Source organism: Euprymna scolopes, chromosome 8 (genome assembly GCF_053919585.1).
Source record: "Euprymna scolopes isolate OS-2025 chromosome 8, ASM5391958v1, whole genome shotgun sequence".
In the NCBI taxonomy this organism is placed as follows: Eukaryota; Metazoa; Mollusca; class Cephalopoda; order Sepiida; family Sepiolidae; genus Euprymna; species Euprymna scolopes.
In genome coordinates, this window is record NC_136489.1 from 37,895,515 (window position 1) to 38,018,014 (window position 122,500).

The 122,500-nt window shown below is 34.7% G+C and overlaps 2 protein-coding genes across 2 annotated transcripts; both read left to right on the plus strand.

The window, feature by feature from the left end:
- Positions 1-46,960: 46,960 nt before the first annotated feature.
- On the plus strand, positions 46,961-87,877 carry LOC145284039 (solute carrier family 23 member 1-like). Its single transcript, XM_080133126.1, has 5 exons — positions 46,961-47,079; positions 48,552-48,808; positions 69,491-69,761; positions 76,551-76,646; positions 87,622-87,877. The coding sequence occupies exons 1-5, from the start codon at positions 47,043-47,045 to the stop codon at positions 87,807-87,809; spliced, it is 849 nt and encodes a 282-aa protein (XP_079989252.1). The 5' UTR covers positions 46,961-47,042; the 3' UTR covers positions 87,810-87,877.
- Positions 87,878-113,033: 25,156 nt separating this feature from the next.
- Positions 113,034-113,600, plus strand: LOC145283860 (uncharacterized). Its single transcript, XM_080132969.1, has one exon. The coding sequence runs from the start codon at positions 113,034-113,036 to the stop codon at positions 113,598-113,600; it is 567 nt and encodes a 188-aa protein (XP_079989095.1).
- The last annotated feature ends 8,900 nt before the right edge of the window (positions 113,601-122,500 follow it).

Consider the following 122,500-nt stretch of genomic DNA (forward strand, 5'->3'; position numbering starts at 1 on the left):
AGATCATTAATGTAGACCAGGAAAAGAGTTGGGCCAGGATGGGCCCATGAGGGACACCAGCATAAATACTGTGAGCTTCTTATTCTTGCCCATCAACTACTACTCTTATGAAGCTGTCAGAAAGAAATGATTTAATAATTGAGAAGACATTTCCAGTATACCATAGCTAGAGATCTTGTGACGTAAACCGTCATGCCATACCCTATCAAAGGCCTTAGATATGTCAAAAGCAATTGCCCTAGAAATGTTGCGTCCGTCGAGAGATTCGCCAATCCTTTGAAATATAACTGTAAACACATCTGCTGTAGATCTAGCAGAACGGAAACCATATTGTGTGTCACTAAGAAGGTTATTTTTGCTGAGATGGTTGATTGTTTCTCTATTTAACACAGATTCCAGCAACTTACTAATGACGCACGGGAGACTTATTGGCCTGTACTGAGAGGGGGATGAGCGATCACCTGAAATCTTAAATACAGGGCATACTGATGAGATTTTCCAGGGTGATGGAAAGCAATTCTCCTTAAGACAACGTTTAAACAGTTTTGTAGTTATGGGCGCTAGTTCTGGTTGAAGTTTGAACATTGTACCATTAGTATATTTTGTAGACTCATTTCATAGCAGTTATAGAAATCGAATTATATGTCAATTAACCAGGGGTCGCTGTCCATAATCCGATCTTCTTAAAAGAAACTACAGACTTTAATCAAATCCTAGTAGTAAATTACATCTGCAACTTTTTTTTATTTAACTGATTAATTAATTGCATATCCCTTATTTGTAATATGAGTTTCTCTTTAGAATAAGCCTCCAATAATCGGTATTAATATAATCAGAGATTGTATCCCATCAACTTTTCATCTACATTTTATTTATTGGAACTCTATATCTTAAAAAACTCTCCGTCAAATAAGAATCGTTTTCTTTTATCATTGAAGATTTTCTCATAATCTCACTTCACTTTTCTGTCACATTAAATCCTCCGTGTCTATTTTTCAATGTGTTTTGCATGAGTATGATTTTCCTCTTCAGATGAGAAAGCATTTAGCTTAGAAATATCATCGTTTAAAGAGGTTTCCTCCTTTTCCATTTTCAAGTACTTTAATCGTTTTGCCCTTATTGCCGTAATAATGTAATACATGTTATTATATAACTCCTTATATATATATATATATATATATATATATATATATATATATATACATATATATATTATATATACATGCATATATAAATATGTATATATATATATATATATATATATATATATATATATAGGTATAAATATATATTTAATGACAGAGTTTTAAAAACACTTTGAAAAAGAGTTAAAAACATATTTACTTTGAAAAGGAAACACAAAATAAGTGGATACTCCCTAATGCGTGGATGTTTCGAAGAAATACTTTCCTTCTACTCAGAGAGTAGGAATTAGCAAAATGCGGGATCGGATTTAGCTTGCAAAAGTATTTGATGAAATTGCAAATAAGTCAAAGATCTTACTTGATAGCAAAAAGTGAAGCAGAGGGAATAGGGTGAAGAAAAAAGGGGATTTCACGTTAATGGATAGTCTGGTGAAAAGTAAAGTATCCAATGACGGTAAAATTCAAAAATGTAAATCCATTTTATTTATATATATATATATATATAGATATAGATATATATACATATATATACACATATATGCATATATATACATATATATACATATATATATATATGATATGTCACAGATTAGAAATCAAGTGAATTGCCCTGTCAGATTGAGGCAATACTTTTACGACGACCCTATGCAAAAAGATACAGCACAATATATAAAAATTGAGCAACATTATTTTAATTATTTAAGTTAAATTCTCTAAATTAAAATATATATAAACACATATTCAATTTAAAAAAGTATTTTTGGAGCAATGAATATATTTAGAAGAATAATACATGTTTCCTTAATACATTGATTTCCAATAACGGCTCAAATCATCATAGGAAATGAAATGCAATTACCAAAACGCTCAGCTATGATTGAACAAATATTTTGCTTTTCAACACATATATTGAAAATTTTATTGAAAATTTATTTAGATGATGTTTAAAAAAAAGATATCATAAAATCTGCTCAGTCTAATATCAGAATGAGTTCTATAGTTATTATCCCGGAGACTATTGAACTCATTCTGATATTGGGCTGCTCAGGTTGTATGATATCACTTTTCACATAGGCATTCCCTGTTATTTTTTTATTGAAAGACAAATTGTTTTAATGCATTTATGCATATTTTATTTGTTATTAGAGGGAGTTTTTTTTTTCAGCGAACGGGCAAGAAATGTGTTTAATATCCGAAAAATATCAGGAAAATATGGCGGACCATTACATTTACATGCTTTTTTCCATTGTTTTATTTTTTAAATTATTATGAGGTATCGATGTTGCCCACTATTAAGGTGGTGAATATCTTGAATATAGCAGATGTGATCCAAGCGGTACTTCATGTCGACCCGAGCAAAGTCGGGTAGCTATGCTAGTATATATATATATATATATATATATATATATATATATATATATATATATATATATATTACAAATGGATATATTTTAGAGGAATTGACGTATATTATATCTTTGTTGTGGTTCGTCTTAATAAGAGAGCCTTAGAGGTTCATATTGCGTAGATAGAGACAGGTCATATATATATATATATATATATATATATATATATATATATATATATATATATATATATATATATATATATATATATATACTGAGACAGGGTACATGTTAATACAAGAGAGCCGACGACATGTAATACACAATGAGTGGAGAATTTGATATATAGATAGATAGACCGAGAGATAGTGCGTTTGACATGTATATTATTTGACAGTTCAGTTAATGGGAGTGTTCTATAAGATTGACACACATATTTTTGATTCATAATAAAAGGATACTCTAACTTAACATCTAAATCTGACCCCCAATATCGCCATGGACATGAAATATGCACCTACATTAATGATGGCTTCCCGTGTGGTAGAGATATCTCTAGAGAAGACCCTAATTTACCTTATATGCGCTTCCGGGTTGCACTTGCTTACACCACCGCATTTATATTTGTCCTCTATCGCCCCACAACACCGGCTTACTGTCTTTAAGAGTATATCTGAGAAAATTGACTTCATCCTGTCTGCTCATCTTTCGGCTACCATTCACATTTGCGGCGACTTCAATGGCAATAATGTGGAATGGCTGACCCACTCAAATAAGACAGATCATGACGGGGGTTCTGTCATGATTTTGTCATTGCATATGACCTCACTCAAGTTTTTCCCGAACCCACTCGTGTCCCCGATACTACTGGTCAGTATGCAAGCCTTCTAGAACTTTTTCTCACAACTTCCCCTGAGCTATGTTCATGTTTCGTTCTATCTCCCCTGGGATCCTCCAATCACACATTTGTATCAGTTAAGATAAAAATAAAATACAATAAGTCTTAAGATGTACCTCTCAACCGTACTGTATATCGATACTCTACGGCTGACTGGGATAGCTTCCGTACATTCATATCTGATCTATCTCTGCATTCCACGTTTAAAAAGGATGTATCCTCAATAGTATCAGACCTGACCGAACGGTTAATTTTAGGCAACCTATTTCCCACAGAAGAGACGTTGCGAGCCTATCCTTGTTTTATCGTTATTTCCATGGCAGGTGCTCGTCTGAACTCCAATCTCTGGTCCCCCCCTCGCCAATCTTTTACGAAAACCCCCGTCTAGCTGAATCCACTGTAAAAAATGTCCCCCACTCTATATCTGTGCTTAAATCAAAACGCGGATTCCATGAACAAAGCTTCTTTCTTAGAACTGCACGCCTGCGGAAATCTGTTCCGTCTGATTGCTCCCCACCGGACTACAACTTGGATGTCTTCAAGTCCAACGTTAACAAATTCCTAATGAACCGCACCCTTAAGTAAACACTTCATCAAATCTCCACACTAACGTAATGTACTTGCAATAACCCTTATCCCTGAGTGGCTTCCGGGCCTTGATAAGTGGTGATCACTGTGTAAAAAAAAGGCATAGACCGATCAATACCATCCAAAGAATTCCAACAAAAATCTAATAGCCAGCCATGGTTCTCCCCAGAATGTGCTCCTGCTATCGCGCACAGAAATCACATTTTTCATAGCTACCAACGTAATAGATGCACTGAGACTAAAGCTGCCTTCAGGACTGCCAACAACCACGGTAAAAGAGTAATAAAAAATGCAAGAGAGCTATATGCTCAGTCCGTCAAATCGTAAGTAGCTGACCAGCGGCTTCGTTTCCACCAGTTTTAGCAAACATGATCATGAACAAATGCGTGCGTTCTATCACAACCATCATCAATGGACCTGAGGTCTCATTAGCATCAGACAAGGCCAAGCTGTTCGCCAAGAACTTTTCAGCTTACTCTATGCTCTGCGACGAAGGGAACCAACTCCCCTACAACTGACAACACCCTATCTAACATAAAATATATGTGCACGACGTCGCCAAACTAATCAAGAACCTTGATTCCAGTAAAGCAACTGGCCCAGACGGCATTCCAATTATATTGTTGAAAAAGTTTCGACCATGAACTTGCCCTCATGCTTACAAAACTGTTTAAGCGTTGCCTTAAAGAGAAGTGCTTTCCAACACCCTAGAAAACCTCGTCAGTATGCCCTATATTAAAGAACTCAGATGATAAGTCACAGTGCAGACCAATAAGTATCTTGTATGTCATGAGTCCCTTAGTCCTCATTTCTAAAGAGTGATGTTTCTTACAAAGGGTGAAGAAAAAGCTGCTTCCCAGGTCGGTAGTACTTCGTGAACAGTAGCCTGAGATGTCGGAAATTTTCTGTCTCTATGTCTATCCTTGCGGCCATGTCACTAGTAAGGGTGCTGGAGGTAAACGTTTTCATCTGGGCTACATTAACCGCCTGATAGTCAGGGACCCGAAAATTGGAATAACCACTAAGGAGGATGTCCTATCAGCAGGCGCAAATACTGGGGTTGCTGTAATGTCCATTTGGTGAATGGATTCTGGACCATGCAGTAGTCTCTGGTGGGGCCTCTCGATGCCATACTAGTGGGTAATTGTTACGGCTTTACCTTATCATGTGCTCAAAAAATGTCCTATCTTTCCTCTCTTACTTTCCCTCTCTGATCTGCTCTAACCAAGTATACTGACCTGTTCCACAAACCGCCAAATCCTCAACATGAAATATCTCAAAAAAGAAAACACGAATAAACCTAGAACCCCATCCTCCTACGTAGACCCCTACTACCACGTATCCTTCTCCAACATCAGGGGTCTACGTTCCAACCTTCCAGAGGTTGAAACCCAATTACAGGAGACGAAACCTGACATATTCTTCCAAAGCGAAACTGGAATAGAGCCGATCACCTCCCTAGATGAGTTCATAATTAAAGGATACTCTAACCTAACATCTAAATCTGACCCCCAAGATCGCCACGGGCATGGAATATGTGCCTACATTAAAGATGAGTTTCCATGTGGAAGGGATATCTCCAGAGAAGACCCTAATCTACCTTATAGGTGCTTCCAGGCTGCATTTGCTTGCACCACCGCATTTATATTTGCCCTCTATCGCCCCCACAACAGTGGAGTTACTGTCTTTAAGAGTATATCAGAAAAAATTGACCACATCCTGTCTGCTCATCAATCAGCTATTACAACCAGAATTTGCCCCCATGCTTACAAAACTGTTTAAGCGTTGACTTAAAGAGAAATCCTTTCCAACACTCTGGAAAACCTCATCAGTATGCCCTGTATTTAAGAATTCAGGAGATATGTCATCCCCCTTTCAGTACAGACCAATAAGTCTCCACAATAAATAGAGAAGCAGAAATAACCTTCTTAGCGACACGCAATATGGTTTCCGCTCTGCTAGATCTACAGTAGATGTGCGAACGGCTATATCTAATAGGATTACCGAATCTCTCGACAAAGGCTTCCTTTCTAGGGCAATTGCTCTCGACATATCAAAGGCCTTCGATAAGGTTTGGCATAAAGGCCTACTACACAAGATTTCCAGCTACGGTATAACAGGAAATATTTTCGCTATCATTAAGTCATTTCTCTCAGATAGGCTCATAAGAGCAGTGGTTGATGGGAAGAAATCAGAGGCCCACTGTATTAATGCTGGAGTCCCTCAGGAGTCTATACTGGGCGCAACTCTCTTCCTGATCTACATCAATGATCTCCCAACACACATACTAAAATCTTTCGTTGACATCTATGCTGAAGACACGACAATCTATGGCAACACATAAAAGGCTGTAAATGATGACGTTCTCTCTGATCTTGAGCGCGTGGTACAGTGAGGAAAGAGGTGGCTGGTTACCTTTAATGCATCTAAGACCAAGCTCCTATCTCTACATCATAAACGCTCTGATCCCCATCTGACATTAATTGAAATGGATGGCTCTGGTCTAAGGGAGGCCCCAGGCTTTGATAAGCTGCTGGGTTTGACCTTTACACCTTATTTTAAATGGAACACATACATAAAGTCTGTGGTCAAGGTCGCTGGGAAAATAGTGGGATCCTTTTACCGCTCCAGAATATATCTCACTAATGATGCAATTCCCTATCTATATAAGAGCCAAGTACGTCTAAAGATGGAGTACTGCTGCCACATCTGGGCGGGGGCTGCTAAAAATGCCCATCCTGCCTTGACAGAGTACAAAATAGACTCCGTGGCTTGGTGGAGGATGCCCTTTTCTGTACCCTGCAACCTCTTTCCCACAGAAGAGACATAGCGAGCCTGTCATTGTTCTATCGTTATTTCCATGGCAGGTGCTCGTCTGAGCTCCATTCTTTGGTCCCCCTCGCCAATATTTAAAAAAAAACACCCGACTTGCTGAAACCACTGTCAATAATTTTCCCACTCCCTATCAGTGTCTAAATCAAAACGTAGATACCATGAACAAAGTTTCTTTCTTAGAACTGCACGCCTGTGGAACTCTGTTCCGCTTGCCTGTTTCCCTCCTGACTTCAACCTGGATGTCTTCAAGTCCAACACAAACAAATTCCGATGAACCGCCCCCCTAAGTAATGACACCTTACAAATTCTCCAATACTATTGCTACACTATCCCTCTGATTACTGTACACACAATAACCCTTATTCCTGAGTGGGCATGGGGCCCTGATAAGTGTTGAAATCCATGTAAAAAAAATGAGTAAGTTACTGGAATGCATATTAAATAAAGTAGTCAACCATCTCAGCAGAAATAACCTCCTTGGTGCCATGCAATATGGTTTCCATTCTGCTAGATCTTCAGCTGATATGCTAACAGTTATATCTCATAGGATTAGTGAATCTCTCGACAAAGGCTTCCTTTCTAGAGCAATTGCTCTTGACATATTAAAGGTATTCGATAAGGTTTGGCATAAGGCCTACTTCACAAGATATCCATCTACGGTATAACTGGAAATATTTTCTCAATAATTAAATCATTTCTCTCTGATAGGTTCATAACAGTAGTTGTCGATGGGCAGCAATCAGAGCCCACAGTATTAATGCTGGAGTCCCCCAGCGGTCCATCCTGGGCCGAACTCTCTTCGTGATCTACATCAATGGTCTCACAAAACACATACTTACATAATTCGCTGACATCTGTGCTGATGACACGACCATCTACGGCAACATATCAAAGCCGTAAATGATAAGTTTCTTTCTGATTTCCTCTCCTATGACCTTGAGCGCGCGGTTCAGTGGGGGAAGAGATGGCGGGTTAACTTTAATGCTTCTAAAACCAAGCTCCTAACTTTACAACATCAACGCTCTGTTCCTCATCTAGATTCAATTGAAATGGATGGCTCTCGTCTTGAGGAGGCTTCATGTTTTGACAAGCTCCTTGGTTTGACCTTTACTCCTGATCTGAAATGTAAACGTATATCAAATGCATTGCCCGGGCCGCTGGGAAAATGCTGGGATCCTTCTACCGCTCCAGAAGATATATCACTACTGATGCAATCCTCTATCTATATAAAAGCCAAGTACGTCCAAAGATTGGGTACTGCTGCCACATTTGGACTGGAGCTTTAAAAAACAGCCTATCCTGCCTTGACAAAGTACAAAATAGACTTCCTGGCTTGGAAGGTGATGCCCTTTTCTCTTCCCTGCAACATCTCTCTTACAGAAAAGACGTTGCGAGTCTTTCCTTCTTTTATCGTTATTCTCATGGCAAGTGCTCGTCCGAACTCCAATCGCTGGCCCCTCCCCTCGCCAATCCTTCATGATAAACACCCGTCTAGCTTAAACCACTGTCAGTAATTTCCCCCACTCTTTTGTCTGTGCCTAAATCAAAACGTAGATTCCATGAACATAGCTTTTTTCTGAGAAGTGCACTCCTGTGGACTTCTCTTCTGTTTGTTTGCTTCCCACCTGCTTACAACTTGGATTTTTTCAAGTCCAACATAAACAAATTCCTGATTATCGCCCCCTTAAGTAAGACACTTTATCTAATCTCCAATACCAACTATTACTACGGTATTATCCCATTGATTATTGAGCACAAAATAACCCTTATCCCCGAGTGGCTTCCGGGCCTTGAAAAGTGGTGATCCCAATGTAAAAAACATATGTTTCTTAACGTATTTTGAGATGATGATTTCACAAAGTCCTTATAATATTAATGGGCAATACCTATCTGTCGAAAAACATAGCATGAAGACGCTGATACAAAAAGATGGTGATGCGGTTTATTCCATTACGACCGGTCAATGGTTTTGCATTAAGGAATGCAAGTCTTTACATGATTCTTTCTTCTTCTGACCTCCACTTCCAAGGTTTCATGTTAGCTCTGTCTCTGACTACTCTTTTCTCCCCTGATTGACTGAGTTCGACCGACTGCGTTTTCGACTACTGGTCAAAGCTCTCTATAATGAGACCCATGACGTCATTGCATGACCAACATGTGCATATTAGACACATGGCATGACATGTCTCCGTGTTTAAGCATGCATTGTTACACACATGTTTCAACTCCGATGTCTCTAACCTACTTTAAAAATATGTTTAAAATTTTCTATTGTTCTGATCTAGATTCCTTATTTTAATTTCATTTCATTACATTCTTTTCTCTATAACATTCTTATTTCAATAGCATTATGTATTCTGTGTTTATTTTAACTCATGATCGGAATTCTCAATTCCAAATCTAGCTTCGCAAGTTCGAATACTCGACTATCCTATCTCATATTTACTCACTTACAAGAACAGGGGGTTGTTCCATAACTCACCCACACACCCACACATACACACACACATATATATATATATATATATATATATATATATATATATATATATATATATATATATATATATATATATATATATATACATCTGTATTATATTTTCCTTGTCTTTCATTCGTACTTTTTCTCATAAATTGCTGTACTGAAAACCCGGCATAATCATGTTGACATTCTAGATCCCGTTAGTCAAAAAAGATAAGCAACGTTGAATCTGGTTCTTTCTAAAATGAAGGGCACGTTATAAATCGCATGTGGTGTGCATGCTCTTTGCTATATTGGTATGTTTCCTGTCGTCCTGGACTTTTCCTTGCACTCACCAATCGCCAATGCAGTTGGAGATGGCGCAGCCATTGTCACGATTGCACGTGCAGATACTTTAAAGAGGTATTCATTGCCTTTGTCGGTGGAAGGTAGACGATCCTAATGTTTATGTATACTGAGGTTTTGTATGGACGGTTAGTATGACAGGATGCAGCGAACTAACCTTTATAATATACGTTAGATGCAAACTTAGGTATTATTTATGATGAATATGAATTACATACTACAGTACATTATTTCTAAAAGCTTAGCATATAACACCTATTCTAAGTTAACTTCTTATAATTTTACTTATATTTAACTTGCTACAACAGAACGACAAACGTTGTTTAAATATTTGAATGTATACGTGTAAAAAGGACAAAGTAGTTCTATTTCAGACCGAAAAAATTTGAAAATAAAAAAAACAAAATCATAGATTTGTGGAGACATTTCAGTCACACTTTTACATTTGAATTATGATGGCCACATGTTTTTTTCCAAAACAATATAAATTACATCATACCATTTTAAATATATTAACGGCTATATGACGTTTAAAAATATTACTCTCTTCACAACTCTAAAACGTTTTTGAATTTCCAACGACATTTTTCGTTCTGAAATAGAATAAAGTCATATATTTCACAACAAATCTTTTTCAACTATTTGACTGGTATTTTTTTTCAAATTCCTTAACCATAAGAAGTTGTATAATAAAGTTGAAACGTTTATGGACATATAACTTGAATTGCCCGTTGCTCATTTCTTTATCTAGTCGTCATAATAATTCCATTATTTTCATCACACACACACACACACACACACACACACACACACACACACACATATATATATATATATATATATATATATATATATATATATATATATATTACATTTTATAGCTGAGTATTTAATCGATGTATATTTGAAAACATTTTTAAAAATTTCAGACGCAGCCGGCAAATAATGTTTCAGATAACAATGTGCCCATGTCTTTACTTTGAAAATAAGTAATAGGATATGGACAAGTAAGACAAAGATAAGAATGTACCTCAGAAATCATAAGGCTTTACTATCAGGTGTAGCTGGCTAATCTGACAGCAGCTTTTTTTATCTATTTATTATGCACATATTTATTAATAACTAGAACCCCTTCTAATTTAACAACACCGTTGTATCACAAAGTGCTAACCTATTATATCTATCAAAGTAAAAATGTGCGCGAGGACACATTTAAACCTATATACTACGTAAATCTTTGATCAACAGACTTGAAATTACGTATGTAGACATGAGGAAAACTTTATAATCGGTTCTCCTTCGGAATAAAGGGCTTCGGACTAGTTAAAATCGGTACTTGCGAATTATCAGATTGTTATGTTTGTTAACGGTTTACGACTGCGCATGGCAAATCGTTCACATTATTTTAAAAATAAGTAGGTTTGAAAATACATTTTACAGATGGTGAATCACTGACTTCATGATTATTGGACTCAATGTCTTTAGAGTTCTACATCAGCTCGAGTATTATTTGTTATATCTTCTTGCAAGAACTAAACTGTTTAGAAAAAAACCGCAATACTCGCATGCAAAGGTCTCAGCTTCTGTATGAATTAAAATATAATATTTATGTGTATTTTCAGTCCGGCAAACGCCGGGCGGCCTGCTATTATTACATATATGTATTTTTTCATGATTTTTTTCTCTAGCGTATATTGTTTGAAATATTAAAGTAAAATCTGAATTATACAGTGCCATATGAATCAGTTGATAAAGCTTCTTTAGTTACAGGGAACTTCAACGTTCAAGTTGTGGAATATTGCTTGTGGGATAGAAAAACGATTGTGATTATTTCGATTATTTTATTCGAAAACAAATAAGACGAATTTTTTTTTATCAAATCATTAAGTCACCCTTTCTCTTGATAGCGAAATTGTAAAGTGGAATAAAATGTAGGAAAGAAAGACGGTTATATTTAGTGTTAGCAAGAAAAAATCCTTTACAACCATTTTACGGATCAACTATAATACAATACCCCACTCCCAGCTATCAGAAGTTACTAGTAAAATGCACTACACAGGTTCCTTTCAATTACCCGAATTGGACGAGTTTTTATTAAAGTGTGTGCCTATTTCCATTCTATGGAGGTCAGGAGCGAACGCAGATCCCACAATTTTATTATATCATCCCTACTTAAGTTAAAACATACTTATCAAAGTATTATTATGTACATCTATATCAAACACACTTGTAAACGTTTCTTTTTAATTGTAATTTTTTTTATTTCCATACTTTGTGGACCAGGCGCGTACATAGACCCCACGATTTTAATGAATCATCATTATGCCAGATCAAACATGCCCACCTTCTATCAATATATGTAATCGGTTTTCAATAATAGTCAACCATATAGGAGTTGATTCGTGACCAGACACACACACAGACGTGAAGCTTTATATATATATATATATATATATATATATATATATATATATATATATATATATATATATATATATATGAATGGAAATGTATAAAAAAGAATACGAAAATTATAAAAGCTCATAATTTTTCTTTATTCGTTTTCGATTGGTGACGTGCAGGAATACGAAATAATATTATGAAAAAAAAATTAAAACCTTTTTTTTTATGAGTACATAATTTTTGACCGATCCTTCAGTCTTCGTCGGTGTAGTGAAAGTATCACTTGTTTGGGCTGAAAATGTAATTATATATATATATATATATATATATATATATATATATATATATATATATATATATATATATATGTATATATATATGTGTGTGTGTGTGTATATGTATATGTGTATATTTATATGTGTATATATATATATATATATATATTATTACATTTTCACCCCAAAGGCACATTGCCGCTTTGATGTAGGGAGCTACTATAATGGACATAACCTACAGGGGTACAATGTTCTCTAATCTTAGCTAGGTATATAACAGAGATTTCCAGACAGTCGTATTTCTCTATACAACTACAATTTATTCTTGTCTTTTACGTTGATTACGTTCTGTTTTATCATTTCAAATTGCATTATCTTTTTTATAATTATTTCTAAGTTATTGAACAACTGTTGCTTAATTTAACTGCGTTTATATGAAATATTTAATGGAGGATACTTTGTTTCAATTTGGACCCATTTTGACTCCTTAAAACTAACTTAACCGGTTAAAAATTATAAAAGAACTATACGTAAAAAAATCCAATTATTTGAGGCCCCTCGCGCCGCCCTGCGACTTTTAATTTCGGAGGAGATAAAGTTTTAAAAGATAAGGACAGACAAACATACATACTACAGACAGATATATATTCTGTTATATATTAAATAGCGGGAGAAGCTCCAAGCTTTTCCTGTGTGTAAAGTCCGCTAAAATATATTTTAATGTGTCCAGATTTCGTATATATGATAATAAAGTCGTGACTTCAAAAGTAAAAGAATATGTGTGACACGCGTCTGAACTGATTTAAACTGATGAGTTTGAATTAAACTTAAATAGATTTACAAGTTTATAACGATTTATTCAATTTTGAGCAATATTGGATTTATTAAAAATATTTTAAGCAGCTAAAGACACATAAAGAAGTCGGTCTTTCAAAAATCGAAGTATTTTACACTCCCAGCGCTACTCTTCGACTTTTACTTACGGAGGATATAGAGTTTTAAATATGTAGAAAGACAGACTGACATAGAATCTCTTATATATTAGATGTGTAAAATCTTAAAATTCTTCACGTTCGTTTTGGTCCAGATAAATGAATAAACATTTTAGCATTAATATTTCGTTCTACTTCACAAAAATATACAAAAATGAAAAAAGATCGTCAAAAATGCAATAAATATAACAAAATATTTAATGGAAAATGCAATAAAAATGAAAAAAATGTTCATTAGCTTTTGTTATCTCTTTTAAGAATAAGGATCCGGTCCTTAAATATATATAAGCGTTCAAATATACTCCGGAAACAAAACATAAAGGAGAAGAAATTCATTTTATTTGCCGTAATGCGAGCTTTGTTTTATGGCAACTCCAGAATAGGAAACAATAACGGTAAAATAAAATAGTGGAGAGACGGAAATAGTACAGGAACAATTTCAAATTGCATTAAAGATGATGTCATTTTTATTTAGATTAGAAAGATATAAGAATCCGTGCAAAAATACAGCATGAGAATTCCCAGGGGTTTCTATGTTGTTGCCGAAAATAACACTCGTTTAATATATAGGTATATGACGATTGCTACTTCCAGCAGATGTTTGTTCTCTCTAGTCGTTTTGTGCGTCTGTGTGTACGTAGGTGTCTTTTATATCCAGGTTGTGCCCTACATAAAAGTACGCATATGTGATATAAAGCTTCCCTTGTAAATGTGATCACATGATAATATTAGGAATGCTTGAATGTCGTGTCAGGCCACTTTTAGATTTACATATTAGACCACAACTATGATAATTTGCATTACCAAATGTCGTTCCTGTCTATGATTGTGTGATTTCAGATGATTTACAAAATTAGCATTTTACAAGAAGTATCTGCCACATAGAGTGCACTTTTTTCTTGTTAGAATTTTTCTGACATTATATTTCGTCCTGCTTTCTTAGAACACGTTTTAAGACAATATCTATACTCTGCACTTCAAAAATCTTACAGCGTTCTATGATGGTTTTTCTCCACAGTGATTGCTCTTTCACTTGGGCTTCTCAGTTATGTAGAATTATATAGTATGTATGTTGCATACATGACAAGTATTTTCAAGTTGTTTTTAAAAGAATTCTTAAACATTTTCTTGGTTTAAGTTGTGGTCTTTTGTCCATCTCGCCATAAAACAGTTGTTTGGGAAGTATTTTCTTCTACATCCTTACCAAATGCCCAGTCCAGCGCATCTGATTTTGAATTATTTTATTCAATACTAGTAATATTTGATTGTTCAAGAACTAAAATGTCAGGCGTTAGAGTCATCTAGTTAATATTAAGTATTTTCCGAATACAACTTTGGTGAAACCTTTTCAATAAACGGAATGTGCCTTCTATATGTTGTCCAAGTCTTTGACCCATATAGCAGTGTGGTGATAACGCATGCTTCGTAATCACTTAGCTTTGTTTTTTATGTGATTCCCCGATCTGACCACACACGTTTCTTCAGTTGAGCAAAAGTAGAACTGGCTTGGGCTATTCTCTTATTTATCTCAGCATCAAGCGTAGAGTCCTTACTCAGCGTACTACCCAGATATATAAAAGTGTTCCTAACATATTAATTCTTACCATCAACCAAGATGTTTGGTTCAACATATGACATTCCTCTAGGAGAGGAATACATAACTTATGTTTTCTTCATGTTACTGGTAAGTCCAAAAGATTTACAAGTCTCTGATAACTTGCCCATAATCATCTGTATATCTGTTTCTGAATATGAAACAAGGTCTGCACCACCTCATATAAAAGTCTTATGACAAGATTCTGAAAAGTTTTCGACTTGGAATTAATACTTCTGAGGTTTAAAGAGTTACCTGATGTGGGAAACCGACACTTCACTCCAATATCGCAATTCTTAAAAGCATGCACAAAAGTTAAATATATGGAAAATAATGTAGAAGCAATTATAATACCTTGTTTTAACCCGTTTTCAACTGAAATTAAATCAGACAAAAATCCATTAAAGTTCACTCGGGCTTTCATATTATGCTGTAACTGCTGAAGCAACTCCACAAAACTGGTGGGGCAGCCTAGTTTCCTAAAAGCCTTCCCGAGTGCATTACCATTTATGCTATCAAAAGCTTTTGGTCAGGGCGACAAAAAATAGATAGAAAGGCACAGCTGCTCCATATATTTTTCCATTAGCAGTCGCGCAGAGAATATCATGTCCACTTTGCCGCGGCCAGATCTAAAACCATATTGATTTGCTGGAATAAGAGAGGGAAAATTCATTTCAGCAAATGATTTACCAACATCTTTGCTAAAACATTTCCCATTACTTCAAGTAAGCTAATGCCTCTATAATCACCACACTCAGATTTCGACCACTTCTTGAGGGATAGCATTACTATGCCAAACGGCGAGGATGAATGTTACGACTGTGTTGATAACTCTATCACCTCTAAATAGCAACACTTCAACAGGTGTCACATCAAGTCCGTCGCTTTACCCTTATTAATCTCTGTTAATATGATTTTCATCTCATCAATGCTGGGATCAGTGAACATCTCATCAACGTCCTAATTTTGAGGGAGACTATCAATGACTAGATCATTTACTCCCGATGGATTATCAAAATGATCCCGAAAATGTTCTCTCCATCGTTCCATAAACCCCCTCAACAATGTTGAAAAGGGCATGATCACCTTTAGATTTCGCAAGTACCAATGTTGGAGGCTGTTATCCAGAAGCTTGTCTGATTTTGTAATACACATGTATTTAATTGTGCGGTCATAACCTGACGAATTAGCTCACCACATATTCCTCATTCGGCGTCTTTTGTTTTCTCCTCCAAAGATTGTTGAGTGCAGAGTTTTTTCATCAAACCAATCCCTATGTTTGTTTTTCTTAGAGCCAAGAATTTCAGTGCTTCTATTATATACTTGCTACTTGAATCGTTCTCACGTTCCTTCAAATGAGATATTAAAAAATGAGTTCCGAAGTGCTTCAAACCAATCCCTATTTTGTAACTCAATGACATCGATGCGTTTAGATACTTTTACTTCATTGGCTCTGATCTTTTTCTTTATACACAACTTAAGTTTGGCACGAACAAGGTTGAGATCAGTGCCACAGTCTTCACTCTGCATAACTTTTAAATTACACATATCCTGAAGACAACGCTTGCGCATAATGACCATCAAGAATATGACGATGCATTGATATTGCGTGTATACAAATTTCCTTGTGAATGGGTTTTTATTAGTAGAATGTGTTACATACTGCAAGATTAGGTCATGTGTACAGCTGCATGAGATGATTACCATTACAATTTGCCTTTTCAATGTCATATTTCCCTAATACACCCCAGGTGTTGTGATCACTTCCAACCCGTGCGTTAAAGTCTACAAGCAACAAAACCACATTTGCTTTTGGTATTCCTTTGATAAAATCCTATTTTGACATCCTGCACACTATTAAAGGTAGGGGCATCTACTCTAGATAACTGGCATGTAACGATCAGATTGTAAAGGTATACTCAGTAACATAATTCGATCACTAATTCGATACGATTGTTCTGAGATGTGATTTTTGTCTTCAGGGAAGAACCAATTCTTTCCCTTTTTACTCCCTTACTCCAGAAAAATGTATATGCTGCACCTTTTCCAATAAGTTGATCCTTATCATTAAAACGGGTTCATACAACGCATCAATATCCACGTTGTATCTAGCTAAGTCACTGGCAACAATAGCTGTTCTTAGGTCGGGATAAAATGACTCATACGTATCAAGAAGTGTCCTTACTTTCCAAATAGCAATACACAATATATTTATTTTTCTTAGAATAAAACATATTGTTTAGTTCTTTTGTTTCCCTGCGATGTCCTTTAAAAGTGCTGCCAAGTCGCAAAAATTCGCCACAAAACTCGTTTTCTGTCCTTGAAAACTAAAGGCGATATTACGATAAGCTTATAGCCTCCTGTGTGCAGATTTGTGATAACATACTTGTAACTTGTTAAGTTTGTACATGTCGCCTCGCCTCTATCGCCACAGAACTTGTAAAGAAGAGAAATCTATACAAAATGATCTCAATGATAAATGCTTGTACGGCACATGTATCACTCTCTGAATATTCACAGTCAGAATCCAATTACAAGCAAATGCAAGATAAGTGGTAACTGTATTACCCACAGGTTTTCTTGAGTGCGCTTCTCACAAAAGCACTGACTTGTCGAAAGATAATTGCAAACACAGAGGTTAGGTTACCTCTAGCCGCCAGATGTAGGACAGATACATCGTGGATTTGAAACTAATATGTAACTACACTTATTTTATAGACATTTCTTCATGCTGATGTAATATATAATACCCTGACCGGATGGGCTTCCTTTGGTTGCCAATCACATACGACGGTGTGGTCACCACATAGCCTTAAGGCGCACTGTATTTTTTATATATTTTGTACGAGGAAGTCGTCTTCGTTAGATTTATCCATTTGTTAATGTTTGAAAAAGTTATCTGTGGCATGCATTATCATCATCTTCGTCGTCATCAACAACAGCAATAAAAAAACACGAGCGTCGTAAACAATTTCTATACGTTCAAAAAGTAGCTGTGATAAAAATTTATCTTCCTCGGATATATATATATATATATATATATATATATATATATATATATATATATATATACTAGTTGGGAAACCCGAAGTTGTCTGGGTGTGAATAACAAATCAACTAATTTCTCAAGTTTTCAATACTTTTATTCCAAGCGAAATCGGTAATTGATTGGCTGCTCTTATCGGAGCTAATCGCAGTGCATGTGGAGGAAACTTCACATAGTCCCCCCAAGTTACTTAGTCTATACTACATTGTAGTCTACGTTGCAAGGTAGAGAACCTACTTTAGATTTTATAAAATTATATCATATAATAGCTTAAAGATTAAATTGCGAAGATTAAGCATCATTGTTTTAATGTGCTCTAAACAGAAACATTCTACACGGTCTTGTCTTATCCAAGTATTATATGTCGGACGTTTCTTCTTCTATGTTGATAAAACTCAAATGCACTTGTAATGTTAAGATATATAAGGCTGTTAGCTTTTGTCAATATTGGGATGTACCTTCTTTGTTTTCTATTATCGATTTTCGATACAAAACCTAAGATCATTCTCCGAAAACTTTTCCTTTTAAATGAATATTACCCTTTCTGTGACGGGTATTTTCTAGTTTTCTATGGAAAAAGTGATCGAAAATACTAAAATCTCAACTAATAGTCGCGAGATTAAAAAAAAACAAAAAAAAACAATATTTGCTACTTATACTTTGTTATTTGTTCTTTTTTTTTTTTTGATTCTTGCAAAAAAGACGCAACTCAGAGAAATGTGCTACAAAAAATTGAAAAGGAAAAAAGCTATGTCTAGTCTGCTACCTTTCCATTACAAGTACTACTTTTATTACCACTTGTCAACAACACCTGCTACGAGACACTCTGTAATATATATTCTCAGGCGAAAAACACGGTATGTCTGCATTAAGATAAGTATCAGTGCCATACCACAAACGACGCGTAATAAATATTCGCAAACGCTTTCTTTATATTTAGTTACGTTAATCTCGAAGGATAAATTGCTAAGATTGACATCTTATATATAATCTTTATAAAATGTTATTATACGCAATATACTTTATACGGCATAATAACGCTGACACATTGTTTCCAGTTCATAGCAACCAAGTAAGGCATCGTTGGGCCTGTTTAGTACTAAAGTGAATAACTATTTGGGAATACCCGGTCCTGTGGGTCTTCTATTCTTACTTTGATATTGGTGCCGTTGTCTTGGATTGCTTCTTGCCCCTGGGTTCAGGCAGAGAAAATTTACGAGAATTGTGATTCGTGATTGCGCAGCCTTTGTTTCACAATCATGCGCGCAAGCACTTTTACAGAGGGTATCAATTGTCTCTCGAGACACAACGGAGATAATCTCTTTATACATTATAAAATTTCTAAAGAAATAAAGTTACTTTTGTCAGAAGTATTATTAAAGCCGTATTCCATGAATGGAGCATTTTACAAATGGCTGCTCACATGAGAATTTTAGATTGGACCAAAAGTATAAAATCTTTAAGAAAATATCAGAATCTTGGTATTGGCAAAATTTCGAATTCTATACGTGCTAAGTTTATTCTTTTAAGGGTACACCGATCTGTTTCGAACAGAGTTTTTACTGTAAAACTTGTTTCACCATGATCGATGACACGCCACATTATTCACATTTTCCTTATTTCCGTTTTCTATTAAAAAATATTTCTAATTAGAGAGTTATTTCCTATTTAAGATTTATCCAAGCTTATTTATGTAATAGACACCTATTGGCATCACTATAATATTCATTTAATTACTTCCCATAATGTTGCTAGCAAGAGGATAGCTCTTATACATCCGAAACTGTACTACATATATTGACTCTATCTCAAATTACAAATTATTATATATATCTTAAGAGAGTCCAATTTCTTACGCTTACATGTTAATTAAATGAAACACCTCATTAATATTACACAGACTTACACTTATCATTCTTATATACTAATTAGGCGTATATGAAATAAGTGGAGTGATTAATTAATTTGTATATTACTTTTCCTGAAGTTAATTTCATTAATTAACTCTACTATCTCTTCGATAATTTAATAATTGGGTACGTCTTTAATATGACAGGTATAATTATAGTTATTAAGAATACGACAAAAAATTCGATTTGAATTTCAAAGTTAATTTTAACACTTTTAATTCTAATGCACCGGGTTGATTCTTAAGAATACCGATCTACTTCTAAATTTATTATATTAAAACAAATTCGCATTCCTCTATCAAGAAAACATGGTGGTCCGGTGGACTTTTCTTTAAATTTAAATGTAGATTTTTTTATTGATAACCACCAACACAACACTTTGAGACACTGGAAGATAAGAGTTAAAAAAAGGCAGTTTAGGCTGAATTGGCAAATTAAGTGACAATGCAAAATGAGACATTAAGAAGTATTTGTTAACATTAGACGTAAAGACTATTATACTGTATGCGTTTGAGAATCTTGTTCTACATTTGAGATTTTATAAGAAATTAAAAGTTGTTCAGGGATGTTTGGTTGACTTTTGTAGACATAGATATTGGAAGTAAATTTTTGGCATGATTATATATAGAGGCGAATTCTAGCGTTCAATGTTTTATGAGCAACAAGGATTTAAATTTAATCGAGTACTGGAGGTAAACGATGATTATTGTGGGAACGAGTAGAAATCATCCGCCACTAGATTTGTCACTCAATTAAACACACTGTCGATACAAAAGATTGCAAAGCGACACCTGTGTTCATAGAACAACAATATCCAATTTTCATCTGGTGCCTATATAAGTAGGCGATTGCATCAGCACTTAGATACTTTCGGGATAGATGCAATGGCTTTTTACTTTTTAAACAGAAACAGTACCAACATATAAATGGTCTGGCAAGGCCAAAGGGGAAACAATCGAAGCAGCAAAACTGAAGCTGGCTTGCAGAATACTATGTAGACAAATGTAGCATATATTATTGGTTTTAAAACATAGGTTCTTTTTCAACAATTTTCATTTAACTTTAACTATCGAATAGTATTATAATCTTCAAAATGCCTGCAAATGTATATGTACTTTTATTCAATAAAATCAAAATATGAGGATTTAAATATTCAATTTGGCTACCAGTATCTATCTATCTATCTATCTTGGCAATTTATAAGTTCCAAATGTCAGCGACTATTGATCACAATTTGATTAATGGAGGCTCGTTGAAAATGTAATTACCTAAATTGTGTAGTGGTTATGTAACATTTACCCGTAAGGTCGTGCATTAAGGGGTTCGTCCATCATTCAGTACCTATTTTTGGCACTTTTTACGGCAATAAAATATTTCAATCATAATTATTTGTTTTCCTAGTATTTCATATGAATTATAAAATGTCTGTTATTTCCCCGAAACCCATGATTTTGATGGATGACAGACTAAATCTTGCTGATATGTTTTAAATGGTGTGAAAGAACAGCAAGGTGAAACTTGATTCCAAATATTTCTCATATGTAATATCTCCTCTCTTTGGTTTCTATACATGAAATAATTCCACAGTTTATGAGAATTATTTGGTACTAGAGTTATTCATAATCATACCCTATTTTCAAATAATAGGTTATGTAATTTCCAAATGCAGGTAGCTATAGATGGTCTATCGCTGAAATATTTTGTAGGAGTTTATGACATGTTTGATTTTATAAACGTCCCTTGAGAATAAAACGCCCAATAATTTACTACACGGAGAAGATAATGCACCTGTAATCTAGTCCAGAGATTTAAGTTTGTTTTCTTTTTTTGTTTTGTTGTTACACAGCAGCGCGAACAGGCGAAATGAAATAAATTGCAGGAAATTAAATTTGATAAAAAGACTTGAAATGGTAACGTACGTAAATTCAATTGCTTTAGCGTGTTATTATATAGATTATTATGTTTATTCAATTTACAGCATTTAATCAGACGAGTCTCCATGGAGTTTCCAGCAATGTGACGGGCACACCTCGGGAAGTTATACATAGCAAGATACAAGCGGTATGACATTTTTAAAAATAAATATCATTTAAAATGTGCATATAAAAATTGAAATACCATTGATTTATGAGGCTATCTATTTATATCCATTTTTGAGGATATCTATTTATATCATTTTTGTTTCTATTTGTTTATATCTGTATCTATCCCATTTTTTCTCTTAATTTCAGATATTTTACATATAATATTATGGAAATAAGTTATGACTATGCATGAGGAAAGTATACCATTGAACAACGTACGCAAGTTGTTAAATTGTTTTAAAAAATCAAACATCAATTGCTCTTACTTAAATGGCTAATCGACGGCATTTTCATGTAAGCGATAACCTTAGTCACAACACAATTCGATACATTGTTCGCCGATTTAAAGGCCAAAAAGCTGTCCTTGATCTTCCGCGGGCTAGCAGACCTTGAAATGTCATCACAAATAAAAAAGTCAAAGAATGCGGGAGAGTGTGGGGCAACATCCTGAAACAGGGGTTCGACGACGTTCCACACAACTTGCGATATATCGCAGCTAATTACATAATGTTCTGCACAGGTTAAATCTTCCTAATAAAGTGCAGCTTGTTCAACACTTGAGGTCTGAGGATTTTCAAACATGGATCCAATATGCAGTTCAAATGCAAGAACTTGTACGAAATCACCCCAATTTTCTGCGGAAGTTGATTATGTAAGAGGAAGCCTATTTGCAATGAATGGAATTTGTTAAAAAACAAACTAACAGATTTTGGATCTCTGAGGGAAATTCCTCAATAGCAGTTGAATCACATAAAGTGCAATATGCAGTAACGGAGAGAACAGTCATTGGATCTTAATTTTTGGCAGATCAAGACGAAAATGCTGTCACTATTACAACCGAGAGATACCGGACTATAATTATAGACTGCTTGCGCCCAGACATTCAAAAGTTGTTCGCATTATTGATGTGGCAACGGCACCATGGAGCTTATCGGGCAATGCATTGACGTCCACATAATCTCTCGCTATGGCACTGTCAAATGGCCACCACGTCTTCAGACTCTCTATGGGGGTATCTTAAAGGAAGCGCCTATGCAAACAAATCATGCACGAACTGAAGGAAAAAAAGCAGGAACGAAACAAGAGAGTTAAATCGCAATCTAGAAATTCTGCAATCTCTCATGAATAATGTTTTGGAAATAGCACAATTATGCGCATAGTGCATCAGCTTTATAAAAACCTCCCTTTGGTTCTGTTTCCTCCAAGTCTTTCAGAATATAGAGGCCAACCAGATACGTTACGTATGCAGAATCTGGGGTTCCCAAGGAAACATCAACGTTATATTTAATTAAAGTTCTTCTGGCTAATTTAATTATGTCAATCTCAAATTTAGTAATGTTAGTTTTACATTTCGCAAATTTTAATGCCAGATCTAACAATATAGGAGAAATAGATTGAAATAATTTTTAATACTAACATTTTTATTGGAAAAATTAGTGAATTAATTCATAATATGAATCGATTTCATTTTTAAATAATATTAAGTGAATGACATTAACATTATATTAAAATTACTTATTACTTTAATATGGATATCTATTCGTTGTGAAAATAAATGAATATAAGTAAAGTGCATGTATTTGGTGACTTCAATTTCCACCACAACAGCTGGCTTGGATTTTCTACTTACACAGACGCAGCTGATAGCACAACACATAGCTTCTCTATATCTCATCCCGTATCACAGAAGATTACGTTTCAAACCCGTTTCCCTGACCAGCAAGAACAACTCGCATCACTTTTAGATCTGTTTCTGACCACAATTCCAGATGATTGTATTACGAATGCCAACAGCTCACTTGGGAATGCTGACCATGCAGTGATAATAGTTGAAATCGCCATTGCTCAAAACAACGAGATATTATAAGAAGGCTGACTGGGAAGCCATCAGGGATATCATGAGAGACGCATCATCGGAAATATCTTTTCACTTCATGCTGAACAGTTCGCAAATGAGACCAAGGAATGGTTCAAAACAGCAATTGAAGCACATGTTCCCATGCGGAAGTTTTATAGCAAGCGCCACTTCCACAATGGTTTACTTCTACTTGTGCAGCTGCCATCGCGCAAAGGCAGCATGCGTACGCATATTTAACCGGCGTATGTCCAGTTCAAACAGACAGAAGTATATAGAAGCAAGAAATTACTGTAAGAAAGAAATAGCGACAGCTAAGAGTGAATTTACTGAAACCACAAATAAACACATCGAAGCACAGAAATTAGGAACGCGTGACTTCTGGACAATCTAAAACAGTGTGGTAAATAATGGCCAATCAATAATTCCCACACTATCCAACAATCATGAGGTTGTTTGCTCAGCAACCGAGAAGGCTAACATGCTTGCCAGTCGGTTTGCCTCTAACTCCACACTGGACCCTGCTTACGACCCCCTCCCTGGCTTTTCTTTGCGGACAAAGGCCACAGAGACGATCTGAAAATCACCTCTTCTCAGGTGCATGCTATCATAAAAAATCTTCACACTTAAAAAACATGTGGACTTGATCTCATCCCGGCTGGACTATTAAAAGCTTTACAACAAATGGCTTAATAAATCTTGCTTTCCTGCCTACTGGAAAACTGCTTCTGTGGTACCAGTTTACAAGAATTCTGCCGAAAGAACTGACCCAGCAAATTATCGCCCCATTAGTCTCCTCCCACTTTTCGCAAAAATATTTGAGTTTATAATTAATTAACCAACATCTAGTCCATCACCTTACAGATACTACACTTCTGACCGGCCAACAGTATGGAGTTAGGCAAACCCGTTTCACCGTAGACATCCGAACTGTAATCTTTGAGCGTATATACCATTAACTTGACAAAGCAAGTGAAGGTAGAGCGGTAGCTCTAGACATATCTAGCGCTTTTGACAGGGTATGACAGGAACGTCTTCTAAGGAAAATCAGGTCATACGGTATCACTGGAAGAATACTTAACATAACTTCTTCATAGATAAGAGAAAAATCCCAGGTGTCCTCGATGGTCGTACATCTAAACAATATCATATAAATGCGGGAGTGCCTCAGGGGTCCATCCTTGGACCTCTATTCTTCATAATAATTATAAATGAACTCCCTGACAGCCTCTGACCCATCGACGAAATGTCGCGTCCCTCTGCCTGCTCTACAAGTACTTTAACGGTGAGTGCTGCGACGAACTGAAAGCACTTGTATCCCCTCGGCGTAAACTCCCCCGAAAAACCCGACAAGCAGAAAGATTCCACCCCTTCACAGTTGAGATCCCTAGATTTAAGAGAGCCTTCAACTACTGTAGTTTCTTCCCTAAAACCGCTAGACTTTGGAATTCTCTTCCGGATTCCTGTCTTCCCCAACTTTACTTACATGCAGAAGTTCAAGTGTAACGTGAACCGATATCTTGCTGCCCTACTCCCCACATAGTACCCATTTTAGCGTATTTCTCTGATAGCAGCCCCTTACATCAAAGTGATAATGTGCCTTGTTTAGGGTGAAAATGTAATTTTAAAAAATCGTTAGATTTGTTCCAAGGGAGGTAACTCTGCTTCACTTTAATAAAGTAAATTTAATTATTTACAATTACAAGGAGTTTTCGGATTAATTTTTAACTAAAAAAAAAACGTAAGTATAGTTTTTGTATTGTATGATTAAAAAAAATTATAATTGTAAAGATTAATAAGCTTGATTATATTGGCTAACAGAATTGAATTATGTATGGTTTTCAATTGAAATCAGTTGATTAATTATGATAACAGAAATGACCAATCCTTTTTTTAGCTTAGTTTAGTTTCGTATATAAAAACATGTATAATATTTTATAATTTATTGATATTATTTTCATAAGTATGTATACACAAATTAGAATTAATAAACTTACTAATTATTAAATAGAACATTTTGACCGAACATTCATGTATTAATTAAAGCTGTTAGTACGAATGCTTGGTGTTAACGACATTGTTTGATAAATATTTAATATGGCGTAATGGCAAAATATAAAGGTATTTGCAGCTTCTCTTCCAATTTTCGGACTCTAATCGTGTCAAATCACACTTCATTTACTTTGGACGGATTTATAGTTGCTATTTCTTCTGATGAGTTAAGGCATAATAGATTCACTGATTTATTTAATAATTAAGTGATTGGTTTTGCGGTACGAAAGAGATACTGTAAAGAATTGTATAAGTCCACTGAATTAAACGAATAAATTATATGACGGTCAACATCATAAATTTTAGAATATAACTTTTTGTCATCATTTATTCTCTATATTGCTCTGTAATTATATTGAGGTTCTTAAATAAGGATTGATATACATTATCAGAAAATATATTTCTATAGAAATATATATATATATATAATGTGTATTCTATTCTATTATATATATATATATATATATATATATATATATATATATATATATATGCGTATATGCATTTATACATTAATATATTTGTATGCGTACAGTTATATTTAAAATTAATCAACCTCTATTTAATTCCTATCTGGGTCAAAATAGACCCTTTCTAACCTATATTTATATGTTCTTAAAATAGATTTAGAAATGCAACTTTCTACATCCGTTTCCTCCCTTTCCCTCTCCCTTAACTATGTCTATCTCTTTCTCTCCTCTTTCCCCCCTTTTCAAATTCTCCTTTTCCTAATCTATCTTATTATCTATATTTTAACACTGTCCTCGATCCGTTAAGGCAAAACGCTCATATATTTACTTATTTCTTCGCAACTTGACGACTTTTTTAAAGTTCCAAATTTTACACTGATATATTATTCATATTTCTATTTTCCCATTAGTTATCGATACATTTTCAACAGATGCACCTCATTTTTTCCTGTTCTGGAATGTACCATCATTCCAATTGGACGTTTATTATATCATTTTTCTCCCTTTTCCTGTTTCATTTACCTGCAAAATCTATTGTATATTTTGCTAGGCTCTTCCCTTTGATGAGTAGTGCATTCTTCGAAACTTCATAGAATAAGATTTTTCTTGTTTTCTTGGTACTCCTTGTCGAATAATTAAATGTTTTATACCTCTCTTACATGTTTAAAAGATTAAAAAAAACAACACTTTTTTCAACTTAAAGATTATATATATATATATATATATATATATATATATATATATATATGTATACACTGTAGTATTTAATGCAAATATAGTGTAATGTAATATGACTGGAAGTACTTGTCTTTCTCATACTGGCAGAACGACTAAGAACTTTATCAATAACAAGGGTTTTGTATCGAGACTAATTTGGTCAGAATTACAAGATTGGAAACGATATTACATGTATTTTATCTAATTACCTTCTGCAAGATATCAGCCCAATAAACTAGAAATTCTATAATAATTACAGTATATATATATATATATATATATATATATATATATATATATATATATATATATATATATATGTATATAATATTAATAAGAATACAGTGAGGGTGATAGATATAGTGGATATGTCGGGTAATAATATAAATGCAGTAGCTTGGTGAAAGATAAATACGTACTTGCTTTTGGGGGAAGGACGAATGGCGCAGGTGATATTTTATTTGATGACATGAATATCTTAGCCTTATTAATCTGTAGCAAAAAAATGTGTTCATTATACTGCATAAGTGCTGCTTTTTTTCTATTTAGTAGACGTGGTTTATTATAAACACTGGCGAGGAGCCATAATTTAACATACTGTTTTGTTTTTAAATTCTCAGAACCGTGTTTCATGGAAAATAACTGATGATCCCTGAAAACTTAGGATTTGTGTTAGTTTGAGAAAGTAAGTTTATTCAACGATTGCATTCGTTTAAATGGCTAAGAGGCACAATAATTTTCCATCAGAGGATTAAGAATTAAATTAAGTTCTGTGATTCGATGTATATTTTTAATATAGTTGTAAACGTATAGGAGCGTCCAATATTATATATATATATATGTGTGGGTGTATGTCTGTGTGTATGTATACGTGTGTATGTATATGTGTATGTTTATATATGTGTGTATGTATATATATATGTGTGTGTGCGTGTATATATGTATATATGTGTATATATATGTGTATATAGTAAGTTATAAACATATATATGGTAATTAAGCTACACAGAATATTTCGCGTTTAATTCTCGTGAGTATTCGTCAGGCTAATACAAACAGTTGTGGTTACCTCGCGTTTTTATATACGCACATGCTATTGAATTTTTTTGTTACCCAATCAGCTTCCTAGTTTTCTTTTCGCCCATCCCAATCAGACAATGCGCGGCCACTTTCAGGACAAAGTTACAGTTGCCCTTACATTCACCCCTTTTGTGTGTGTGTGTGTGTGTGTGTGTGTTTTCATGGTTAGAGTAAATATCTAAGTAAGCTGTCCTATGTTTTAGCTAGGTGAAGCTAGATATTTAAAAAAAAATGCTTTGTCAATATTTTATTTTAAAATGCAAATGAAATCATTTTTTCAATTACACTTTCGTCATTTTCTCCCTCGTTTTTCATAGACTCTAACAGAAATTATAACATTTTGTTCTTTTTAAGGGGAGCACTTTCTGTCATTTTATAATACGAAAACAAATATATTGTTTGAATTATTTGGGTTATTCCGACTACCATTCTCACTTTGACTTTGATTCTCTGAACGTGTTTATCGATCTAATTTCTGGCGTTTATATGTACCTTGTCGAACTCGAAAATATCTCTTTCAATCCAGGGAATCTTAGGAATCTGTACGTAATTTCGAACTGACACCTTTGTTTAACCCACAAGATTTTCAGACTCCCATTTTGAATAAACGTAGTACTTTATCCGTTACGCCACAAGCTTCATAATTACAGGAATTAAAGATATCATTTGTTCATACTAACACCATATCAAATTATTGAAAAAATATTCGTATTAAATAACTGAATATGTCGTACTGTTAACGTAAAAATATAGGAATTTTACTTTATATTGACGCTATGAAAGCTCAATGTACGAATTGAATATTTCTATAAAAATATAAGACAATGCTTGAAAAAATGAAATAATGTATTTGTTGTAAAAGTTAACAATTCCTTTACGGAAATGAATGGAGCTGGTATCGGGAGAAAATGCAATTTCCCTGTATTAAGAAACCGTTTATCGTCGCGATCGATTATAAAATGCATGTAAAACGAGTAAATGGAACCCCATTAGAAATAACGAATTCAAAGATATTCGAAACACAATAAAGTTTTATAATGATGCAGTAAAGCTCTATGAGTATGGTTGTGAAACATTGTAGCTGCATGTGGTTTGATATAATGGTAGAAACAATGTTTTGTGTAAGAGCTAAACAGAATTGTATGCATCGGTTTTGACGATATCTCCGTAACGGAACGCTCATATTACTTAGGCCGGGTTCGATTTCGTATTGTGTCATCCCAGTAATTACGATGTTTAATGGTCAATAAATTTAATTGAACCTGGGTCATCGAATAATTTTCCAAATCTAAAGACTGGCTAATGTTGAACCATTTTTCTAACTTCTATTGAAACATATTGGCGTAGTGTCATTAGTATTTTTGATTATATTACCATTCGACATTTCAAATATTACTTTTATTTAAATCTCTAGCAGGATTAGATAAAGGCCGTAATAAAACAAGATAAATGAAAAAGGCGTTGTTATAACAAAGCAAAAATTTTCTCGTACAAATCAAATACATTTGTGGTTATAACTGCGATACAAACAGGAAACAAATAGCGACACGTTACATGAAAACTAATGAGATATTTCACTTTTTTCTGGACGGGGAGGGAAGTAGCGGTGTATTTCAATGGTTCTTCTCATTTTAACATAGAATTAGACAGAGGGTTATATATGTGTAATTTATAATGGAGAAGAAAAATAAAATTTCCGAAACATTTGTCCGAATAAACCTCGATTGATATTAAGTAAAATATCTGCTATTATTTAACGTACATAATGGTAGAACAATAGGGAAATAGACGAAAAGGGCGTGGAATTGTTGCAATATTCTATGCACAAAATATAACTTCTGCTTCCAAGAGGATGCGACATGGTTCAGATAATATGCTGAGATCAATAATCTGATTCACGTAGTATACTATTTCATTAAACAGTTTTATATTTTAGCATACGCACTGAGAAGCCACAAGTCTTTCTCTGTGTTCTACTAGTGAGTAAATACTAATCTCGAAAACACCTGGACATAGCAACGGTAAGGACCCTGGAACAGAGAAACAATCTCTTTACTAGCAGCTGCGCAGAACAAAACAATTAGAACAAACCACAGTAAACTTTATAGATCGAACACGAGAAAAAATTAATTCTATATTCTGTAGACAAAGAGATAAAACGGTAAACTAAATAATAAAAAATGGATGAAATCTAACTCAAGTATTAACGGAATATGAATATGCCACAGGGGATTCTGCAAACGACTGTTTATTGAACCTGCTGACAGATAGTTCAAGCACAAACCAGTAACAGTAGTAAAAAACAAAAACGGCAAAAGCATGTTGTTCATGCAGGTATAAACAGCTGAGCTAATCCAAGCAAAGAGACCGGCGTCATAATTATATGAATAAGGTAAGAAATTGCCCAATGGTAGAGTCTGTCGTTTAAGCAGACCAAAAGGTAATAATACTAAAGAGACAGATATACGAACCAAATATGCGGAACTTACCAGAGAACACGGAACATAAAGAAAGTTAACTTAATACGAATAATCGGAGGAGCATAAGGAACAGGCTAAATATAAAATAGATAAAAAATTAACAGAAATCGGAAGAAATGGGAAGACTGAGGCTATACAACCGACGGTAAAACAAATGAAGAAAAAATAATAAATACACAAATGACTCATCTCAAAGGATTCCAATAACATGAAACAAGATATAAACTGTGTTTCAATATGATATAGCTGATTAGATTTTCCTTTTCATTTCAGTTGCAAGGTTCTCTGATGTTAGTGTCTGTTTTACACATCTTTGCTGGCGCGTCTGGTCTAGTCGGAAAATTATCCCGTGCAATTGGACCCGTCACCATCGTTCCGGTTATGTTGCTATTTGGTTTCTATGTATTTCGAACTGTTGTTAAATTTTCTGAACCACAATTTGCAGTAGCTTTGGGGTAAGTATCCATTCATCTAAATTATAAACTAATAACAGTGTAAAATCATGATTTTTCAATGGCCCATTCCGAAAGATTCTTGTGTGGGATTTTACCATCCTTCTGATTGGATTTTTAACATATCCTTTTTCTCCCGTTTTCGCCTTTCTTGCTTTCTTAATATCATAAACTGTCACTAACAGTTAAATATTTTTTGGATGCAAGTATGATTAATTTCATATTGTTTTTTTCCTTCAATGCATTAATTTGCAAAATTGATAGTATATTTTTCAAACCTCTTTCCTCTGATGAGTAGAATTCCATTCTTTGAAACTTTATACAAAAAGGTATTTCTTGTTTATTTTGACTCCTTGTCAGATAATTAAAATTGCATATACATCCTTACACGTTTATTAAATAAAAATCCGAATATATTTTCAAAAACAAGATTTTTAATGCCTATTATATATATATATATATATATATATATATATATATATATATATATATATATATATATATTTGTAGACATGAACATAAGTCCTAATTCGTTGTATCACATCAGTGCCGCAAGATTAGCACCTCTCCCAAGCCGAGGACTGACCCTAGCACAATCGTGTTGACAGTTTTACCGATCGACCCACGGGAACGGCGCCCGTAAATTGTCTCGCTAAATATCTATTTAAACAAGCATCCGTCCACCACCTGTGCAGCGCTCTAAGCGCTTCGTTTATAAACAAAGAGCGATCTTCGCATTTTTCAGCCAATTAATTAAGTAGCGGGAGAGATTGCTTAAGACAGTGCTCTACCCAAAGAGCGGGGCTTAAAATGTGTGTGCGTGTGTGTGTGTGTGTGTGTGTGTGTGTGTGTGTGTGTGTGTGTGTGGTAGTAGAGTTTATTTTCTTCGAAGTGCATCCAATGAAACAACATGTGTCTAGCAAAAAGTGTTCAATGAGTGATTAGAGCATGCATATTAAATGTATTTATACAAACATTGATGGCTACAAATGCGAATAGATGTTGCTGTTCCACTCTGCTGGGAAGATTACGTGTTCAGGCCAAGAATTCCACCCGAAAAACTGATATTTAAAGACACAAAAACATTTCCTTATTTCGTTAACAAAATTAGAATCTTGTCAACTAATATTGGTGAAGGGTTATGTGTGGGGGATAAGTAAGGTCTTAAAACGATCAATTCCCCACATGCTTCCATCTTTCCATATCTTAACCTCTTATTTTTATATACCCTTTTATATTCTTTTTCATGTATTTCATCTGTTGATTTTACGTTATAAAATACTTGTGAAATCCGACATTTTGTCTCCTCTGACCGGTGGTTAGAGACTATATATTTTCCGATGGTTACGCAGTGTGGAGAAACCGGTATTCTCAATTTACATACACACTTATTTTAGAAGTATATATATATATATATATATATATATATATATATATATATATATATATATATATAAACTCCGGAGGGGATACACACCGTTTGGTATATTTCCCTTACATAGGCGGACAGAATTATGAATAATAAATATAAAAATAAAATAAATACAAAATCAATAAAGCTACCGACTTCTGAATGCATACATATACATTAATATATGTATAAAAATCTATAATCCGATAATCGTTCGTATATATATATATAGATATATATATATATGTATATATATATAAACATACAGACACATATACAGAATGCACATATACAGCTATATATTTACACTACACGTAAACGCATATCCATATAATAAATATAAATGACCATACACGCAGTTATATCTACACACATACATTTACATAAATAGCTATATACACACCCCCATATTATATACTAGCTCAATTATTATGCAAATATTAATAAAACTGTCAATTAGGAATCCTCAAATCGTAATCGGATTAACCCTTCGAAAAACATATACATATACACGCATACGAGCACACACACACACACATATATATATATATATACATATATACATATATATACGTATATATATATATATATATATATATATATACGTACACATATATGCAAATTACATTCCCATAGGCGTAGGTACATCTGCATCCATACGGAGCCCTTAATCTATAAAGATATATATACAATACACACATGAGAGTCATAGATATATAGATATCCATATACACATAAGTATACACTTACAAATATACACAAATATACATTGATACCCGCGTACCCAAACCGCATAAATATACAGCCATACATGTCCATCCACAAAAACTTTTTTTAATAAGGTGCGTACATTATCTTTATTGAATAACGTGTCTTCTTACATCGGTAGTGTGTTTACCCATTGATATGAACAACGTTTTATTATAGTTTACACAGGCGTATATATACACACATACATACAAACATACATACATACATACCTATACAATCTGGTAATATATACACTATTGTAACTACCATATGTGAGACAGCCTATTTTAATAGTTCAGATATAAATATATATATATACCTACACATATACATACAAGCATACACACATATGTACACTCACACATGCATGATACATTTAAAATAGATATAGACACATGCATGATACATGTCAAATAGATATAGATATGAATGCATTCTCTACATAACCCTTTTTACCAACACCCGATACGCATAATTATATTACACGTACCTATTCGCTGTACATTTGTACGTTTTTTTTTTCATAAAAAACTTAGTGTGGCTGGACACAGAAGAACAAACAATTAGTCCCTCGAGGTTTATACAGATAACAATATATAACAACAAATTCAGAACATTTAGGCTATACAAACAGGATGGAAAGGTTTATATATTGAAGTACTAACCCTTTTTAATTCCATGGCATCTTACTCGTATACATACCAATACATACACCACATATATATCTGCGTACATACACATACAGAACACATATATACACATATACACATACATGCACACATCAACATGCATAATTATTTGGAGGTCCGCCTATCTATTTATTACCCGCTTGGTTCAGATATACTATTATAGGGTGGCCAAAAGAAATGAGCCCCAACTCTAATTAGACCCCGTTTCCCAGTGTTTTGTCTGAATGAAATGAAACGTTGGTCATAACTAGTTTATTATATTCAAAACATCACATCAAACACTAGAGTATTTGGCCTTTTTTTCTCAGTTCTACTGCATATGTTCTAGATGACCTCCATTTAGCTTTTGTTTTAATTTTTTTGGTCACCCTGTATATGTATATTTAATCAGGTTAGTCACGATATAACTGCTTGAGAAAATAGAATATTATGAGACTTATGTAATCATTTGGGTAGGATCATAATCATAACCTCACTCCTCTTTTTTTGTTTTTGGGGGGTGTAGGATGGGGGATAGTTGCTATTGTAGTTGTTCTGATCTTCATAACTTAGAGTTCTTTAAGCGCATGTATTCTGAAATGTTTGCAGGAGGCTGTCCTATCAGCAGGAGAAAATTACTAGGGCTGCTGTATTGCCATTTAGTGATTGGATTTTGGACCATGCAGTAGCTTCTAGTGGGGTCTCTTGATGCCATATTAGCGGGTAATTGTTACGGCTTTATCTTTTCATGTGCTATAAAAAATATATCTTCATTTCTATTTCTCTCTTACTTTCCTTCTCTGGGCTGCTCCAAGTAAGTATGTCGACCTAGTCCACAAATCACAAAACTCCATCATAAAGAGTTTTAATAAAAAATACACGATTATTCCCGGATCTCCAACTTCTAACGTTGACCCCCACTACCATGTCTCCTTCTAGAACATCTACGTTCTAACTTTCCAGAGGTTTAACGCCAATTACAGGAGACTAAACCAGACACGTTGTTCTAAGTAAAACTTGCATTGGACACACTATTTCCCTAGATGAGTTCGTAATTAAAGAAAACTCTAATTTAACTTCCACATCTGACCCCCTAGGATCGCCATGGACATGGAATATGTGCCTATATAAAAGATGGCTTTCAATCTTGTAGGTACATCTCCAGAGAATATCCTAAATTGCCCTATATGTGCTTCCGGGTTGCACTTGCTCAAGCTACTGCATTTATATTTCCTCTCTATCCCCCCACATTACAAGCATATCTGTGAAAATTGACCACGTCCTATCTGCTTATATTTCAGTTAATATTGATATCTGTTGAGACTTTTATGTTCATAATGTAGAATGGTTAACTCACTAAAACAAGATCGATGATGAGGGGAGGTTCTGTCATGATTTCTCCATTGCTTATGATCTCACTCGGATTGTTCACGAACCCACCCGCGTGCCCGATAATGACGGCCACTATGCAATTCTCCTAGATCTTTTTCTCACAACTTGCCCTGGACTGTGTTCAGTTTCCGTTCTGTCTCCAGCCACTGTTGTATCAGTTAAGATAAAAATGAAATGTAATAAGTCCTCAGATGTACCTCTCCATCGTGTAGTATGTGTGTACTCTAGGTCTTATGTGGATAGCTTCGTACATTTATATCAGATCTCCATCTGCGTTCCATGTTTAAAAAGGATGGGTCTTCTATAGTATCATACTTGACGGAATGGTTAATTGTAGTTATAGATCGTTTCATACCCTCGAAAACTTCCAGCAAAAACTTACAGCCAGCCGTGGTTCTCTCCAGAATGCGCTGCTGACATTGTGCACAGAAGAAACTTTTTCCATTTCTTTCAACGTAATAGATGTACTGAAACTAAAGCCACTTTCAGAGCTGCCAGCAACAAGTGTAAAAAAGTAACAAAGAACGCAAGATAGTTGTATGCGCAGTCCGTCAAGTCTAAAGTAGCTGGGCAGCCGCTTGGTTCCCACCAGTTTTGGCGAATAGCAAACAGGATCCTGAAGAGAAGTGGGTGCTCTATCCCAACTATCATAAATTGACCTGAGATAATATCGTCGGCATCAGACAAAGCCAAACTCTTTGCCAAGAACTTTGCAGCTAATTCTACCCTTTGCAACCAAGGTCGCAACCTCCAATATGTCCTCCTGTATCAGAAAATACGCTATGTGATATACAAATATCTGTACGTGATGCTGCCAAGCTAATCAATACCCCTTGATTCCAGTAAAGCAACCGACTATGACGGTATTCCAATTATAGACTTCAACCAGAAATAGCGCCCGTCCTTACAAAACTGTTTAAGCCTTGTCTTAAGGAGAATTTCTTCCCATCACCCTGGAAAATCTCATCAGTATGCTTTGTATTTAAAAATTAATGTGATCGCGCATCTCCCTCTCAGTACAGGCCAATACGTCTCCTGTGAGCCATGAGTAAGTCGCTGGAATCTGTGTTAAATAGAGAAGTAATCAACAATCTCAGCAAAAATTACCTTCTTAGTGACACGCAATATGGTTTCCCTTTTGCTAGATCTAGAGCAGATGTGTTTACAGTTATATCTCATATTATTAGCGACTCTCTCGGCGGAGGTTTCGTTCTAGGGCAATTGCTCTTGACATAACAAAGGCCTTTGATAGAGTATGGCATACATGTTTCTCTCTGATAAGTTCAGAAGAGTTATAGTTGATGGGCAGAAATAAGAAGCTCTCAGTATTAATGCTGCATCCCTCTGGGGTCCATCCTGGGCCCAGTTCTCTTCCTGGTCTACATTAATGATTTTCTAAATCACATCCTTACATCATTCGTAGACATTTATGCTGATTACATTCTATCTATGGTAGCACATCTAAGACCGTAAACGACCAAGTTCTCTCTGATTCTCTCTCCTCTGATCTTGAGCAAGTGGTTCAATGGGGAAAGAGGTCGGTGTTACTTTTAATGCATCTAAAACCGAGCTTTTATCTTTATATCATCAACGCTTTGATTCTCATCTGGTATCAATGTAAATTAATGGGTCTCGTCTTTGTGAGGCCTCCTGTTTTTACAAGCTTCTGGGCTTGATCTTTACTCCTGATCTTAAATGGAACACATACATTAAATCCGTTGCCAAGGCCGCTTGTAAAATGGCGAGATTCTTCTATCAACCCAGTAGATATCTCACTGCTGATGCAATTCTCTATCTATATAAGAGCCAGGTACGTCCAAGGATGGAGTACTGTTGCCCCATTTGGGCAGGAGCTACTAGATAGAGTTAAAAATAGACTTCATAGTCCCGTAGGTGATGTCCTTTTCTCTTCCCTGCAACCTTTCTCACAGAGATGTTGCGAGTTTGTCTCTGATGTATCGTTATTTTCATGGCAAATGCTTGGCTGACCTCCAATCTATGGCTCACCCACGCCAAACATCCACAAGAAACACCCGTCTAGCAGAAACCATTATCATTAATTTCCCCCACTCTTTATTTGTGCCTAAACCTAAATGTATATTTTATGAGGAAAGCTTATTTCTCAGAACTGCACGCCTATGGATTTGTCTTCCGTTTTCCTGCTTTCCTGCTGACTGTAATATGGTTTTCTTCAAGTCTAACGTAAACGAGTTTTGATGAGCCGTTTCATATGATTTAAAAAACTTAACTAATTTCCATTACAAACGATTACTATATTTTCCCATTTCTACTGTACGCTCTATAACCGTTATACTCGAGTGGTATCTTGGTCTTGATAAATTATGCCTACGTAAAAAAGGATGTAGGAGTTTACTGTTTAATATCTAATAGTTTGTCTCTGTCCTTAAACCTAGTTATCTCAAGTTTTTTTTTCCTGACGAACATGGCGAGTTTAATGAGTGGCTATCCTAATAATCTTTCATTCTTTCTTAGGTGTTTTATTTTCCTTAACTAATTGCCAGTATTATTACGATAACGAAGTATTCTTTTCATACGTTTGATTATTCATCTAACGTCTATATCCATAAAATCTATTTTTGAATGTCATTTGGGTACTACCTATGTAGAATTTTTCATCCCTCGGGTTCTCCACAGATAATATCTAAGCCTGGTATACAACTGATGGGATTAGATATTCATTTTGATGTGGCATTCCTCAGGCTTCTGGCAGTTACATTTATTCACAGCTGGGTTATCACTAATATTTGTCATCTCTCTATTATTCATCATTAAGGTTCTTCTATTATGCTTTTTTATGAGTCTTTCCAAGTTATCACCACATCTATAACTTAATTTTAATGTATTTTTATTAAAACTTTTATAACATATTATTTAGTTTGTTTGTTAAAAAGTTATAAAAATTTTGTACCAAGTTTTGTTTTCAGCATAATATTAAAAGGGGGTGTAAACCAGATCACCTTCCTATTGCGGCTTCTGGATCTATTTATGTTAGTATTAGTGGCTTTATATTTTATATCTATGTCCTTATACCCACTATTTTAAGTGTCGTGTTATGAATAGCTTTGCAACCATTAAACTTTACTTCATCGGATGAGTTGTTATTTATTCTACTTTCAATAGATAACGATATATTTAATAATGGATGGTGGATGATTGGATTCTGGATGTATATACTTAGGGTTAGCATATTCCTTCATATAGGGTTTATAAGATCCAAAGTAAGCTCGAGGAAGTTAACTTGTTTTAAGTTTGCATTAATTCGACTTTTAGGCAAAAATTATCCATCTATCTTTGGATTTCTCTTCTAACCTGATCACATTTAACACATGTAGACTTTCTCACTATTATTAGTTATCTTTATCAATATAAGCTTATTATTATTAGTTATTAGTTATTATTATCAATATTAGCTTATGTCATTATTATCAATATAAGCTTATGTCACCTCCATCAATAGTGTTCTTTTTTGCTTAATTATAAATAATATTAAGTCCTACGTAATCTGTTGCTTCTGCAGAGTCTGACGATCTTATTGACACTCCTAAAAGATAATTTTGTCCATTTTCCGCCCACTGTACTCCATTATAGCCAAGGACAGTTGTGCAGCATTCCATAATGATTTCAAAATCCTCATCGGAGGCATTTGTATGGGTCTTAGCAAATTCAATTACTTTTTTCAAATAGAGTTTTCTGATTGACGGGTAATAATCCATTATGTCAAATTTCCCAAAAGCACATGTTTTGTTTGCAATGTTAAGGAACCATTTTACGGTATCCGCCGTATTTATCTATAGGTTAAGGTTGAATTGCTGTTTTACTTCCAGATTGATCTTCTCTAATATTATTTTACTAATTTTCCGATTTCAGATCTAGGTGGGTTGATCAACTTGTGGTTGGTTTTGTGTGGAAGCTAGGTTCATGATCTTTTAGAAGGATATATGCTTCATTACCTCTAAGTTTATTTACCTTACTGAAGATAGACCTATGGATGTCAATGTGCATTCACTATAAGTGTTTTATGTAAGAAAAAGTACAACTTGCGAAAAATAAAACGCAGGTGGATTCGTGTAATATAATTATGCGTATGGGGTGTTAGTAAGAAGAATATGCAGAGAACGCATTCATATCCATATCTATTTTAGATGTATTATGTATGTGTGTATGTATGTATGTGTGTATGTATGTGTGTATGTATGTATATGTGTAGGCGTGTATATATATATATATATATATATATATATATATATATATATATATATATATGAATTATTAAAATAGGTTGTCTCATATATGGGAGTTAAAATAGTGTATATATTACCAAACTGTATATGGGTGTATGCATGTATGTATGTGTGTATATGTGTGTATGTATGTATTTATGCATGCATGTATACGCCTGTGTAAACTATAATAATACGCTGTTTCATATAAAGGGGTTATAACACTACCGATGTTAGAAGGCACCTTATTAGATAAAGTTTTTGCGTATGTACATGCATGGCTATATATTCATGCGATTTGGGTACGCGGGTATCTATGTATGTGTATTTGTGTATATATGTAAGTGTATTCTTGTGTATATATTGATATCTATATGTCTATGTATCTCATGTGTTTATTGTATATATATATATATATATATATATATATATATATATATATATGTGGGTGTAGGGCCACGTGTGGATGGGGATTTATCTATGCCGATGGGTATGTAATCGGCATATATGTATATGTATATATATATATATATATATGTGTGTGTGTGTGTATATATAGATATATATATATACATACATATATATATATATATATATATATATGTTTATCGAAAGCTAAATCCGATTATGATCTATGATGGTTTTAAGAGCCCCAATTGATAGTTTTATTAGTATTGGTATAATAACAGAAGTAGTATATAATATGCGGGTGTGTATATGGCTATTTATGTAAATGTATGTGTAGAAATAACTGCGTGTATGGGTACTTATGTATATTATATGTATGTGCGTTTACGTGTATTGTAAATATATAGCTGTATATGTGCATATATATAGTCCTAGAGATGACGTAAACTATGTATAAGTGCATTTATATAGTCCTAGGGATGACGTAAACTACATCCGGCAACGACGCCCTGGTGTGGGAGCTCCAGGGTTTGGGGGAGAATGTCACTACCCCTTAGTCGTTGCAGTTCTTGGGCAAGGTGTAGTAGCCCCCCCCCCTGTGTAGGGTCACAATAATCCAAGCCTGGTCAACAATACTCTTGGCGGATGAGGAAGTAATCCCAACGGCTTGCGCATCGGATCAACCAGCACCACAGTGCCGACGCGGTCAACAAGGATGATGTATAACGTTACTCGGCTCTGCCTCAGCCATCAGATGTGACTGATTGCATGTATGTAGACTGTCCTGGACCGTCCTTGCTTCTGTACTTTTGCTTTCATCGGAGAGGGTGCTAGCAGTACTGAGCAAGCTGCTTATTCCTACTTTGCCTAGGCTGGAAGAGATGTGAAAGTCCTGGGCTAAGAAGTGACGGCGTATCGGCAGGTTTGATGGACTGGAAGCCGCAGCATGATCTCTGAACTCAGCGATTAGAGTATGATGGTCGTGTTCTTGCTAAAACCATCATCGCCGAAATCGACCGACTGCCCATGAGAGGAAGCAAAAAGAGCGCGACTACGGGCGCCACTAACTGGATTTCCTGCCAGCAGGTGACACATCTGTTGCCGGGATTTGAGAGCTCCGATCGGACTCACATCGCACCTTCGACAGGGACACTAACCGACCGCTGCATCATCGTCGAAATTGACGGAGTGACCGAGAGAGAGAGAGAGAGAGAGAGAGAGAGAGAGAGAGAGAGAGGGGGGAGAGAGAAATACGCGGGTGTATCGGAGTATATATTTATATGTATTCAAGCATACAGAAGTCGGTAGCTTTCTTGATTTTATATTTATTTTATTTTTATAGGTATTATTTATATTTCTGTGCGTATGTGTAAGTGAAATATACTAAACGGTGCGTATAGACTCTTGAGTATATATATATATATATATATATATATATATATATATATATATATATATATACATATATATGTATATATATATATATAGATAGATAGATAGATATATATATAGATATATACATATATAGATATGTATGTGTGTGTATGTGTGTGTTTTTTGCGCGCGTGTGTGTATGTGTGTTTGGTTTCTAAAATAAGTGTGTATGTAAATTGAGAATACCGGTTTCTCCGCATTGGGTGGCCATCGGAAAAATGTATAGTCTTTAACTACCGGCCAGAAGAGACAGAAGTCGGATTTCTCAAGTATTTTATAACGCAAAACCAAAAGATGAGATGCATAAAAATTAATATAAAAGGGAATACAAAAATAAGAGGTTAAGATATGGAAAGATAAAAGCCTGTGAGGAATGGATCGTAATAAGACTTTACTCATTTTCCCCCACAAATACCCCCACCCATATTAGGTGAAAAGATTCTAATTTTTTAAACGAAATAAGGAAATGTTTTTGTGGCTTAAAATGTCGGTGTTTCGAGGGTAATTCTTGGCCTGAAAACTTAATCTCCCCAGCACGGGTGATTGCAGAAATATTTATGTACATATGTGGCCATCAATTTTTAAATAAATAAATGATATATATATATATATATATATATATATATATATATATATATATATATATATATATATATATATATATAGTGATGTTTGTAGTATGTGTGTCAATTTTAATTTGGAGGTATCAAATTCAAGATATAATCATTGTTCTGAAAATAGATTCTATTCACACAAGAGCAACACAATAATGTCTATAAAATCAGATACTAAAATCTCTTCGTACAGACATTGATATAAAATAATATATAAATGTAAAATGGGAAGGGAAACAATGTAAAACGAACAGAACGGTTATTTGTTTATGCAATTGTTATTTTAACTTCGTGTCTCATATAGTAATACAGCAAGATATAGATTTCTAAAGCAGTGCCATGATAATAACATATTAAAAACAATTTAAAATAAGATTAAAAAAACAGAAGTTTTACAATATGTTGGCAAATTTTTTAAGAAAAAATGGATACATGTTGTACATTAACGTTGTCGTAATTATTCTTTTCATATGATATAAGAGACAGCGGATTCTGGAATCCGATAATATTTCGGAGCATTTATAGATGGTTTAACTGTTTTATTGAAAAGCGATGATGAAATGGAGGAGGAACCATCGATTGGATACATTGACGCACTGTTCAAACCTAAGAAATCAAAGATTGTTACACACCTGGAAGACGATATGAAAGACCTTAAGTGTAAGGTTGGGGTTTATTTATATGTTTAATTTCATTTATGTTTTTATTACAGGACTGCAAGCATAGCTATTATATTGTCATTGTACCTGCGTTCCTACCAGATGCCTTTACCATACTGGACGCGCACGAAAGGTTTCCATATCATCCGCTCATCTGCACACAACACATTTGGCGTACGTTTTTTTCAAGTAATATTTACTTACTTTATAAAGGTAGCTTTCTTATTTTGTTTTGTAAATATGTATGACCGAGATATCAGCTCATAGTAATATAAAAATACAGAACTATTTCTTCTAGGAGTTTTTTCAATATTGTATTACATATGCCAAGTCGGTTATGTTTTTGCTTTGGTTTGTTTGGCTTAAAACTGTACTTCTTTGTTTGTTACGAGTGGTTATTGCTGAAGACAGCAGCCGAAGTAGAAGAGCATTAAAGACATGTAGTAAAAGTGTGAGAAGAAGAGAGTATAAGGACAGGGGAGAATACCGACGGCAATAGGATGCAAAAACTTATCATAACTAAACACCAGCTTCATCTGTGCCATATGTAAGACACGTTCGAAAGTAAAGCAGAGATGGCAATACAACTCTATTGTTACTAAAGAGAGACGGATGCCACCAACTGTCTCCATCAATTGAAAAATCGGTTCACAATATCGCTCATAGTCTGAAGGGTATTGTTTCTTTTGAGATATATAGGTCAAATATGAAATTCAAAATAAAAAAAATGGTGAAAACTGCACTGTTGCGATAACTTTATTTGAATGCATCGTAGAGATATGTTATTAATTCCATATTGCAGCCAATCACGTCAGACTCGTACATAATGAAATTATCGATGAGAACTACGATTGTAAAGTAATTTTCATGAAAGTCGTTCCAAAAAAAGGGGAAATTCACTTAATGCAAGGGAATTAAAATAAACAAACTATTTAAAGGTAAATAAGCCAACGACCAGTGTGATATGAATTGGTATTAACCTTGAAAACAGCAATTCCCTCCTCTTTTAAAAAATACCGCTCATTGAATATGAGGACAAAACGACAAAAAAGATGTTTAAATTTTTATATATGTGTCTGATACTGTTTGATTACAGTAACGATCATGCAAATGTAAAAATGTAATCTTGATCAGATAAATTATTTTGGACTTTCTCTTGCATTACTCAAGACAACAAAGGAGGAATTCCTAAACTGATTGTGATGAATAACACATCGGTTAGTATTTTCACAACAACCTTGATATTTTGGAGACGATGCTCAATTATTAATCATCATTTCGTATTATTTAGATTATTTAAACTACTGTTCTCATCTTTAGTGTTTTTTTCACAGAGTTTTGGTGGATGTAACCATTAACCGTCATCAGGTGTATCTTGTTGAATTCGTGAATCTTTCCGTCAAACTCGGTAATCTTTGCCGAATTTTGAATTCTGCATAGAATGGCAAGCGTAACTCTTCATTTAATCCGCGGGAGTAGAAAGCTCTCGTTTCGTTAGATATGACTGGGTAGAAGTCGTATTAAGAATTATATTTATTATTCGCGCGCACTGAGGATTAAATAAAATTAAACCTTGAAGCTTTATGAATATAATATTTACAAAGTGAAATTTACAAATTATTCTATCCACTGCATCAGCGGAATTACAGACATCAAGTTCACTGCGGTCAAAAATAAATACATGAAGAACGTCGGATGGTATATCTACCTTATTTTTGTGTAAATAAGAATCCCGATTAGAACAGTTGTTCAAAGAATCCAACATGTTTTTTCCCTGACTTACTCCTATCTTCAAAGATAGTGCAAAATGTTTCATTGGTATTTCTGTATTACAGAAAGGACGGTTTGAAATAGAGTTTTCCTGGCAAAATTTCAAATCGCAGATTGGAAAACCCCCTTTTAAGCATGTCTCCTGAATGTGTTTCACATATTTTTAGCATATATCTCAAGAGAAGTCAAACAACTAATGTTATGTTTTTTTATGGCAGAAACTTGGGGAAAAAGTGTAGCATAAACTGACAAATACATTTTGATTGAAGTGAGGATTGTACATTTTGTTTAATATATGTTATGAGTAAGAATTTAACAGGTTTACCCAAAATAACTCGATTTTACTGGTGTATAGAGCTTGAACAAAAGTTTATTAATACTATAAAAAAATTGAGTTTTAATAGCAAACTATTTATAGTTTTACACCACAATATAAATAGGTTAAGTGAAACTATTTTCAATAAAAATAATATTTGAATTGGTATTTCTATAAATCTCATATTTAATATACATTCGAGTACGAGTTTTATTGCTTTTTTTGACTTGGAGGTCACCACTAGAAGGCTACTTGAGAATAAGAGTTAACGAATGTAATTTGGTAGTTATCGTTAATGGTGTAAAGTGGACAGAATTTGATTATTTATATTGTAGGTATTTCGATTAATATATTGTTTTCCTTACAAGATGGTAGCTGAGTCATGAACCTATTAAAGTCCCATCCCTTTTCATTAAAGTACTTTTGGTATAATCATTATTTATACACCACCATGAAAGAGAATCAAACCAAGGCCAAGCGCAAGCAGTCGCTATAAATTCTTTCGATGACACGTTTTCTAATACACGCTAACATACTATTCGTAAAACGGCTAAAAGGTGATTTATCGAAACATCGCATTTTCCAATATTCAACACTTATTAATGTGGCGGAAATCTAATCGATCTTGATTTTTTTCATGTCAAAAGTGACTTTCTTTAGGTCGCTTCCACATCAATATCTTCATGCACACATGGCTGTGTACTGTGCGGTCTGAGGCGTCCATAGCACTATTAGACATCTCGGTAAGCAATGGTTGATTACTAAGTTGCCAACGAGACAAAGAAATCCGATCAAGTTGGTGAATATCCCGTTCTTTTGAAAGACCAGTTCTGAATCTTGATTCAATTTATCCAGTGTCCATTAACTTTTGCACTATTATATTGAATGTAGATGTATGCACCTTCACCTGTTTGGCAATATGTCAGCAACTACATCCGATTATGTTTGAGAGTGTTAAACTTTTTATTATCAGATCAATGACTTTTATCCATTGGACGACCATTAGAATAAAATAATAAAGAACTGACAGCTAGGTTTCTTTTCTATCTTGATCATTGTTCATATAGTTATTTTTAGATTAATATAAATGGTTTCAAAGTGTTTATTTTTACGGATTTTTATCTCAAAACCCATATTGCCATTTGGGATGTAATGGGCTACTATTTGAAGTCGCGCCATGCAATGAGGTGACTTGATTAGAGAGTTAACTTGTCACATTAGATTGAAACTGATACTGATTAGTACAGTCGAATAATTCCAAAATCCGAACAGCTCGAGTAGTAAAAAGATTACAGCATTTAGAGACATCAATCGGAAAGGAGTGTTTCTGCTGATTTTCGAATTAGCCACGAGTGTGTACGTAGTGAGGGCAGAAGTGCTATAAGTTCATCAAAGCACATTCAATTAGATTTTTGTAAACAAGCTCAGGGATGCGACATTGCAGCGGTTGGACTTGACTTGGAACTTAGCTTATAATGCCGGATCTAGATGACTGGAAATCCTTTTTTAAACTCTGTCTTAGAGTGAAAGACTAATGGTAGATACTCATTTTATTTTATTTATTTTATTACATGTGGCAACAGCACTTTATGCATGAACAGATTTCGTCATTTGAAATTTTGGAAAGATATAACATGCTTTCTGGTATAAGTAATTTTCTAGCAGGATCAAGGGAGTCAACTTTTTTTGCGGCAGCTTTACCCTAGTTCTAAATATATTTGTTCCAAATAATGTTGCCTATGAAAATTAGATTGAGGATTTTAAAGGATTTGAAATTAGATAGAGAGTGATTTGTCCTGGTTTAATAAATTGTTATTTTCTCATCGCATACGTTCATCTAGTTTATCCTGTTTTATTTCGTAGAAAAAAGGAAGAAGAAGTACTATTTATTAAAATCATCTTATTTATAGATGAATTATTGTATTTCTCATTTTACTTATGGAAAACTAATTGAAAATGCGCTTTTACATTATGTTGCAAAACTATTAACCAGACCTGTATCTTGCATATAATGATTATATCTCGATAACAATGTATAAATGATTTGTTTTGTTCATTAATATATTAATAATTTAAAACGAAATATATTAATATAAGCATATGAGTCTAGTGACTTAGTTAAATTAAAGACTGGTGCAAAATAGTCATTATAATAAGATATACTTGATAATGCAACTACTATTGAATACAATATTTTAATTTTCTAACAGTTGTTGATTGCAATCGTATTCGGTTGGATAACGTGCGGAATTCTGACAGCATATTCTCTTCTCTCGGATAATCCACAAAGCAAAGAGTTTCTGGCACGGACAGATTCTAAGACATACGTAATGTATTCGGCCCCATGGATCTACTTACCCTACCCAGGTATGTCAGGATTGCAATATCCCTCCAATTATCTCGTTTTGTTATCTTATTATTAATTGTATGTGTGTGTGACGTGGTTTATCTAAGCCTAGAGGCAATCCACCTAGGCAAGTAAGGTACTGAAATGAAGCTTATGACCCAGCGGATGTTTTTGTGATATGTATATCCCTGTTTGGTTAATGGAAATGTAAAATAAATGCAAAAAGTACAAAAAAGTATCAATTTACTAAACAATGTTTTATTTACTGAATATTTTTCCGGTATTTACCGGAAGTTATTTTCTCCCTTAGTAAGTTGGATTTACTGTATGTGTGTGTGACGCGGTTTATCTCAGTCTACCGGCAACCCACCCAAGCAAGTAAGGTACTGAAATGAAGCTTATGGTCCAGAGGATTTTTTAGTTATACGTTTGGTGTATGAAAATACGAAACAAATGCAAAAACTAACGAGTTACTAAACAACGTTTTATTTACTGGATATTTTTCCGGTAAAAAGACGCAAGTTTTCCCAGCTGGGAAAAGTTGGGTGCTTGTTTTATAAATTATACTATATGTATCTACCGATTGGAAAGTTCAGAATCAGTGACCAGGTACAGGAAAGTGCAAACAAATATGCTTGGGACGGAGCATCCTACTGGATCCCAGACATTCACCCGCTATCTCATACACCCTAACCTTGAGATATTATAAGTCTTCTAACCGTCAATTTAAATGTAATTGGTTATATCCGTCTTGCACTTGGTCCATCGAGCATATTTGCCAGGTAAGTCTTGAAATTATTTTGCATAAGTTGGTAATGATTATAATTATTAAAATGATGAAAATCTTCTTAAGATTCATCTTTATCATTTGTCTCATCTCTGTTTAACCCAGCATCATTGATATCACTAAGGATGTTCCTTTCTCCTTCCTGTTCCATATCACTATGCCATCTTTAGGGAATCTGGGTTCAGTGTACGCAGCTGTGGAAATTGCATATTGCATAGTTATAGTGGATTGTATATGAATTATTTACAATTGTTTTTTTTCTGGTATATATTCCCAGAACTTCATGTTTCGTTATATATTCAATATTTTACAGCTAGTTTAGTGGATATATTTTCACATTTGTTTGTTTTATTTTCTTGCAACATCGTTCGGAAAGATTCCCATGAATTATTTTTAGCGTAAACTCTTTCGAACATTGTAGCAAGGAATGAACGCAGCCATAAAAACATCCAGTTTTTTCCACGTCCTTCATGTTGTGTTCAAGAGTAGAGGGACGCTTGAAATATTAAAAACTAATAAAACATTACGTATATAAAATAAACAACGACATCGGATTAATGCTTTAACCTTCAAAGTACTATTCTAGAATATAGGAATATCTTTACATAATATATATATATATATATATATATATATATATATATATATATATATATATATATATATATAATTCCTATGTACTTTGTTTTCTTTTTTTTTACTTAGGATGTTTTGGCTTTTCCCTCTCATTATCTGCCAGCACAATGATCACTTTCTTCGTAGCCATGATTGCCTCTAATATAGATTCTCTCGCTGATTACCACGCATGTTCTAAGATCACATACGCCCCTCCTCCCCCCAAACACGCAGTGAATCGAGGTGTTTTTGTCGAAGGAATTGCAAGTTTTATCGCTGGAGCTATCGGAATTGGTCATGGTACAAATTCTTATGGAGGAAACATCGGTGCTATTGGGATAACACGGGTAAGTATATTTTCTGTACAAATTCTTAGGTATACTCATTCAATAATATTTTTGATACGATAATTATACATTATTCGTTATGGAAGTCGCTCAATATAAGGCAGGGAGACATTTTAGGTAAGGATCTTATTTTCATACGAAGGTTTATTGCAATGTATTTCTTGCAATGACTTCTACTGAATTGAGTCTAACGAATCCTTTTTAACAGTAGCTTAGAATTTAGATTTAAGATTATGTAATTTGATATTTTTCAATCACAGGCCGCTTGAGAAAATAACGATTGCGAGCTGTATTGACATTTGTAAAGTTTTCATTCCTTAATAGTATATAATTTCTGCGTACAAAATACGCTTTGTAGTTGAGTATCTAGTTTTAAGAGATTGATTGTCATCAATATATTTCTCTTTGCAATACTTTTCTTATTAATAATATATTATGGAAAACGACCCAGAGAAGCCCTGAAGCCACTTGATGTAAGTACCTATCGGGAACAAAATCTGATAACCGCAAAGACTGCAGATGACTATTGATATTAATCTAAGACTATGCATGGAAAATATAGCTGGAACAACAAAAGCAGGCAATAGATGACGTTATCCTTTAAAACACATGTCGTAATACTAGCATTTTAGAAAGACGGAGATTAGCAACATAAGGGCGGTGAATTATTGGGACGATAAATAAATTACCGTGAAATTTCATAGATTTATCAAGTACTCCAAAAACCAATAAATATTCGGCAGCAAAATTATTACAACACTACTGGATAAAAGAGCTGATACTAGCTTTTTATTGAAAGAGCATTATATTGGTGTTTTTAACGAATGGTAATAGCGATTTTACGAGAAGCACAAAGAGCAATAAGTTTTGATTATGTAATCAAAGAATGTGTGAAGATAAAAGGCAAACATATCTGAAGTCAATTTCTCTTGGTAGATCTGTTGAACTAATTTATACAGTTCACTAAGATCTTGCCTCACAAGTATCTGGTTTGCATAAAGTTCCTATTGAGGGCAATAGTTTAGCTTCGACACTTGGAACTGCAATGCTCTTCGAAAACACGTGTCACAATGGCACAGAATCAATGTCGCTACTTTTAATTCATTGATTGACAATTGTAAGCCTGACCCATCTTTACTTGCCGAGTGTAAAGGCGAAAACGACTAGATGACGAAAGACTATGATTCACACTCTTACTGGATTTATGAACATCGCAATTATCTAGGTATCTCTGAAAATCCTACATTGACAGTTGCATTTACAAAGACAATGAACAAATTGGGAGTTAGCTTTTTGGAAGAAACATATAAACTATTTAAAACATCCAGTATAATCATATATGTAATGTTTGTAGCGTGATATAAAACGATCTTCTAATTAATGTGCGCATATAGACTGTACATACGTTCTTGTTTTACAGAAAGTAACAATGGAAATTCGAATATAAATTGCAGGGTCTTGAATTTTATTTTCGGTACCAGTTTTACCCCAAAGTGTTTTCCCCTTTTGGAAAGTTGCAACGCTGATTCTGACTATCGCTTTTTCTGATCCCCTCTACTTGGAGTCATCTAAATCTTAGAACAGTCGTTGTCTTGCTTTCGACTCTAACTGTCTGTTTCCTCTCTCGACCGACTGGCTGTTTTCTGCTAACTCTTACTTGTATATATGAAACTGCTCGTTTGTGCTTACGTTACACAACCACAAATGACTATGCATGTGACCACCAATCACGTTTTCTGGACAAATTTATTATTTTTATCCCTTGGTATGCTTTTTTCCATAACGCCGTGGAATTTTTTGAAATTGTTCACAAATATTAAACATGGTATGAGAATAACATCATCAACGCGCTGATCCCCATCTGGCATCAATTAAAATGGATAGCTCCTTATTTTGACAAGCTTCTTGGATTCACCTTTAATCTGAAATGGAACACGTACATCAAGTCTGTTGCCAAGGTGACTGGAAAAATGGTAGGATCCTTCTTCCGCTCGAATAGATACCTCACTGCTGATGCAATTCTCTATCTATATAAAAGCCAAATACGTCCAAGGATGGAGTACTGCTGCCATATCTGGGTAGGAGCTGCTACAACAGTCTATCCTGCCTTGACAGAGTACGAAATAGACTTCATAGCCTAGTGATGGATGCCCTTTTCTCTCTCGTACAACCTTTCTCCCACAGAAGGGAGGTTATGAGCCTATCGTTGTTTTATCGTTATTTCCATAGTAAGTTCCTGTCTGAGATCCAGTCTCTGGTTTCCCCTCGCCAATCATTCATGAAAAACACCCGTCTTGCTGGAACCGATGTCAGTAATTTTCTCCACTCTTTATCTGTGCCTAAATCAAAACGTAGATTCCATGAACAAAGCTTCTTTCTTAGAACTGCACGCCTGTGGAAATCCGTTCCGTCTGCCTGTTCCCTACCTGACTACAACTTGGATGTCTTTAAGTCCAACATAAACAAGTTCCTGATAAATCGCCCGTAAGTAAGACACTTTATCATAACTAACGATGACTACGATATTGTCTCATTGATTACTGTACACGCAATAACCCTTATCCCCGAGTGGCCTCCGAGCCTTGATAAGTGGTGCCTTCCATGTAAAAAAAAAAATAATAAAAGAACGGATTTTCTGGGGAAATTGCGGTTCCATGCTAAAGGTGCCTTTCGGTTTAAAATGGCTAAAACTGACACTTTTGTGCTTATTAAAAAATTGATGCATTGGATATTCATAAAACTGATTTCTATATAATTTTCTTTGTCTATACTTCGTGATAACTCTTGCGAGTGCCCAAGGGGCTCTTTTTGGGCTAATAAAAAACCCTCCATTTTGGGGACTATTTTACCATATTTGTCAAAATTTTCTGTGTATTTTGATTTAGCAGTTTTACATGGTGCTGAACTCAAATTTAAATATGTGAAGGTCTTGAGGACTTTTGGGGCTAAATGGTGGAGGGCAAATGATGGACTAAGGCATTCCTTTTTTTTTTGTTTTGCATGATGCAGAATTCAAATTTACATTTTGTAAGGCATAAAACTGCACCGTGTGTTCATTTTCACCAGGATTTTACGTGCCCTTGGGACTTTTGGAGCTAAAGAGGGAAAACTATTGTTGAACATAGTAATTTTTATGCCTTTTTCACTGCGCACTCACCGGGAGGCCATGCATTCTTCACATATTTCTACATAAAGTAAACAAAATAATAATAATGTTCATTATCTATTATTTTACTTTTAAATAATAATAATAGTTAGGGTTTTAAATCGTCTATTATCAAGGCCACCCAATGTTTCTCCTGCATAATCCAACATTATATTTACAATTAATTTATAGACCCGTCCTCAAGATATATAAGTTTTGTATGACGTTATTTATTTTTGTATATATCTAATAATTTTTTTAGCACATCACCAGTTTATATTTCGGAACACTGGCTAATATATAAATAGGCTAGCATGTATGATATTTATTTTGTGTGTCACGCTTACATCCGATTAAATATCTTTTAATTTTTTTATACATAATTTTCCATTTCTTGTAAGAAATAATTTAACCATAAATTATTTAGAAGTTTTTGTTGCAGTCTCTATTATAGCTGATGGCATTCATCTATGTTTTATGAATAATTTTCCCAAGAATTATAAGTTTTTCTTTCGGGTTCGATTATAGCTGCTCGTACTTCTGGTTTTATAAATAATTTTATCAAAACTCCTTCATACGTTTTTATTTCGGTTTTGATTATAGCTGAATGAACTCAAATTTAATATATATGTGTGCATATATTTTTTCATTAGTTTTAATTTCGGTTTCGATTCAAGCTGATTTACCCAAGCCATATGAATATATATTTATTTTGTTTTGAAAACTGCAATTTTGTAATATATAGAAATCAATAGAATATAAACTATATGATAATATATAATAAATATGCAAGAATTGAAATATCATATTTAAGCGTACTTAACTACCGGGCTATGCCGGAAATCCCTGCTAGCTTAGATAAACACTTTGCAGTTTTAACAAAAGAGCTAATGTAATATAATCGTGTCTTCATTTAAGCTGAACGTTTACAGAATGCCAACACCAACATAGTGCCTATGAATTATCCCCTGTGGAATTTCCACAGGTCACACTAGTCTATATTAATACCGTAGTATTTTGAATGTACTTACGTGCGTACGTGTATCCGGGTTTTCAGGTTATAATGATTTGATTGTAAGATCCTATTTATTAAAAAATATGATAAAAGGTGAAAACATACTACGAACATTCAATTAGGACATAGAGACGCTAATTGTATGTTATTAGTATGTGATGCCATCTAATCTTTTTTAATAAATGGTATCAACCCACCACCGAAGTCTAAATTTTAAAAATAATTAACATTTTAAAATGATATCGCTTTTTGGTCGTACGTGAAACCTAAATATTCTTTCTTGGCCTGCTTGCAAGAAACCAATTGTAGTATATGTTCTGTCTTAAAGTGGTATAATGATATCGTCGCGTTTCAGTTTGGGCCGGAAGTCAATACAAAGAAATATGTCATTGACTCCTATAAATATACTGAAAATAAACCGTAATTGATAGATATGTTCTGACACTACATTAACGAGATTACTTAGTCATATACTTTTACAGTTTTAAAATATTGGCGACAATACTACCGCGGGGACTCCATTCATGCTGAATGTCTACAGTATGTCCACTAGCAATATATTTGATAGGTCGTGTACAACGTTAATCAAGCGTTCAATAACCACCTCTTCTACTTGGTGTCAGTAGATAAATATGAGCTATCTGCTCTTATGTAAATTAAGGAGGTTATCCTATCAGCAGGCGCAAATTATTGGGGCTGCTGCAGTGCCATTTGATGAATGGATTCTGGACCATGCAGTAGCTTCTGGTGGGGCCTCACGATGCCATATAAGTTGATATTTGTTACGTTTTCACCTTTTCATGAGCTGCAAATATTTTTTTATTTTTTCTATTTCTCTCTTACTTTCTCTCTCCGTCCTTCTCCAGGCAAGACTGTCGACCTAGTCCAAAAATCCCAAAACTAAATCATGAAATGTTTCAAGAAAATTACACGATTAAACCCGGATCTTCAACTTCTAAAGTAGACCCACACGACCATGTCTTCTTCTCAAACATCGGGGGTCTACGCTCTAACCTTCCAGAGGTTTAAACCCAATTACAGGAGACTAAACTAGACATATTAATTCTATGCGAAACTGGCTTTGGACAGACAAGATGAGTTCGTAATTTAAAGTTCCAAATCTTATCCTCAAGATCGTCAGAGGCATGAAATATGTGCCTATATAAAAGATGGCTTTCCATGTGGGAAATACATCTTAAGAGAAGATTATAACTTACCATATATGTGTTATGTAATGGCTTACTGGGACCATCCGATACATAACTGTGAAAAAAAGACTTCTTAAAAAAAAAGAAGAAAATATTTGAAAGGTGGGCATTAAATAATCGATTGTCCATCAGTCGAAGCGAAAAAATACGACGGACGACGATTTTTTTTTGTTTACAAAAATGAAAGTTTGTGGGGAGATGCATTTTTGGCTGAAACGTGACATTCATTGCACTGCAATGGATGTTTGGAATGTCATATGAAGCTAGCACGAGGCTGTGGACTCACGTGTATAAGCAAATTCAATGGTCAGTCAGTTGAAGAGAAATGGATTACGATGTCTCTGGGTCAGATGAAGCAACGCATGTGTCAACGAAAACTGAGAAACGTGACCAGGAAATGCGTGATACATTATCGATAACAGAGTGATCGACCAGTGGCATGGAAAATTACCGAGCAAAAACTCATGCCAATATAAAGAGGTGATTTTTGGAGTCCAGCAGAAGGAGAGAGAGAGAGAGAGAAAAAGAGAGAAAGGAAAGAAAGGAGCGGAGACATGCGTTGTCGAGAGCATAACGTCTTCCCCCCACACTCCATCACTGAAACAGAGTTATTTCCCCCTTGACCGTGCATTTTTCTCTCTTACTCGCGGTTAGCTGTCAATCGCTTGTCATAACAACGTTGCCGGCTGGAATAAAATTAACATGCACACAAAGATCAGACGTAACTCAGCATACCAATCAAGACGAAGTAAGCCGCACCGTTAAATTGTGAACTGTTAAAAATCTCTATGTACAGAACGAGAAAAATATTTCTAACACAAAATATATTTTTTATACAAAAAGCCAGCGTGTCTTACGTCGAGTAAGAGAGAAAAATGCACGGTCAAGGGGGAAATAACTCTGCTGTCTTGGCAGTTACCATAACAACCAGAGGCTTAAACAAACTAAATGATCGATAAAAGACGGCTGCTAGGTTTTGTTGCAGCGGGGAACTTACTAACTATGACCGTTTCCAACCTGGGGTCCTGGCGCTATATAACAAAACCTAATTGGTGCCGTACGACCAGTTCACTCATCAAGAGTGATAAGTAAGACCTTTGAAAAAAAAAACTTATACGAAAAACTCTTACACGAAAAAACTCTTACACGAAAAACTATTACACGAAAAACTCTTACACGAAAGAACTCTTACATTTATGAGGGAGTTGGCAAATTTTAGACAGGGTAGGAGCGAAACTCTGCAGGACTACATGCAGAGGTTAGTGCGCTTGGCTGAAGGTTCGTATGGTAGCCTAGATACGAACAATGTAGTAGTAAAAAGCCAAGTGATAGATTTCTTCATCGAGGGGCTATATGACAGAGAAGTCAAAATCGTTGTCATGAGGGAGGAACCATCGGACCTCAAAATAGCCTTTAAAAAGGCCCTAATCGAGGAACGGTGGCAAACCCGTATAAGAGGCAATGTCCGAAAAGAAGAACCTATGGAAATTAACTATAGTAGACGCCAGAGAAACATAGAAGCGATAGGGAAAAAGAGATTTCCAGAACCAGATAGGGGGCATGGGAATTATAGAGGATTTAATAGGGGTCCCGGCTTCAAGACAAGAGAAACGTCGGGAAACGAGCCATCCCCACCCTCAAGACGCCCAGCGAGAGGAAGGGGGGTGAACAGACGAAGATAGTAGGACATATGGGCGCCGCTAATTGCATCCCTATTAAAATAGAGAAAAATAAGTTTAGAGCATTAGTAGATACTAAATTTCAGTAATAAAAATTACTGTGTTAGAAGGGCTCAGACAGAAGCCTGAGATAAAGAAAATAGAGATTAATTTAAGGACTTCAAACGGGTTACCTCTCTTAGTGCAAGGAGTGGGGCGTTTGCAGATTAAAGTAGGAAGCCAGTACATTTGACATGATTTCGTAGTGGCGGAAAAACTAAAAAGGAACGTCATATTGGGCCGAGACTGGCTCAAGCAAAATTGTGTTAGAATGTTCTTTGATTTAGGAGCAATTCGATTAGGCGGCGAGTACATAGCGCTGCAAGAAAAGGCTCATATTTCTAGTATAGTTAGATTAAGAAACGATGTCACCCTCAAACCGCAGCATTTACATGCGTGGACAGCTCGTGCCGGAATGAAAAATGGTAAGGGTTTAGACTATGAAGTAGTAAAGATAGGTAAGGGATTCCTAAGTGATTTAAGTGGTGTATCAGTAGCGAACACAGTAGTCACAATAAAAGGTAGGAAAAGCTTTCCCTTGCTAATAATGAATAGTACAAATCAGACAGTAAAATTAAGGAAAGGTTACAAGTTAGGTACATGTAGTAGAACAGAAGTAATAATGGCAATATCAAAGCCAAATAAACAAAGGAAGTCGGGAAACAAGAGTAACATCGACGGCATAAAGGTGACGGAGGAATTTAGGAAAGATGTAGATAAAGTCCTGCGATGAAATACGGATTTATTCGTCACAGAGGATAAATACTTAGGCCGGACTGACACAGTAGAGATGAGGATCGATACAGGAAAAAACGATTCCATAAAGAAACACCCTTATAGAATACCTCTCAAGTAGCGGGAAGAAGTTAATATAGCACTAGAGGAAATGCTACAGGCAGGGGTTATAGAGAGATCAAACAGTCCGAGGAGTTTCCCGATAGTACTAGTAAAAAAAGAAGGACGGAACGTTCTGTGTAGATTTTAGGGCCCTGAACAAGATAACAAAGAAGTATACCCGAGTGCTACCAGTAATTGATGATATACTAGCTTCGCTTGGGTCAGCAAAATACTTCTCAAAGTTGGATTTGAAATCAGGTTATTGGCAGGTAAAGTTGAACGAAAAGGATAAAGAGAAAACCGTGTTCACCTGTCATAGAGGACTGTTCCAATTTAATGTAATGCCATTCGGACTTGCTAACGCTCCAGGAGTGTTCCAGGAGCTAATGTCCGTAGTATTACAGGGATATGAAGAATTCGCCGTGCCTTATTTGGATGATATTTTAATATTCTCCAAAACAAACAAGGAACATGTTAGGCATATAGAAAATATAGTGCTAGGTAGCTTACGTAAGCATAACTTTAGATTAAAGGCGGCGAAGTGTGAATTTTTTCGGCAAGGAAGTGCAATATCCGGGATTACGAGTGAGTGAGAAAGGTATCCAGCCGGATGAGGGTAAAGTTAAAGCGATTCAAGCAATTTCGACCCCGACCACTGTGAAGCAGGTTCGATCCTTTATAGGCATGACCTCCTATTACAGGCGGTTTATCAAGGATTTTCCGTAATCGCGGAACCGTTAATTCGGTTAACTAGGAAGCATGCACGTTTCTGTTGGGACGATGCATGTCAGTCTGCTTTTAATCGATTGAATCGAAGCTTGCAGATATGGTGACGTTGGCATACCCGGACACTAACAAAGGATACAGATTATACACAGATGCCTCCGATTATGCGATTGGAGCATCCTAATCTCAAATGGTCTACGACCCAGAGGAGGGTCGGGAGATAGAGAGACCTATTTATTTTCTATCTCATAAGTTGTCAGATACCAAGACTAGATGGTCAACAATAAAGAAGGAAGCATATACGATTCACTATGCCTTAAATAAGTTGAATCACTACTTGCACAGTGCTACGTTCACCATCTACACGGATCACAGACCATTGGAGTACTTGCTGAAATCTCCGATACAGAATAAAAAAATACAGACGTGGACTTTGAGTATGGCTGGCTATGATTGCACGATACAGTACCTGAAAGGAAAGGATAACGTCTGTGCGGATATCTTATCCCGTGCGGTAAATGCGAGTCGGGATGAAGACGATCCTCTGGTAGAAATAGACGATAGGAATTACACGGTGAGTGCGATAAACTCGAATCGTTTGGAACCAAGCGAGTTTGTATCGCATAAGGATGACGAAGACTCACCAGTAGAAAGCGAGCGTCCTACACTATCAGGTTTGGATATGTGTAAAGAACAAGTCGCCCATAGTCAGATCGTCGAATTAAAGAAACGAATGAGGTGCGGTAAAGCGTCCAAGATGGAAGAAAAAAAGTACATCATAATGGACGATATCGTATATTATTTATCGCAACCCGACGACGATCCAGTAGTTAGATTATATATCCCGTCACATTTGAGGATGAAGGTATTGAATCAATACCATGATGAAAATGGCCATATGGGTGTGGAGAAAACATTCCACGCCATTAAACAGAAGTATTTCTGGCCTGGTTTGTTCAAGAAGGTGAACGAACACATAGGGAAATGCGTCCCATGCCAGGCCAGAAATTTGAGGAAGCAACAACCTCAAATGCAGGAGACCGACATGCCTTCTTTTCCTTTTGCTAAGGTTGCATTGGATATTTCCGGACCCTATCCGAGGACTTTGTCAGGCAATCAATACATAGTCACGTTCATCGACATGTATAGTGGTTGGCCTGAGGCTTTCGCTGTGCCTAATAAAAAGGCAGAGACAGTGGTGCATCTCTTAATTGAAGAGATATTTCCCAGAATTGGTGCACCATTGCAGTTACTTACGGATAACGGACCGGAGAACGTCAATGGGATCATGAAAAGGGCGTTAGAAGAGCTTTATGTTGATCACGTGACCACCTCATTTTACCACCCGCAAAGTAACGGGAAAATAGAAAGATTCCATAGGGCGATGCATGACGTACTAGCAAAGAAAATAGGGGACAATGACCGTTCGTGGGACATGTACTTAAACTAGATACTGGCTGCTGTAAGGTTTAATGTCAGTTATGTCCTTCTTAGAGTAAAAAAAATTCATACCATTGGCTTTGTCGCCAGAAGCTGTTTTAAATTTTTCAAAGGTTTTCTGTTTGTGTTCTAACCAAATGAATTCCGCATTGTTTTCTTAACTTCTCAAATGGTTCTATCAACTCATTATATTTTGGTACACATTTTCTATAAAAATTCCCCAAACTAAAGAAAAACTCCAACTCTGTTTTTATTTTTGGTGTAGCCACTTTTAGAATGTTCTCTAGCAGCGCTTCATCTGGATATTGAGTAACCCAAAAATTATACTTCATTACTGTTGGTTACATACTTTTTTTGTATTTACTGCCAATAGCTTTTTGAAAAGTTGCACTTACTGTTTATATAGAATACGGAATCCTTTTCCATCTTAACAGGTCTATAGGTGTGTTTATGATCGTCACTTCTTTAAAATTTTTAACTATGAGTATTTTGTGGTAAGCTGATTTTAGGTCTATCTTGGGAAATACTTTCATTTCATCAAGTTTATGTAAAGCTACTTCCAAATTCGGAATAGGGTACGAGTCGGCACAAACTTTATGGTTTACCCCTATTTTATAATCTCCAAATTCTCAAGTATCCGTTTTTTAATACTACAATGGGGGATGCTCCTTTACTTCCACCTGAAGGGGCAGATTCTAATCAGTCTTCCTTTATTAACTTTCACAATTAGTTACGGCAATACACGCACTATTACTTTTCCCGCTCCGTAGTAAGAGGGAGGAACATTTCTTTTCATTTCAGGCTAGTTTCATAATTTTTAAATTTTCCTGTTTTTTTTTTTTTTTGTTTTTTTTTTTCATTTCTATCTCGTTAATCAACTTCGTTGAATTTATTTTTAATACATCATTCCCCAATAGACCATGCATTTTTCAGCAATTGGTAACTATAATTCATATTTTTTTTGGTTCTCTTGAAGCTTCAAATTAACTTATAATTATTATAATAGAACGATCAAACTGACGTAATTGTAAGTTGTTTTCTTTTTAAAAAAAGATTTTCCCATTTTTCACATAATCTATTTGCATTTCAACAGCACACTTTTCATTTCTATTTCCGTTTCTCTATTTTTAGATCAAGTATTTTGTATATTACTCTTCTTTACATTAAAAATTTGTTTATTTTCATCCTCTATTCTTTCCGTTTTTCATTTTACATACTTATTTGAAGTGATATTTTTAAAACACTTTGAACATGTTTTTCCAAAGGCTAGACATTTTTCTTTTTTCCTTTCATGAATTTTTCGACAGGACGTACATTTTTTTTCTTTTTGTTTCTACGGTATATGTGTCCGCCATTAATTCTACGTAGGAGTTTTTTTTTTTGTATTTTGGTTGTAGGTATGTATTAATTTCTGTAGTTGTATAAATTCTAGACACATATTCAAGGGAATGTTTGTAAGTTGTAACTGTTCCATTAGTTTATATATATGGGCCGAATTATGCATACCTTCAATTAATTTCAGTTGAATAAAGTCTTCTTCTGTTGTCTATTCTTCTGTTCCTAGTTTTTTTTCAAATTCATAGTATCTACTTGTACTGTTTAATCGGACTAAATATTTTGCTATCAGTTCGTCCACTGTCGCGTCATTCTTTGGTCTCAGATTTCGCTTAATAACCTGACTTACTTCTTAAAAAATCATTTCGTCTAGTTCTCGAGGGCAAACCATTGAAGCAACCTTCATAATTGCTTCACGGCCAGCAATAGCCATGAACAAGTCGGAGATTTTATTCTCCCTTCCTTGTTTTTTGTTGTCTTTCAACTTTTGGCATCTCGCATTAGCATTGAGGCAACGTATTCCGGGTTTTCGAAGGCCAGAGAACAAGAAATTGAAGTGCAGCATCTGAAGTACAGATTGTATTTATTTGCTCCCTCACCCGAGCAAATTAGGCACAAGGCCGATTTTTAATGTGACGAGTGACAGGGAAATGGAGACCAGCTCCCCGGGGAGTAGAGGTGCTGGATAGTGACAACTGGTATAAAGGGATGCCCCTACATTGACCAAGGTCTTATATGTGGGGTTTCCTCCACACACGGTCTTTGCTTGCAGTATCTGCCGGAACAGATACTACCCTTTGATCTTGTCCCAGTTGGTGTCAGTTTATAAATACGACCTATCCGTTCAGATGTAAATTATACTTAATTTGCATATCACTACAATATTACATATGAAAGATACCGCTGTTTGATTCCCACAGCTCCCGCTAGTAATACATGAATTGTTTATGCCCCCTTCAACGTGTTATATCGGAAGTCTTTAGAATATTATTTTAAAGAGCATGAATAGTTTTATTAAAGTATTGTTATAGATTCTGAAATTAATGTATTCATGAAAAAAATCATCCAACTATAGTAGATCTTCAGAATTATCAATATACGTGGGTTTTTCAGAGAATAAATTATCGAGGTATTTTAGTGAATCAGCAAAACTATGGTTTTGGCTTGAAATCAGAGTATCGAGGTGTATATTTTTGGATCATTTTCACGAAGAATACCAGGATATAGATTATATTCATTTGTATTACAGAGTAATTAAAGAAAAATCTATTGAAAGCCATAATAAAAAGCTGGATAGAAATTTTATTTTTAAATGGAATATTTGTCTTTAAATTGAAAACCTTGTAAGAGCCGTCTAACATACAAGTATAACATCCTTAAATTGAATGGAACATACGTTGTTTTTTAGTTTTATTCTTTGACTTCTCCTGTTATTTCAATATATCGTGCTCTCAAGCCTGAAATATGTGTTTAAATATACTATCCGATTTTGCCAGGGATATAAATGTAATATATTTCTATTTAAACTTATACCACCACTCTAGCTCTCTCTTTATCTGTTTTCTTCTTTCTCATCGTTTTTTACTACCCACACTCCCAAAGATCTCGGCCCTCTTCGACTAAGTTAGTTCTTATTAAACCTACACATGCCATCATACAGAAAAGTCTGTTTTATAGAATTGTTCCTCCGGGGTGGAACCGGTGTTTTTTGTAAAACTTACTAGATAAAGTTGTTGAAAAACTGAGGGCGCTCTAACAAAACATGCCCGTGGACACCCAAAAGTTAATTATTCATCGGAACAACGCTAATCAAGAATATAAAAACATTGTCGGGTTTGTCTTATAGTTTTAAATTTAACTGGGACAGGGACACAAAAACTCCTCGTTATGTAATCGGTGTTTCATAATATATGAAATCAGGATTACTGTTTCGTTCCTATTGAACCTGTAAAAACTATATATATATATATATATATATATATATATGTATGTATATATATATATGTATATATGTATGTATATATATTATTTGGGGTGAACAAGTACATATGGTCACTACAAATAGCCATCTGTTTCAGTCAAAGAGACTTAATCAGGCGACTTTTTTTTCATTTTTCTTTTTGGCGTCGAGAAGTTCCAGGTCGCCTAATGAAGTATGTTTGATTGAAAAAGATGGCTATTTGTAGCGACCATATATAACACTTTGCCCCAAATGATAAAAAATATATTTTGCTCCTTTTATTGAGCACTATTTAACGACCTCTTTGTCTTCATCAGTTCTGACTTTTGAAACCCTCAAACCTGAATATATATATATATATATATATATATATATATATATATATATATATATATATATATATATATATATATATATAATGGAGAAGTATGTGCATGAGGACAACTTCCTACCTATAAGGATCCTGGATATGACTTTAAACTATATCCAGTGGTGAGGCCCCAGCTTGCGGGCTTTGGGAGTATGGGGCCACCCTTTAATTGTCATTGCTCCCAGGTCAACTCTGACCTGAAGTGGTAGTACCTATTAGGGCCCAATTATGGGTTAAAGAGAAACCGACTTGAAAACGACAAATATATTCTGTTAAAAAGTTTTCTTCAAAATCTTTGGATTCCGAACTAAATAACCTGAAAAGGGCTGAGATGCCGTAAAATAAAAACAGCGAACCAATCAACAACCCTACCTATATAGTCAAGAAGGTGTTGATCTACAGACTTTAAATGTGGTATAGATGGTATTCGTACTAGTGGAAAATTTTAATCGGTTTTTATATGGAATAAATGACTGCTAAAGGAATCGAAATTTAAAAATCGGTACGTGGGTGGGCATTAGGCATTTATCTGTCTGTCAACTGTTTCACAACGGTGCATACTCAAATCCTTCACATAGCAGATTCCTCGTGTTAAGAATAAGTAGTTTGGAATTTTTTTTTTTTTACAGATATTCCCAAGCTAGCCTAATGTTTATTGAAATACGTCTCACAGTCTTTAGGTTTTGGTTTCGATCTCAGCTCGCACATGTCTAATTTTCTTTCCGTTTTGTTACTTCATTCTATAAAGAATTGAACGTTACGTCGAATATCGGGCAACACCTGCACGCATGCACACACACACACACACACACACACACACACATATATATATATATATATATATATATATATATATATATATATATATACGTATAGTCTGTTTGTAACTGATAAGTTGTGACTCTTCTGCATTTCTATACTCATCGTTTACCGATTCAGTCAAACGGCATTCAGTTACCCAATTGCTTAGGTCACAATTTGAAAGATGCCTGCCTTACACATTCTTGTCAATTGACTGACATGTCATCTTTCAACGTTTTCCGTCGTCTTTTGACGTCTGTACCGTTTTTTTTTTCATTTCCAGTGAAGATGCATTATCAATAATATAATCAAATTACTGTCAATATTTGTTTTGTATTCGCGTCGCATTATATCTTGATGATACCCACACGAACATATCATTCGTCTAATATTCACACCTCGACACATATATCAATGCAACATTATTATTTAAGAAAAGTCTTGAATGTTCTATACAAAGTCTATCCGTCGCTTCCTGTCAGAATAAATTCATAACAACATTTAAAAAATCAATAAATGTCTAAGTTAGTTGGCAATTCCATTATAGTGATTTAATAAAAAAAAATATATTCACACATATACACATATATATATACTTATACATTTGCATACACACACACACACACACACACACACATATATATATATATATATATATATATATATATATATATATATATATATATATATACACGTATTTCAATTTTTTCTCTTCAAATATCAGTAAAGGTTAACAGTTTTATATAAAAATCGCTGAAGACGAGGCTTACGTAAAACAAGTTGATGTAAGGAGCTCACGAAAACGAAAGCTAATTATTGCAAAGACGGGAGGTGCCTGTTGGCCTTAGTTTTGAAAAAAATGGCTAGAAGGTAGACGGAAAGAGTAAGCATTGCCTCCAGTATTTGTAGTCGATGTATCTCAAATATTAAATAGTTTTATAAGATTAAATCTATGATATTGATATAAATATTCGCCGTACCTTTTAGACTATATGGGTGTATGTGTCCGTGTATCTATACACACTGCGTATCAAATTATTAACCAGTTTACAATTTTTTTAGACAGTTCTTGCAATACTATTCAGCGACTACAATCAGAAAATAAAAGTATTTAAAGCAGTATTAGCGAAACTATGGTAAAAGATAGGAATATCTGTTGATTTTTAGTGTTTCAAGTTATTAACGAGGTTGAGAAAAAACACACTATACCCATAAATTGTTTATTGAAATAATATTCAAACAGTACATAAACTAGGAAAAATCCTAAAACCACAATAACTACATAGCAATTTCTACGTTGACATAATTATTAAGGCATATGCGATCCTTTTAAATGAATGACTTGTAAAAGATGTTCGTCTACAGAATTAGTCCAAGTATTGATTTCGTCAACAGTTATTCCTCTCGATACCTTTCCCTCTTCAGCTATGGTTAAAAGTGCTCCTTCAGAAAAGCTATGTAAGAATTTGACGTCATTTTTACGCCTTCTAGGACTCTCCATGGCCAACTAAAGTTTCTCCGATAATCTCAGCCCTAATCATTATCCCACCACCACCTTGTTGGCGCCTTAAATGCTGATGAAGATGTCGTCCATCTGGAACCCATAGCTTGCTCCAGCCAACTGGGCAATCAAGAGTGACACGCACTTCTTCCGTGAACAGAACTTTGGAAAAATCCGTTTTCATGCTGTCCTCTGTTCATTTTCATCCGTTTTGAATTTGATGTTGCTTTAATGGAGGCTTTGGCACGGCTTAACAGACTTTGCCACATCTTTCAGAAGGCGACATCTAGTACTTTTGGAGACATTCTTTAATCCGGCTTGGTCAAAGACTTCTCGACTTGTCTGTCCAGGGTATTTAACAACTTCACGTTTAATTTGGAGTAGAGAACGGCTTGAAACAACTCTAGATTTATTATTATCAGCTCTCTTACCTACCTTTGTAGGGTCCTTGACAAAGTTCTTCGAAGTTTGATAGTATCTTCCTAACATTTTCGATATATCGAGAGTAGTTTTAACTTTTGCTAGCTGTTATGTAATATGACTCGTTTTAGAACTACTCAATCCACCTTTACGACCCATTTTATTGACGAAACAAACTGCCTTTTTAATAATTTGACAATACCGTGGATTAAGCAATAACGATGGCAAGTTGTTTACACTGCGCGGAACTGTACGAAAGTTTCACAGTACGTGTAGCTCAGCACTGCCAACGTTTCCGAAGCTTTTGATACGAAACGACCGCTAAGTTTCTCAAACTGGTAAAGAAAATGTAATATCGTTAATAATTTGACAAGCAGTGCAATTAGAAAACTTTGCGGACCGTTCGGGCATTCTTCTTTGCTTGGCTGGTTGAATCTTGTCTTCGACGATCGGACAATTCCATTTTTTTAAAAGAGGGATGATAGGAAAATGTAAGGGAGGAGCTATCACCATCATGAACACAAATGATTACATAACAGAAATAAACACACTGCTAGCGAACAGATCAATCTACAAACCTATCCCCATTGATCCCAGCAGCACATTCAAGTCCGAACTAAACACCCTAATCGGCAGTCTAGACCAAAACTTTAGGACTACTGTTGAGACATCGATTACCGAACGCACAGACATATACCACATAGCTAAGGCTCTCCAGATCCATCCACCTAGCAGACCTATTGTCTCGGGCATCGGGACCCTCACAGAGAAGATTGCGGGATACATTGACAGAATCCTCAACCCATTGATGTCAAACATACCCAGTTATATTAAAGACACGACACACTTTCTACAGATCCTACGCGACATCGGTAACTTACCAGATAATACAATACTCGTCAGGATGGATGTTTCCTCTCACTACTCGAATATTCCACATGAGGAAGGAATATCCGCGTGCAGGAGGTTTTACAAACCCAGAACTTACAAGACACCCACATCACAAACATGTGCAGCATTATAGAGTACATTCTAACACATAACAATTTTACGTTCAACAACCAACACATTTTACAAATAAAAGGCACAGCCATGGGAAATAGAAGGGTTCCCAGCTATGCCAACATTTTCATGCACACATTCGAACACAAATATATACAGACACACCACCTCAAACCGACACACTATTACAGATATATAGATGACATCTTTGGCATTTGACCACACGGTGAAAAGACATTGATGGACTTCTTCCAGCATATAAACAACTGTCATAATAGTATTAAATTAACGATTGAACACTCAACCACATACATCACATTTTTAGACGTTCTGGGTAAGATTTCAAGTAATTATATCACCACATCTCTACACACAAAACAGACCGATGGACACAATGACCTACATTTTGAAAGTTGCCACCCAATCACAACAAAAAAGTCAATTGTATACAGTCAATTCCTGCGCATTAAAAGGATATGCACAGACCCATCCGATTATGAAGCACGGGTAAGCATCTTAATCAACCATTTTCTTCGCAGAAACTATCCATTCAAAATATTAAAAGAAGCCATCAGCAGAGCATCACACATTAGCAGACACAATCTACTAATATACAAAAAACAAAACATCCACACGAATACCTATGGTATTTAACTTCAATAATAACACCAAACATTTATACAACCCCATGAAACAGATGTTCAAACAATTACAATAGGACCCCACACTCAACACATATACAATAATCCACCCATTTGTGCCAAACGACAGCTCTCCAACTTACATTCCTTACTCACATCTACTCGGATTAACCGCACCCTCACATCTCAAGGAAACAAACATTGCAATAGGCCCAGATGTTTGATATGTACACATGTTAACACGGACAGCACATTCACTCCTCGAGGCACCAACATCCATCTCAAACTTCCCCCTCTAAATTTCAAGAGCTCAAATGTGATATATCTGTTATACTGTACCGAATGCACAAAAGGCAATTAGGTGGGGGAAAATAGGCCTGGAGTTCTTCCTACGCCTTAATAAACACAAACATACCATTGGAGACAAATCTACACAGCATCCACTATAATTTACCTAACCACACAATAGACAACATCAGATACATCCTCAGACCATCCAATTTTATTGCACAACACCATAGACGAAAATATGAAAAAACATTCTAAAACTCAACACGCACACTTCAGGCCTTAACAAACACCATGACCACAATTTTTATGACTACAAAGGTTTTCCATAAACATTTTCCTTAGGACTAAAATGCACGGTGAGATTGAGTAAAATTTAACTCGTTTACTTCTTCTGAAACATTCACATTTCCCCTAATTTTTTCTTTCTTTACACTCTCATACACATTGGTCTATGCATGTGTATGTGTGTGCGTATTATGTACGCATATATGCATGTATTTATGCGAGTGTATGTGTATCTGAAAGTGTATATACACGTCAGTATATGTGTATATAGGTATATGGATGTGTGTATATGTATATATATATATATATATATATATATATATATATGTATATGTGGATATATGTGTATGTGTGTTTATGTATGTGTGTGTTTTTTTGAAAGCACATTTTCTTTAAGTGTTAATTTTCTTCATATTACCGTATATGTATATATACATATGTGTGTGTGTATGTATTTCTCGCACTCCTATATTTCTTTTCCCGGCCCTCTCTTCCCCTCTCCCTCTCTCTCCCTACAATCGCTTATGTAAACTTGTATATATATGCATAGCTCTCTTCACATGTAAATATATGCGCAAACATTTATGTGTGTGCATGTGTATTTGTTAATATATGTATATGTGTATATACATACTTTATGTGTCTATATATGCATATATATGTATATATTTGTACATGTAATTATTTGTTTGTATATGTATGGGTATGTGCATATTAATATATACATTAATAAAAAGTAGCGTTTCCTTTCTGTCTTTAAACGGTTCAATTTGGAAACAGCGATTTCGTTCTTTTTCGAACGAGAAATGAGCATCATAGCGTTTCTCCTCATAACGTCTCATGCCCTTTGAATTCTTATTCTCTCGTGGAATAAATAATATCGTTAGAATTCAAAAGATTGGACAGTTAAAAGGCGTTTCTTCATTTTTATTTACTGTTTAATTTTTAGATTTTCGGAAGTGAGAGTTTTTGGTAGCAATGAAGTAAAAGGATCGAATGCATATTTTGAATCTTCCATGGCACAAGGTAACAATCCGAAATAGGCATAATTTCTTGGTTTCTCCTTTGGTTACATGATAAATTCGGTTAATCTTTTACTTTCTCTTGTGCTGATCTATAAATATGATGCATAAGCAATTTCTTTTCTTTTATTTAGTTATTTCATTTCATTTTGATTTAGCTGTCTCCAGAAACTCTGTTTTTATTCACAAATTTAATTTACATTTCGAGTGGATTATAAAGCACATATATTTAAAAATATTAAATAAATATTAAAAAAATATGTTTATTAAAAAACATATTCTCCTAAATTATATAATAAAATTGCTCAGATGTCTAAAAATGAGGGTGGAGAGTTATATGTTTTTTTTAGTTTTGATTTATATATATATATATATATATGTGTGTGTGTGTGCGTGTGTGTTAGTGCGCACGCGCGTGCGTGTGTGTGAATGTGTGTGAGTGTGCACGTGCGTGCGCGTGTGTGTGTGATTATATATATTTTCAGTTGAGATTTCATTACTATATCAATATTATAACCGATAGGAAATTGTCTCTATACAACTAAAGACGTAATCTGCTTGAATAAAAATATAATATTTGAGCGAATGGACAATTCTGGGTGGCTCTCTGCAGTATATACGTATACGAAATTGAGTGGAAGCAAATAGATATATAGATAGTATAGATAGTATGTACCGGTGGAATTGGTCTTCTTTACATCAAATGAAATTATTTTATTTAAAATTGTATTTTGTATTTATGAAGTTACATTTTTTTTTATTTAACTGTTTTTAATCTTAGCTTTTCTGATGTGTATTTGAACTGCTTTGGGTTGAAATATGTTTTTTTCTATTTTAAACAATGTTTTTTTATTTTAAATAGAATGTGTTCATTATTGAACAAGAATTTTACAAATGTATTTGATGCAAAAAAAAATTAAATCGTTGAAATTCATTCTTGCTGTTACTGTGTCATTTCATTGCAGGTGGCCAGTCGTCGTGTCTTCCAGTTTCTGGGCATCATTTATATCGTGTTTGGAATGCTTGGGAAACTCAGTGCCTTTTTTGTTACTATACCATTTCCAGTCCTGGGTGGAATTCAGCTCATTTACTTCGGCTCTTTCATCGGAATAGTTCTATCGAACTTCCAAAAAATCGGCAACACTCACCGGAACTTTACCATCATTGGCGTTTCAACATTACTCGGCATGACGATTCCGATATGGTTTCATGACAATCCTGATATAAAACTAATAGGTGAGATCTATGAACATTTACACACGTGATTATTTTATTACTAACTGAGACCCAAGTTCGCCCGATTACAAGGGTGAAGAGAATGTTAGGTAGGAATGATGGTAGTCATTTGTAAGAATTTAATTATTTAATAGGAACACTCCACAAGTATTTATTTACACTAAACTTGAAAACGTTGATGTTCAATTCAGCTACATTGTGTCATAGAAAAATATATATATATATATATATATATATATATATATATATATATATATATATATATATATATATATATATATATATATATATATATATATACCTCCCTCCGGCTGCTGGTTACATAAGATTATTTGGAATGAAATTTTCGAGTTTATATTACTTTTTTCGTTTATTATAAAACCCAACGGCTCATAAGCAAAATATGAAATAAATAAGCAGATGGGGGATGAGGGACTAAAAGCAATGAGTGAAATAAGGATATAGAGTAACATGAAATACATTTACGGTGAAATTAATACATAAAAAGTTCAAGTAGAGAAATAATTGGAAGAAGTAATATTGAATATTTTATATAATATCTCATACTGAACTTACTGAGGTGTTTTCCTAAATATTTATCCAATCAAATTACGGGAGTATGAAATAGTGCTCAATAACAAGTCATCATCACCATGCAGTTTATCAGTCTTGACGACAACTAGTCGAGGCCTCGGTGCTTTAACCTTCGGTGTCGGCATAGTGTGAAACAGGCAGCACATATGTGGATGCCAGGGTTCTGTCGTCGATAGTGTCCCAGGTCGAAGGTTTTTCTAATCGTTGCATTTCCTGTATGGCATAATCAGGTTGACACACACCAGTTCTTGTCAGATCACGAAGTTAAGCAACGTTGATCCTGGCTAGTACCAGATGGGTGACCATTTCGTAATTCTAGGCGCTGAATCTGCTTTACGCTTATCTAGGCATTGTTTCCAGTCGTTCTGAATCTCAACTTGCCACTGGTATTCAACAATATCGACTCAGGAAAGGTGTGGTTGTAGATTGCACAACTCTTGCCATTAGAATTTCACACGTACTATCCCTTAACGTGCATATCCTAAGTCTGTCAAGACTGAAGGAAGCGTTATTTCTCCCTTTTCTTTTTGGCGACTCTTCCGTCAGCTACTCTTTTCTTTGGCTTGTTCTTCTCAACACTCGACATTGGTGTTCATCGCTTTGGTGCCACTTTCTTACATCTTTTGTAGCGAATATTCTGACCTCCTACATTGCGGGTTACATCTTCCAGTTCCCCATTGAGATTCGGTTGTCTTTTATTATAGCAATGTGCACTGTCTATCGTAGTTGCATAGTAGCAAGGGTAACTTTCATGATGTTTAGGCTTGCTCTCCTGAGAACTTCTACGTTTTTCACTACGTAGACCCTCCATTCGATATTCATGATGCTTCTTAGCTGTCTCTGCTAGACGGCTTCCAGTCTCCTCATCTGTTCTCTATACAGAATGTAGGGCTCTGCTGAGTGCAGCACGGCTAGCAGGACGGCGGCTTTATAGACGCTCTACTTTGTTTTTAGCCGGATATCAGTCCTTATCCAGAGCCGTTTTTCTAATTTACCAATAAAGGCACATGTTCTTTACATTTGGCAGCTTATTTTTCTTGCCAGCACGGGTGTCAATGCTTAGAGTGCTTCCAAGATATTTGAAGTTTTCAAGAACTTTTAGCATCTCATCGTTTATATTGATTGTTATTATAGGCGTTTGTGGGGTCGTTGTTATCTGGTGAGGGCTGATACACCACTTCTGTTTTCCTATAATAATGTGCGGGCCGATCTTCCTGGCCGTTTGAGAGAAAATATCAACTATAAATAACAAGTATAGTTTTATTGTTTGTGGAAATTTCTTTGTTTATAGCACACGTGATTAAGTATTGATTTACTTCGTAATCCAGCGTCATCATACTTAAAGGCTATGTTAGTTTTTAAAGGCGTACGTACAAAGTTTTTTTTTTCAAACTCATTATATAATATGGGATTGTGGAAAAAAAGAAACGAAATTCTACGCTATTTTGGAAGTGGTCCATTAATTTTTCATGACGAAAACTATGTACATTCAGATTTGAAATCAGTTAAAACAAGAGTTAGAAGTAGAAGACAATGAATTTGGAAATCAAGCACAGCTGAAATATCCATACTTATATGTAAATAATGAAATATCCATACTTATATGTAGTAAATAATATTGGTATAAATAAAGCAAATTATACTATGTTGCATATTGGGGTTATAGGAAAAGAGAGTCTTAGAGAGATATGCTTAGAAAGAGAGTTTTGTTAAAAGAGAGCGATGCTTATCTTAGAGAGAGTGTTTAAGAGGAATGTTGAAAGACTCAGAGAGAGAGAGAGATTGTTCATGTTATGATTCTTATATATTAAATGTTCATTCCTTAGATGCGTAGAAGAAGAAAGCTCTTAGAATGATGAGATAGTGTTCACTGTTCAGACATTGTGTAGACATGAGATGTTTATGTCACGACATTTTATAACACAGCATGCTTTCTACCGATCCACATGGACAATTGCCAACCCCTCAAAAAACAAATCTTAACTTAGTTTGCGGCCACGGTCGTAGGTGTTGTTTCAAGTTACATGGCACCTCAGATTTTCGAAGTTGGCTTGAAAATCAACATCAAATTGTACTTGGATGTGCTGAAGAGTGCGATAGCAATCTGGTGCAATCAGGTAGCTGCTGGCAGACCCTGGGTGCCCAGAAGTCCAAAGAGACGTACACTTTGTTTCGGGAGGATTGCTACGTCTTTGTATCCTTCTCTCATTATCCCCCTTCCCCCACGCTTAAACCGCTGAGCTGCTAAGTTCTTCATACGTCCAGAACATAAGCAACGTGGCCTCCCACAAAGCTGAAGCAGACCTGATCCCCAAATATTCGCAGAGCGTCTACCGGCGCTTTTGAAAAAGCGACGCTCCCATTTTCAGACCTGTATCGAGGCGGTGATTGAGGCTAAAGGCGTCTACACTGAATAAATTCCAACTCTACTACATGATCAATACCCTATATTGTTTCATCAATAAAAGTTTTAAAATAAAGTTATAGTGTCGTTTTCTTTAGGGCAACATTATCGTTCCACTCTTTACTACAGCCGAAAAGAAAGAGATACGGCGTGATAACACAGTTTTTGTCAGACTGATTGTCGATAGAAACACTCAACTGGTGCGCTAGGCGTGCGGCAGAAAGCGACATTTTTTGGGAGAGATTATTACAGACGAAGTGAAAAATAAACACTAAATGTGTCAAGAGAGAAAGACAGCTGGAGTCGGCTACATAACAGTATTGAACACGAAGAAAATGCATTATAGTGGGTTTTTTTGTTTTTCTTTTTGACGTGTTCCCTTATTTACTCATATATATATATATATATATATATATATATATATATATATATATATATGTTTGTATGTATGTGTAGATTGAGTGGCTTGTGGTGATTCCCTATCTATAAATCCAATGACACTTATAAAAATGTTCCTAATAACTAGACTTTTATTATTGTCTAGTCTCCTAAATGTATACAAATATCGTTGGCTACATATGTGCATACATGTATCAGCTGGAATTTTCTTCGAAAGCATAATAATAGAATAAATGAAGAATATAATACAACACACACACACATATATATATAAATATAAACATATATATGCATATATATATATATATATATATATATATATATATATACAAATTTGTATTGGTTGTAAAACAAACAATACAATTTAATAAATCTATTTCCTTAACCCATAAGTTTTCGATGCTTATCCACCTTCTCAGAAGAAAAACATTAGCAAATATATTTATTGGTTTGCACCGTATTTTCTAAAAGCAATAAACATAGATGATTAAAGTTATTACAGTTTTGTAGAAACTATTCTAGATGCATAAATAAAAGGAACTGGGCAGTAAGGCAGAATAAGGATATTGTAATTTAAATCCAAAATGAATGCTAAATATTTGGTAAGAATCACATGCAGTCATATTTTCTTCGTTTCATCGCTGGTTGAATGGGAAATCCGGCAAATATATGTTTCTACATATATTCGGTAAATATATTTTTATATACGACCTATGGTTTACGGAAACTGATTTATTTAATTGTATTTTTGTTTTGAAACAATACAAACAAGTTCTATATTTGAAGATTAACCTTTTCGAATCATAAAATTTAAATATCTACATTTTTATTCATTTGTCTATCTTGTATTACGAGCAATTTTATTTAGCTGGTGTTGTCTTATACAAAATATTACATCTAATAATATTTTGTAAGAATAAAAGTCATCGGATTTACATACCAGTAGATATATTCCATTTCATTATTTGAAGTATATATATATATATATATATATATATATATATATATATATGTGTATGTATGTATATATATGTATGTATGCATATGTATATATATGTATGTATGCATATATATATATATATATATATGTATGCATATATATATAGTAAGTTATAAAATATATATGGCGATTAAGCTACACTGAATATTCCGCGTTTCATCCACTCTAGGACTCTTCAGGCTGAAGTGTCCTAGACTGGATGAAACGCGGAATATTCAGTGTAGCTTAATCGCCATATATATTTTATAACTTACTATATATATATATATATATATATATATATATATATATATATATATATATATATATATATATTCCGCGTTTAATCCACTCTAGGACTCTTCGGGCTGAAAAGTCCTAGAGTGGATGAAACGCGGAATATTCATTGTAGCTAAATCGCCATATATATTTTATAACTTACTAACCAGCTCTACCTACGTATTGAGCACTTTTGAAGTAAATACTTAAAGTTCACGCATAAATTTATACTTTTTTATGTAAGTAAATGAAGTAGTTATATATATATATATATATATATATATATATATATATATATATATATATATATATATATATATATTCACGGCATCAATTGGTTAGAATCAATGGAAGTTGTAAAATATTTTCCCTCTATTCGATTCATACTCCGCCTGCAACCACTTAACACCGTTGGGAATACGTCCACAGGGGAATATATACTAGGAACACCGGTTTGAGTTCTTAGTAGCTTAAAAATATGGATTGGCATTTTTTTCCGTCGCGTGAAACGCGCCTTTACATTCCTGTTATTCTGTGGGTTACCTGTGCCATTTTATAAATGTCTTCTTCTTTTTCTCATTCTTTTTCCTCCCTTTATATTTTTTCTCTTTTTGCAGGGGGTTACGATTCAAAGGATTACGTAAATGAAACGACTAACATTCGAGTCCAGTTTTTACAAGAAATTTAACAGTCAACCGCTAACGTTCTTCAAATCTTGCAGCGATTAGTCGCTTTAATATTTTATTTACTCTCTTTATACTTTTATTATGTTTGCACTGGTGTCATACGTAATACAATGAGGAAGAGCTGACTTCCTATTTTCGGATTAGTTCCTTATTCATTATTTATTTCTATACATTGCATTTCTGAGCGTTTCATTAGCACAATTACTACTACGCTATCGCTATTAGAATCAGACGACATTCAAATTGGTAAACAGCGACAACAAAGAAGCAATACAAAAATATCAACCAAAAGAAAGCAAAAGAAACCAACATTAAAAAAAATAAAAAACACGGTCAGTTTTCTCGTTTTATTTATTCATTTTTTTTTCTTTTTCATTGAAACAAAGAAAAATAAATAAATAAAATCTAATAAACATATTTTCTTTATACACGGTCAGTTTTACTTTTTTGAATTTTGTTTTTCCATTAAAAAAAACAAAAAATTAGATATAAATAAACATATTAGCATTTTATGCGGTAACTCTTGGAGTTTTTCCTTTCTCCCCCGTTTTTTCTTTTGGTATTCTTTCACGTTTTTTTTTGTTTGTTTTGTTTTTATTCCTTTCAATTTTACGCGTCATATATTAGCTAAATTAGGGTGGGGGAATCTATAAGCATAAAATCTAAAATGTGCGTGTGAGAGGGGTTCCTTCACCCTAAAATCGGCCTCCTCCTGCTACTACGACAATGACGTTATGTTTGAACTAGAAAACGTTGACGTACGTTTCAACCACCTGCAAGTGTTTTTAAAGGGTTAATTTTATCCGTTCCAATTTTTGTCTCTTTGGCGCAGAGTTAATGTGTCAACCGTTTTTCCGCCTTAGCCTCGATGCTTCGGGATCGAGCCTGTCTTCCTACCTAAACCTTTTTTTCCTCTTTTACACCTTTTTCCCCATTTTTATTTTTCATTTGTTCGCGGCTTTGCTTTGTTTTGGTTTTTCCAAATTTTTATAACATCGTGTTTTTTTATAATATTAAAACAGGGTTCCCCCTCCTACATACACACCTCCAAACACCCGGGCAAATAAATAATTAATTTGTATTTTCTTAAACAGTATTTTCCGTATGATTACAACGTTGGCGTTATACATATTATAGCGAGCAATCTACATAGAAATATCGATATATATATATATATATATATATATATATATATATATATATATATATATATATATATATATATAATCCCTGCAAGTAGTATATCAGGTGAAATTTGCTGATTACAATTTGCTTGATTACAATTTTTGTAAACAGATAGTATATATGTGTGTGCATGTATATATATGTGTGTGTAAGAGTGTGTGTATAATATGTATATTAACTACTAACAGATCAAAGCAATTTATTTCGATGGTGAGCATAAACTGAACATATAAGAAAATAATGTAGGTATTTTATTTTTTCAGATGATCAGAAATACAATGGGGCGATTATTGCTGTTTTCCGAAATCCGAATTTCATGGGCGGTTTTATGGCCTTTCTACTTGACAACTTCTGGCCAGGTAATCAACGCGATTCTGATCTTCATATGCTATTATAATTGTTCAGCTCACTATACAATATCTTGTAATTATCTTTGTATTATGTAATATTTTATAGCGAATATTACTACGTTGGTAAATATTTAAAGCCTTTAATCTAACCTGCAAGTAATATATATATATATATATATATATATATGTGTGTGTGTGTGTGTGTGTGTGTGTGTATGTTTGTATATATGCATATATATATATATACATATGTATATATATGCATATGTATGCACATATATAAGCATACAGATGTGCATAAATACACACACACACACACATATATATATGTGTATATATATATGTATATATATATATATATATATATATATATATATATATATATATATATATATATATATATATATATATATATATATACACAAATCTGGCAGGAAAGTTTACTAGACAAAAGCAAATGTAAACTCCATTCTAATACAAAAATTAATATTCATAACTGGCAGTACCCATCACCGGCGTTGTTGTCGTTGTTGTTGTTGCTGCTGCTCCTCAACCTCCAACGCTCTCGTGTTACGAACAGCTTTAACCTCTCCTGGTATGAACGGCTTTTGGAATGCCAAGAACCGGTGGACACAAGTTGTTTAGTTAGGGTATCGAGAAGCACCAGTCGTAAAAATAAAAATGTAAAAGTAGCAGCAGGAGAAACAAGAAAAAAAAATATGGGCAGTCCTTTTCTTAGGTACGAACCTGAAACCCGTAGGTTATACCACGGGCCCGCTACCCACTGGGCCACGATAACAGCTTGGACTTAGCGTCTTTTTTTCTATTGAAAGCAAATAATGACGCATTAATGAAATGAGATCAATCGGTTACCTTGTTTTAATCTTTCTCTCCCTCCCCCACCCTCATTTACTATCTCTCCGTTTTGGTACAGTTTTCGATTGTAAACAAAGCAGATATAAATGTCGCTCTCTCTTTCTTGATCAGACTCTATGTGTCTATCTATTTTTAAACACATTAAGAGAGAGCGAGAGATAGAAAATAGGAGATGAATGGTGAGGATAATAAGTGAGGTGCAAATAACTTCGTGGAGGCTCAGTAATCGCTTATTTAATGTAAAATGCTGGCTTCCTGTGTCGGTAGTCGTCATATGGTATTTGTTTGCGTGTTGTTTTAGTCTATAGAATTGTATTCTGGAATAACGTATCGATCTTATTTAAATCACACAGAACAGAATTAATCTAATAAGGGAGAATGTATTATTTTTTTAATTGATGGACAAGAATTTAACGAGTTGGCTATTAGTTAATAAATCTGTTCAGAAGAATGTAATCACCATATCCTTACAATGCGTATAAATTCCTGAGGTGTTTCCGGGATCCGTAGGAAGTCTTCAGCAATAATGGGGAAAATAGGGACTAATTCCTATGTAGGTTAATGCGAGAATGCTGATGAAGCTCCTCGGATGAAATCTAGGCGTCCATTTTAAAACCAAGATTTTTAAGAAAACTCGTTATAAAGTTATATAAGATACTGACTAATAGGCTAAATACAGGAAATTTGTATGTGGCATCTATTGTTTTTACCCTACATTATTTAGATCCAGATGGGAAAATTTGGGACGTTTTTATTATTATATATATATATATATATATATATATATATATGTGTGTGTGTGTGTGTGTGTGTGTGTGTGTGTGTCTATATATATATAAATGTATATATTTATATATATATATATATATATATATATATATATATATATATATATATATATATATGTATATGTATCAGGTTAGAATCGCCCAACATGTCCCCCGTTTCATCAGGGATCATCAAGCTACTACCAGAAAATCCCAACTGATAGAATCGTCCATCGGCCAACATTTGGTCGATAAAAAGGAATGCGGTCTTGTTTTCTCTCCGGAGTGTTTTTCTGTTTTGCACCGAGGACGCACAAAGTTCCATCTGTCTGTCCTCGAAGCACTTACCATCATTGCTAACCCCCCTACTTTGTGCAAGCAGAGAAACCTCCGGCTTCAGTTAGAATTATTTGGGTAGTCAGGTTTTTTTTTTTTTTTTTTTTTTTTTTTTTTTTTTTTTCTTAACCTCTCCGCTCGTATTCATATCACTACCAAATATTCTAAAAAAATAATAATTTTCAGACTTATGACCCTTGAAAATGTTTGTCTGAACGAAAAGCGCTTTGGGTATATTTTAACGATCTTTTTTAATCGACTTATTTATTTTATTTAATTGTACATATAACTTGCCCCATTATATATATATTTTTTTTTTCTTTTCCTCACCCCGGTTTCCATTTTTAGTTGATTGAATTTACGATATGGTTCACTTTTTTATAATTATTCTAAAATTTTGCCAATCGAATAAAGTTATATCCCATTTATTGAACCATTATGGCAAAAACTTCATTCATTCGTTAAATAATATAATTCACCTGAGAAACAAGATCACCTCCATCAAATGTAAAATTAAGTTCCTTCGTGGATGTCTATCTAATCATGTTGCACCGGGCTATATCTGCAGACGCATTTCCAAGATTAAATGTAGGAATTCTTGGAACCTTACGGTGGCCTTTTTAAAAGACGAAATAACATTTTATTCTGATGTGCTTCTTAGTTTACAGAGTAAACATTACTCGGTTTGGACTCTCGCTTGGAAAACGTTGTCTCCATTTGATAAACTTCGATTTTCTAAGTTACTTTCAGCCAAGGATGTTAAGTGTCGTCATACAAATAATCAAAAATTTACTAATTTCTTAAACCTTTTGATTAAAAATAAATTTGGCGAACCTTCATTCTCGGATCAGCATATATTTAATTTCTCTAAATTTAAATTGTCAGAAGTCGATACGTTTGTGTTGTCTAGGGGACTTGAATTTTGTGTCCCTCCTCGCCAGATTGACGTAACTCAAACTCTTAGTGAATTTGAGATTTTATTTTCACAAATAAAAAAATAATGGTTCGGGTGACAACTTAAATATTGTTAAATCTCGCTTGACTGAATTAGCCAATAAATTCAGTCAATGCAATATTTCTTCTCGCCATTTTATTTGGCAAAGTAATCATTTCATTGCGGCTAAGCAATTAAAATGCAATAATGAGATTTACATTTCTCGCCCAGATAAAGGCAACGGTGTAGTTATCCTTGACCGTCAAGACTACATTGCAAAAATGCTTTCTATTCTTAACAATGATAGCAAATTTATCTGTTTAGGTTCCCTGGACTCTGATGACACTCCTTCAATTGAAACCAAGCTTCAAAATAAACTACTTCGATGGCATAAACTTAAATATTTATCTAAGGAAGTTTATAATAATATCCGACCGGTGGGCTCTCAACGCCCCAGGATTTACGGATTGCCTAAGGTACACAAAATTGATACTCCATTGAGACCAATTTTGTCGATGGTAGGTTCGGCCCAACACAATCTGGCTAAATGGCTGGTTTTAATTCTTGAACCAGTCTGTTCTTTTTATTCAACACATTGCACACCTGATTCTTTTCATTTCGCATCGACTATCAAGGAGCTTCCTCTTACCACTAACAACTGTTATTTGGTCTCCTTTGATATTAGCAATTTGTTTACCAATGTTCCTCTTGACGAGGTCATTGATATATGTGCTGATTTTCTTTATAGAGGCCCTGGCCCCCTCCCCTCTTTTCCTGAGGCGGTGTTCGTTGAACTTTTGGAACTTGCTACTAAGTCAGTTTCCTTTAGTTTCAACGATGTGATATATCGCCAGTTCGACGGTATATCGATGGGATCACCCCTTGGCCCAACTTTGGCCAATATTTTTGTGGGTTTTTTAGAACAGACGTTGTTTGACAAGTGCCCTAGACCAGCATTTTACATGCGTTATGTTGACGACACCTTTTCTTGTTTCGCAACGCATGATGAAGCTATGTCCTTTTTCCACTTATTAAATAATTTACACCCTTCTCTCAAATTTACGATGGAGGTGGAAAAAGATAACTCCCTTCCTTTCCTTGATGTGTTAGTTTCTAAACGTGGGCTTTCCTTTATGACATCTATTTATAGAAAACCCACTTTTACTGGTCTTTATCTTAGTTGGGATTCTTTTGCACCCACAACCAGGAAACTAAATCTTATTAGAAACTTAACCCATCGGGCACTTGCTATTTGTTCCCCACCTTTTATTGATGTGGAAATTGATAACATTAAAAGGATTTTTATTACTAATGGATATCCACCTCCATTAGTTAACTTAGTTATTAATAAAAAAATTAAATCCTTTTCTGAGCTACCAAAATACGGTCCATGTAGATTTCCGGTATACCTTAGGTTACCCTGGATTGGACTTGAAGGCCAACTTATTTGCGATAAGATTTCCTCTCTGGTGTCTTCTAATTTTGGTGCTCTATCGCTCCGTATTGCCTTTTCCACAAAAACCGCCTTTCCCTCATTTCGTAAGGATGTCTTGCCTATCTCCCAAACTAGTAATATTATTTATAAATTTCAATGTCGGTGTGGTGCCGTCTATATAGGCAAGACGACCCAGCGTCTTCAGGTTAGAATCGCCCAACATGTCCCCCGTTTCATCAGGGATCATCAAGCTACTACCAGAAAATCCCAACTGATAGAATCGTCCATCGGCCAACATTTGGTCGATAAAAAGGAATGCGGTCTTGTTTTCTCTCCGGAGTGTTTTTCTGTTTTGCACCGAGGACGCACAAAGTTCCATCTGTCTGTCCTCGAAGCACTTACCATCATTGCTAACCCCCCTACTTTGTGCAAGCAGAGAAACCTCCGGCTTCAGTTAGAATTATTTGGGTAGTCAGGTTTTTTTTTTTTTTTTTTTTTTTCTTAACCTCTCCGCTCGTATTCCATATCACTACCAAATATTCTAAAAAAATAATAATTTTCAGACTTATGACCCTTGAAAATGTTTGTCTGAACGAAAAGCGCTTTGGGTATATTTTAACGATCTTTTTTAATCGACTTATTTATTTTATTTAATTGTACATATAACTTGCCCCATTATATATATATATTTTTTTTCTTTTCCTCACCCCGGTTTCCATTTTTAGTTGATTGAATTTACGATATGGTTCACTTTTTTATAATTATTCTAAAATTTTGCCAATCGAATAAAGTTATATATATATATATATTATACTAGGAACGAAATTAAAACACCCATTAAAAATAGAGCGTGACAACAAATCATAAACAAAACCGTAAATTAAATTAAAGTTTACATGTAAAATTTAATTTTCAACAAAGATTATAAATCTTTATTCCGTTGAGTTTCAAAAAAGGCAAAATTCTTCTCTTCAGGGAAAAATATGTTTGCAAATTTATACATAAACTAAAGCTTAAACATTTTCTGGTCTCATCATTGTATGAAAGTGTATTTTATAACAGTGGAAATATGATACAAAAATGTCCGTACAATGTTTATAAAAATGTATAAAATTGTAAAACAAATTAAAATGGTAATTACGTCTTTAGGTAAGGTAGAGAAACAAACGGATATTTGTTTTCTTCAAATATATATATATATATATATATATATATACATATTTGTGTAAATGTACATATGTGTATGTATATGTGTATGGTATATATATATATATATATATATATATATATATATATATATATATATATATAGAGAGAGAGAGAGAGAGGGAGAGAGTAAAAGAGAGGAAGATGTTTATACGTAATATACTGAGTTCGTGTAATTCAGTAAATTTTCATATACCAATAGATTTTAAGCCAAAAATGGTTGACTAAAAGGTTACGCTACAAAATTATCACAGGTCATTATTGAGCATTAATATACTGTGTGTGCAAAATCAAGACTTGAAGAAAAGGTGTTGATAGCAACAAAAAGTGTATTTCATTTTACGTTACAATTGTTGCAATGTCTAGTTCGACAATTTCAAGCATGATATCGTCTGAAGAAATGCTTTTTTTATTGTCAAACGATATAATGCTTGAAATCGTTGTACTAGACATTTAAACAATTGTAACGTAAGATGAAATTAACTTTTTGTTACCATCAACACCTTGTCTTGAAGTCTTGATTTTGCACACACAGTATATATATATAGATATATATATATATATATATATATACATATATATATGACAGATGTTAAAAGCATATATAATATATGTTTTATATATATATTCTGAATTTTATATGTATATTGTGAATTTCTATCATTATAAATTCATTTTTATTTGGAAGAAAAGTCTTCTAATAGGTCAAAATTTAGATATCGCTACGTAGTGTTTATCAGATTTTTGTCTAGTTTCAACTGTTAACGAATGCGCATGTGTTACACAGTCCTACTATTAAGAATAAATTGGTAGAAAACACCTTTTGGATTTCATGTTAAGCTTTTTGATTACTTTGTTTCTATTGAACATGATTAACACAGCTTAGTTATTTAGTTAGAATACGTTGGAATAATCATCTTGCAATTTGTTTTAAATTATTGCAGAGTGTATTAATAGTTTTATCAAGTAAATTGCCATTTCAAATCCACTACAAACGTCAAACGACCATTAAAATATGAATCCAGTTAATTAATAAGCATTCAAATGGAAACTAACCAAAACCAAATACTTTCTATATTTTTGATTTCTGCTTTCAATTACGCTAAAAACCTACTTCATTTAATTATTTTATTAATATCACCGCTGTATACAGTAGTATCCAAATATTCGTATTATATTGTGCTCGTCATTATGATAATTAGGAAATAGAATTCTTATAGGAAATTAATAAGATGGGTAAGTAAAGAATATGAGATTTTATTTAGAATGCACTATGATCATGTAGGCAGCCAGATAATATATATATATATATATATATATATATATATATATATATATATATATATAAATCAATATGAAAATTATATAAATGCTTATATCTTTTCTGTATTTATTTTCTGTTTTTATACATGCAGAAATACAAAAAGTATTATAACAAAAACGAAAACGTTTCTTTCAAAATCACATATTTTCGGCTGATCCTTCAGTCTTCTCCAGCGGGAATGATGGAAACACGAATACGGTTATGGCTAACAGCAGGAGATGAACGGGTATAGCAAATCAGATTAAGATCGACCTGTATACGACTTTCCCAATATTTCTAACTTGGCATGTTCAATAACTTGTGTGGCCTTTATTTAAAACCAAGTCTTTCATAAAGTGTTTTATTTGACACCCACGCACCCCACGTACACACTCGGATGTACACATGCATGCATGTACACCAGTATATTACCATACATGCTTCTACATGTACCCATACAGATATAGAATATGCAGACACATGTGTATATACGTACGTACACATACACATGGAGAATAATGAACAGACATATACAAATAACATAAGTGGAAACCATTGGAATTATAACTTATAGTCATAGGTATATGACGAGGTAAGAGAATAGTGTATTCTGATTTTTTTGTATTCCCGCCCGCTCACTCAGACGGACATTTATTTTTTGTTGTCAACCGATTACTGTAGATTCCAATATATACCATTAATTGATATATACACATCTATATCGTTTAAAGAAAAGTAACCGAAGAATATATTTCTTTATTTTCATATTTACTAGCAGTTCAGTCCGGCTTTGCTCGGGCCCTCTGTACTGTTCATAAATTTCCATCCGTGTGAATACACTTAATGTAAAATTTCAAATATTTAGACAAAAATTGTCTGATTAATTTCCTAGAGACTGCAAAGGTACATTTTTAAAAGATTTTCACCCCAATTTTGACCGTTAACATTTATTATTTTGCTCGCAAATCAAAATAAAACGTTTTATCCATTTTCACGTTACCTACATCTAAAATTTCAAGTGTTTAGACCAAAATTGGTGGAGGAATTTGGTAGAATCTGCAGAGGTAAACTCTTTCAAATTTTACATTTTGAAGCCAAATACTGATTAAAATGCTTGCCACATATCTGAATGCCCGTTATATATAAAGTCCAAATGTTTAGACACAAAATTAGATGAGAAGTTTGCCACAACGGTAAAATCTTTTGAACTTTGACCACTTGGCATCTCAAATTTTCGACCCAACCGATAAAAAGCTTGCCTTATCTCTGAATACACTTTATGTAAAATTTACAGTAATTTCGTAGAGACCGCACAGGTCCAATCATTTTTAACTTTGATCCCTATTTTTACTCTTTAAAATTATTGGTTTGGACTCTAATCAAATTAAAAAGTTTGAGGCATGCCCACTTAATCTACATCTTAAATTTCAAGTGTTTAAACCCAAAATTAGCGGAGGAGTTTGGTAGAATTTTCAAAGGTCGAATTGTTTAACTTTAAACCCTTGCTGCCAAATTTCTGGCCGAAAACCGATTAAAAAAATTGTACCCAAATCTCAATACCCCTTTTGTCAAATCCCGAGTCTGTAGACTGAAATTTGAGAGTTATTTGGTAAGCAAATGAACACACACACACACACACACACACACACATTTTCATTTTTATAGATATATAGATTTATTTAATTTTATATATAATTTTGTTCGGAGATAGTAAAATATGTGAAAACCTCTTAGTTTTTTTTTTTTGTGGGGGGCTATTAAAATATATAACGTTTCTGTGTGTGCCTTTGTGTCCATAGTCTTTCCCTCACTCCCTTCTCCTACACACGTATATGCATACATATACCCATACATACTTCATACATACATTGTACATGAATACATACATACATATTGTAGACGCGCAAACAGATATTTGCTGTTTATGTAATTGATAAATCTTACGGATGACGTCCATTTTAAATATAAATAATCCAAAATAACTAGAAGATAATAAATATCTGCATTGGCTAAAAATGCTCAGGAATCCATTTATTATTGAAATTACTAATAAATCATATATTTCTATATAATTTAGAAAGTTAGTTGTTTTTTTAATGTAAAAGTGTGTGTGATTAAACATGGTTAATTCTCTTCATTTATGTATGTATGTATGTATGTATGTACGTATGTATGTATGTATGTATGTATGGGTATGTCAGGTCATGTCATGTGCTACTGGTACCATGTAACCCAGTACTATCTGCCTCATGGTCGGGTCACCGGCGACTAAACTGGTTCCCCCACCAGACTTGTTTGGTGAGGAGGGCGGCTAGTCTCCCCGAAGGATTAAAAACAAGACCTTCCAAATGGCGAATGAACTCTTTTTCTGGGTCAACGGCCAACTAGCACCGTGTATATTTGTGTGTGTGTGTGTATGTGTATTGGGGTGGAGGGAGCTCCCGTAAGCCGTGGTGAAGGCAACCTTTCTAGGAGAACCAAATCTCTGATTTAAAAAACCATAAAGCGGAATACCATTACCCGCATTAAGCTGATCTGCAGATTAATTACGTATAATTATATTTATATGGAATTTGCCAGGTGAAGGACGAAGGACGGCATTACGAATATGCATGCGTAAACTATTGGTTCTTGTTTTAATTGTTAGCCTTACAGCAATCATGTCTTCATAGGTCAGGCATTAACGTCAAAGGAAAAAAGTAAATCGTAAGCCAAACGTATTGGTTTCGATTCTTGATGATGGCGCACGAGTTATTTTTGTTTTTTTACTTTCAAAATAATTACTATATATCGGGTCCAATAAAATATAACAAATACGAGATCCCTATTAATCAAAATTTAAGCGTATTTCACGACCCGCTAATGCCGGGAGATTTGCTAGTGTTTACATAGAAATTAGATGCCCGGAACATTTTCATTTGTATACATGAACCATATGCTTTTTCGCAGTAAAAGATAATTTCTCGAATTTGAGCTCAGTTCCAAAAAAATTGGCATGATCTTAAATTGTCGACGTCAGCAATGCATTGTCTGTATACATGGAACATGTATACAGACAATGCATGTTTAAAGAAATTTCTTTCGTATATATGAGGTATTTTTGGATTCTGTGAATTCACTCTCATCCACTTGTTTATGTAATGATTTTATTTTGTAATTAGGACGTTCCAATGTTGATAACGTAAGAGAAATGGAGCCGGGATGAACGCAGATTCTTATAAACGGCGAATGATTTATTTCCATCTCGTGTTTTGAATGAAATCTAAATTAATATGTAAATGACTAGGATTTGAAAAATGAGAACTGACTTTAACTTTTACTCACACCTGAATCGTCATTAAGGAAAAGCTCATAAAACTTTCCAATATGCATCGCCAAGATTTATGCACCTATAGCTGTTGAAACTTTTCGTCTTCGCAATATTAATTCACAGCTAACGGCTTTTTGTGCCTGCGTTTTTTTTTTGTTTACATTTTGTTTTGTTTTTTGTTTACTTATGTTCAACCCAACCAGTGTGCATTGAAATTTAGAATGTAAATGACTACTATGTAGCATCGTGTATAAAGTAGACCATAAGGAATTTAGCGCAGACATGTGATTACAATTAGACTTCTGCAGGTTAGTGAAACAGAAAACAAAGGAAGAGTTGTAAAGTGTACCAGATTGAGCGAGAAACTGTTCGAATAGATTGTTTCCAAGCATCTAGAGACGGGAAAAATGTTGGGTGATTCTGCTACGTCGGATGTGCACTACTATCATGCGATCAACAGAGCTCATTTCATTAAAGTATTTATAAAACGAACAACATTACAACGATGGGGCAGGTGTTTGATGCTGACCAATAGTGCGGGACCTATACGAACAAGGACATTCTGCAATCTAGAATCGAAAAAAGTATCTAGTTGACAGTCAACCGGGATATATTTGTAAGCTGGTTATATTGATACTGACAACTACAAAAGAGTTCACCATATGTTTGTATGAATGGCATTTTTATATATAGACCTGCAACAGTGTTTCATTGTGCATATGTTTTTTAATATCTAAATATGTGTTTGTATTGCCTGATTTGCTCTTCTTCTATTTGCTAAGTTTTCTTTATTTTATTTATTTATTTGCTTACACAGGTAGCCTTAAAGAGCGTGGATTCCTCTTTGAAGAAGATGATGACAAACAACATACTGATTTTGCAGAAAATGTTGAAGTTACAACCCACCCATCAGAAGATGTAATCTACGGAATTCCATTTTATCCCCGCTGGTTAGCAAAGTTAAAACTTGCCAAGTATATACCAGTTCTCCCGGGCTATGAATAATGATCAACGAACATTGGTTGCAAAATCAATAATCGCATAAAATATACATCATTTATTGAATATTTTAAGTCACGTGTTGCTTTCTGTGTTTTTTGTGTACATTTTCATCTTGCATATATTTTACGTTTAATAATAGATATATACCTTATCTTGGTGTTGGTTATCGATAACACTTGTCCTATAGCAGTCATATTTTACTCTGATTAGCCAAAATATCGTTTTTTTAAATAATTGTTTCTTTACTCAGGTTTTTTTGGAAAGAAAACCAGCATTTCGCTTTTTCTTTTAAACATTACTTTATTCGGCATGTTTCATTGTTCAAATAAACTCAATACAATCAGTTGCCTACGTCGCTTATAATGTAGGTGTGAAATTGATATTTATTTTCACATTAAATTATTTGTATATTATTAATAAGTAGAACAGCATGTTTTCTATAAACTATATACAATGCATACTTACATAAATATAATAAAGATTTTCGGATGCCTTGTATAATATGATATCATATATATTATATTATAAAATTTATATTATATATACATATTTATATATATATTAAATATTTAATTATCATTGTATTTAATTTAATTATTTTAGTAAAGAGTTTAATTTTTATATTATTTAATTTAATTATGATAGTAAATAATTATATATATATATATATATATATTGCTTTTTTATACATAATTCTAGAAGTGTAAGCTATGTCTAGTTTCAGAACAGTCCTGAAAGGTGACTTGTTAGCAGTAGACAAAGCAGTTTCCGATGGTTCGTTGTTCTACACGTCCTGGGAGTTGACTGTTTGCAGTAGACAGTTCTGGATTTGGAAACCACAGAGCCAAAGATTCTTCCGGTGTTGAGACGGAAAAAGCATATGCGAAATTGCTAAAGAAAGGTTTCCTATTTATGTAGCAATTCTGGTTTCTGATTGGTTGGTAGCAGAACGGGAATTAATTCGATTCGTCGGTTCCCAGCAGGCTCGTTTATAAATAGAATCTCCCAGCTATACGGGATCCTACCCCATTATAATCCAAAATATTGTAACAATAGCCACCCAATGAATAACTATATTCACAAATACAAGGACACGCACAATGGCATATATATATATATATATATATATATATTGTCTAAACATTTTCTAAAACTATCAAAAAGAACATTATGTTAGAACATTATTTTATCAGTAACTCATTTACTCTCCTGTATCGCTGAATGGGTTTACTTACGTGAAATATCAGTGGTCCTAATGGTCTTAGAGGGGTCAGCAGTTGTGTACCATGATACATTGCTTCGGGGATTTAAAAAACAAAACAGTATATTAAATCATGACTTCTTACCAGTGTTAATCCAACACCACTACCCCTTAAAACATATGAAAACCATTATTTTAATGACGCAATTCAAAGATAAATTTCTTAGCTGTATCTCCGCCCCTTTCTCCACAAATATATCTTACTATTTACAAACTACCGTTTTTATATAGTGTTTCGTTGAATCCATTCTAACACGTATCATCTCCCTCTTTAGCATTAGTATTATTTTATATATTAACATAATAGAAGATTCATTAAATATATATAAGATTTAAAATAATAATATATATATATATATATATATTCGTATGTGTGTGTTTGCAGATATAATATTTATTGTTAATAAAATCGACAAGCTAAAACTTGTCAAAAAGAAAAAAACGAGGATAAAAACTCTGAAAAAAATTAGTTTAACGCGTGCAAAGTTTCCACTAATTTCCCAGCTTCAAAAAAGTGCATATATCGATTCCCATACACTCAGGATTGAGACAAAAAGTGATAATCTTCCGTTTTAAGCATACCGACGAGTTGGGGGGAGGGGAAGAAAAGACCGTTTAAGTCTTGCAACGAAATGTCGACGTTGCTTCCAAGCAGTCTTTCCCTGTAAAAGTAACAAATGGGTAACGATGGTCGAAGTGTAATTTGTCTAAAAGACAGCAACAACTACTACAACAACAGTAGAAAAAAAGGTGGCCGCTCTACTGTTGTTGTAGTAGATGTTGTCTTTTAGACAAATTACACTTCGACCATCGTTCCCATTTGTTACTTTTCCAAGAAAAGACTGCTTGTAAGCAACGTCGACATTTCGTTGCATGGCTTAAACCGTCTTTTTCTTCCCCTCCCCCCTACTCGTCGGTATGCTAATTCCGACACATTGCAACGAAATTACTTTATTTCAATTTAAATAACTGTCTTTTTTTTATCCGCGTCAGTAACGCACATGGTTTTATAAAACAGTAATGGCCGTCATCTAATGAAACAAAGTGTAACTGATTCTTTTCCGTTTTAAAATACATACATTGAAACGAAATTGATTTCTCCTCTTTGGAGTTGGATTATTCTAGTGTTCAAGGAATTTATAGCATGGATGATTCAGTTTCAATGGAGGACCTGAAGTTGAAACAAGAACGTATTCAAAGAAAAATACTAACTACCCTGGAAGGGTTAAAAAAAAAGGAAGAGAAGAGTTCTGAAGAAGTGCTTTCTCTATTTAAGCGAGAAATAGAGGACTGGTTGGAAGAGCTTGAGGGTGTCTCCTTTGGCATGGAGGAACACTTGGCTGCAAGAGGAGAAGCAGAAGTATTAGCATGCTAAAGTCTAGCTTCGTTTCGCTTTAAATATGGAGCTAAACAGAGTTTAAGTTCTCTGCGGAAAGCTGACCAGAGTGAACACCCAGCAGTTACCTCGATGGAAGATGTTGCCTCAACCTCTAGTCATGGCAACCCGGTTACTCCAGAAAATGCGAGATCGCCACCCTTCAAACCAACAGCCAATTCTTCATTTTCTGTGGAGCCATTTAAAATAAAGTTGAAGCGACCACGCTTTGATGGGAAGGACTTCGGCACCAACAAGAGGAGTTTCAAGGACTTCTTGACAAAGTTCGAAAATTGTGTCAGGTCCATAACATCAAACACGGAAAGACTATATTTTTTAGGTGCTCCTTGGAAGTTAGGGCCCTCCAACTTATAAATCATCTATCTCCCTCTGGATAGTTTAGCTATATCCCTTAAGCTATTAAAGGACCAATATTTGGACGAGGAGGAGATAAGAGGTGAAATAATTAAGGAAATATTAGATTTCCAGTTAGATAATCCCAAAAACCTAGAAGGATTAAAAAATGTTATGATAAAGACCCAGGCGGATATGTGGGAGCAAGGGCCTCGTGTAGTTGTGATTTATATGACGATAAGTCAACTGAAGCAATAATAATAGCACAAGGGTTATTTGCGAAATTTCCACCCGAAGTAAAGGGAGAAATCTTACGAATCTCTGGGACGACCTACCCGACATTGTCAACACTATTGAAGGAAACACCAAGAATAGTGAAACAACTGCTAGTTGCCAGACAGCCGACCAAGGTACGGATGTATAAACCTAGGCTGCAACCTAAGATTAAGCCAGGGGAGATGATCGAAACATCGTCTCTTAAAACTTTTAATACCGAATTGAGATTCGAGGTAAGATGGTATTTATTTGCTCCCCCACTTGAGATTCGAGGTAAGATGCGACTTTTGAAAAAGCAATAAACATTTGTCTGAGGACTGTGGCAACTATACGACCCATGAAACCAGGATAACCCGGTGTAGATAGCTGCGTCTTTGTTTTCGGTGCCTAAAAAGATATCACTTGGGGAATATGTGTCCATTAAGGACATCAAGAAAAATTTGTTGCCATAGTTGCAACTTTAAAGGACGCATAACTGCTATGTGCTCAACTATTACGAGTAGTATGCAGGTTGATACCTGCCTACATACAAAAGACGATAATGCTTTCCTTTCTCCCATGATTGAAATAATAGTGCAAAGAGGCGATAAAAAAGTGAAGGTAAACTGCCTGTTAGACAACTTATTTGGACTCTTTAATTTTAGAGAAGCTAAATTGCCTCTCCTTCGCAAAGGATAAAATAATGGTAGTAAAGACCTTTTTAGGAACGAGCCCTAAAACCTTTAAGGAAATCTCGTTGGGATTGAATTTGATGCCCGGCAAAATACATACTCTTCAGATTCTTGCGACCAGGTTGAACTTGTCTTACAGCCTTGAAGGACTTACTCAGATTCTTGGAAATTTAAAGAATCACAGATTGGCTGCAAAGTTTAATGCAAAGGAGGATTTCGTTACTATAGATGGGTTACTAGAACTCAACACAATCTAGTAACTGGAACCTTAAAAGATAGTTCCTTGCATGTATGGAGAAGCATTCGAGACCAAAAAAAAGGACTCATCTCCTTTGGGAACAGGTGTTCCTTTCTATATAAATACATGATTAAAAAACAAAAAAGAACACAGATTAATTATGCAGAGGTGTTGGCGAAAGCTCCACCACTTCCATCTTCCAGAATCAACTAGGTGGTTAACCCAGAGGAATCCTAACCAGACCCTCTAAAAAATTGGGTTGAAGAGAGTAGTGTCCAACGAATGTTGGAAAACATATTCAACCTTGATATTGTATCAATCTGACCCTGCCCAAGATTCTATAAGAGTCTCCCCACCATTATGCGACTTGGAGGTATCAACTAAGAGGAAAATATTATCGAAGAATTCAAAGGTATTTGATCCTTTGTCTCCGTATCTACCTGTGACAGTGCGAGGTCGTTTATTGATGACAGAAATATGGAGACAAAAAAATGGGATGATATAGTTCATCAAGGTATGAGTTCAGTTTGGCAAAAGATTTATCAGCATTCGACTCTGTACCTTTTCCCAGGGGGGTTATAGATGAAGGAAAGGATACAAAATTATTCTTTTTCTGTGATGCATCTAAAGCCGCATATGGGTTTGCGATATATGCTGTACAGGATGGAAATTCACACTTCGTATTGGTCAAAGCGAACATGGCTCCTTTGCAGGGAAAATCACTCCCAACGTTGGAACTTCTAGCAGTATTATTAGCAATGAAATGCTTCCCTTTTATAAAAGAGTCCCTAAAGGACATTCCTATAAAAGGTGTCTATATAATCACAGATGCTCCCGTAGATATCCTGGATTTTGGTTGACTTCATCCAAACGAAAAATGTATTTGTACGGAATAGATTGCAGGACATAGCTCAAATGACTGAGAAAGTTAAAACTGATTTTAACATAAAGATAAACTTTCAGTACACGTCAACAGATGACAACACATCCGATTACATTACCAAAGGTTTGACTATCAAGAAAATTAAGGAAAAGTTTTCTTTTGGTATGAGGGACCGAAATGGATAAGGCAAGAAGAATCCTCCTGTCGCCATCGTGAGTTTGGTTGCCTTTCTAAAGTTCAAATGGAGCGGATTGGCGTTTCAGTAAATTATTCCACAGAGAATGAAGTGACTGCATCAGAAGTCAAATTGGAAAAATTCTCCAGTTTAAGTAAGTTGATCAGTGTGACTTCACTGATATTCAAGTTCATCAACAAGTTAAAAAAGAGGGAGATGGGTCCTGAGTTACAAGCAAATGCCTACCTGATCAAGACAATGCAAAAACAATCCTTTTCAAGGGAGTTGGACTTTTTGTTGGACCCTGGAGGAAATAGCACGCCTAAACTGGTGAAGAATGTGAATCTCTTTTTTGACCACATGGGCATTATATGAACGATGGGAAGAATAGAAAAATCGGAATATCACTCATATGAGGTCCAAAATCCTATTTTATTGGGACAAGAGCATCATTTAACAAGATTAATTATTCAAAAATACCAACAAAGAAGCAAACACTTCGGCTTGGGCACAATATTGAATGAAATACGATTGGCAGGTTACTGGATACCACAAGCCAGACAGGCTGTTAAATTACATTACACAATTCCACTGTTTTCACCTTAGTACGGTGGTAGTTGGGAGAGGTCTATCAAGACCATAAAATCTTGCTTATATAAAGCAATAGGAAGAGGTAAAGTAGACTATTTTGGTCTACTAACAATTTTGTCTGATGTGCAAAGGGCAGTAAATAGCCGCCCCCTGACATATAGGAGCTCTGAGGATGCTGATCTGAATGTCTTAACCCCTAATTCTCTCATGAACGCGAATATTGGTCATGGAATAATAATGCGGTTGGAAAACCAGAACCTGGAAACGATCGATCCTATTAGTCGAAGTGACTTGATTCAAAACCTGAGTTCCTAGGAAGAAAGCCTGACTAAATTTAGGAAAGTTTGGAATGAGGACTATTTGTTGAGTCTCAGAGAAAGGGCAAGGAGCTTGGCTGATTGTTCTTTTGAAGATAAAGTAAAACCAGGAGATATAGTGCTCATAAAAAACCATCTGAAGACAAGGCCTTTTTGGTCCCTAGGTGAAGTTCTACAGCTAATCCAAGGAAGTAAATCTCGTTGACTGAGAGTTGGAGTTAATAAAAAGGGGTGGCCGCTCTACTGTTGTTATAGTAGTTGTTGCTGTCTTTTAGACAAATTACATTTCGACCATCGTTACCCATTTTCTTACTTTTACAAGGAAAGACTGCTTGTAAACAGCCATCGACATTTCGTTGCAAGACTTAAACCGCCTATCCCCCCCACTCGTCGGTATGCTAATTCCGACAGTTATAATCGTAAAAAGGATCTCTTCGTTGGAATGATTAAGATGAATGTCCGATATCCCATAGGATACGCTTTCGTAAACAAAAGCAAAATAATTGCAATTTGAAAAAAGATGGCTTTATCAGTTTCTATAAAACGAAGTTCGATTTATTTCCACTTTTGTCATACTATGTTTTCTCTCTCTCCACTTACACGTGTGATTATGCTGATAAAATCAATAAACAAAAAAAAACATGTTTTTCTCATTTCTTACCGGAATTGTTTATATCGGGTTTATTACTCGGTCGAATTAATTGTGCAGGCCCTTGCAATCGGAATCGGAATCATTGAATTATATTAATTGTATTTAGGATGGTGTAGGAAAAGGACACATGAGAATTTAAAATCTAATTGAGTTTTAAACATTCATTTTTACATTCTTGTTTCTTCTGCTGTAATTTATATTTTAGACATAGCATATAGTTTTCTTCTGTGGCGAATAATATGGCTTCGTTGATTGAATGTTTTCTTTTGAAATTTCGAATGAATTGCGATTTCTTCGTTTCGAGATTTTCGTCTATGAAATTGCTCTTGACAAATGAAATTACATTTTTCTCGCGTAATTTTCTCCTTTGCTGATCGACAGCAAATACAAATATGATGCTTACCCTTTGTGAGAAGAGACAATTTATTGTCGTAATGCCAGTGTCCATTGCAAGGACGGCATCTTTCCACATGCTGGATTCTCTCTCGCATGTCCTTACTGACGCATAATTAGCTAATCTAAACTGAATTTTTCTAAGCGTTTATTGACATAGAAACACGTTTCCTGCAATTTAATTAGCTTGAGAGATTTGATTTCACATGGCTTCCAATTTTCAATGTTTGGGAATTCCCCGCATTTTATATTTGAAAGTATATTTAAATAATAAAATAACGGGACATGTTCCAATTAGCCTCACATATTAGGTTTATGGTGAAAAATATGTAAGTATCACAATAATGACCAAAAATAATTAAATATATATATATATATATATATATATATATATATATCCGTGTTAGTATTCTTTTAAACTAATATTTCTTTTTTTATATATACCAATGCTTATTTAAGAAACTTAATGTAATTACAGAGCGTATAATGAATAAATGACAGAATCCATATTCCAAATTTCATGAGGTTGTCCCATGTATTCCTTTAATTCAGATTCTTGAAGCGCCATATATTAGGATTCATCACCCTAATATAAATAATATTGGATTCGAAAAAAGCACTAATGACGAGTATCCCGTGCTCAGGTCAGCAACGGACGTCAAACTTCTTCGAAAACTGTGGCTCATGATGTCAAGTCTACCGGGAGACCTTTACATGGATTCTCAGCGTCTCTGTGTTGAATTCTGCTGAAAAGCAAAAGTAAAGCTTGCATGCGCGCCGAAATTACAAGACAGTCAACTTAGGGTTTTCTAGCTACGAAAAGTTAATTTCACAAAAAATACATTGTTTTACATATGTACACCGCTCAATTCACCAAAACATTTTAAGTCTCACAAATCTCTTTTGTCATCCTCAGGATGACTAGTCAGGATGGGCGGAAAGGGGGGGGGGCTTGAGTGATTTTCGTTCTCTCGACATTTCGGCGCAATCTGCTCAAAAAACCTGGGCGCTTGTTTTTATATTCAGGGACGGGTTGGGGTGCGGTGGTCAATTCAACCAATCAGAGTTCAATACGTTTTCTGGGGAATTTCAGATCTAAATTTCGTCTGTGCAATTCAGCAATATGTCCTGAATTTTGAAAATCTGAGACCAATAATAAAATCTTTTCACACGACCCCAAGGGGTGTAACCTGGCATTCAGAAAGCCCTCGTCTGAGCAGGTGTCCTCGAGGCTAACATAGGCCTGGCATCATTTTCACATTGTTCTGACATTTCCGGTCTCTCGCTTTCGAACAATAAAATTTATCTCTAATTTTAACAATAAAATACATATCTGTTTTATTTCATGTACTTTTGATTGGTCACCGGTCGTTGTCCGGGATTCAATTAACATTCAACAGACAATCTCAGCATATCTTAACATATTTATCCGGCCGCCCTCAGGGACGAGGGGCGGGTACCAACCTCCCATATGGTGAGCCATCGCTCCCTCACATGGTTATGTCACATTGCGTAGGCCATAATGGATGGGTTTTGCCAATATGCTCGTTGTATTTACTAATGTATGCTTGAATGAAAAATAATATATTTATATATATATATATATATATATATATATATACTTGAAAGGTACTCTGTTAGTATATACCAATCGTAATGGGTCAATAAATCTATCTCATAAATAAACTTTTTTTTATAATGAAAAAAATATTTTATATCAATTTTGACAATTAAAAAAAAGCTTTTTATTGCGTTCCAGAGCATATATAGTGTAATGTAATAGTTTTTAAGTTCATTAACTATAAGATGTTTATTATAGACACAGAAAAAACGGGATTTTAGAGAACGTCCATAGTTAATTAAGCCGTTCTTTATCGTCTCGAATATTTTGGCCATGCCCATTGAAATTAACTCTAAATAAACGACTTACAAAAGGGACGATGTCAATGTTTCCGACATTTCAGAACAGGATGCGTGTATACATTAAAAAAGAGTGAAAATGCTACCTGGTGATATGAACACACACACATATTTATTTATTTATTTATTTATTAAAAAAGATTATCCTAAGGGTATAATATATTTAAAATTAATTAACTAATTGTAATGCACCTATATCAATAAGAATGTAAGCCATGTAAGCTGACACAAATATTAAGAAACATGATTAACATTTCTGTATTATATATATACTGATAAAAACAAAAAACAACAAGAAAAGAATAACTTTTATTATATTACAGTTGTTTCGACATAAATAAGCCAATGTTACATTTTATATCATGTTAAAAAGATTCGTAGTTACATCTCATCAGATATGTTTGAAAAAAAATACAATGTTTTACGTATTTCGTCCAAACTGCATCGGGCAGTGATTACCACACCCTCCTGTTTTGAACAGGTACACCATCTTTGTTAAACAAATTTATATGGGCCCTAATTTCGTATATTTGCTCTAAATTTACGGTGAGAATCGTTAAATTTTAACTATTTTGAAAACGGAAAAAAATTCTGAATTAATAGGATTTAAAGTTTCTTACATTTCGTTCCTTATTTTTAATATTTTATTTATTAATGGATCTCAGATAATTTGGTTATAATTTTACGTGTACTTAAAATTCCAAACTCTCACATTCAAAGTTTCGTATTTTGTGTATTATTCGATTATTTTAATGTTAAACTGATTTGGGTGTTCCCTATAGTTTACTGGTCTATGTAGTGAATCATGGGTTGGTCTTTTACTTGTTTGTTTCTTGCAGGGGGGGGGTAATTAGTGATTAAGAAAGCAGCGGTAATTTTTTTCCTTACCTGTGCTCTTTTCCACATTGTATATAAACATGTTATTTGGCCTATAGTTATTTTATGTTACATCTTTCGAGTCTTTTTTGTACCAGTTTAGTTCTACCTTTGGTAATACATTGCTGGCACATACACTTCGTAAATACATATTTTCAGGTTCTGAACTCGTTTGCCATGTAGTGTTGTGAATGTTTTAAATTAGTACCCATGTATTCCGTCATAGTGTGGTGTCTCCCAGTTTGCCATTTTAAAAAGGTGGTCTTGGGAGATTCTTTGTTGATTTCCATCTCTCTTCCCTCTTCAATAAGCTGTGACTTTTCCTTATTTTCTTTTTTTTAGATTCGGAATTTCTATTATGATCGTGTCGCTCTTCCGATATCTGGCTTTAATAACGTTTTATTTTGTCGAGTCTTGGAGTTCTGTTCTTGTTTTTCGTCTATTTACATTTTTGTAGAATTATATTTCATTGTTTTCAAATTTCCTATTTTGCTTGCGATGTTCAAATTTTTATGTATAGCTTCCTTCTTTTTGCTTCAATTTTTCATGTTTCTTGTTAAGCAACTCCCTGCTAGTCATATTTCCACATTTACATCCTCTTCTAGTCGTTTGCATCTTGTTTATTGCTTTGATTTATATTTGTAAGTTTGTTGAACTGGATTTCCAGACTGAATTCTCATCCATGTTTTTTACCCTTTTTCTTTCTTCGTATTATTTCTATTTTAAAAGTTATACTTACTGCCTTGGCACCTGATATACAACATAGTTTAGCTCTATAATAGTATATGTTGGAATGTAAGGAAGGAAATTGTTCACTTTTTCACTTTTAATTTTTTATACTCTTGGTTCTTTAAGTATTGGAGCTTTGTTTTTTATTCATTCATAAGTTACATGATGTTCCATCCTCGCTAAGTTTTTTCATAGATCTCGGTCACCATTTTTCATGCCTTCTACATCTGGAGTTTCTTGTTGTAGGATCATCATCATCATCATCATCATCATCATCATCATCATCATTATCATCATCATCATCATCATCACCACCACCACCACCACCATCATCACCATCATTATTATTATTATTATTATTATTATTATTATTATTATTATTATTATCAGAAATGTTCCTAGTTTCGGACAAGAAAATTAAAGAAATAATAAAAAAAGAATTCGTCTTTACAAGCCAAACACCACTGGGTTTGAAATCATCACTGACACAAACCTTCGCCTGTCTGCCTCTAACCGACCAAACTTGTCAACTCATTTATACATATCTCCCGCGTTATCCCACGTGAATTTGCGTGACTTCCTCCAGAGCACACCTTTTTAAAACTATGAGCGGCATCTTGATTTGGAAACGTTGACAATGCAGAGCTGCGTGTACTGTTAAATTTTTGTACTGTTCCGCGCAATGTAAACAACTTGCCAAAGTAATTGGTGAATCCACGGTATTTTAAGCGTGTTAAATTATTAACAAGGCAGTTTGTTTCGTCAATAAAATGGGCCGTAAAAGTAGTTTGAGTATTTCTGAAAAGAGTACTATTAAGGAACAGCTTGCAAAAAAAGTAAAACTATCCTTAAAATATCGAAAATTATAGGTAGGACCATACAAAGGTATGTAAGAAAGCTAAAAAATATAAATCTAGAGCTGTTTCACGCCGTTCTCTACTCCCAATAAAACGTGAAGTCGAGAAGTCTTTGACCAATAAAACGTGAAGTCGAGAAGTTTTTGACCAAGTCGGATTGAAGAATGTCTTAATAAGTACTCGATGTCGCCTTCTGAAATAAATGGCAACGTCTGTTGAGCCTGTGACAAAGCCTCTATTAAAGCAACATCACATATAAAACCGATTGAAATGGGCAGAGGACAACATGAAATCGGATTTTTCAAAAGTTTTTTTTTTTTACAGACGAAGTGCGAGTCACTCTTGATGGTCCAGATGGCTGGAGCAAGGTATGGGTACTAGATGGACGGCATCTTCATCAGCGTTTAAGGCGCCAACAACGTGATTGATGGATGATGATTTCGGCTGGGATTATTGGAGGTACTTTAGTTGGAACATGGAAAGTCCCAGAAGGCGTGAAAATGACGGCAAATGCTTACATAGCTTTTCTGAAGGAGCACTTTGAACCATGGCTGAAGATCAAAGGTTGACGTTCAGAAGAACTATTATTTTTATTTGGGATAATGCTTCTATCGCATACCGCAAACAAAAGCAAAGAATATTTGCAACAACTTAGGTTCTCTGGTGTACGGAAGATGGAGTGGCCGGCGAATTCGCCAGATTTTAACCCAATTGAGAGCCTTTGGAGTGTAATGAAACGACGCCTCTATGCAAGTGGACGCCAATTTAAGAGCAAAGATGAGTTGTGGGATGCTCCCCAAACGGTATCGCGAGGAATAACTGTTGACGAAATCACAAATTTGACTAAGTCACGACGTCTTTCACAAGTCATTCATAAAAAAGGATCGCATAGCCCCTACTAATTATGTCAACGTAGAAATTGCTATGTAGTTATTGTGTTATAAGCATTTTTCCTAGGTTATTTAATATTTGAAAATTAGTTCATTAAACAAGTTATGTGTATTGTGTGTTTTTTCTTAACTTCGTTAATATCTTGACACACTGAAAGCAACAGATATTCCTATCTTCTGCCATAGTTTCGCTAATACTACTTTTAAATACTTTTATTTCTTGACTGAAGTAGCTGAATAATATTGTAAGCACTTTATCAAAGGTTGGTGGATTTTTATTCACTCGTTCCTTAAGTATTAAGAAAAATGTAAACTCGTTAATAATTTGATACACAGTGTATAAACTTCTTTTAGCGCTAACACAAAGTACTCGCAGATATAAAGATGGATATATTGACTATCAACCTGATTTTTACAAAATTAAGCTGAAAATTTGTTTATACAAAAACTTTCTTTATTTCACACATCGACTCGGTATATATAAAGAGAAGTGTGGATCGAACTGGCATGGTTGCAACAATGACAACTCGCAGCTCTCCTTAACGTGTATGTACAAACGGTTATAATTCTAAGAGTGAAAGGAGTGTTGCATATTGATCTCAGGTCAATATGGAACACTCCTTTCACCCTTGGTTTTCAGAATCTATACATGATATGACAACTTTTTAATTCCCTGTCTCTCTTCTCCACCACAGCTATAGATTCAACAGCAATTTAACAAACACCCTCGATTAGTTGTTCCACAATCAAACATTACCAGCATTTTTTTAAAATGTATTTCACTGCTCTAAAATTCCGATGAAGAGAAAAAATCATCTTTACTCTTTCATGGATCTGTTTTTTTTTTCCAAGTACACACACACACACACACACACACACACACACACACACACACACACACACACACACATACATATATATATATATATATATATATATATATATTAGTATTAGTAGAAGTTTTGTTTTGAAAAAGAAACCCAGCAGAATGGTCAATTAAATGGAAATCCGAAAAATAAGAACGTGTTTATATTTTGTATTTCGTGTACAGAATGTTGTTAGAGTAGATAAGTAATTGGTACCGTCAGTTTCAAGCCGAAAATTAGGATTGTTTTAGATATCCATATCAAGCTCTCTTCAGAGATGAGCATTGGCGGAAGAGAGCTTGATATGGATATCTAAGACGGTCCTAATTATCGGGCTTGAAACCGACACTACCAATGACTTATCTCGTCTAACAACTTTCTGTATACAAAATACTATATATATTATATAAATATTACATATATATAATTACATTTTTTCTTCAACATTCGCCCACATTGTTTATCGTTTTTTACTGTTTCTCCCGATGTATGATATTTGATTACCGACGGTAACCGCGTCGTAATTATAAAATGAGCGTCAGTAAATGACATCTGATATCTTCATAGGTGCTTCTGCTCAAGATTTGTTTTTCAATTTTAAAACTTACTTTACCATTTCAACCTTCTCTGATTAAAACGAGAAGCTGCTATTATCTTTTCTAAGTGTCATTCATTGACCGACTCACGGAAAAAGGGGTTTTCGTTTGTCTTTTTTATATTAGGATGGGGTTGGGGTGACCTGACTCGACTTGAGCACTATTTTTTCCATTTCCTCTGCCAATTCATGACGTGCAATTCTCTATTCAAACTAAAGTTTCCTGATTTTCTCATTAGTGGGGCTTGACTGCTTTACTGAGAAGAGTTCTTACCCATCCCAAATATCCTCCTTTCTCCCGTTCTCTACTAACAGGCCTAGTCTCTGCGTTATTCTTATTAACCTCTGGCTCGACTCGTTTACTATCGCCGTAGCCATTAAAGTCTATGATATTTTCAAGTCTTGCCCTCATGCTATTTACGTCTCCGGGTGTCATACTACGCGTCGAGATTCTGCGCTCCATCAACAGAACGTTAGACTCTTCATCGGAATCCTTCCGATGATGTCGACACTTCTGTATTGGAAAATCAACCTGTCCCTCAATTGATTCGCTGTCTGAATTACTAGATCTCCTTCGGGCAGCAAATGCAGTTTTTCTTGACGGTCTTCTGTAGTGGGGATCACCCACTTCTCAGTAGAAGCTGCGTTAAAATGTTCAGCATATGCCTTCGTCACAGAGCCTATTAATTAATTCCTGATTCTATAGGAGACAAGGTCTGTTATTTACTATTACTACATAGTACGGCTTCCAACATACATCTAATTTACATATCTTCTTATGGTTCTGTAGTAAACTAATTCAACAATCTTTGTTTTTTTTTCTTCGAATTTTCTATCAGATTTTTACGAGACTTCCTCTTATTTCTAACTAATACTCTACGTGGTCTCAATATGTTATCCAAAGTCCAAATAAAATGTCTATTGTAGAGCAGGTAGTATGGTAAAAACTTTGCCGTTTCGTTCACATGGAACCTTACAGCCGCAAACCTCTGATTCGTGTAAACATTCCATGACTGTTTATTGTTCCCCAACTTCTTTGCTAAGATGGCATGCATTCTTCTATGGAATCTTTCTGTTTTACCATTATTTATGGGTGATTAAATGGCGTGGTCACGTGATGTGTATTCCGTTCTTCTAACGTCTTTTTTTCCATAGCTTGTTTATGCTAGTATGTCATCCAAATACGGTAAAGAAAACTCTTCTTGTCCCTGTAAAACTATGCACATTAATTCATGGAAGACCCGGGGGATGGGGGTCGTTCGCGTGTCCGAACGCCATCACGTTAAAGCGAAATACACAGGTAAACGCTATTGTCTCTTTAGCGCTCTGATCTAATATAGCTTGCCAGTAACTTGACTTTAAATCTAATGTCGAAAAGTATTTTGCTGAGCTAAACAAGGCTAATGTGTCGCCAATTACTGGTTATGCTCGAGCATACTTCCTTTGTTATTTTATTCAATGCTCTTAAGTCTGCAAAAAATCTCTTACTACCATCTTTTTTTTTCACTAATACTAAAGGGAAGCTCTAAGTACTCTTGCCCGCATTATATCATCTACTGCTGAGTCTACCATTTTCCGTTGCTTTAGCGATGTTCGATACGGGCATTTACGTATGGCTTCATGTATTTCTTTATCAATGCGCATCTCGACTATATCAGTTCTACCCACATCCTTGTAACGAACAGATCACTATTCCGCTTTAGCAATCTTTCGATCTTCAGTTTGAATACTTCAGGTACCTTTATTCCTTTCAAGAATTTTTCAAAGATTTTATGTTTGTTTGTCTTTCTGAAATTGCTATCTCACTAAGGCTACCAGCCACACTACACTTAGCTATCTTATAACCCCTTCTAAAAATGAGCATTTGATTGGTGTTATTCATTATGAGCAACGGAAAATTTCTAGACTAGTATTAGCCAATGAAATTCCACTCTATAATTACTATTAAATCCTCTTAGTATTTGCTCTATCCCAATCCCTGACCCTAAAACCCGCCTGAGCTTTAAATGTCTGTCGATACTAAGGTGTTAACGTTATTTTCCCGGTCAGTTTGACTATTGATTTTTTTCCGATTATGTCTAAACAAATCACGGCCTAGCATGACATCTCTGGTTTAGATTTTCCACAGCAAAAAAATGCATGCTGTGGGACAGGCTTCCTATTCCTATTCTTAATCGGGCGAGACCTTCCATATTTTATGGAGATATTTTTGCTGTCATTAAATCTACTGCTTTTTTCCTTAGCTCAAATCCCTGTCTCATTGCATTGAAAGCAATGCTATTTTTCCCCGAAACTTTTGCCCTCGTATCCACTAGAGCTCGATAATTTATTTCCTTAAAACCTAACCGTAAAACAATTTGTTGCGCCCATGTTACCGATTACGTTTATATTCCAGGTGCCTATCTTCTAATCGTTTCCCTCTTGTCCGTCTATCGTCGTATTTACTGGAACTGGCTGGACCCAGGGCGTCAACTTGAATTCACTTATTAGTATGACAAACTATCATGGGTTCGTCTTCATATTCATGGTATAGCCGGATCTTTAATTATAAGGCTTTCTAGAAAGCCGCCTGAAGATCATCCGGCTCGTGTCTCATTACAGTTACCTTAACATTTCGACCTCTGAGGACTATATAAAAATTTTAATACCTGCTTAATAACTATTTCATTATTTATGTCTATTCAACTCTCACAACTACGCTGAGCTATGTTCTGTCTCCACTAGGATCTTCCGACCACTCTGTTGCATCAGTTAAGATAAAAACGAAATGTAATAAGTCCTCAGCCATACCTCTCTATCGTACAGTATATCGATATTATATGGTGGACTGGGATATATACCGTACATTTGTATCAGATCTACCTCTGCGGGCAATGTTTAAAAAAGATGTGTCCTCTATAGTATCAGCCCTGACTGAATGGTAAACTGTAGGCATAGACCGATTCATACTATCCCAAAAATTCTAATATAGTCTCCGTTCTGCTAGATCTACATCATCCGTGCTTACAGAGAGAGATAGATAGAGAGAGAGAGAGCGAGAGAGAGAGAGTGAGAGAGAGATGACCCATAAACAGCCAGATACAAACAAAATTGAAAGTGTGCTACAGGTCTTAATTTCAACTCTGTAGACAGAATATCCAGAAAGGAGTTTAGTAGACTTTTCGCACACCCTCTGACTAGGCCATTATAGATATATAGTATAACTCCTATAATTTGAACATCCGCTTCGTTCAAATAAGTGGATGCTGTTCAAGTTTTGTGATTAAAAAATGTGTTGAGTTAACTTTAATTTTCTAAGAATTAAGAAATAATAAATGAAATGCATTGCTATATAATACTTCAAGTATATATTAAGTTGAGTTTACGATATATTGCAAGTAATAATTATTAAATATTATTACCAGGAACAAAAACATTGCAAATAAATTAAATCTACTCTTACTTGTTAGGTATATATTATCTAAGTTATCATCTACAGAAATCATACATTCATGTAAAATACAGTGTGTTTAGTTATTTATGGAATGAGTCTCATTGCAGTTTCTATTTTCATCAATTGAGCTCTCGGGCGCTTCCATTGTATTCCAGAAGCGATCACGAAAATCTACAATTTTTTGGTTCTGTAGCTTCTTTATGAATCTATCTCTTCGGAATGACATTGCTTGCAAAACATAGTTGTCAAAAAGTAAGGACTTTTTTCTCGAACTTTTATAACCGTCTCTATAGACTTTCTGCATACTCCCATGATATTGCTTCATCAGTGTGTTCTTGGTTATTTACATTAGAGTCAAGAGAATGGGAGCTGTCGCTATTTTCATCACCATTACTGCCTTCAGGATATTGAGCAATAGTTTCCTCATCTTGTTGCACCCACATTTCAACATTATTTGCATTAAGTGATTTAAGAACAGCGTGGTTGGTCGGTAATCGTTTGGTTTAACGAATTTTTTCTAGACCAAATGTATTCTCTGATACTTTCAGTTCAGAAGCCTTTGGCGCTTGGCATAATTTACCCCATGCTTTTGTTAATATGCTTGCCTGAACCTGATTCCATACACTTGCGAGAGAAAATATGGCATCTTTGATAGTAAAATGGCGCTGAAAATCGCTTATACTCACGGTACTATTTATCATATTCATCTGTTTCTGTAGAAACATTTTAAGTTCCAAATAATCCCTTGATCCATAAGTTGGATGAGAGAATTCACATAAGGTGGTAAGTAGCATACAAAATATTCCCGCAAAATGATACTAGTTCTGACTCAGAAGGATCTGCTCTACAATTGTCCAACAGAAACAAGCAATCTGAATCAGGTTTACCTAATTCAAGAAAACGCCTTTGGACAACTGGTACAAATTCTTGCAAAAACTTTTTTTTAAACAACTGTTTAAATGCTCGGGGACACTTTGATTTGCCGATGACAAGAAGCTTAAGTTTATGAGTTCCAGAAGCATTAGCGCATACCATCACTGACAGTCTTTCGTTATTTAATTTGAATCCTTTTATTTTCTGTTCCTCGGGTCCGGCTAATGTTTTTTTGTAGGTAAGCACTTCCAATTTACGTCACTTTCGTCAGTGTTGTAAACATCCTCTGTTATTAAAACATAATCGGCAATTATCGTCTTGAATTTGTCACAATAATTTGGTAATGCGTGTGTATCAGCAGACCGTTGTTCACCTGGAACTGTTTATTGTCTTATACCATGTCTACTCTTAAAGCTCCTAAGACAGCTTTCACTGAATTTCATATCTTCTGCGATATTCAACTCTTCCTTAAGAGATTTTGCTTTAGCAAATAACATGGACCCAGATATTGCTACACCTTCATTCCATTTTGCTACAAACTACTCATGCAATAGTCGATCGAATTACACTTGCTTTGGTCTGCGAAGAGGCCTTCTTTTGACATGTCTTTTATTTGGAGAGAAAGGAGCAGCCATCAATAATCTCTCAATATAACGCTATTTTCAACTCCGACATCTAATTTTTCTATGATTTGACGTCGCCATGTAACTACAACTCCGCATCAATGGTAATAGAATTTCAATGACGAAACACTTCAAGTTTAGAGCAAGTCCAGATTTAGAAGAAGTTCAAATGAGAGGAAGTCCAATTTTAGAGGAAGTTCAAATTAAAGGAGTTTTACTATATATATATACATATATATCTATATATATATATATATATATATATATATATATACTGGTCATAACTTTATGTGCATATGTATATATAGAAAAAATTTTGACTCACATCTAGGTAACCTACATCTAAATTTTCAATTGTGTAGACCAAAAATTGTGCAGGATTTTGGTAGATTCTGCAAAGTTTGTAAACTGAAAATTGACAGAATAATTTGGTAGGGAAATGTACATACACACACACACACAGAGAATTTCACGTGTATATATATATATATATATATATATATATATATATATATATATATATATATATATATATATATATGTATGTATATATATACGTAGATTTTGTTGTTGATTTTTAGACGATATTAAGGTTAGCGTTTCAACCTTGGAGATCGAATGTTTGTTTAGAAAAGTGCCCATTTTTTATTTCGACGTAAAGAAATAATATTTTATTTATTTATTATTTTTTTAGCAGTAATCTACGTACATGAATGTTTCGGGGCCTTAACGCCCTCCTCTCTCTCTCTCTCTCTCTCTCTCTCTCTCTCTATCTGTCTATCTGTCTATCTATCTCTGTATATATATATATATATATATATATATATATATATATATATATATATATATATATATATATATATATATAAGATAATAGGCTGACCGCTTTGCCTGGTCGTAAAATGAACTTAATTATGATATTTTACTCCATGGAATTTGTTAATGATTATATTGTACTTTATATATAGTATATGACTTGGTGCCATTTGTTATAATTGAATTCCAACATAGAACTCTCCAAACTGATTCCTTAATTTTTTCACCACGCATAAGTAGATAACACCTAAAACAATTATCTTACGGTTTAGTATGGACACCATTAACTGACAGAATTTTCTTTTAGTTTTCTTATATTCCTCTTTATTCTAGTAAATATAAAATTTTAATTTAAAAAAAAAGATTTTCTAAAATCTTAACTAAATTATCTTTATCGGGATTTGTGGGGACTAAAAGTCACATTATTTTAAAATATTAACTGATTATACAACATGTCGTGCATAAAGAAATTACTCCAGTTACTTAGTAGTGAAATAATAGTTTTGTTCTGACACAAAAAAAACGAGTTACATTACAATTTGTACCAGTGAAGTGCGAACTGATTACTGTGTTATCGACATTTCGTAGAAAAACTTATTCATGTTTGATTTGTAAATATATTTGTTTAATTGTTCACTATTCAAAAACGGCATCGATTAAAAAATTAATAAACAGTAAGATAATGTGTTTATTCATAAGTTTTAAGACCCAATCTTCCACGTTTTATTCACGGGCATTGAAAAATGCAACTATTAAAAAAATGAAATAATTTCGGAAATCCTTTGAAGGTACACAGGTAAACACAGTTAAATGTAAATAATAAATATTTTTAATCGTAAAACTAATAATTATTATATACAATCCAAATTCTTTTTTCTCTGAAAAATTGATAAAAATCGTATAAATCAGCAACCCCAAATTAAATATATTTTATTTCATTATTTCAGTAAAGTTTAATATGTAAAAAAAAAAAAAAAAATAAGATCACGGTCGGAATATATGAGATTCTTTTTTTTATATTACTTTATTTCAATTTATGCATAGTTTAGTTATTTTAAATAAGTTTTTAAAAACTTAAAGAAATCTATTAGTTATTTTAATTGAAGAATTTTTTATAATCACGCTGTTTTCGTCATTTATGTTAAACTATGTAGAAATAACATGCGGTTCAATTTTACCCGTTTTTAGATTATGGTGGATTTTTTTTTTTAGTTCAATGATTTTATGAGGAGTAAATACGTTTTTTTTTTAGAATCTTTCTTCTTGAGAATACGACAAAAATTACAATGAATCAATTTTATTTTACGTGATTTTACTGTTATTATTTGTGATGGAAGTAAAGGATTACGCCTTTATTAGTGTCATACTTATAATCTGCAATAAAGCGATGGACACAGTTTATATATATATATATATATATATATATATATATATATATGTGTGTGTGTGTGTGTGTGTGTGTGTGTTTGTAGATAGATAGATAGATAGAAAATGTATCCATGTGTTTTCATCTTAAATTCCATAGAAAATGTAGTGTTAGAAAATAATTATTCAGAATAGGGCTTTCTATCTATCAATCTATTTAATATTTCTTTTTCTCTAAATGACAGAATGACAATAATTAAATCGTGTCAAACGATAGTTCAGCGAGCACTGCATGTGCAAAAGGGACGAAAGTCAAAATTTGGACGAACCCCAGATATGAACAACCTGTTCAGTAAAGAAAAGCAATAAGGAACCTGTAGGTTACGAAAGCCAAAAAGACGTGCTGGACCCACGTTATGGTCCGAACGCCTAAAATGCCTAAGCACTGCCTAATTCACACAAACCAAAAAAAGAAGACATCGAAGTAAATTCAAACCAACTTTGTTCCCACCTAAACCGCTTAGTATAACCTAATGAACATTTTTTGTTGACCCCCCTCTACGTTGACTTTTCACACACACATTCACGAACATTCTCTTCTGCCATTAAAACAAACTTTTTGTACATACCTTCCACTAATGAATGAAGTTTTTTTTTTTTTACCCTTGAAATATAGTGCCTGTTTTATTTATTTCTATGGGGTCAGATAGTTAAACACAAACCTGGTAAACCCACCACTTCTATAACCCATAAAATGATGACGTGTCGCGCTTTCCAGAAAATGATAATAATAACGATAAAAAGAAAAGGTCAAACAGTCAGACTTGACAAGTAAAGTTACGAAAACCCATCCGTTTTTTATTTGTTTGTTTTTTTTCTTCGAAATAATTTGTGTGATTAAAATAGGAAGAAACGAAAAAAAGTACAAAACACTGCAATAAAATCTGCTCTCGGAGTAGAATACGACTACCACTTTTATTATAGCGACAGCTATCAGACCACAAACAGATAAATAAAAATTTCTATGCTGGTGTCTTCAAATAATTTGCCTAATTAAAAGCTGAAAGTTAACTTCAAAACCATTTTTCTTAACAAAAATTAAATAAAAAAGGGGGGCTAGGGCATTAAAATGCCCTTCTTGTGAACAATACGTTAATAAAAAGGGTGATAACCTAACGGCAGGACTTACGGCCCCTGGGCAATCCCTGTGCTTAATAACTAAAAAAATAAAAAATAAAATATTTGTTTTACAAAATTTATGAAATCTACAGTTTCACCCAAAAAAAAAGTATTAACTTCCATAACAAAAAGGAGTGTCAATCTACTAAAAATCTGTTAACCACTTGACGCGTAACCTACGAAATTTACAATGGAAGATACTGTGCCATCGGTCTCTGTCAAAATCCCATGATTTATGCACGCTGCTGTTGATGGGTGGGTTGCCATATGCGAGGCTCAGTTTGAGCTGAGCCCGGACTTAATCTCAAGCCTGCCTACCACAATTATGAACTCCAGGAAATATGCAGAGGTGAGGGAAGCAGTAATACAGATGCACGAACAGTCTGAGTTGTTTAACAGACTCATTGGTGCCACAACCATGGCGGGTAAACCGTCAGCATACCTACAGGATCTGATGGCGACGGCCAACAAAATAGGTGTGGGAGAGGAACTCGTACGTCATAAATTTATCCAGGCACTGGCCAGCGAAATAACCCCAGTCATAGCAGCCATGATATCGCCTCAATATACGAACTGGGTACGTTAGCAGATGAAATTGTACCATTTTTAAAGCAAAGATATGTGCACAACGTTAGCGCACCAACACCAATAAGAATTCACCTTCCACCAGTGTTGCGCCAAGGACAAATAATGTAAAGCCTTTTTTATGAGGACCAGAAATCTAAGGTGTGTCGGTGGCACTTATATTTCGCTGAAAGATCGGAGACTTGCAAACCATGGTACAGATGGCCACAAAAATCCAATTGCAAAATATTACCCGCATCGAGACCGTCATCACCCATCAGACAACCTAACCAAGGCTCGGGAAACGTATAATGCGAGTTGCAGTAGCAACCGATAACTCGCAACTATTTGAGGTTGCAACTAAAATTGGATAGAGGTCAGTGAACTTTATTATAGATACAGGTGCCTCTGTAACAATACTACTACACAGTCTGGCACCTGGTCTAACCAGTAATCAGCAAATGGAGAGGTAGTAAAATGTTTTGGGGAAATACAGGTGGACATTATTATTCCAGGCCTACGCCGTTCATATCCTTGGACAGTTGTTATCGCAGACACAATCAACCCTCTATTTGGCGTGGACGTCCTTCGTCACTATGGCCTCATTTTAATCTGTAGTGATGGTCGACTGTTGGATAAGACAACGCGTTATGTATAAGGTGGACGGGTGACGGCCTGCTTACAAACGGCAAACAACGATGATAGTCTACCAGAGAAGATACGATCCCTCCTTCAACAATTCCCCAAACTCACCACACCACACACAGTACAATCTCCAGCATCTAATACAAGAGTCACTCATGTCATAGACACAGAAGATAGTGCCCCAACTAATGCCAAGTTTCGACAGCTGTCCGAAGAAAAATATGAGGCAGCAAAGCAAGAGTTCACAGAACATTTAAGGGCTGGCATAGTAAGACCGTCAAAATCCCTATGGGCCTCACCAATCCACCTAGTTCCAAAACCGATTCTTTGAAAATGGAGAGTGTGTGGTGATTTCAAACACCTCAACCATCTGACGAAACAAAACAGATACCCAGTCCCAAATATCAACAGCCTCGGTTCCAAACTTTTTAAAAAGAAAATATTTTCAAAAATTGATTTACTACAGCCATATCTGTGAGACTAACCGTAGCCCTCGGCGCAAGAGGGTCCGTGTGTGCCTGGTGTGCGGGGTGGTGGCTGATCCTGTGGTCAGGGCAGCGGAAGAAAGAGTTCCAAGATGGTGCCTGCCTGCTTTTATTAGAGACGGAATCTCGCAGGATCGCGCGAGATCTCGCGGGGATGCAAATTAGCTAGGCCATCTTGAGGAATAAAAATCGGTCCATTGGAGGTGCGAGGCAGTCGGGTTCTGACGTTCGTGGCGATCAGTACAGTGACCGTTGGGTTCAGTTAGTGACCGTTGGGTTCCGTTTCTATTCGTGCAGTCAGCTGAGCTTTGTTAATTACCTTCGCGCCGTGGCTGTCATTGTTTGTTGGTTCGCTGTGTGTTGCCGTGGTTCTTCAGTGAAACGCTTCGTCGCCCACGACGAGACTCCCCGTCTCCTACACGTCGGAAACTACACAAGATACTCTTACAAGCAATTTCGCCCCCCCCCACTCCGAACTTGGTTTTCTTTTCTTCAATGGCGGATAGGTTCGATCTAAAGTTGATACCGGAATTCGACGGGTCCGACCCGGTACTCAGCTGGGTTGAAAAGGTCGAGTTACATTGTCAGTTGTCCGGCGTGAAAAATATCGAGCGCGTGATTCCTCTGCGGCTGACCGGCGGGGCCTTCGCTGTATATCAGCAACTCAGCGCTGAGGAGAAGTGTGACTACTCGAGTATCAAGTCGGCGTTGTACAGGGCGTTCGCCACTGACCCCGCCACTGCATGGGAGCAGTTTGAGACGAGGTCTATACGCTTGGGCGAAACTGTGGACGTGTATCTCGCCGAGCTTAAGAAGCTGAAGGTGTTGTTCGGCGGTCTTCCCGAGAGGGCCCTAGCCTAGGACTCCCCGCTGGAGCAAAGCAGCTCCTGCGAGCAACCTCTACCATGTCCTCACTACCGCTGAGTGACCTAGTGGACAGAGCCAGAGCAACTACTTATGATGGTGTATACACATCTCCAGCTAGATATGTACTTACATGCATCGATAGAGCAACAAGATGGGCGGAGGCCACACCCTTGCATAACACGGTAGCCTCTACCATCGCAATAACCTTCTTAAGCATATGGATCTCCCGCTTTGGAGTTCCATTACATGTGGTTACAGATAGAGGAAGCCAGTTTGAGAGTGAACTGTTCAGAGGCCTATCCACAATAATTGGATTCTACATACTCTGCATGACAGCATATCATCCTCAAATCAACGGAATCATTGGAAGACTACACCGGACCCTAAAGACTGCGAGTATGACACGTCAATTGAGTTGGCTGGACGCACTACCCATTGTACTGCTTGGTATTAGAAATATGGCCAATGTCCAAGTTTTCTCCCCAGCTGCTGCGGTTACAGGAACCCAGCTACTATTGCCAGAGCTCATAATGGAGCAAGAGGATCCAAACTTACATGGAGATGATATAAAAAATATTGCCGAGGAGATGCAAATGTTGGATTTGGCTCTACTCTCGGAAGGACATCTGCATACAACACAGAAAACATTCATGCTGGAAGAACTAAAATCAGCAACCCATGTGTGGCTCCGAAAAGATAGAATTCTTAAACCACTGGAAGCTCCATACTCTGGGCCACATAGGGTCATCCAAATACAAAACAAGTATTTTCAAATAGAAATGCCATCTGGAGAGAAGCAGACATTTTCAATAGAAAGGCTGACGCCAGTTAAATTCAGTAGTGTCAACAATAAAAAAAATACTGATAACGAATGTACTGAACAAATGACAAAAAATGCGAATACATCAGAAGGCATGTCAGCTCGAATACAGGATATGCAAGACTCAACACATAATCCTACCATCACATGCTCAGGTAGACGCGTTCGCTTTGCGAATCACAAAGATCACATCTATTATGTGTAAATATATATATATATATATATATATATATATATAATATTGGAATCCTTCAACCAAAGCATTTTAAAACTAAAAAATAATAAATGTGTCAACAGATTTTCCATGCTCACACAGCTATTTTATGCCTAGAACCGTTTAAAAGAAAATAGATAAATAAATAAAAATATAAACAGTATATATATAACAGTAGAAAGCTAAAGACGCTCTACTATCCACCATAATCTTTAACTAACGTTCTCTGAATAGCTCCGCTATTTCGGGCGGTGATTTGTGTGGGGATTAATGAGAATTGGCTGTAGACCGGAAAATGCGGAAATTCCTGTGGGAAAAAGAAAGTTTTGCTTTTAGGCGCTTGTCTTGAATTTGGAGAGAAGAGGAGGGCGGTTGATCTCCACGTGGCCGGTGGTGCCCCGAAAAAGGGATGAAAGTCAAAATTTGGACAAACCCCAGATATGAACAACCTGTTCAGTAAAGAAAAGCAATAAGGAACCTGTAGGTTACGAAAGCCAAAAAGACGTGCTGGCCCCACGTTATGGTCCGAACGCCTTAAATGACTAAGCACTGCCTAATTCACACAAACCAAAAAAGAAGACACCAAAGTAAATTCAAACCAACTTTGTTCCCACCTAAACCGATAAATATAACCTAATGAAAAATTTTTGTTGATTACCCCCACGTTGATTTTTCTCACATACATTCACGAACATTCTCTTCTGTCACTGAAACAAACTTTCTCTACATACCTCCCACTAATAAATAAAGTTGTTTTTTTACCCTTGAAATATAATGTCTATTTTATTTATTTCTATGGAAGCAGATAATTGAACACAAACCTGATAAACCCACTATAACCCATACGCTCGTTTTTCCAAAGAATATGCAAATTAGTAAACTTTAATGTACTGCTCGCATATCCATGACGGTGTATATCAGGAGGGCTAACAAGTGAAAGAAAAAAACAAGTTGTTTTTATTTAAAACAGATTAAACTCTATTAAAATCCATTATTCTTGAGAAACATATTTTCTCAGGAAGATAAAAGTTGGATAAAAGGCAGCATTATAGAAAACTATTCTACTGTTTTTACTAACATTTGAAATGTTTAATTTTCAAAAAACACCATTAACCGCCAATTTTCTATCGATATATAAACAATTAAAGTTTTTTTAAAACACTTTTTGATTTTTTTTTTCTAAATAAGATTAAGAAGGGCTATTTGCTATAGGAATATGCACAAATATTATAGGTAAGGACCTGAATTTCAAATAATTTCATCTTTTATCTGAATACGTAGAAATCCCTTGCCGAAATTCCAAATCCAAAATTTAACGTAATATTAAAAAAGGAGAGACAACAACGGTGTGTAAATACAGAATAAGTATTTGATATCAAATAACAAAAAAATGCCGGAAGAAATTATCGCATTTTTATCAAAATGCGCACTTATTCATCGATTTTTCTTTTTTTTTTATTTGGTATTCTTCAAAGCACTTCCTATTTAATGGTATATTAGCGATATTAGGCTCTCTAAAAGAAAATTATTCATTCAATTTTCACAGATTTAAAAGTATTTTTCGTAAAAATAACGAATATATATATATATATATATATGTATGTATATATATATATATATATATACATACATATACATATATATACATATATATATGTATATATACATCATCATCATCATCATCATCATCGGCGGCCACTCGTGTCCGAGTAAGACTGTCCTCCGTTGTGGCTTCTGTGGGTCCTCAGGTGAGAATAGAGCCCAATCCTAGACCCAATTTTTCTTGTGCAATTTGGGCAGATAAAGGTAGTGGTAGTGGGGTGGGGTTGGGTGTGTCTGTTTGATAATCTTTCCTTTCTGTGCTTGCGTTTATCATCAGCAGCTTGATTTAGGTCACTACTATAAAGCGCAGCACCTTCGTGGACAGCGCTCCTCCATGCCAACCTGCTCCCAGCCACATTCTCCCATCTCTCAAGGTCCATGTGAAACCGCTTTAGATTTACTTTCATGTTGTCCTTATACCTCATCTTTTGGCCACCCTGGGCACGCTTTCCCTCAACAAGCTGAGAGTAGAAAATCTGTTTTGGGAGGCGGAGATCCGGCATTCGGACAACATGACCAGTCCATCTGAGCTGGCGTTGAGCAACAGTAGCGGTGATAGTAGGAATGTCAGCCTCACTCAGGACGCTGGTGACGGTGTGGCGGTCCTTCCAACTGATTCTGAGGATTTTTCGGAGGCATCTTTGGTGGTACGTCTCCAGGGTTTTTACGTGCCTCCTGTATGTGGTCCAGGTCTCCGATCCATAGAGAAGAGTGGGCAGCAAGACAGCTTTGTATACCATGATTTTGGTCTTTGCCAGAAGGTCACGGTTCTCTCCATCTTCACACACACACACACACACGCACACACACACACACACACACACACACATATATATATATATATATATATATATATATATATATATATATATATATATGCTAATCTGAAAGATAATGATTATTATTAATATATTCAACAAATAAAACAGATAAAATATCGGAATTTCAACTTCAAAATCTGATACATGCGAGTTGTTTTTGTGGGGGAAATTTTTAGAATCCTCACCATTCCCACAAAACCATACATTTTCCTCGGTTTCAGCTGATTATTTTAAGCATATTTGTACCCACAAATGTAGGCGGGGGTTTTGTAGGTAAATATATATATATATATATATATATATATATATATATATATATATATATATATATATATATATATATATATATATATATATATATATAAGTATAGATTATGAAAAAAAAAACATATATCCCATTATAAAGTTACTTTTTAACTTACAAATCGGTTAAAATTACGTATTGATTGGATAGTTACTTGATTTTTGGTAGATTTTTAAAAATATACTCATTCAAAAAATACTTACTCTCTCCTTCCGTTTTGGCTGTGGCTACTGTATCTTAATAAGTTCGTTTTAATCGTTTTTAAATTAAAAAAAGTGGCCTTTTAAATCACTGTCAGAGCGAAGATAACACTCAACTTTATATGCATATAGTTGTCTATTATTATTATTATTATTATTATTAGTAGTAGTAGTAGTAGTAGTAGTAGTAGTAGTAGTAGTAGTAGTAGTAGTACTAGTAGTATTAGCAAACGCTACATTTACAAGCATGAGAATAATAATAATAGCAATAATAATAATAATAATAATAATAATAATAATAATAATAATAATAATAATAAATCCACCACTAATGATAAGAGAAAATGAATGTTAAAGAACCGCCAACATCACCAGTAAACAGCTCAGTCATATAATTTATTGGATATTATTGATTTTAATCTTTATATGGATTAAGAACACAATGGTTAAATTAGGTTAGCAGATTCTTTGATATATACAAAATGAATTTACTAATTCAGAAATACATAAAAGGAAAAGGGGAGTAACTCTAACATAAATTATATGAGTTGTTTCCCTTTATTAAAATAAATATTTGGTTATTTAGTGAAAAATATAAATTTATATATTATGTGTATCAGAAAATGTTGAAGACGCGCTACTAGTTTATACATACCTAAGTGAAGGTGGTGGTGGTGTGCGTGTGTGTGTGGGGGGTCTGTGTGTGTGGGTGTGGGTGTGTGTATGTATGTGCGTGTGTAATCGTGTTTAATTATGAAATTTTTATTATGATTACATAAAAAATTTGCAAAAAGAGGAAAATTCATCAAATCATTTTATTTCTAAACTATTTGAATTAAGAAAAAAATGCAAGTTCTAATGAACATATACAGTTTTCTTTAAAAAAAGATGATGCTGACTATCCTCCGAACTGAAGAAAAAATTGAGCATCACTTAAATCTCAGTACTTCTTACTATTCTAGTGAAGCTGACGCTCTGATGAGTGTGTCAAGAAGCAATGCTACTTGTGCTGATAAAAATTGTATTATATATATATATATATATATATATATATATATATATATATATATATATATATATATATATATATATATATATATATTTATTTATTTTTGGTGCTTGCTAAGAAAAAGTCGTCAGATCGACTTTTTGTAATATGTGATTTAAAGCGAAAACAACAATACTTAATCAACTGTCATGTCGAAATTAGTAAAATATTCAAAACTTACGAAAATTAATAGAGTTGAAAATTATTTATAGTTAAAAGTAATGTTTACGGAAAATCGAGGGTAATTTCACTTTCCCTAGATGTGAGCAACTTAAATATTGTGAAGACAGGGTCATACTTATATACCTTTTCAATACTTATATGGCTGGCATACTCCTTTAGACATGACAATAATTCGTTATTTTTTTTTTTTTACTAAAAACGCAGTAGACGTTATTCTATTCGGTGGATTTTCGTATATCTTGGAGATATTCCTATTTTCTATATGTCAATTAAATAAATACTGTTGTTTTTGCTCCAAAATACATATCGAAAAAAAAATCGAACTTCTTTAGAAGCACCATTTTTGGGGAGGGGTGAGCTGTTTATGAAATTTCTTACGGTTCTAGTTCTCTTGTATTCTTCTTTTCGTGTTCTTTCTATGTTAATTATTCATCCGGTTATTTATTTATTTTGCAAATTATATGTGACTAGTTAAAGTCCAAAGTGTACGTGGATTTAGTTTTCGCATTTAAAATATTTTCTGAAAATTACATTTTTCATCATTTGGTCAGTTGTAAAGTGTACAGAGCACTAACGACACCGTGCAGGAAGGTATTTCCCCCAGAAATTGTAATGGGGGAGTAAATAGCACCTACAACTCCAAACATAGAAACTCCTGTTGTAGACGACTTGCAAACTTCGGACAAACAAAACATTGAGACGCGGATTTCTGAAACAGCAGAATTTTACCAGAATGAAAAAGCTGAAGTAGAAAACATCAGGCAACTTACAAATGAGGAACAAACAAAGCCCTATACTTAAGGAGTATTGAATTGAAGAAACTAACAGCTGAAACAGAAAAGGTAAGCTAACTCTTCCCAGACATTTCAACATATACCTTTGCAGACCCAAACAATTTAATTTATGCAGATGCCATGACAATAACGTAGTAAAACGACAGGGGAAAAATGCACGCATAGAACCTGGATAAGAAATAAGGCTGGACCCCCAGTTTAATAAAGAAACAAGTCAATGAAATACACAAGATGAAAACGACTAGAAGTAGGTGGGAAAGTAGAAATGTGGCCAATGGAAGGAGGCTCAACAAAAAACAGAGAGAATTGAACGTAAAAACAGCAGCAAAAGAAGGGAGATACATACGATACCGGCATAAATCTGAATAGTGCAAGAAAAATAGGACCTATGAAAATAATGAAAGCCAATTCTAACAGAATGTAAATGGAGAAAAAACAAAAACAAAAATAAATCAACCGGATCCGACAGAAACAAAACGCTACTGGAGCCAAATATGGGAATAGCGAAAGGATCATAACAGAATGACGGAAATACATTAAAGAAGAACCACAGCAATTCGAAAACGGAACAGAGAATGGAATCAGCAAAGAAACACTTAAGACAACCCTACAACAAATGGGCAATTGGAGAGCACTAAGCCATAATGAAATGCATGCCTATTAAATTCACAACACTACATGAAAGGCTAGTTGAGCACATGAAGAGATGTAACCATTAAGCACATGAACCAAAATGGATGACAAAAGAAGAAAAAAGACCATTCCCAGCAACTACAACCTGTGTACCAACAATGTGGAAAATGCTTTCACAACATAGAGAACAAATTTATCATCCCTTCATAATCATGCACTACTCCAAGACGAACCAAAAGGATGCCAAAAAGGAAAAAGAGGAACATACAACTTATTATACATAGATGAAAGGATCCTGAAGGAGGTAAAAAGTAAGCAAAAGAATTTAGGCATAGCATGGGATGACTACAAGGAAACGTATGATAGGATTTCACAAGCATTGATAGTAGAATCCCTGCGAATGTACAAACTGCATACACACAAACACACACGATGATCAATGTAATAGAAAATACAATGAGAACATGGAGACTTGAACTAATATTGATGGATAATTCATAACTGAGATTAAAATACAAAGAGGATCTTCCGATATGATTTCCTATCACTACTACCGTTAATTATTGCTGTGATAGCACTGAGCAATATACTAAGAAAATGCCAAGCTGGAGACAAGTTCACTAAACAATTTACCACCTAATGTACAGGGAGGGTCTGAAATTGTTCGCAAAAAAAAAGACAGAACTAGAAGCACAAATAAACATAATCTTGAGCCAGGAAATAAAAATGGAATTCATACGGAAAAGTGCGCACTGCTGATCATTAAGAAGGGAAATTACAAAAGGTATGAGAACACTAGATGAACATGATAGCTACAAATACTTGGAGATTCTGGAATCAGACATTATCAAAACAGCAAAAATGAAAGAGAAAATTGGAAAAGAATACCCAAAAAAACAAAAACGCCCATCGAAACTAAACTATATGTTAGAACCATTATTAAAGGAAAAAACACGTGTGTAGTGTCATTAATAAGATACTCTGGACCGTTTATAAGTTGGACGAAAAAGTACTGAGAAATTTCGAACAGAAGATAACGAAACTCATGACAATGCACAATGCACTTCACCCAAGGAGTGTTACTGACCAATTCTATATGAAAAGGAAAGACGGGGAAAAGGGCTGGTTTCTATAGAAGACTGCATATATAACACACACATACACATAAAAAAGAATTATAAAAATACATAATGCAGAGCATCGAAAGAATAATTACTGCAGCAAGACACAATGAAGAAAAAATAAGATGGAAAAAGATAAGACGAGGAATTAAAAATGAAAAGAAAAACAGCTACACGGACGATTCACGAGAATTACAAAAGATAGCATTTAGAAATCACTACAAAACAAAACTCAAACAGCGAAATTGAATCCTTAATCCGCACAATATAACGCAATAAAAACCAACAACATCAAAGCAAGGATCGACAAGACATAAGAAAAAAGCAAATGCAGACTCTGCAAACAATTAGTCGAAACAATAAGCCACATAATAGTGTAATGAAGCACACTAGCACACAAAGAATATAAAAATAAGCACGATTAAGTGACGAAGGCAGTACACTAGCAATAATGCAGACAACTGCATCTCGAACACTCAGACAAATGGTACAAGCAAACACCGGCAGCAGTATTTTAAAATGAAAGTCACAATGGGACATGGATATGCAAAGGGATAACGACATTCATGCCAGAACACCGGATGTCATATTAGTTAACAAGAAGGAAAAGCCTGCGAGATTTTAGTGGTTGCTGTTCCAGCAGACCACAGAGTGAAGATTTAGAAACGGGACAAATACATGGAATTCGCCAGAGAGCTAAAATGGATCTGGAAAATTAAGAAAGACAAGATAACACCATTAATATTAGGAGCTCGATAACTAATACCGGAGAACTTGGATAAAAGAATGGGAAAGAGTGGAATCAAAGGGAGAACTGAGAAGATACAAGGAATAACAATAATGAAAACTGGAGAAATATTATTCTTTATTGATTGTTGAGACTAACACTACACTTCAACTAAAGATGCAAACTGAACACAAAATCGGCTACAGATGTAAAACACAAAAAAACATCGTATGGAATCATGACAACTGCGTTCCATCCCCAATTCTTTTGTGTGTAATTTACTATGAACTCGCACGGCACCAAATATGTGACAAGAGTCAAGGAGGATTGAAAAACCGAGGAGAGAAAGCACAAGGCACACCTCTGCTGGATGAGTGCAACGAGTGCTAGAATTTTGGGATGGCTTACTGCTATCCAAAATCCTACTGAACACCATTGATCTTTGCCAATGAAAAATCAATGGTAAGCATCTGTTGAAATGACGCCAATGTTTTTGCAAAGATTATCGACAAGGAGGAAAGTATTGGTGATCTAGGGAGATTGTTGTTACTAAGACTCAAGAGAACATCACCAGTTGTTCTCAAGGCCTGTGTACCTACTCTTAGTGAGTAAATAAAAACAACAATAATGATCAAGATTCTGATTTTGTTTATCAACGTCTCCCTGGAAAGGGATGGAATTCAATTCCAGAGGATTTCCCTCAATCCCGGCACCAAAGCTTCAAAGATCAAGGTTTTTCTTAAGAATGTTGGTTGTACCTACAATAGCAGTCTGAAGGCCGCCTAAAATATCGAGGATTCATAATTTTTTCAATTGTCCTTCCAGGCGATTTGATACTAATCTTAGCATACCTACTACGATCGGGATTATTTGTATTTTAACGCCATGTATACGTCTTATCTCCAAAGCCAATGGAGCATATTTGCTCTATTTTCGTTCTCCTTTTCCCTCACATTCCTGCCCCAGGGTACTGAGAAGTCTACAATTACCAATTTTTTTTTTTTTTAGACTTTGTCAATGACGACCAAATCCGGACGATTATGTTGCAAATGCTCGGCCGTTATGACATTTTTGTTCCACCATACCTCTACATTTCCATCCTCACTAGTTCTCATTTCATCAGATACATCCTCAAACCATTTCCAGCACATTTCACTGCACCCTTCTTATAGACCTAACAATATATCCGGAATCCCATACGTACATGTCTTTTGCGGTACTCTCTCTGAGCCAATCCATTACACCTTGCAGCACGGTGCGCAATTGACTCTGAGGTCTTATCGCAACTCCAGCATTCTGCAACAACTTCCTCTCCTAGAATCACTTCTTGTAGCAATCGTGTTCCTAATGCCTGCTCTTGTGCTGTACAAACAAAAGCTTCAGTACTCTTAGCCATATACCCAGCTCTAAGCTATTGCCATGATCTTTCATCAGCCACTTCTGCAATATCCTGGAAGA

Excerpts from the sequence above, each read along its gene's own strand:
- LOC145283860 (XM_080132969.1), top strand. The coding sequence starts at position 113,034 with ATGGCCAATGTCCAAGTTTTCTCCCCAGCTGCTGCGGTTACAGGAACC.
- LOC145284039 (XM_080133126.1), top strand. The coding sequence starts at position 47,043 with ATGTATTCGGCCCCATGGATCTACTTACCCTACCCAG. Across the intron at positions 47,080-48,551 it reads GATCTACTTACCCTACCCAG|GATGTTTTGGCTTTTCCCTC; the intron begins GTATGTCAGGAT and ends TTTTTTACTTAG. Across the intron at positions 76,647-87,621 it reads ACTTGACAACTTCTGGCCAG|GTAGCCTTAAAGAGCGTGGA; the intron begins GTAATCAACGCG and ends TTGCTTACACAG.